Source organism: Electrophorus electricus, chromosome 24 (genome assembly GCF_013358815.1).
Source record: "Electrophorus electricus isolate fEleEle1 chromosome 24, fEleEle1.pri, whole genome shotgun sequence".
NCBI lineage: Eukaryota > Metazoa > Chordata > Actinopteri > Gymnotiformes > Gymnotidae > Electrophorus > Electrophorus electricus.
Genome location: NC_049558.1, coordinates 3,242,061 through 3,375,000, shown reverse-complemented (window position 1 = coordinate 3,375,000; position 132,940 = coordinate 3,242,061). Strand labels below are relative to the sequence as shown.

The window sequence follows — 132,940 nt, the reverse complement described above, 5'->3', positions numbered from 1 at the left end:
TGAAAACACTGGCTAAGAACAAAGCCCACTCTACCCATGTAAACCACGTAGCCATGTTAAACCAGCCGATTAGAGCTTTGGACCAGTGCAAGCATATGCTTGTTCAAAAGAGAAAAGCAAAGAGACAGCAGTCAATCCCTTTAATTCCTGGTCTGGGAGAGGCCATATATACATCAGATGTTCTTAGCTATATAACCTACTTTCTGTTGTCATAAGGAAAATCTTCTACTACTTTGTTGGCATCAGAACAAGATGTGTAGCAACACTATCAGAATTTCAGCTTCAAATGGAACATTGTGAGCTGCAGGGCCAGATGTGACTCAGATGTAAGAGCAAAACTTTCATCAAGATTTCAGTTTGAGGATGCAAAATAACACACAGAGCATCTTTAATGGGTGAACAAAGAAAGAGGCACAAACATACTAATGGATTTCTATATATTTTTGGAAAGCATTACTGCCACTGGACTATTTTAAGTGTCCTTTGAAAGATGAGATAATGGATCATAGCAAAGTGTCTCACCAGTGGTTCATGTCCCCGTGTGTTTTCACACTCCTCGTTCATGTTGTTTCTTCTTATTTTTGGTTTGTTTGTTCAGCAGGATGAATGCCTTTGGGTCAGCCAGAACCATCTGATGACATGGACAGCTCATGCTATCAGCGCTTGGCGCAGCCCGGGCTGGTATTTCAGGCCTGCAGTGCACAAACTTATCCAAGGCTCAACTAAGAGGAAATTGCATTAATCCAAAATTGGGTTGGAGCAATTTCCCTGGCCCTATCTTAAAACAGTACCAGAGATGGGACCACCTCAGCTGCAGCTCATGCATGGGATGAATACCAGACCTCGATAGCCTCTGGGGCACACAGACCCTTTTTCCATATGCTGCCTAATTGGTTTAATTACTGTAATTATCTGCTGGGGTTCACGTTGCAAAGGCAGGAACGATTAATGGCCCCAGGAACACATGTCGACAGCAGGAAAGGAGGGAGAAGGAGACTTCAGAACACTGTTAGAGAATTGATAAAAGTTGGAAAAGGCAGTCAGAGACTCTCAGGCACAAGAAAACCAAAAGCAGAGGGAAATGGGAAAAGAAAAAATACAGCAGAAAAAAAAAAAGTTATTTTTTTTATTGTTTTAAAAGTTATAGCTAAAAACTAAAAAAATAATAAAAATGGCTTGCAGGTCCCTCTGCCTTGGCGTAATAGTGTCATGGAGAAATATGAATGAACTCAAGCATATTTTCATTACATTGGAATCCAAGTTACAGTGCAGCATGTTAAGTTAATCAAACCCAGCCAACATACATTATGAAAAAACAAACAGATATGCCTTGCTAAGAGATCAACAGCAATTTCACAATGGGCCAATGGCAATATGGAAGTGTAATAACATTTCACAAGGTGTCTACAGAAACAGATCACTCAACAGTGACATACACTTATATTCTGCAATTGCCTGTTACATTAATGCCTGTTCTATTTTACTAAGCAGCCACATACATAAATATCATCATTCTTATCATTTAATTCACAATGATGATATTTTTAGATATATCACAAAAATAATACATCTATAATTACTATTGTTTGATTAATAAAGTTTAGTCAGTATCATTTTGTCTGAGAGGATTTTAGTTTTTTGCAAATTTTTTGCATTTTTAGTTTTTTTTTTACTTGCTCCTTTCAGTAATGCATCATTTTTCCTGGTTTTATGTTAAAATAATCAGAGGAAAATGAAAGTGTGTCTGTATCAATGAAACAAAGTCACTCATTAGATTTCTGCGATTCCATCCTATTACTAACTGTAGTACTAAAAGACTTCCAGATAGAGAAATTCATTAACTCAGAGAGAATGACTATGAACAGGAATGACTGAGGGAGCTACTATGGCAATGAGACCAAGGAACATAGGCTGGGAAAGAAAGAAATGTGAGAAGAGAGAGTGAGAAATGGAGAGAGAAAAGCTGAAGGAGGAAGACCAATATAGCCCCAAATTGGAGGATGTGTTTTTTGGTCAGAAACCCATTTCTAAAATTAGCCGGGATGTAAATTCCACAGTGCTTTTGGCTTTGAATGCATACACGATAAAGAGGACAGCATATAAACTACATACAAGGGCAAACTCAGGCATGGCCAAAAATCATACATGAACAGTAGCGTGTTCACTATTAAACATGTGGGGGTGGGGGTGAGAGGTTCTTTAAAGAGCAGGGCAATTATGGAAGCCACTAAAAAGAAAGAGGAAACCTGGAAAATGAGAGCCGCAGGCCCCACGCAGACCCGTTCTCAGCAAAAGCACAACCATGTGTACAGTGATCGGGGCACTCAAGCCAGGCCTTCAACAAAGTCCCCACACATGCTATTGTGGCTGGCAGTTTAAAACGGGGGAGTCACAGGGAGAAGTCCGCAGCACACAAGCCAGACATTAAAACTGCATGCAGACACATACAGTTCTGTTTACGTGTACTTACAAATGCATTGTGCAAAATGCCTTCCTCGGTTAATACACGAAAACGGGGCTTCTGGCTGCCTTTCGAACTATTTTTTTTACCCTGCTAACCGTAGGCAGAGTGAAACACACCTAACCACATGAGACACCCGGCACGGAAAAACAGATGACGGAAAATCTCGAGGCAAGCCTGGTTTCGGGTCTCACCCTAAGGCCCTGAGACAGGCAGGAGGAAAAGCCACCACAGGGCCACAGACAGACACGGATAGAATGGGCAGAGCAAGGACTGGCAGGCACATTGTTCCCGGCCTCTGCCTACCTGTTTGACTTTCTTCATGTTAGTCTTTTGTTTGCCAGCTTTCTCAGCCTGCCTATTCTTGTATCTAAATATTTACATTCCTTTTCTGACATTTCCATCTTATCTGAAGAACACATTAGTGACATTGTTACTTACATCATTCAGCGGCAGCTGATAAGTGCACTAGAGTGGGGGTCAGGCACGAGGTCCCCTCCAAGCTCAGGTGGAACGGGGTCAGGCAGAGGAGAGGTAACACGGAGGACATCTGAATCGCTCTAGAGGATCATATGCTGGACTATGAGATGGATGTCAATTGAGACGGAATTTAAGTAAGAGCTCAGATTAAATTTATGTACACAGCTTTTATATGCATTCTCAAGTACTTTATAAGAAATTATTTGCACAAATATGAGAATTTGGATTGTATTGGTTCCTTTGGGTTCCGTTCTTTATCATGCTACCAGGGAGGTTTCAGCATATGAAATCAGAATAAAACATTCAATTATGAAAGTTTATGAAGATTTTATTCAATAACACAAATCCCAGCTCAATATTTAACAAATAAATAAAACAAAAATAAATAAGACTGTTAAATAAGGTACAAAACCATTGGGAAAATCTAACTGAGAATCTAACAGAATATGTGGAATGCTAGTTTGTATTTAACTGCATATTGTTCTTTTTTCAAATCATATGGAAAAGAAATATCAAACATGGAGAATGAAAAAAGGATAAGGATATCAAAAACTGTGATCATTTCTTTTCTGTCAGGGTGGGTATCCCCCCACACCACAACCACGCATTAATATACTATTACCAATCTAGATACTGTGCTTCAGGTTCATACAGCTAGAACATTAGATCAGCTAAAACTAAATATTACCAGTCAGCCAAGTAGTTTGCATTCATCATCTTGAAATATTAAGAATTTAGAGAAATCCTTATGAAGGCACTGTAAGACCATATATTCTCTATTACAATCATGTGATTGAAAAGAGTAAAGCAGAAGTGGTATTTTCTTCAATTAGAAATTACTTTTTCAAAGTCTTTTGAGAATATGGAAGGAGAGGTCAATGCATAGTACAGCCTTTCATTCCATAACATCTTGCTTCGTGAAGCACAAATTTAAGCCTATTAAAGCAATCTAGAGAAATTCTACCATCATCATCATGCAAATAAACAGGAAAGTGATAGTATAAAATCAGTTATACGTGGTCTTTCATCTAGATATCTTGGCAAATACAACTGCTTGTAATTATACTTGTAGTAGTTTCCTATTGTTTATTAGGATTGTCATTTGGCCCACACATTATGATGTAATTTGTTGGCATTACACATGTTAGTCATATTTTTTTTTTTCATTTGATTCAACCTGACATGACACCAGTTATGCACATCAAATTATAACAAAGATTTTTGGTCCTTTACCAATTTTCATTTTGTCATTCTGGCAAGGAAGTGAACATCACATCACCATAATGCTCCATAATGACAAAGGACGAAACTTTGGATAGAGAAAGGCCCCGGCATTTAGCGCAAGTTGATTCAACCTCTGAGATTTCTTATTTAAGTGCTATTTTTGCTGTGGTGTCCCCGGTCCTCAATTTTGCTGTAAAAAAAATTTCAAGAGTGAGTTTCAAGTAAGCATAATGTCATCTTTTTCAGACTGAAGAAGTTTTTTTTTGTTGTTGTTTGTTTGTTTGTTTGTTTTTTTTAAAAAGGACTTCAAAGCTCGCAGCATTAAGAGCTTAAAGGTAATGTTAAGATTTGTTCATAACAGGCATAGGCTTGGCCACCCCAAGCCACCACAGGGCCCCAGGCCATTGCCACCTTTATGCCCTGTTGTTCAGGACACATTCATAGAGCCCGTGTACCACAGCCATCAAATCCACCCCCTGCCATGACTCCACACCCAGTAAGGATCAGATCAGTCAGCAGGTGAAGTGGTTTGTGCAGATGGGCCATGTGCTCTTTTCCCCAAAATGGAAAGCAAAGAAGTGGTGTCAAAGCACAAGACAAGTCAAAGGGAAAATCAGTCAAGTAAAGGGCCATTCAGACATGGCAATGCCGTATATCAGAGCAGAATCGCTGCTAATGAAGTTTGATAACTGTCTGGCCAAGAAGGCACGCGCATGAAACTAAGCAAACAAAAAAAACCCTAAGAAATGTAACTGTCCTTTTTTTCTAAAACAAATTATGTAAAAATATATTTCTAATATACAATATTTGGTACATCATTAGCATTTTGTTTAGGCTTTCCCTTTACTCATCTCTCCCTTCCATTTTTGATGTGTATATCAAATCTGCTACAAGTCTCACTTGTTGCGAGTGTCCATCTTGATCAGCCGGAGGGTGGCGCCCAGCACAAGGGCCGTCCCTGCGACCCAAGTGCAAGGCATCTTAGAGTCCTGTTGTTAGCAGCCAGAGAGAGTTTCTGGTCCCTTAGCGAGCTCCAGAGATTCTGGGAATGCTTCACACAGCAAATACGCTCAGAGTACTTGTCTGGTCCTTAAGTCCCAAGATGCTGTAGGCAATTCTCTTTAGGTGCCCTGGTAGGCGGACACCGATGTTACGGATATCCCTGTGAGAAAGGTAAAAGGAAGAGTCAGAGAAAAATGCTAAAAATGTGGCATCACATTTATACTATTTAAACTATGAAAAAGAGGCCCAGCACTCAAGTAACACTTGAAAAATGATGTGGCCAAGTGTCAGTGGCATTTTTAATAAACCGGCTTGATGCCTTTTAAAGACTTATGGCCCTTGCCCTGACTGAGGGCGGCTGGCAACCCCAGCCAGTGGAAGATTCGTAAATAGTTTCTGGCTTTTTAGGACTGCTACCAGATGACAACAGATGGAACACTCAACCATAAAATACAACAAAAACACAAAAAACCCTCACAAACACATGAAAGGCTCCGCACGAAGTTCATCCAGCTTCCAGGCTAAAAACATTCACGGGAACGGAGCATGTGGTGCCAAAACTCCTCACTGCGTCACTACAGTAGTCTCCTCCGCTCTCCATAAATGGCACTCCTCAGCAATTATCTGTGAGGTCTAACACATCTATATCTCTCCAGAAACACCTCCACACCTCCTAGCCATTTTCCTTCCTTAAACCCTTCCAACACACAAACCCACACACGCACACACCCCAAACCACACACCCACACACCTCGTTTGGAACCCACAACAGGGGAAAACCGAGGTTCCTGCCTACAGTATTCACTGACTGGTGCTGTGGGCAAAGAGTGGGATGATGGAGACATCAGGAGAGATGGAGAAAGAGTCGGATGGAATGGGGGGGGGGGGGGCATCAGCCCATAAACGACCACATCCAGGCCATAAAAAATAAAAATAAAAATAAAATAAGTTTAAAAAAAAAAAAAATTCCTCCCTTGCCACCGTCTTTTCCATTCAGCCCCTCCTTTCCATTCAGGCTTGTCCTTTCCAGACACACGGACTATTGTTACAGTCTAAATACACTCACATAAATGGTCTATCCTGAAGTGAATGCAAATGTCTTGAAAGGCTATCAAACAGTAATTACACAAGGTGGTTTCATGTTGGCCAAATACAGGAATGCATAAATGCTCTGTGGCTATGCAAGTTTAATGCTGTAACCAGTGTATACATTTGTGTTTATCTAAATCAGGGCTTGATCAGAACATGGATTTTTCAAATATGTGTTTTGTATAACAACGATTAGTATCAGGATATATTTTGAATACCACAATAATTCTGCTGCACCGAGTTACACTTTCCCCTCACACTTGTAGTTCATATGGCTGTAGCAGCTTCATTTGGAAACCTAAGGGTTAACAGATACCACGAGACTTAGGTGCGGTAATTTGGTCACATGCAGCTAAGGTGAAAACCGACAAGACGTCTGCACCGAAATGGACTTTGGCCCATTACTCATATCCACAAATGGTGTGCGATAAGTGCCTGGTCACTAAGGTTTGCCACATTCCCTGTGGGAGTATCCGGCGTTACTCACTCGCTCTTCATCTGTAGCACCTGCTCCATGCTGACGATTCCTGCCATGCTGAAGTTGTCGCTGTACTGACTCATTTTGATGGACTCCAGCCACTCGGTCACGGTCCTGAAGGGAGAGCCGTCCGAGCCACTGGTACTGGGGAGCCGGATGGAAACTCTGGGAGGGACATGACACAATGAAGTCAGCAGACCACACAGGGTTGGTACTTTGGGCTTGGTTCGTTTTTTTTACATCCTTTTGTTGCAATCACCGAGTGGGTGAGATGTATTCCAAAGCAGAAAACCTGTTGGTTTGGTCGTAAGATCTGATAAAGCATATGAACCCGCCACTTCTCGACTTCCTTGCACGAATATGCGCATGGCATGCAGCATGACAATCGCAAGCAACAATCTCTCAAAGCTGATGCATGCACATCTTACTTTCCCAAGGTTCAGTTTCATCTTGCTGTAAAGTTTGGCTCCCTATAAAACACTTGGTGCCGCCTTTGTAAGACAGCGTGCACGTCTCAACTCCCACCACATCCTTACTTGCCACGCAATGTCATGCGCTCTACTCTTCCCATGCTTCTAAAACCGTCACACATGTGGCAAACCCGTACCGAGGATCAAAGTCTGCAATGGTCTTGAGGGAGTCGGGACTTTTGAGGAGTTTGTCCAGCAGGCTGACAATGTCCTGGAAGCGGGGCCGTTTGGAACGGTCCTGCTGCCAGCACTGCAGCATGAGCTGGTAGACGGCAGACGGACAGTCCATGGGGGCAGGCAGCCGGAACGCTTCGTTGATGGCCTTCATTACCTGTGGGGGAGACACAAGGGGGACAATCAGATCGGAGGAGCTTTGCTCAAATGAAGACCATGTGCAGAAAATAGCACGGACACTGCGTTACTGTTCCGAGCTGGCCAGGCATGGCTCAGGGTATACCTCATGGTTGCTCATATCCCAGTAGGGCCTCTCTCCAAAGGCCATCACCTCCCACATGACTATACCAAAGCTCCACACGTCGCTGGCTGAGGTGAACTTCCGATACGCGATGGCTTCTGGAGCCGTCCAGCGGATGGGAATCTTGCCTCCCTGTGGGGAAATAAAACCCACAAAAACAAAGTGTCTGACCAATCGTTTCAGTTTGGAAAAAAACAGTCAAGAAATAATAATAATGTCTAGTTAATGTGAAAATAAAGACAGCTGGAGTTGAGAACGGCTTGTGCAAACATTCTACCAAAAATATTGCATCAAATTGCTAGGTGAACGTACACTAGTGGTGTAAGTGCCTTCAGGTTCATCCTCCAGAACTCGGGACAGGCCAAAGTCAGACACTTTGCACTCCAGATTGGAGTTGACCAGGATGTTGCGGGCAGCCAGGTCCCGGTGAACGTAGCTCATATCGGAGAGATACTTCATGCCAGCTGCAATGCCACGGAGCATGCCCACTAATTGGAATGAGGACATTTCCCCATCATGGTCCTAGTAGGGAAACAACGTAGAAACGTTTTACAAGGTAAAGAAAACTCATCCCATGTAATTTTTAAAAAAGTTTTTCTTATTATTTATTTTACTGTGAAGCAGACTTACTTTCAGATATCTGTCCAGTGCTCCATTCTCCATGTACTCAGTAATAATCATGGCATGCTTAACTAAACAAAACAAAAAACAAAACAAAACACAGACAAGTATTAATTTTTCTTAAAAGTTTAAAGTTACTAAACAGAACAGTAAAACAGTGGAAATGAATGGAAAGAAAATGACAACAAAATAAAAAGCTGATATGTACATTTGGTCACCACACCCTCCAAATGAATAATGTTAGGGTGGGAGAACTGGCCCATGATGCTGGCTTCACTGAGGAAGTCCTGCCTCTGCTTTTCCGTGTAGCCCGGTTTCAGCGTCTTAATAGCCACCGCTGCCTCCTTCCGGCCAGGGATCTTCAGAATGCCACGGAAAACCTCTCCAAACTCACCTACAGCGTGGAAACACGGCCGCCCCCATGTAAAGCAACATACGGGATAAAGTCAGATAAAAACCACAGCCAGCTACCCTGATCTCAGACCGTTTCATATAGGGGCTATTAAGTGACATTCGGTGGGGGATCTTTGAAACCTTCTCGGATAGCACAGAGAGGAAATGGTAAACAAGGCACGTGGGTGAGAGCACCTGGAGACGCGACCTACACTGAAACTCTAGAGCGGTCAGCGAGTGGTTGCGGGGGGAGGGGCGACTGTGTGGGATGTGGGGGCATGGGATTCAGCTGTCGCCCACAGAGGGAAACGTAAAAGAGGGCCGTGGGAAGGCCTGTGGGGGAGTTCATAGGGGAAAGGTGATCACACAACCCTAATCTTCTCATCTCAGGGTTAGAGAATGTTGCCCACTGAGGCTTATCCAACGCATTAACTGTTGTATTCATGAATTCTGTTACAAGAATTACTCAAATAGAGTGTATTCATTCTTCTTCTTCTTCTTCTTCTTCTTATTACCTCCTGATTTTTAAACATCCTTCAGTACAAAAATGGGATGAGGTAAAAAAACAATACTAATGTACTTGGATTGTCTTTAGTAAGCAATCAAATGCTCTCTAGTGAGATGAACGTGCCACTCTAAGAATATGTCCCAACATGCAGAGTGAGCATCAGATTCTGTTGCGAGCCTTGTTTCGACTGTCACTTCAGGCAGTGTGTGCTGCAGTTCTCACATATCTTCAAATAAATAATGATCGATGTGAACCGAGAGCGGCACCTTACATTTGTGACAATGCTGGGAATGTACTAATATGCTCCTATCACTTTCTGAGTGGTGATGTGACTCGGTATGTACCAACCTGCTCCCCTTACGCTATCAAATACTTTACCCTGTCTGTAAAGGGTATTTTGAACTCTAACTCTAAGAATACTTTTCTGATTAGACAACTAAAGCACTTTTGTAAGTTGCTCTGGATAAATGTAAATGTATATAGATGTAAACATTCTGCTTGGTAACGTGACTCAGAATACACCAACCTGCTCCTATCACTTTCTGCTTGGTGATGTGACTTGGATGGATTTCGCTAGCAAATTTGAGCACGGCCATGTTGGGGTCTTCGTATGTATGAGGATCAACATAAGTCTTCAGAGGCTTCAGTTGCTCTGGAGAGGATTTACCAAGATTAGTGAAAAGTGGCACAGAAAGAAAGAAAGAACGAGAGAGATGAATTAACAGAAAAAAAGGAAGCATGTCTCTTATAATTACCTGGGCTGGAGAAGTAGGCATCCTCTGGACCTTGCCGTGTGTGAGTGTTTCTTCTGCTGTAGAAGAAAAAAAATGCCTGAATGAGTGGTTTTTTTTTTTTTTTTTCTGTTGAGTTTTTTTTTTTAGCAAACCGAGACATTTCTTTTCAGACTTGGAGCTTAAAGAACGGTCAACGTCGGGACCAGCTCCGGCTCCATTCAGTCGAGGAGCACTTTGATAAAAAGCTGTCTGTGTTTGCCAAGTGCTGACAGGGGTCTGGGTTATCGCAGACAACGTACAAGGGCTTGGGTCACCTTCAGAGAGCCGCTACAGCCGCTACGTTGAAGACAACCAAGCACCACTTATCAGGCACAATGCACGGCCCCGATTCATTTAGTTTCAAACACGCCTCTCGTTAAAGCACACTTATTGAGCAGTGACAAGGTGTATTCAGCACCATCCCTCCCAGTAGATAAAGAGCGAGTGAGGGCTCTGAGAAAGAGGGATACTGAATGGGTTTGGACATTTTGGATCATTCACAAGGAAAATGAGAGGGAAGGGTTGGGAGCGAGGGCAAGGGGGGGGGGGGGGTTCCTAGAAGAGGCGAGTGAAAGAGACCCCCAAAGCGAGGGGAGTGAAGAGAGCGAGGGGAGTGAAGAGAGCGAGGGGAGTGAAGAGAGCGAGGGGAGCGGCCGTTTCTGACCGTTTGCGAAGGAGCAGGACCACCGCCACGATGAAGAGCATAGCAGCTCCTCCCAGAACAGCTCCGAGAATCACGGCCGTATTCCCTGGACTCGAAGGAACTGGATGGCGGGAGACACACAAACACGCACGCGGGCTCTGAATGAAACAGTCAACCTACAGCACAACCAAACAAGCAATGCATCATCTGAACACGCATGCACACAAAAAACAAACAAACAAACAAAAAAACCCAACATCCATCCCACATGACTTCAAGCAGCGTGAACAGTAAAAGGAAAAACATTAATATTCAGCTGCTTCAGGCTCGCCTTTACCTTCTGGTAGCGTTGAAAACTCCTGCTCCACACTGTGGCTGCCTGGGTGGCCTTCAGGCCCCAGAGCCTGGACTTTAAACAGATAAACCGTAGAGGGAGTCAGATCACTGATGTGCACAGAGTTCTTCTCCAGCACCAGCACGGTGTATGTGGTAACCTTCTCGCTGCGCCTCTCCTCATCTTTTTCCTGCAGAGACGGGAGAAAGCAATGTGACGCCCCGTTCCGGTGCTTTTCAGTCAGGCTCACTGTTGGTCGGCCTTAGTGCCTGAGAAAGTGGTGCTTCTGACCTTCTTGCGATACATGAGCTCATAGCGTGTGGCGATGGGCTTGGCGCGGCGTGACACAGACCAGGACAGCGACAGGCTCGTGGGGCTATTGTCCACCAGGTGCATTCCGGTCACCTTCGGAGGGTCTGGGATGGAAAGACAGAGGGGGGGTTGAAGCAGAATACAAAAGTAACCAAGACAACAAATCTCCACTCAGTGGAAAGAAGGGGATGCAAGCCAGAGACAAGACGGAAGGCGGGAGGCTTGCTTTGCTCACTGTGCTGCAGACCTGTGTAGTGCAAGGCTGTATTGATGGTACTGGTGGCTCTGTGGGAACTGAGGCAGGAAACACCGCTCCGGGCCTCCACGGTGAAGGTGTAGTTCAGATGCGGCTCCAGCTCACTGACGGCGACAGAGGCCCCCTTCAGGTCGGTGCTGCTGGGCTCGTAGCGCACCTTCTCCCCGCAGGGCTGACACGCGCTCCCATCGCAGCGCTCACACACCACGCTGTAAGTGATGTCCGTGCGGCCCCCCGTGTCTAACGGGGGGCTCCAGGACAGCTGCAGCTTGCCCACGGCGATCTGGGCTGTGGTTGCCATCAGGTTTCGTGGAGGTGAGGGCAAACCTGCATAGCACAGTCAGATGCACAATGACCATTAAGGGTCCGTGCAGAATGCTCATGAGATGTTTAAACCTGAAGTAACAAAGAAGTTAAAAGATGTGCAGAGGTTAAGAAAAAAACAGAACATCTCACAAATCATCTCTCATTATCAGCAAAGGTCAGGGATTTGGACAGTTACAAGGACACTAGGTCAGACTGCTGCAGTGTCTCACCAGAGCAGGCCGCTGTCAGTGGGTCCTCCAAGGCTCGGAAGAAGCCCTCTTGGCAAGGACAGCTCAGGGCACCAGGGCCAGAGGGTTGTGTATTCTTTGGGCATGGCTCACAGGCCTCACTGGACACAATGGCTTTGAAGAAGCCTGGCTTGCACTCTGTTAACAGACCAGCACATGCAACACTTGGATGAAGAACAGATGAAAGCTTCCAGTAATGATACTGCGTTGGGAGTGTCCGTTAAGAACTCAGTGACATACGACTTCACCAAGTCAGCCTCTTTTGAAGTGTGTCCTTCCCCCAACCCCCAGCAGGTGCTCCTCTCCCAGCAAAGACTTTCTTTTTGAAGGGGAGTGGAAGACCAAGTAAAGCACAATGCTGAACCTTCCCTCCTCTCCTCAACATACAGGACCAGTCACCCCACATTCCAGACTTTGTCATCAATGCTTCACAGGAAAGACAACAGAACAAACCAAATAAACCCAACGGACATGCTCAACACTACATCTGTCAGCAGTCAAAACAGGTGCGAGCAAAAAGCTTTTGAACCTTCCGCACGGATGTTCTAAAATTCATTTATTCATGCAGGAAGTGTATGGAGGTGGATCTTAAATGCCATTACAAATATAGTATGATGTGAATGACAGAAACAACAGAGGGTAGGGTTTGGAAACATGACTTTAGCCATACAGCTGAACAAAACTACAAACAGGAAGAGAAAGTTCACTTCTGAATCGATGAACGTTCCACTGCATGCAGCTTGTGTCTTTTCTCTGTCCAATGCCTCCCCACTGTTTCTCCCACTGTAGTGCCAAAGTACACTGACAGTTCTGACTCTCGCTTTCTTGGAAATGTGCGCTAACCAGAAGACAAGCTGGCAGACAGCACAGTAGATAGCAGCATCGTTGTCGCTGCGCAATAATGGGAATGCATGGTCAAATTCTGTGCGGGTTTGTGTGGGTGTGGGTGTGTCTGTGCGCGAGAGAGAGAGAGAGAGAGAGAGAGAGAGAGAGAGAGAGCGAGAGAGACAGAGAAAGATAGTAAGTGTGTGCGGTGTTAAAAGAAACCAGAGGTACAGTAGAAGTTAAGATCAAATATTTGCAGAGTTGGTGGTGGTTTTAATTTAAAGGCAATTTAAGGACACTTGCCAGAATGAAAAAGTTGCACCTTTTTGGTTTCATTTCATTTGGATCCATTCAAAATACATTTACTGTAACAAAAGAAGCCCACACCAAATCCACATTTCCATTTCCCAGTGGTTTTGTTTAAATAGCTATTTTGCCAACAATATTAATTACTAAGTACAGTTTCTCTTCATTCTTTAGTGCTTTGTATCAACTGAAACCAAGAAGTGGACTGGGCCACTTGCTCAAATAGGAGGGGTGTAGCAAAAGCATATATTACCTCAAATATATGAGGACACTCTCCAATTTCAAAAGAAAGCCCTCAGCATGAAAAGAATTCAGTGCGTCAACCAAAAAGCCAGCCAAGGCGTTTCTCACTCCTCCTTTCAAGTCAGTTCCCCATCTTGCTTCTGTGCCAGCTGTTTCTGAGACTTACTGCGACTCGTTAAGGTCGCCCCTGTGCTGAGGCGGGGGACAGAAGGGTAGGCAGAGGAGACGCATGAAGACAGAGAGAGGGATAACACCTCCTGCTGGGGTTGCAGAGAAAAGGGGAGGAGACGGGGAGGAGAAAGAACTGCCCTGTTCACCAATACGGGGGCCGAACAGCTGCTGCTGCGAGCCCTGAATCTCATGGCCTCTGACTGCACCACCCCCCCGCCAACGCCCCATAATCCCCCGAATTCCTAGGTCCCGTCACTCGTTCCCAGGCACATGCGAAGGTCCAGCGTGGGGATTCACGGGCCCTTTCAGCCCAGACAACAGGCACAGAGCACCGCTCCATTCAGCTGGAGGAAAAACACTTGTTGCGAATAGTGGAGATGCCACATGCCACATGAATGCACAGGCTGGCTTCTTAACGACATGGAACAAAGAACGGCCTGCATTTGTGTCAGTGCAGTGCATGAAGGCGATACAGTGGAGTCTATAAGCCTATTATCTAAAAATGCACTGGGGTGCACAAAGGGAAGAATTTTTTAGGTGTTCGCCCCAAAAGGAGCAGTCTCAGGAATGGTTCACGTTCAGTTCACGTCCAAAACCACAAATCAATGGCATCATTCAAGCTCCAACCCACAGCATGGCATTTTGTGTGAACTTTTTCACTTTCCAAAATCCAGGAGGAATGCGGCAGTGCGAGACGGGTTTTGTCTTTGTGCGCTGGACACAACAGGAAGCAGGAAGTGCAAGGCTGACGCTTTGCTTCCTTCCTACGGCAGCCAATCAAAGCATGTACTGGGGTGAGATGGAGAACGTTACCCTGATTCTGGGGAGAGGAAAAGAGAACTGGATATGTTAGCAAAAAAACAAACAAAAAAAAATGCAAGGAGAGGTCAGAGGAAAGTAAGGATGTATGACATTTGAGGAACGGTGATTACATTTGTGTAATGAAGGATTCCTGGTTGAAGGGTGATACGTTTCTGCCCTCTCACAGGGCCCCAATCTCCCTTGTTTGGCATCAGGGGATTAGGCTTTAAGAGGCTCTGAGTGACTGTTTGTTTATTGTGAGCGAAGCAGGATCTCTGGGCCCACTGGGGTCTGGGAGCCGCGTGGGCCGAGTGGAGCAGTCAGGCCGAAGATGGACGAGCGGGTGACGTTAATGGATGGATGCACGGATGGATGGATGGGCAGGACCGTTGAATGAATGAGTGTATACATGCTGGCTGGACAACAGGAATCCCTCCAGGACAGGAGTTACACGGGAGTGTTTCGCATAAGAAAAAGAATGGAAAACAAAAGCCCCAGTCACTTGGTCCTGGGCTCAGAAGGGCTTACATGTGGCCCCAGGCAGCGGCGAGTTAAAGTGTCCCGCTCCACTGGGAGCTGATGGCCAAGTAAAACAAACAGTACAGCAGAGGGAGTGAAGAGAGTGGCCAGAGGCTCGTATCATGTGGGGGGAGGAGGCGAAATTCTGTTTCATGGCCAGTGGAGAAAAAAAAAAAAAAGGAGTAGAAAAACAAGAAACAAAACACGCACGAGAGAGAAGGAAGAATGAAGATTCAGACAATCAGCAAAGATCATAATCACAAACCTTCAGCAGCCTTCCCTCGGTAAAACAAAGGGACCAAAAGTTAAGCAAAACGTCCAGATTTTGGTTCTTCGTGAGCTCTGCCTTTTTGTTCCCCTCCAGTTCTCAGATAGGATCGATTTTTGCTACATGGTCCGCATAGGAGTTGCTGTTGTTGAACAGATCTAAAATGATCTTGGAAGCTCACAATCATAATCCACATCAACTGACCCTGGTCAGCATGGGCTGTTGAAGCGGTTATGTGGTCAGCAAGGACAAAGCCAGACCTTTTGGGTAGGGGGTTGTAATATGAAGCTGAGGGGCACTCGGTATGGTGAGAGCATTAGTCCAAAGGATTATTAGCCCAATGGACCAGCTGTAAGGGAATTACATCTAAGCTTTACAATTCCTCTCAGCCTTTCATCTGGTCGTTAACAGACACAATAAATGCTCTAATTCCTTTCTTTTGGCAATTTTCACTCCTTCTCAAGGAGAGGACGGAAAGAGAGACAAGAGGCAGCGAACTCAGGAGAGAGCAAAAGGAGATCCAGAGGCACAGACAGTAAGAATGGAGGGTTTTCTAATTAAGAGAAGAGCTGCACACTAACTAGAGATGACAGATTCACAACTGAAGCCACAAGTGGTTTAGATGAGCCTGTCAGAGCTTCATTGGAAATAAAGCTTTACTGCAGCTTGGCTCATCAGAAAAGACATTTACACCAATTTGGCTCACGTCTTGATCTCCACTGATTCAAGTGGCAACTCAAAACGAAAAAGTGTGGTACCAGTTTAAAAAGGCCAGTCAAACCAATAAACAAAATTCCCTAATAGTTGGAAAATAAAAGGAGCGAATGAAGCAAGGGAGAGTTCAACAATAGAAATCCCTGAGCCGACGAGCTGGTGGGTCAGAGAGGATTAGCAGGCCTCCGGTTTCCGCTGTAGCTCGTCCTGTTGGGGGGGACCTAGTGCTGACGTGGGGGCAGGAAAGTGCTGACCTCACACCCCAACAGCACGATACACTCACCACACACGTACACACCCACAATCTCTCGCTTTATCCATATTCATAATGTACATGCAGAAAATATGATTCAAAAGGACAGACCTTGTAAAACATACTCTAAACTTCTTAGGATAGCACCAACTTAAATAATGCACACAAACGCGCACGTGCACACACACACACACACACACACACACACACACACACACACACACACACACACACACACACACACACACACGCAAAGTAGTGCTTTCATGTACACAAGTACGCAAAGACCTTTTGAAGAAAGCAAAAATTGCTGATGAGTCAACACTGCCAAATTTTATACAGTTATTCACCCCTTTGGTAGGCTGGGAAAATCCTGACACTTCCCTCCTTCTTGTGACTCATGTCATGATAGGGATGGTTTTTTTTCATTCATCCTGAATAACACAATGAGCTGATAGCCATCACTATAAAAAAAATTACCATTGCAATCTTTTCCATGTTGTTTAATATGAAAATGTGTCATCAAGTTGGCATGTGATTAAAGAACTCCTTTTAATAAAAGATCCCCTCATTATCTCTGCAATGAAAAAGTCAACATTGCCTCAAACTAAAGTGAAATCTATAAGTGGCAGCCGTTTCATAAGATCTTCAAAATACTGACATTAAAAACATAACTAAAATTTAATCAACAAATCTATTAACGTATTAACAAATTTTGGGCAGCTAAGAGGATGGAGTCACTCAAGCTGCTGCAGAGGAGCATTACCCTGAGGGGAAGGTGGGAGTAATTATAGGTGAACCAGGAAAACAAACCTGAAGAATTGCAGATCACCAACGAGCTCAACATATTTCCAAATCTCTTGCCAGCACACCATTTCCAAGCTTCTATTATTATACTGACGTGTTACACTGAGAACTTAAACTCAAACTCCTCAGATTTGAGAAGCCAACCATAAATCATCTCCCCGTTGTTCTTGCACTCCTCTCACCGCTCACCTCCGCCAACCTGCGAGATAGCGTGAACTCTGTGTAACAGCCCAGCATGTAGGCTGCAGTGAGACTCCTGTACAGTCACAGGTCCTGCACCACATGCCTTCAGGACAAGCAGACCGTGAAGATGTCAGGTGGCCAAGTCACCCCAGCCAGAGAATCCAGTCAGTTGCCTATGCACAAGCAACAAGTATTTAATATTCCTCAGGGGAGATTTTAAAGTAAAGTTTACGATCGCGGCCACACATCTTAAAATCCAAATGTACACTCCTGCTTCAATTTATGGAGTCGTATATTACAGGAATCTCATGTAAACTTGGTGTGCTCTTATAAGCATCTTATTTGTCCATGAGACACATATGGTGGATGAGGAAGGTTTTTTTTTTTTTTTTTAATTTATTAACAACACACTACTTGACATTTCTAGGGCAGGCCTAATTAGCATAAAAAGGTCCATGTGAAAGCACAACTCTTGATACATGTCATTTCCTTTACCCATACTCAGCCAATGAGAATCAGTGAACCCGCCAACAACAATAACAATGCATGATGTCTTACATCTTGCTAATTTTGGAAACTCTAGAGCTAAGAACTACAGAAAAAAAAAGAGCAGCGAAAGGCAGGCCAAGGCAGTTGCAGTACTCTAGACTTTCAGGTCATGCAAATTTTACAAACTATTAGCTCCTTGCACATATTCCCAAGAGGAACTGCTTACATCCTGTCATATAATTTTATTAGTCATTGCAAAACCATAGATAAAGCATTCCATCTCAGCATTCCCTGCATAATGCGTGGAGCTCAGAAATAATCAGGCAACATGTACAGGCCTATTTTCAAGCCATCTGAATGGAGTGCATGGATTTGAACTATTGGTACTTTGCCACTGTGTTACTGCTCTATATACTGGTATGCCATTTATTTTTAGCTAGCTCTCGGCTTCGCTCCATTTTAAGATGTTAAATATTGGCGAATGTTATGGTTAACAGCCCAGGAGATGTAATGATTTTGGAATAATGTGTCAAGCTCCAAAAAGTGGGACTGCACTGTTTGTTTCTTAAAAGCTAAATACGCACGGTTGTGTGTGAACACTTGTGTTTTCTTTGTCTCCTTTTAGTACTTATTTTCTGTTGCCATAAGATTTGTTAATTTCTCTCTTTTTTTTTAGTATGTAAAACACACCACTAGATAGGAGAAATATTCCAAGATAATAAAGTCATAAGCCAAAGACATGAGACAAGAGCATGGTTACAAAACCAGTACTTACTGCTCATATCCACACCCAAGGCAATTATATCCAATCCCTAACCAGGCAGCACAGCTTGAACTATGTCACCAACCAATTTAGCTTCAGTTAAAATCAAAGAAAAAAAAAATCTATTACAGTTAAAGACCTCCTTTAACTGGGAAAATAAATAACAGCCTATAGGATCCCAGACCAGTATGCCTTGCTGCACTACTTTTTCCTCCCTTGAACACCTACAATATGGCAGCCGACATCCTTTGGTGGCTTCCAAAAACTATAGTTATTTGTCCAACTCAGCATCAGAAGGCTTTCCGGCCTGCGACAGGGCGTAGGCAAATGTTCCTTGCACAATCTAAGCAGTGGGTCAGGCAGCAAGCCTTTGTGTGGTCAGCTTAGGTATGTGTGTTTTCTATGCCAGGGAAGAATATGAGTGTGCAAGGGTGTGTTTTATGGTGGAAAACTGTGTCAGTGTCAATAGTGAATCAACTTGAAGGGAGCGTGCGTTTGAGCTCACCGCTACTCTTTCCTAGTTCATCTGGCTGTCCTCCCTGACTGAAGGCCATTTCACGCGGCCCTTTATCCAGTCCTGCTTCTCTGTGCCCACCACCACTTGCGCTTAACTGACTGTATATCCATCATCGAGGTTCAGCTCTGGCCTGGAGCTCTAGGGAATTCCTCAGGGCTGCAGTAATCAGGGAGGTTCCCTGGTAAACTTAGGAGGAATGCACGAGAGAAGGTGGGGGTGTGCAGGACCAGTAGCTAGAGCGGAACACTATGATACATTGTTCTGTTACCTTAACATTCCTTTCTCCGACCTTTCCACCATCCCCTCCCTATCAGTTTGCCTCAACCTCCCTCTCGCTTTCTCTCTTTCCCTCTCACCTGTTCTCTTGCTTTTCAGTCTGTCTTAAATTGTCACAAACCAGTACTAACCAATCAATACAGAATAATAATAATTTTCAGTATCTACATTAATTCGGATTGTCTGAGGATTTTTTTTTTTTTTAGCCGACAGTTCACGCTCACCATAGAGCATTTGGCAGTGTACCTGTGTCTGCAGGACTCTGTGTTATAGTAGAGGCTTTGTTGAAGTGGCTGCGATTGAAGGCATTTGTAGTGGAATGATTCGGAACAGGCCCTGGCATGCTAAGACTCCCGAGCACATTTATTCAGTCACAGAACACCTGAACGTCAAATGGCAACATTCCCACTAGTGTCGCAAGATGAAGAACAGAGACCCAGGCAAAAAAGAAAATCCACAAGTCATGCACGTATAAATGGCTACAGGAGAGAGAGCCATGTACTCTGAAGCAAGTTTTAAGTACACCTTTTTTCTTCCGCAGTCAGTCTAAGAAAGAATGTTGGGAAGAATGAAATCAGATCTATGTGAAGAGGAAGCACGTTTCAGAATGCAGCATATACTTTTCTTTCAAGTAAAGCCACACTAGCTGAAAGGAGACTGAGGTATTGCTGAATACATAAAAGCATAAATGAGTAAGATGAAATTAAGACTCACCTGTTATTAGACAATAGCCATCCGGATCAAGTCTGAGAACAAAAGCCCTTAATTGTGCAAGAGCTAGAAAATCTTTTTTTTTTTTTTTTTGTTAATTTTTTTTAAAGTGTAGTTTTAGCTTAGTTTACCAGTGAGAAAAAAGTACTTTAAGATAAGAACTTCCGATGTGGTACTAGTTTATCCAAGTTTACCCAAGGGGATATTCCACTACACTGAAAGAAGCTCACGCCAGACAAAAACACACATAATATTGTAATTATAAATTGATATGCCAAAAAAAATGTATTGTATTCTTTTCAATATAAATCCTTAAACATAACCATTGCTTAGATGACAATCAGACTTCTCAGCTGGCACACGACGCAGAAAGGACCCATGTCTTACCTTGGCATGCACTGCCCACAGCCTCATATCCACGGCGGCACTGGCACTGACCCACTGGCACTACCCATTCTCCATCCATGGTGCAGTAAATACGTGGTTGCTCCTCACTCTCAGCGTTTTCCACACAGGCGCCAGCCACCTCCCGCAGGGCCTGGTTTTCCCCCCCAGCCACAGTCTCAGGGAACCCCGCCAAACTCTTCACCGTGGCCGGGCACATTTTGTAGTACACCTTGACCGAGTAGACAGCCACGCAGGCCCCAATGTCCTGGAAGGCAAGGTAGAAGCCCTTGCGGGCGAGATTCTCCACCACCCGGGTCTCCACGTTGATCCTCATGTCGCCAATGCTGGAGACCTCATCCGGCGCGATGGTGGCCACCTTACGGAACTGGCCTTTGCGGAAGCTGGTGCCGATGTCAGCATCCGCCTCCGAGGCGTGCAAGTTAAATGTCTCCTTACAGGTTAGCGAGTCCGCACCAAATGAGTTGCAGTCCCGCACGACAAAACGCATCTCCACAAAGACCCGCGTGGCGGTCGGTGGGCGCTGTATGAAGGTAGTGCGTAGCCAGTTGTCCTGCTCCCGTGCCTCCACGTTGCAGATGAAGTAGTTATAGAGCAAGGAGCCGTTCACAGCCTGCTGTCCTATCTCCCACTGCAGAAAAGAAGAAAAAAAAAAGAGAACACAAGGGAAGAAGAGTCAAAACCAAATTTGTGGAGAAGAAACTGCTGAGGGTAAAAATAACACTAAATGACACCAACATGGAATTTTAAGTACTACTGAGGATACTGGTTCATTAACCATCAACCCCTGGCACAGAACAGGACATCCATAATACCAACTACAGTAAATGGACTGATGTAACTTGATGTAATGCACATTTCTTTACAGAAGTAACGTTTGTGAGCTTTTCTTGTGCATGTTGCCACTGTGCTATTAATTATAGGAGAGGTGTGTCATTATCTCAGTGTGCAGCACAACTATAAAACTGTCTATACCACGCAACTGCAGAGCTAATGCTGCTTTAAATTACATCAGTTAACACATTTCATCATTTTAATGGTTCCTTATACGCTCCTAACCGAACAGCAGCCCATTAGGAGTGCAATTAACGTTCCTTAAGGTCCATATATGTTGACTGTTTGCCTTTTTCACTGTCAAAAAAGCTCCAAGATAGATTCTAGAAAGCATAACTTTCTGAATCAGTCAATGAATACATGACAAGGCATGCCCACACTCATTTTCAAGGTCAGACAGTGATCCGCATTAAGATTCAAATGTGACTTAAATCAAACGAGACACACGGGGCAATGGTTAAACTTAAAAGACCCATTTAAAGCGCATGTGTGCTCGTATATAGTCTCACACACAGACGAACACGCAGGTTTGGATGTTTACTCTGCAAAAGTTTCCACGCGCATCTAAAGCGTCAAAACTGCTCCGTTCACATGTTTAAAAAAGTGCCACATGCGCCTGACTTTAAATGTTAATTACACCCTCAGTTATACGATCCTGAAGATAGGGCTTTAAAACCGCACGACGCCACAAATATTCTACAGCAGCAACCTTCCTCCAGCGCTGCAGACTTTTCTAGGAGCAGCGCAGACATGTCGCAGAGCCAAGGGAGTCCGCACGGCGTTGCACCACGCTAATCCGGCTACTTTATCAGCGAAGTGCAACACTGGAGGAACTAATCAAAGCCTGAATGAGTCGGTAACTGTTCACTCGGTCGCAAAAACGATGCACGGCGTAGTGGTTGAAGAGTAGGCCATGTCCCACACACTCACCCCATCCTCGTCAGGCCATGTCAGCCAGCCTAACTCGCCTCCGGACTCCACCATGTCCAGCAGCACCTCTGTGTTAAACAACAGCAAAAAAAAACCGTCAGACAGGGCGACATCAGGTTCACGTTTCAGATTTTATCTAAGCACGAATCATTTTAAGCACTAGATAACGTGTGAATTATTTTAAAACAGTGAAACATACAATACTGTAATTTTTGAAAAGCACGTGTCCTGTGTTACACTATTTAAACCTCGGTTCTTTCTTAAAGTATGATGAATTACACATCGATATATATATATATATATATATATATATATATATATATATATATATATATATATATATATATATCCCCTGTAGTTGATTTTTTTATAGTGTCAATCATTTACAATCGAGTATAATTGACATTCAGGTTACTTGACTGGAATGTTGACCCTTAGAAAGCGAAGAGGAAGGGGTTTTTTGGGGGGGAATAACACGGTTGAAATATAGCAGGCAAAACTTCCCAGAACTGTATTTTGATCAGCGTACTTCGCGTGTCGCACTGAGCAGGGTCTCAGCCATGTGAAAAAAAAAAAGTTACTTCAGATGAACGCACTGTCAGAGTTCAGAAGATCATAAAATGCCACTTACCTTCTTTATTTTGAAGAGAAATAAATATACAATTTATAAATACATTGACAAATAAAATTCGCTTTATCCGACGATAATCCATTTTCCTTTAGCAGTTAGTAAAGCATTCAAAGTAACTCCGCACTGAGACCAGTTGCTATACCCGCTGCGCTCATTGAGAAACGCTCCGCGACACAAAGCCCGCCTACTGGAATGTGGTGAACGTCCGTATTGTACGGAGGCGTGGCCACAAGAACATGTTCCGCCTCTAACCTGTCAGTTATCATACCTGTACAGGTGGCTTGTAACCTAGTTCTAGCTGTCAAAATTGTGCAGTTGGTCAGAAGTTTTTAATATTGACGTCTATCTATCTTTGTCTGCTTAACCAAAATTTTGAATATCTATCTTGTCCCTCTCTCTGTACAAAACATTGAACTACAGTTCCTAGTTTTACCATGTAATTAATTAATTCATCCACTACTGTATGAAGGAGTCACAGGATTAAGAGGGTATACTGGAGGGAGCCTGAATACCACTAAAATCACAACAAAAGCATATACTAGCAACACAGAGGAATTTTGGAGTCATGCTCTCCATATTTTGAGACTTTTTTTTTTTGTTGCTTACACAAAAGCCTCATATACACTGAAAGGCATCTTCACAATCACCACGGTGACAGGACAGGCTCTTACAGCAGGTTTTGTTCAGTAGGTGTTTTTTTCTTTTCATTTGTTTTATATCTCACAGCTACTTTGCATATCTCTGCAAAAACAAATTCCCTAATCTATGTAAAATACTGAATACTTTGTAAATTGAATAGCAATTCCCAAGTAATATTGTAAATCACAGCTTAATTTTCACGAATCACCAAACTGTGAATGTTTTTTTATGCTTGCATCATAAATGGATTTTCACATATGAGCTTTAAAATGTAAAAACTACAGTCTCACACAAAACAGATCGTTTCAGGGCAACATTAATAGCTCGCCTTTTTCTTCTCCAGTCCCCTTTGTTGGACCACACCTGTGAGAAAAGCCAAAGCTCATTGCTTCTGTCACAGAAACACTGGTCTTGTCTAAATGCAGCCTCCAGGATTTAACCCCCTCACACTGTGCTCCTGATGTCTCAGAGCTCCATTCAGCCAACAATACCATCTTTTCCACCTCTCCACCCCACTCTTCTTACTTCACACATCCCTTTCACAAATGTGCATGAACACAGAGGGGGTGTGTGAGAGAGAGATACTTAGAATAAGTTAGTATAGTTTTTCTACACAATAAACATTCTTCTTTTTCTCTCCTACAGAGTATGAAGATTCCGGGGAGTTAATGCTATATACTGTAGTAAAAAAAAAAACTTGCATTGATGTATTCACAGGGTTTCTCGAGAACAGTTAAACAATTTATATATATATAAAGACGTGCTTCAATAAAGTGTTGGGAGTTAAGAATTGCAGTGAAATGAATAGGGCAAGCAGTAAGTGGCGCCTGCTGTGATTTGGTGGGAGAGCTGCCAGGCACAGGTGTGACTCAACTCTACAGCGGGACCTTTGTTAGCAGCCTATCAACACAGAGCAGCAAGTGGGGTGCACAGAGGCAAGTGTGAGCTAATGTATATCTCAGTGGATATTCTCTACGGAAATGGCAGGACTTCCTGCTCTAAGAGGAGGGCACGTCATCAGTGTGGAGGACAAGCAACATATGATACTGCCATTTGTTACCCTATTTAAATTAAATCTTAGACCATGTTGCAAACTTGGAATACAAATGAGATATGAATGGATAAACTGGGAAAGTTGAGATAGCGGTCTTTTCTGCATTTGACAGTAAAAAAAAGCATAAATGGATTATATTATTGAAGCAAATTGGCAGCAGTTTATGTTAAGACCGGTAGCCAAAGATATGCAGTTCAAGGACAGCATTTGCATAATTTAAAAAATCCACAGAAAAACAGGAGAACATCGATATTTAAAGCTATCAGAGCCAACTTCTCATATCATCATCATCTCTGCCGCCACATACTGGAGAGGCATTCACAGCAGAAGACCACATACAGTGAGGCTTGGCCACACAAGAACTCCCAGCAGAGGATGTACTGAGGAAGCACCACTGTTCCATAAGAAGCAAAGGCAGTGTCTGCATGGCAGGAGTAAGTGAGGCAGTTAAAGAAAACAGAACAACGTCAGTGGCCACCATTGCCTTAAGCAATCAGCACTCGGTTCCTCGGCCAGAAGCATTCATTGCTGGAGGTTGCTATTAATGTTTGTTTAGACTGTCAGTCTCACTGTGTGTATATTGATGATTCCTCATGAACTGAGGGAGTCGTCAGTCTTAGTAAAGCACTCACAAGGTCCTGATGTGGGGAGCAGTAGTTCCAGTGCCTGGGCTGAGACACAATACAAACTACAATGTGTGGTTGCAAGTGAATGTAGCCATGGGGTTGGGGGTGTTGCCACTGTGTCTTGTACCCAGAAATTACTGAGAGACCTTGTGGTGGACAGTAAGAGACAATTCTTCTGGCCTTTTGCATCCAACCACCATACTTCCATTCTTCTCAGCATTTGAAATAATGCAGTCCGTGTCCAACTTGTGTTTTGGTGAAGGAGACTGAAGGGGGACCTTCACAATGCTCATGCCTCTTTAGTTTGTTGCACAGGACTGCGAATACAATGCAGAGTCAGGTGTAGATGTGCAGTTTACAATTATATTCACATTCATTTACATGCATTCATGGACATAAGGAAGCATCTTCAACTACATGTTCGTTTAAAACAGATGTCTTCATATAAAGTTTAGATCTTCAGTTGTGACTACAGAAGTGGCCACAGCTATGCATCCAAGAGTAGAAATTAAATGTACATAAATCAAAAAAGGACAAACCAACATGTTTAAAAATCATTGACATAAGCGGATAAAACATTGTCTGCATAATAGTTTTTTTTTGTGTGTGTGTGTGTGTGTGTGTGTGTGTGTGTGTGTGTGTGAGAGAGTGAGAGAGAGAGAGAGAGAGAGAGAGAGAGAGAGAGAGAGAGAGAGAGAGAAAGAGAGAGAGAGAGAGAGAAAGGATGGAAAGTTGAATAGATTTCATTCCAAGTATGTTACAAGTCCTTTATGGGCTCACATTATACTTACATGAATGTAGACACACCTCATCATAAACAGGATGTACCGTCTGTTCAAGACAGACAACTTAATGAATAGCAGCTAACTAATAGCCAACAACTTACATGATCATACCGCAAGGAGCATAGTACATATTCACTTGGCTGAATAAGTGTTCTGCGTACGCTGAAAGCTTTTATGAAAACATTGCACGACCCTGTAATGGAAAGTACCAATATACCACTAGTTCAATTAGATGTGGTCAAGGCTCAGTTAACACAAGAGGGATGATCTAGCTGTCCACTGGAGGAGAATGAGCTCATCCTTGGGGTATTCTTCCAGAAACAGACTTTACGAACAAGTAGTTTGAACCACTTTTACATCCAAAATTCACAAAAACAAAATGTCTTTAGTCTGTACACTGGATTTGAGCAAACAGAATAACTCCCTATGTTTACTTGAGTGTTAAGATGGCATATATCACTGGTGGGATTCCGAGTGCTATAGTAATGAGAGACTTGAGGAATGGCTACCTGGACCACATAATGCACCCAGTACTGACTCTGTTAAGTTATGCACCATATCAGATGAGCCTGGCTGCAAGTGGAAGCGAAGGAAAGTAGACTGACTGACTGTTTGTCTGTCTGTCTGTCTATCTGTGTGTGTGTGTGTGTGTGTGTGTGTGTGTGTGTGTGTGTGTGTGTGTGTGTGTGTGTGTGTGTGTGTGTGCGCGGTGCATATTTGTGATTCTTTGCACACAAGGCTGTGGTCATTTTGACTCTTCAATGATTTCACTAGTTAGGCAGTCTTTGCCCTTTAGTAAGCAAACAGCTACGAAGCACCTGTCTGGCTAGACTGAGCTCCAGGAGCCCTGCTGTGGTAGCGCCAGGCACGTCACGCATGTCAGACCTTCTTTCCCAGCTGACTGGCCTTTCCTTCCTCCCTCTGCCTGCCAGGGAGGGGGCCAGTGCCCAGTGAAAGTGAAGGACAGCTGTGCAAAGAGCCGAAGGTCAGGGGAAGCACACAATCTACTCCTGCAACATAAGGTCAGGAGGAAAGGGAGAGGCAGATCAAAGCAGTGATTAGTTAAAAAGACCTAAAGAACAGGGAGGAGACGATAATGGTGGACGTAAATCTGTTATTCAAAAGATAAGAACAATTGGCCCCGGCCTTCAATAAAATGGTTTGCAGATATTGTATCGGTCAAGTAGGTCATGAAATCCCAAGTAAAAGTAAAGCGCAAGAACAGCAACAACAAAACCAGTAATTATTCCCAGTGTTTCAGAAAAAAAAAAAAAACTAGTTACAATAGGTACTACAAATTACCACTACTAATTGCATTTTTGTCTGAATACTTTAAAAAAACAAGTTAAAATGTATGTAACCAGTTTCACACAGTATGTTTAAGAGAAAAGGCTGGAAGGTTTAGTCACAAAACCTGCTTTATAATTTGACAGGTAAATTACGACTGGAAGTGGCTGTTGCAAATCATAGGTCCTCGTCTGCTGACAGATCCTTCATGTTACACAGAGTTGTGAATCTGTGGGCCATCATCATCATCTCATGGGGGGTGGGAGAAGTGCCAGAACAGCTCAGTTTCTCTAGTCATGGCCCAGCACATGAATGATTCACCAGGTGACAACAGCTTACTTCTTTTCAAATTTCAGGCCCAGTAGCAAGCGTGCGGTCAGTCACAGGGACTGAAGTCTGGGTACCTCCTCACAATACACACACTACAGGTTATACAGAAAATTACAACTAGTACATAATTTAGGCAAGAATATACTGAAAAAAAAATGAACGCACCGAACACTTTTAGTAAGTCCCTTGAAAAGGTAAATAAATGTGACTGTCGAGGATTGTTTAAAATGATGATGGAAACGTTCTGTGGTAAGAGAGACTGTGGGAGCAGGGGGGAACACCGAACAGGTGTCTCTTTCCTAAATGAGTGCTCCGGGTCAGACATGCGGTGATAGTGTAACGAAGCCTTGCATGTGGCAGCTGTGTCAGGAGGTTCCTTCAGTACATTGTGAAAGGCTCAGGATGCCTCTTGTTCTTTCTTGTCTGCTTGCCCAAACCTGCCTCATCACCAGCTCTACCTTAACCACAAATAAATCGGTTTTTTTTGTTGTTGTTTTTTTTTTTTTTAAGATGGGCGTGAGATGTTTCATACGGACTAGAATGACTTATGCAATAAAATATTTTCCTTTTGTTGTTCTGGATTTGTCATTCTTTCAAGACCACACATGCCCATGACAGTAGAATAGTGCTAGATTAGATGCCTAGATTCCCAGATTATCGGAGCAAGTTGCTTTCTTTCTTTGTGGTGACTGTTTGAAACGGAGAGTCATCAATAAATCCAGTATGACAATGACTGTGTGGTTTGTTCTCCAGACAGATTAATTTCTTATGAAATACAGTGCACCAAATATTTGCTGTTGAGACCTAAAGTTGCATTAGGCTACACGAGGCTGCATTTTATGTGAATTACATTTTCGAGCCTAAACATGCAAAAACTTATGAAGACTTAAATTACAATGTCACACCCAACCATTGACAGTCAAACTGCCTATAAACAAAATAATGTATAAGAATAAAGAAGGCACAGCATAATTATATCACTAGTGTAAATATTTTAAATTAGGTTGTGCTGAAAGTGTTTAAAATCAAATTCCTTTCAACACAAAATGAAGACCTATGAAGAAAGCTTTTTGATTGGTGAGGTTTTCTCTGACATTTAACTTAGCTCAGCTTTAAAGAATTCCTTCATGACCTCATTCAGCATGCAAAAACATAACTGGCTTGACCTGGTTTTACCATTCTTTGTTACCTGTAACATGCAAATATTTTAAAGTCTAATTTTCTCTTTAGTTTACGTTAATGTTAAATACTTACTACAATACAATAAGAAGTAGCCTTCTATATTTTCTACAGTAATGTTCCCAGAAAACAGCATTTACTGATACTACCGTAAGGGATTCATTCAAACTTCTGAGGTTTTGAAAGCATCCCTGAGCTGTTCCATTTTATGTTCATCAGTTTCTGAGGCATAGTGCAGTCTAACATCACATTATAACTTTGTCCGGCTCTTTCAGTACAGAATTATCACCAAACATGATTTTCTCATATGTTGCTCCACAGTTGGCCGCAGCTTATCTGGTAGTTAGTGAAGTGGTGAAGAATCTGTGGGCTGTTGTTGCAATTATCTTCTTTGTAGTGCACTTAAATTAAGGCTTTGATTTCAACACCAATCCCTACTTCCACTTACACACTGACACACACTCACAGATCACAGAGTGATTTGGTTTTAAAGCTGGAGCCTTCTTAACCAGGAACATAAGGAGCTGCTGTCTTCTTTCAAGGCCACAAACCCAATGGCCAAATGTCTTTTAATTGCTTTGGAATGTCAAGCAACCTCCAGACTGTGTTGAACTCCAAGGACTGAATCTTGCTCGGGCCTGTTCCACTCCAAACCAACCCCAGAGGAACATTTCTGTGGCGAGATATAACGCCACGTATAGCTCGTCTTCACGCTTGTTTGGGATCAAATTGCTGCCTAAGAGCCCAGGAGGCGATGTAAAGGGAAGATGACACGTGTGCGTGGTGTAAGTCGCCAGGTGAGACCTACTACAGCAGAGTTGTCTTTTTCTATCCTGTATCCTGTAACAGTAAGCCTGGGCCACCCAATCCATCACTGAGCTCATCCTGTGCATTATATCAAGATGCACAGCACAAAAACCTACAACACCATCAAATGTCCTGCTTTCACTGCAATATTTCTTTGTTGAACTTCATGAGTTTGCTTTATGAACCCAGGTATTCTTCTCAGCTGGGTGGAGTTAGGCATCACACCCTTATTATTTAATTACATCCTGTAACTATATGATTATAATGTATAAAAATAGAAATGAACCTATTGGCACATGTCAGTTTCAGTCTATGCTTATGTACAAGGTTGACAGTCATAAATATAACCCTCCTATTATATATGTAAAACCCTACATATTGTAATTGAATTTATCTACACTTTAATTTGCCGCATTCTTAACTACCATTCTGAACGACAGGGTCAAATTGACCATGAAAAAATAAATATAAATTGTAATATTATTTCAGTGATATGTAAAATAGTAACGGGTCAGTTTTGACCTGGAATATGATAGGAGGGTTAAAATCTTAATTCATCTAGAGCCTTGTTTTTGTTCACTCTTTGATACAATATAATATTTGTATCTAAGCATACCTTGTATGAGTTTAAAAAAAAGTTGAACAAACAGAAAACAAAGGGAAACAGGCTCTCCAAAGAATAATGCATTATTTCATATGAGGAAATGCATCAATTGACAACAACACATAATTATAGCATAAAGAATAAATTACCACTAGAACATTATCTTATACCACTGATTTTCTAAATAACAACACGAAAGAAGAGATTCTGTCACACACTGCAGTTTTGTTTAGTCATCATCATGGTCCTTTGCTCCAATTCTGAATATTTATCTATCCTGTGGAATGTGTAGGTTACGATACTGAAAGTACTGACATTCATTAGTGTGATTTAGAATCTGCAAGAAGCTTGTTGCATCAACCACACTCCCTCTCAAGGACAGTGGAGGGTTTCTCACCCACAGCCCCCTGCCCCCGTCTCTTGTTAATGAGCTTAACTGTGAGACTGGCCAGAAGCAGCCCACACCTCACTTTTATTTATCTCTTCCGTCGTCCAGGTTGCTGGGGAGGAAGCTCCCCTCTCACACTTGTTGGCATCCATACAGCAAGGCAAAAAGGTGAGCAGGAAGTGCTACAGCGCGGCACTGCATCTTCTCTCATTCGTCATCTGGGGTTAGGGAACCTGTCATTCTGCCCACGGTTATTTCGCCCGCTGTATCATTTTTCAGAATATTTCCATGTTTTTTAAACCAAAATAGTTTCTTGCGCTTAAAGGTTGTCAAGGAGAAAGAAAGTCCAGACTTAGCAGCCTGCTTGTGAGCATCTTCCCACTCGTCTCTTGTTTAACGGCTACACCCCACCACAGGAGATTTATCAACGCTCGTCATCTCTCTCTGCAGCAAAGGAGACAGATTCTTCCCATTCCAGGGTATGGAAACTCCAGAAGAAATGTGAACATTCCGAATACACCAGGTTATTTCTGATAAGGAATGTATCAGCTCAGCAGCTCGAGAAATAATTTGCATTGCTGGGGTGTTTAATGTGCCAAAATGAATGGTAGAGTGGACACTTATCAGAAAAAGAAATGCCAACCCCTATATTTTCAAAATTCTTTGCATTTTTCTTTTCTTTCTAATTTAGTCTCTTGGAACATAGGCAGTGTGGCTTATGCCCATACAATTATAGAGAACACGAAAGATGAAGGTCAGCACAAACTTAAGCTCGTGATGGAAGGGAAGATCCTGGTCCTTAGTACTTAACGTTACACTCTTGTAAATTTAAACACACACACACACACACACACACACACACACACATACACACACACACACACACACACACACACACACAAACACACAATCACACGACTCAACTTAAGATTCATCATTTAATGACAGTGTGACAATGTATCAACTGTCCACCTTTCCTGTAATAGTTTTGGACCTTTTTAAATTGTGAATCTTTATTTTTAGAGTTCCTTTGTCTAAAAGGACAAAGTTCCTAAAAGGACAAAGGAACTCCTTAGAGTTCCTTTGTCTAAAATTAATATTTAGTATCTTTCAGTAAAGGTTAATGTGCGCAAATGTATCATATTCACTAATGTCTTCTAGCCTTATGTGCTATTAATGAAACAAACTAACAAAAAACAAAACATACATTCACCAGTAATGGGTTGTTCAAGATTTAGTGCAACTCATACTGTTTTCTCATTATTAAACCAGCCCACAATGTTGTAGTTTGCCTCGAAAGTAATTTTATCCTAAATCTTTTCACCGACTTTTAGACTACATGTTACATTAACTTGCTTGAACGGCCATGCGTTTTGTTCCGAAACTGTTGTTAGTGCTATAAAACTAGTGATTAACATAGATGCTCTCAGTCTTCTTTCCCATGCACCAATTCATTTTTACTCTTTTGTGGTTTATAGTTTTTTTTTAATTTATTTATTATTTTTACATAGCATGGTTTGCAGAAATAAAGCAATATGGTTAACCTTACTTAAGTGTGGTTAGCTAGCAACTACCTAATTTTCAATAAGATACGACAAATAGATATTACTCAATTTTGAGTTCCACTCAAAGGAATTAGTACAACTCATTTGATTTACTTAAGTCTACGCAATAGAAACGTACAAACGGTGCCCTGGGAGCTACTGTGCTATAGTTACCTGTGCTATGGGCCTGCTGCAGTAATCCCAGAGAGCACATCATGTGGGCCTTTGGCTTCTGTTGCTTTTGCTCTCCAGGCCTTGCACACTCATGCATCCTGCCTTTCTGGGAGTGGATTGTCAATTAAAATTCCTGGTCTTGGTCTGTCATGGCATTGTAAATCTCGTGTGCTTCACCTCTGTTCTCCGTGAACACGCCCGCTTCCTGCTGTGATATAGAAATGACATGGGCAAACTGGTATGTTCTCAAGGGCTCCATGTTGACCTCTCTTGAACTCACCTTCAGTGAATGGCTCAGATTCAAGGCATATGCATCTTGGGGGAGGGGGGGGGGGGTTGTTGTTTGGTTTTTTTAACTAGCTTTGGTGTTCTCTTTTGTGTTTTGACTGCAAGGCAATTCTAAGACCAAAAAGAAAAGAATCCCTTTAAAACACAAAACGTCTGGAAAAAAAGTCATGAAGTAAGCTGAGGGGAAAGCCACAGTTCTGGAGAGAGATAGTGTTCCTGTCAGGCATCTACTGTGGTGAGATTTGGGATAAAAGGTGATGGTCATAAAAGATGGTCCTCTCTCTGGGATGTGTCTTTCCATGCACCACATGCACAAATCAACTGAACAAAAACTCAAGAATCATGCAGCCCTTACCACAAAACACTGCCCATGAGAATTCCAGGCATTCTCTGTGGACTATCTGTGGTAGCTAATGTATTTGGTTCGGGCTCCATCATGTCAGTCAAATCATGCACTGGTCTAAAAACCAGCAACTTCACATCTTCACATTTCAACGGTACACAGAAACACATGCTGCAGATAAACCAGCATTAGAAGGATTTTCAATTAATTCATTCATTTTTATTTTTTGGCCATGATTTGCAAACAAATGCACATGCTCTGTTTTCTGGGAGGAAAACAATTGGGAAAATATCGTTGTCTGCAAAAATCAATGTTCTTAAATTAATACTAAAGTACTAATTAACCTGCAAATAATAACAACTGTATTTTGTTCTGATTTCTAAATTTAAAGATCTCTTTATGTTTGATTGTATATTATTGATCTCCACTCTATTGCCCACACAAACCATTCTTACAATTTGAAATCATCTGGAGAATATTTTAGGTAAAAATATTACCAGACATATTTCCACATTTCAAACAAATGGCAAACAAAATAGCAGTGTGTCCCTCCCAACTGTGGAAGCAGCTGCTGGCAACACAGCTGGTCTATACCACACTCTTTTAGCAGCACGATAGCTCACACTGGTGTTCACAGCTGCATGCTGAATTCCTAACTATACCATTCCTCAGGAAATGTTATAAGCAAACAACAACTGCTACACACAAATAATGCTGGTGCTATAACAACATGATTTTGATAATTGTCCTGCATATATAAAGAAACTTTGGGACATATTTACTTATCTGAGGAAACATGAACTATATATTTATGCTTTAGACTACATTTCAAGAAAATGAAGTATGAATTTGATAAATATTAACATGACTATCACTATTACACAAAAATATTGCACTATTCCCCGCGCACATACAAGCTTTCCATAAAGTTTCATGTGTGTCAATGGCACAAATAGTGAATCTAAGATGAACTTGGATTAGTTCATAAATGAAGAAACGACATTAATACATCATTAATGTTCAAAAGATTAATTATTTTTTCGTTTTTCTGATTGTGTCTGCATAGTACTGCCATCATGTGGTGGTTGATAGAAGTACAATAAGAACTTTTAAACACATGTAGTGTCACTAGAAATATATGAATAGGGGAGCCAAGTCCCCCAGTAGAATTGAAAAAATGAAAACACCTGCCCTAAATGCTGCATTGTTTAATGCAAAAATCGTTTTAGTTTGCTTTTTGAGTAAAGTTACATTAGCATTTGTTCATCAGTCATCAGGGTTTCTCTGTCAATCTCATTTAGGTAATTTGTAATAGACATTCAGATTACATATTTTCTTTACTTTTATGTTGGATTTACACAGTCTTGATCATTCTCTGACACAGAGACACATTGTGCAACACAAACTCGTTGAGATTTTAGCAAAGCAGTGCAGAGCGATAGGCAACCGCATAGACGTCAACGTCAATGTATGAATGTGGTCTAAGCCCTCCAGCAGAATAGAAAAATACAAATTAATTAAAATAAATGTAAAATTAAAAACAAACAAACAGACAAAACACAAGCCATCCATTAACACCCTAAATGTTGAATTGCTTAATGCAGAATTTGTTTTTAGTTTGCTTTTTAAGTAATGTTACATTACAATTTGTTCATCAGTTATTAGGGTTCCTTATCAGTAACTTTACTACCATGTCAATGTGCTTTCATTTTGGAAAATTGTAACATACATCCAAAGTACATATTTCCTTTACTCTTATAGTGTTCAGCAACATTCTCTGACAGAGATGCTCTGTCTCACGCATAGTTAGGCTTTTAGCAAAAGATTGCCCAAACATCATCTTGTTTCTCTGTGTACTTCACTACCACTTTGAACAATGTTTTGCCAGAAAGTATTGAGTACTGGCATTCATATGAATGTTATTTTGACATGTACCACCAACCTAAACATTCTTCTAGACACAGCAAACCCCTTCATGGCAATAGTAGTGCACCAGATCTCAAACTGATCAAGAATCAATGGGATGTGCTGGAAAAGATGTCCAATTCATGGAGGCTCCACCTCATAACTTACAGGACTTCCTGTGCCAGATAACACAAAACACCTTCAGGTCTTGTAGATGGGTCAGGGCTGTTTCAGCAACACAAGGGGGCACTACAAAACATCAGCCAGGAGGTGAAAATGTTATGGCTGATATGTATGTATGTATATATAGATAGACAGATAGATAGATAGACAGATAGATAGATAGACAGATAGATAGATCTAACAGGGCATAACATTGCTTTCAAAATTTAATAAAAAGGCTTCAATTTACTGTGAATGAAGAATCTTATTCAAACACTCAAGTGTAGATAATGAGTGACCATTTAATGATCTTTAGAAGTGTTAGCCAACATTTTTCTTTTTTTTCTTTTTTTTTTACATTTTGAAATGTCCTCATAGAGGAACAGTGAAATACACTCAAAATGATGAAATAAAAAGAAAGAGACAAATTCTTATCTGTTTTGCATTTTGGTATTTGGATTTTAACTCGTTTATCAAAATTATAAGTGCCATCAACATACTCATGAGCAATCAATTTGCAGTCAATATAATGAAACTGCAACAGTGAGACACATGATTTAATTTCTGCATCACTTTTCTCTTGGTTCTGGTTCTTCAGACTGCTTTGTTTTGTTTTACAAAACAAAATAACAATCCTGAAAACAGAGAAAACATAGGACACACATGGAATAAATGAGTATTTACATCTTGGCTCAGAGAGACAGAGATAGTGAAAAAAAAGATTTGTACACATTTCTCTACAGATTTCTTTTTAACAAAACATTTTCAAAAAATTACATGGCACAACTCAACACTCGATAAAAGACCAAGGGCTGATACATAGAGGTGGAAAGAAAAAGTTAAAATGTTGAGAACACTTTTAGGAGTCTCTTAAGACAGAACCCCCCATTAGGACAATCCTCAAAGCACTTCATGTCTGACAACATAGAAACAGAGAAAGAGGTAGGAACCACAAATATATAAAACAAGGCAAAGTGAAAGCAGAGCTCTAAAAGATCCAGTGACGCATACAAAGTCAAGTATTAAAATAATATCTGATTGATCTGATTGTTTAATTTTTTATTAATTTTTTTTTTCCAAAAGATTTTGGCACTGAACTGATTCAGACGTCAATGCAATTCAGGTGACACTAATAAAAATTACATTTATGGTTGATGGCAATAAGTAATCCTGTTGTAACAGGAAATCCACAGGGTCTCCTGACTGGTTTGAAAGTATTCAAATATTTATAATATTTACATAGTTAAACTTCTCCCAAATCACCTCAAGTCTTAAACAGAAAGAAAAAACATTTACATACAATCACCTATTGAGGCATCAAGTGTAAACTCTATAACTCACAATAACTCCATTTAGTCAGTCCCTTTAGCAAAAAACAGTATACAATGAGTTGTTTCTAAAAATGACATGAAGTAAATAGCTGACTGGTGGACAGAACAGTGGATGTAGTATAAACAACTTATTTATCATACACCGTTTTCAAACAGTTCTCAAATAAATTTCACAAAATGTTTTCTCTCCAGCAATTTTTTCCACTTTAATCACACATGGCTGGTGGCAGAAGCATGTCAAAGTAATCTCCATCAAAATCTGTACAAAGTCCACGTTTAATTTCCTTTTTCTGATTTCCCTATTATAGTGCAATGACTGATCTGATACATCTTTTTTTAAAAAAATAAAAAATAAATCACAATTGTCATTTCAAAGAAATAAAAAAAACCTGTTTCTCAGTCCCATGCCTTTTTAACCATAAAAGATCTTATCTTTAATGTGTTAAAAAAAAAACAAAAAAAAAAACACAGATACAAACCTTCAAAACTTCAACAATGAAAACAGTAAAATGAATGATCAGAAAATTGATCATTGCCAATCCAGCTCCATTTACTACTGCACGCTCTCGACTGAGAGTTAAAAGGTTGAATGGAATCAACAAGCAGAGGATGTATTAAGGATCCGGTGAAAGAACGAAGGAGAATGAGTATGACCGAGGAGGACCAAGCCCTTCCAACACTGAGGAATTTTCCTGAATGTTGTCCAGCTGGTGGAATGATACTGCTTATTTGGGGGAAATGGGCTCCCCCTTTCAAGTCTTACACGGACGCAATAACAATCATCAGATGTGGGGAAATGCTGGAGATACTGTTGAGAAGGTCAGGAGCAAGGTGAGACAGGTGGCTCTCAGAAAACTCACAGGGAGGGAAAATCTGGACAACATAGGCAGGCTACAGTAAAAAAATAAAAATTATTATCAGTGACATTTCCCATCACAGTGTTCTCTGAAATAATTAGTGATGATTTTTTCCCGAAGTGATTTGAAACTGCAGATAGTCTGACTAACACAATATTGGTTCAATTCAAATTCCCAATTCTGTAAACTGTTATTCTATCAGTACAGTAAATGTTTATCTATTAGTAATGTATAACTGAGGAGTCAAAAACTCATAGTGTGTTTGATGTTATCATTGTCATCTACTCTGGAATCTTTCAGCATAGAAACAAATGAAGCTGCATGCTGCCAGCCCTGGTACACTCACCTGATTGGAGCCTGGGTTGGGAACATTGATAATCCCAGCAGCTTGTTTTGCTTGCAGGTACGTGATGAAGCCAGTTTTAAGGGCATGAGTCTGGTTAAGGACATCATCTTGGTCTAGTCCACAGGGTAATGCCAAGAGGAGGCAGTAATCACTCTCCACCTGAAAATGTAACCCAAAACATTTAATTGGTAAGAAATATATAGCTTTCTTCTGCTAAAACATTAATAGTATATTCCAAAAATAATAGTTTTAAAAGTTGGCAATAGAAGCAAAGCTACTTACAGTCATCCTCCTTGCAACTCCCTCAAGCTGAGAGGCCTCGAGACGCATTCTCTGTGCAATACGAAGAGGGGGACCTCCCTCTGGTGGTGGCAGTGAACGGTGAGCCAGGACATTATTACCAGACACAAAGTGTAACTGGACAGCTGCACTATCATTCTTAAGTGCCAAGTGGCCTTGCCATACAATAGGATATTTCTGTTCAAAGAGACAAAAAACAAAGAAAAACAGTTATAGACTAAATGGAAATATATCTGAATTTGGTCTAAAGAAGCAATAAACATTAAATTGTTTACTCCAACAATTTCAGCTAATATATACACATACATATTTTTAACCCACCTTCAACAGCTGCACCATGTCCACTGACGGGTGCCCAGTATGATCGAGTTTAATATCTGGTCGTATCTGGGATGACAGTGAGGAAGGTAATGAAAGTTGTCCTGGCACAAGGCTCTGAGGTCCCTTCTTCACTGAAGGAGATGCATCCGATTTGGTTGTAATGGCTGTTGGAGAGGTGTAAGAGGGAGACGCAATCTCACTCTGGATCCGGGATACACGAGACAAATCCATGTTGGCTGGATGCCTAACGTGCGAGATGTCGAGTTTTGGGTCACCAAGTGGCCCACCAGATGAGATATGGGCAACCTTGGGTCTGTTTTCACCCTCTTGAGAACCCTAATAAAGAGAAGGATACATCCATTCATTTTAAAATATGCTGAAATCTGCTTACTGAAATGTAAATGTATGTACATATGTAACACATTATCATTTCATACAACTATCACCATACTTTTTACAGAATATTTAATAAGGATCTCTCACCTGAGATGGAGTGATGCCACGATTAGCCATATTAATTCCAATTACTGAATGACTAGGTAATTGGGAATGAAAGCCACGAATTTCTCTATAATACTCAGGTATTGTGCCTGTATTGCCAGGATGCATCAGCTGTACTCCTTGAGGAGAGATCACAGAACCAGGAGAATGACTGATTATTCTACTCTCTGAATGAGGAGAGCATGGCATCTTCATCTCCAATGTTTTTGGTGCATCTCTCAAAGCCTGTGGAGGACTCTTTATAACCGGGGGAGTTTTGGAGGAAGAGGGCGAGATGTGCAAGGAAGATGACACTATAGGAGGTTCTGGTGTTTGTGCCTGATGGGCTTCAACAACTCCTGGGTGGTCTTTTAACTGCTGGTGCATAAGTATACGCACATCCCTGTTGTACTGATCTAGACGCAATCCACCATGATGCATTCCTTTGTATTCAGGCTGCACAACCATGACATCTGACTGTAACTGGGGAACAGGTGGCCTTCGAGCTCCCTGATGGAAGTGTCGAACATCATCATCATTTGCTCCACCCACCTGGCCTGCAGCAGGGGGACCTGTATGTGACTTAAGCAGCATATCTCTGATTACTGCAGACTGGGCTGCAGTGGAGCATTGTTGAGGACCAGATCGTGGGGAGGAGTCAGAATCTGTGCGTATTCCAAAGTTAATTCCAGACAGTGGTGGACTATTCATTCTGACACTTCCTTGTGATAAATGACCAACAGCAACAGACTGTGTGGCATTATGAGGAGGCATGATGACTGACTGCTCGGGGTGATGTACATTTGTCACATACTGAGGCATTTGTCCACTTGGGCCCAAGACTACTGAGGTACTAGGTGGACACACTTTAGAAAATGGTGAGGTTGCATTGCCTGATGCCCTTGGAGAGTGTGACTCTTGCTTTGGATGACAGACCAACCTATCATTGGGAGTAACAGCACATGAAATGTGACCACCTGCCAAAGAGGAGGGATGTGAACTTAGAACTGGGCTTTGATTGAAGGCCTGGGGTTGTTTAACATCAGCTTTCACTGAAACAGATTCAGTGACTGATGCTTTCTTGGTGTGTTGTTGCTGCAACATGGACTGATTATATCTCAGGATCTGAGGACTGGTGCTTGGCTGCTGGAATGTTTTCAGTGGGGCATTTGGGGGACTGGTGTGATAGGATGACTCAGATTTGTCATAACCGGGACCTTCCTGTTTTATGGAGGATATAACAGGCTGGGCATTGAAACTTTGACTGCTTATTATAGCACCTGCATGTCCTTGGCTTGTGGGAGTCTGGGATCCCTTAGGAGTAGAGGGCTGAGGTATAAGTGGCTCTTGCTTGATCTGAGATTTTGAAACAGACTGCTGAAATTCAATGTCAACTGCACTGGCCGGTGGGATCTGACTAATTTTGGCAACAATTCGCTGAGGTCCCTCTCTCTTTTGTCCTGAATAGCTCAGTACCATCACACCCTCTGATGTGTTTACCCTCAAACCGGGAGCTGAGCCCGCGTTACTGGATATGTTATCAGAAGGAGGTCGTCCTTCATCTGACACTGAGAGTCCATGGTACCTGCTATTCTCGTTCACACATAAACGATATTTCTGCTTGGGCTGAGAGAGTGCTGAGCTGCGGTTGCTCAAAGAGATACGAGGAGTGTCGTCAAAATCGAAAGGCAGTGGAATCCGACTTATGACTGATGTAGCAGTGGAAGAGATAACTGAATTTCCCATTTTCTCCTTGAATATATGCAGAGTATCAGTGGTTTGCGGAGGAGGTGGCTGAGGAGGTACCATCTGGGGAGTAACTGGGGTTATAGGGCTGGGTCTATCCTCAGTTAGTGAGGCCTTCACAACAGGTGAATGTTCATTCTGAGACATTCGAGGGTCTGCCAATGTGGTTGTGAGCAGTGTGCTTGGAACAGCATTGCTGTTTGAAGCAGATACATATTTTGGCTCCATTAGAATCTTTCGCAAGGTGCTAGAACTAGGATCAACATCAGAGGCTTTTGTATCTGGCGGAATTGGAGGATTTGCTGTCGGTCCCCCTACTGCTACAGCTGATACTGATGTAGCCACAGAAACTTGGGGGATATGAAGTACTCCTTTCTCCACTGTCCTGTTTCTCCAGTCTGGGGTTGTGAGAGGTACCTTTGCTGAACGAGCTGGCGTTGCACTAAGACGGGATAATGGTGGGGTAAGTGCCGGTGCTATTGGTTCTGAAGATGGTTCTGGTGACCTAACATACAAAGAACTATTACTTCCAGAATGAAAGGCAGATTCTTGAGGTTCAGGCTGGTCAATAGCAGGCTGTTCTGCTTCCTTCGGCGTGTCCAGAGTCACTGCTGATGCAACATCATGTTTACATGCAGCAGCAACAGTCACTACAGCAGCTGCTGCTGATGATGTAGCAGCTTTAGGGTTGGCAGTTTGAATGTCTTCAGGAATGGACTCTGGCAGTTTAACTGCAGCACATTCACTTTCAAACACTGTGTCTGCTGTCAAATCTGTTCTTTTGTTTACAAAAATCCTTCGACCTTTGGATTTCTTTGGTGTTTTAGGGCGTGCTCTTCCTCCCTTCTTAGGCATCCCTGAAGGTGGACATTCAATAACATTTGTTGGTTCAGAAGACTTTAAATCTGAAGTCAAAACACTACTTGGCTCAGAATCTATAATATTCTTTATTGCCAAGTCTGTCTCTGGTTCCAAAACCTCATTTGCTGCAGGCAAAACTAGTGAGTCTGATGTGGGAAGGAGTGTAGTGTACGTAGGAAGAGTCTGAAATCCATCTGCATCGGCAGAAATATCCTCTGCAGTAATTGAGTCAATTGCAGCAGCAAGCTCAGTTTCACTTGCAGGATTGGCAGGTTTTTCAACCTCAGTTTCATCTTCATGTTCTGCTGGAACAGGTTGTAATACAGCAGGAGGTTGAGGAGATGGTTCTTTGTAGGATGTCGGTGGTTGCTCAACTGCTAGTTTAGAAATATTTTCCACTGCCCTTTCAAGCTCCATCTGACGGGCAAACAAGTCAGCCTCTGACTCAGCAGGGGGCTCCACATCTGACAGAGCTTCTTCCCTCTCATCTGTACTAAGATCATCAACTTCTTTGAATTGGTTTGGAGTACTGGAATCTTCTTTACCAATGTTGGATACCTCTGCATCATTTTTTTATCACAGAATCTTGACAATGTGTGCTGTCTTCATCTCCAGAGTGTAGTCCATCTTTAACTGCATCCCCACTAAGATTAATGACAAGGTTTTTCAAACTGATCGAATTATCATTAGGAACTGTTTTGCTGTTGCGTGTCAATCTTGGCACCTTCCCTTTCATACATTTATCAGATGGCAGTGCTTTTTCTATGGAATCACTCTCTGACTTCTCATCTACTTGATCCACACTACATTTTCTCTCAGAATATTTAGGCTCTTTCTCTCTTTTAGAGCCAATTTGTGGTTTTGCACCAGGAACTATATTTGAAACTTGTGTGGGATTTTCATCTTTTGCTTTATCGTGAGACTCTAAAGTTTCAGAAACATCAGTATGACTGGACACTGTGCTGTCTGGCAGTTTCTCTGTTTTGGCTGATTTTCTGTTCTGCCCAGCTCTCACTACAGACTGTACCTTTTGAGAGCGAGGAGAGCGCCATCCCTCTGCAGCCTTCATAACTTCACCACTGCTTCCAGACTCTTTGCTATCAGTGTCTTCACCCTCAGAAATTTTGGTCTGCTCCCCCTTCATTGGAGACACATCATCCCCTCTTTTGCGAATTTTGGGTGGGCGACCTCTTCTTGTGTTAGTTGGTGTAGTCAATACATCCTGCTGGACAGATTCTTTATCCATAACACGCTTTCGCATGGAACGAGAGGATTCCGCTAATTCTTTGCCTGCCTGTTGAGGTGTCTCATCCTCGTGGGGTGTAGCATAAACAGAACGAACATTCCGGCGTTGTCGTGTTCTGCCATGGGGCAAGCTTATGTCAGTGGCCTGCTCAATATCTGTTGTATGAACAGGAGATTTGGACGTGTTTTTAGAGTCAGATAGGCCTTTTGTGGTCTCTCCTCTTGGTGATGAGGCTCGTTTCATCTTTTCTCTGTCAATGCGTTCACTCTTTCGGATAGCTGGTTTCTCAGTGCTAGCTAGTTGAGCTGGTAGTGTAGATATTACTGTTGTGGGGTTTGCTTTAGCTTTTTTATTTTTTGGTTGTTTCCGTGTTGGTTGTGACGGTTCGACCTCAGATTCACTGACTGCTAATTGGATCTTCAAAGATGACTCCAAATTTTGAAGAGGATTATGGTCAAGGTGCTCTGTTTTATTTTCTGGAAGTTCTATCTTATGAATTCCTCTAGTATCTTCAAGCTTAGGTGAAAGGGTGGAGGCGGACTCTGCAGGAACAGACTCCGGCTCCATGTGACTTAAGGAGGCACCAGGAGTAGGAGGTTTCACATCAAGATTCTGCTCTTCAGCTAATGTTTTTGCAGCTGTTTGTTTAGGTTCACAGACTTCTTTATTATGCGCTACTTCAGCGGTCTCTTTGTTTGTTATAGTTGGTGTGCTTAGTGTAACAGCTGTTACAGTGCTGTTAATTGGACTCGAAAGTTGAGTGGAGGCTGTTTGATAATCTTCTAAATGTTCATCTACTATTGGTAAAACAGATACTTCTGTTGATGTAGTAGGAGAAGTGGTCTTATCTTGTTGTATAATAGCATCTGTGGGGGTGTGGAAACAAAGAGATGCTGTTGTCGCAGGACTCCCCATTTTAAATGCATGCACATCATTAGGAGACTGGACTTCTTGATCTGGTACCATTTTTTTCTCAACTATTTCAGCCATACAGGTTTTGTCAGAAGTGTATGTATCTTGGTCTTTGTCTTTTTTCTGCTGTAACTCCAAAAAACGGTTACGGAAGAGCACTATAGGCTCTGGTGAAAGGTCTGTTCCCCCCACTCCAGTTTTTTCCACAGTGACAATAGTCCTACCATTATCTCTACCCATTGTAACCTCTGGATCAGTGTCTTTGCGTTCAAGATGTCGAAGACGTCTCGAGTCCTGCTCAAATATAGAGCTGTGAAGAAAACGAGAGGCAAACAGCTCCTGCCGTTCCTGTTCCTCTGGCTTGGAGTCTTTTTTGTCATCAAGCTTTCCTTCAGAATCTGACCTAATTTTCTTTTTCTTCATATACCAGGAAGGAATGGGCCTTGGTGTGGGTTCAATTTTCTCCTTGTCATTGCTATTCCGAAAACTTGGAAACCTTGACTCATAGCCAAGGAAAGACCAATTATCTTCTCTTGAAGAAGACAAAGACTTAGCACGCTCAAGCAAGGCTTTTGTGTCTGGTGTTATTGTTTTGTCCAGTGCAAATTCATAGAACTTGTTCTTTTCTAGGGAACCTGAGAGCCTTCTCTTCCGTTCTATTTTAAAAGCAGTGTCCAACTTTGGTGACAGATGTCTAATGTCACCATCATCATCAGAGTCTGATTGCACCTCTCCAGGCTCCAGTTCACGTACCAGGCGCTTTCTAATGCTCTCTCGGTTCACAATACTGCTAGGAAAGCTCATTTCGGCTTTTACTGTTTCCTGTCTTCTCTCCCTACACAAGACCTCCTCTCCTAGCAATGATGTCTTAGCCTTGAGTACTTCAGCATCTATTACAGGATTGGCAATATTGGATTTTATGTCATACAAAGGGGAACTCACTTTGTTTTCTGTTTTTGGTGAGTCTTTTGCCTCGTTATCAGCCACCAAATATAATGAGTCTGCAGGCATCTCCTTTTCAACCAATGCAGAGGTAAATCTTGTTTCAGACTCATCCATTAATTGCTTGGAACTTTGAAAACTGTTCTCTCCATTAGTGCTGAAATCATAATCAAATGCCTCAGAGTTCTTTCGCTTGAAGGGAGGTGAGTCTCCATTGACATCCTGGGGGGGTTTACCAACCTCGTGTACAAGACTGCGATGATCAAAGTCCTCCGCAACAGTGCTGGGTGTAGTTTCGGTTTTATCTGATTTGGTACACTCTTGCAGGTGCTGTTGGAGACGACGGTTTTGCTCCATTTGTTTTCTGCAGCTCTGTGAGTGATCAATGTCAAAGAGTAAGCCTTCTTCACTATCTACTGGCTCTTTATCATGCAGTGCAGAGTGTACTTCAAATTCAGTCGAGTGATGTTCTTTTGCGCATTCCATTTCTATGTTTCCATCATCAGACACTGGATCTGTTGCCTCCCCTGTTGGGTCACCAAGTTGAGATTGAATGTCTAGGCTGTGACCAAGATCACTGCTCATTTCAGAGTCTGGTCCTTCGCTTGTGGTACTCAAAATAACCAGTTTCTCTGGCTTAGCATTTTTGTTCTCTCGCTTAAGCATCTCCATTTGAGGCAATTTCCTGTCCTCCTCCAATGGCTTTTGAAAAATGACAATCACCTGTTTCTCTTCAATCCAAGTCTCCCTTCATCTTCCTCCCTGGGTTATTTTCTTCAGGTGATTACTTTTCCAGCGCCGTCCTCAAAACGCCTCTTTCGAGCAGCTAAGCGATCGGTGTCCACAGAGGAGCTGATAACATCAACCGCAGGATCAGCCTTAAGTATTTTCTGTCTTTGCTTTGCCTTCTTTGTCGATAAGCTCCACCTGACTAATCAAACATTTATCTTTGGGAACTTTTTCCATGTTTAAGGGCCTCTCCTATTCTGAGGTTCTATACGTAGGGACACATTCTTCTGGTCAGCTGAGGGAGGTGCAGGAGGAGACCTGACAGGATCAACAGCAGCCTTTCCTCTTTGTTTCTCAATGATTACATGTCCATCAACTTCCCTTCCTTTTCTTTGACTCGGGTTAGCTGGACAACGCAAGGTGGAAGATCTAGTCTTCCTTTCCCAGAATCTTTTTCTTTGATCAGTAACTTGCTTGAATTACGCTGAGCTGCATCAGGGCTTGCTTCCCTGTCAGGTTCGGGGTCTGTCTCAGACGATGGAATGCTAGAAGATGCCATTTTTAACTTCTTTAACTTTGCTTCTCAGTTCTGTCCTTCTCTCCTTTATCCTTGCGCCCAATACGTCTTTCTTTTTCCACTGCACTTCCACGCTCTGCTTCAAAGAGCAGTCTTTCTTTGTCAAGTTTGTCACTTTTATTGTACCGTTCCAAACGAATTCTGTCTGGCTTTTCAAAGCGTGGGGGTGAAATTGAGCTGCAGCTGCCACTTCGTTCAGAAGAGCGACTATAAACATGATGCTCAGAGTCACTAGGTAGACGTTCAGAGAGGGAGGGGGATGCAGCAGGACTAGCAGGCCGACGTTGATGAGATGGACTTTGGCTATGTTCAATTGTCCTACGTCCATGATCACGTTCTCGATCTGTTTCAAAGCGCTCTCTGTCCCGATCACGTTCTCGCTGCATGTAGCTATATTTACGAATGTCTTGCTCATAAGGATCTCTGTAGTCCCTGTATTCACGGGGCTCTTCATAATATCGTGGGTCATAGTAGTCTGTGACATAGGGATTCCCACTCTGTGTAAAACTCCCGACTTCTGGCAGGATACTTGCGACGTGGATCCTCTGTGTAGGTTCAGGAGTTTCGTACGTTTTCATAATATGCCCGCTCAGTGGAGAATTCATGATATGGTGGCCTGCGCTCATCTCTGTAAAAGGAGAAAAGAAAATGAAGTAAATATCAAGAAAGGTATAATTATTTTACAATGATTAATGCTAAAAAGCACAATATAACTAACCGACGTTCTGACAGAATATCATAAAAATCTCTGATGTCCTGTCCAGATGCCTGCATTGAACGATAGAAAGCCATCTGACTTTCATAGTTAGCAAAGTCAACCTGAAAAGTAATATTGAAAATTCTTGAAAACAATGAAAGAGCGCACAATGACAGTCTAACGATTCAGACGGGTACTTGTTTGTATACCTTAATTTTGTTTCCCCCAATCTTCCAACCCTTTGTTTCCCTTCACTGCTGCCTGTGCACACTCTATATTATTATACAGAACAAGGGCCATTCCCTTCAATCTGTCAAAAACAACCTAGTGAAGAGTGAAAACAATGATGAGAGTTATGCGACAAACACACAAGAAATCATCTAAAGTAGGATAAATACAAACCTTAACAACATGTCCATAGCGGCAAAAGTGCCGTGTGAGGTATTGTTCTGTAATGTTTGAAGCCAGGCCATCCAACCACACGCATGTGGTGGGCATACTTTTACCAAATCCCAACTGTAAAACATGCAAACAATTACAGTATGCAGTCGTTACAGTATACAGTTAAATTGTTATTTCAAGTTTATTTTAGAAACTCAGTAATATGGAACGCATATTTTTACCCTCACCTTTAACCTATTGTTGCCAAGGTATTCCCCATCCATTTTCTTTATTGCTTTGCAGACACTAGCAATGTCACAGTACTGCAGAAAGGGCATACTGCGGGGCACCGTTTACCTTCTTTATATCAATATCCTACAGAAGATTAGAAAAAACACAAAGCCAGTCAGGTGATCCACAGTGTTTAAGACTTTCAGACCTTAACATAGTGCTGAGCTCTTATGGCAAAAAGAAATCTTGATATCATCCTAACATAACTTACAACTATCTCCCCAAAGCGCTGAAAAATGTTAAGCAGGTCATGGTAGGTTGTGGTCTTCTCTAAATTTCCAATGAACAGCGTTCGGGTAGCTTTTGGGTGGAATTCATCATTCGTTCATCCAGTGGACGGAACTCATTCTCACTCTCCGTCTCTGCAAAGCAATACAACATTTGAGGAATGGGTAAGACTAGCAACAAAAGTACAATCTTCTGCCCTATATATCAAAAGCATGGGCATTCAATGCCAAAAATGTGATTTACTACATATACAGTACTTGATGAATTTCTGTTAAATAAGATTTTATGGTCAGACAGTATGTTGTAAAAACTTGTAAATACTTGTCATTTGGATGCATCCATGCGTTGCTAACACACACAGTCCAAAATTATGTACTAATAAAACCCCACCCTTGCCTGACATTAGAAACCTGCAAAAGCAGCAGTGATCTGGCCTATGCATCCTCACTAAGGACACTCACTCACTCCATCTTGAAAAGCCAGGTTTAGTTAAATACAACTAAAGATCTGTGTTTGACAGGTTTGCTTCACTCTAGCAGAACTATAAAGAAACAGATTGGCTTTACCAAGATGACTGAAATGCAACAAACTCACAACTACAGTCCTAATGATTTTTTAAAAAGAAAACCAAGTGAATTGGTTCCAAACTCTGCTTTAAATAAATTATATAGCACTGCAATGGCAATATTTTTAGGAGGCAGTTCAGACACTTTATATCAACAAACTTCATTTAGAGTGAATACAAATTCCTCATCCATGAATGTATATCGATAGAATATTGTGGACATCCTTTTTTCATAGTCAAATCCTAAAAGATTTTAACTAACCAGGGCCAGTCCAAGCAGTAACATCAATTTGCATCCCAAAAAAGAGCTTCCCCTTTGATGCACTAAGAGCTTTCTCCTGGTCCTCTTGCTGACGGAAGAAGACAAGACCATATCGTTCTTCAGAGGCACCATGAATCTGCACAGATGTCACTTTACCATGCTTCTTAAACTCATGGAATAGACCATCTTTCAGGCTTGTATCTGAAATTTAGCAGAAGACAAAATGTTTTGGGTTGGGATGTTATTCAGCTCAGAACACTTCTTGAAGATCATGCAAATGAGAACTTATGCCAACTAAGTCTTAGCTAAAACAATAAAAAATGTTTTTACACCAATTACAATTCTTCATATTGCTACAAAAAACACCTAAAACTATTAATCATAAAACAAATCTTACTGTAAGCAGAGCTTTACCTGTTGAACGGACAGGGAGGTTCTGCACCTTTATACCAAAGCTCTTACGAGGTTCATCTTTGTCCAGGGTGGGCAGGGGTTGAGAGGAAGGTGCTGGTACAGCAGCTGACTGAACAGATCGAGCTGGAGACTCGTCACTGGAGCTGCTACTGGAATCACTTGTGACAGGACAAAAACACAAATATTAAGTGTAAGGGTTTACTTTCAAGCTGCATTTTTCATATTCTTTGTAATCATCTTTTTATCTTTTTTTTTTTTGCTGCAACAGCAATTTGAAGGGACCCAGAGAGATACAATACACACACATCTCATGACAAAAGCAAATCCATTGCATCCTCATTAGACCAACTGCAATTTTAAAAGAGTCTCATTCAGAACATTTGAAGAACTGGTCAATTTTGAGCAGGGAGAACAAGAATCACTTGTAGATCAGGTAATAAAAATGCAGCTCATGCCATATGGAGTGTAATGCATTTTAAAACCTCTGTGTGGCACTATTTCTTAAAATACAAAAAAAAGCAGGAAAATTTTCTACAAAACAAAAAAATAGACAGAAAAAAATATGTTTGCATCTCTATATATTTCACATTTGTTGCTACAGTTCCTCAGTGAATTAACACAGAAAAGGCTGCTGATGAGCTATAGGAAGTAAATAAAATGATGGTGACAATGTGTGAAAGAAAACACATCATAAAGGCAATAACGTAATCCTTATTAATGGCAATGTTATTATAATCTTCGTAAGGATAATAACAGCAAACTGGTTTCAAATATTGAATTATATAAACAATGTTTTATTATTATTATTATTATTATTATTATTATTATTAATAATAATAATAAAATACATGAAAACAAAGTTCAGTATCTTGCTAATGCAAGTTTTCACATAATCTTGTTGTTTGTAATAAGGAGTGCACTAATTAAACACACTATGCCAATCTGATAAAAGCATCTGTAATAATGGGTTATAAAAAAAGCTAATGAAAAAAGAGAGCTAGCCATGGCAAGCAAGTCAGAAACCACTTAAGATACTTAATGAATTTCTCATGATATTGAAAGATGGGAAAGAGTTTTTGCAGATTAGCTGTAACTATACATCTAAAAGGTTGACACAACTATCTACACACTACATGAGGCAAATATCCAGATAACAGTTACTCAGGGCCCAAAAGGGGCAAACATATCTGTGGAAACGTATGTGTGTTCATCTTTTTTAAAGAATATAACTAAAATATATGTATCCAAATCAGCATAAAAGGAGTAGCATCACTACCCTGTGGAAGCACACCAGTTCCCATTTGTTTGAGTGGAGCAATTAAAACACTGACAATGTCAATGAGGAGCACAATGTCCATTGAGAACGAAGTTAAACATGTTGAGAATTGGTAAACAGCATGTTTTCAAATGCAAAGTACTGTACACTGGCAGAGGGTTGAATATTTACATTTACGGCATTTAGCTGACGCTTTTATCCAAAGTGACTTACAATTACGACTGAGTACAACGGGAGCAGTTGAGGGTTGAGGGCCTTGCTCAGGGGCCAACAGTGGCAACTTGGCAGTGGTGGGGCTTGAACCAGCAACCTTCTGATTACAAGTCAAGTACCTTAATCACTGAGACACCACTACCCACTATCCTGAATATCATTTTAGGCTTCTTCAACAGCAGTGCCATCCCATTACTTGAACAATCTTTATCTGCTACAATAATTTAATTTAACTTCACAGAGTAACTTCGCAGAGTAAATGGGGGGAAAAAATGAAAGGCACTGTTAAAGTAATTAGTTACTAGAGTAATTAGTTAATAAGTCCTGGTCCTTGCTGAAGTCTAAAATCCCAGCAATGACAAAATAAGACAACATAAGAAAAAATAAGATTTTAATATCCCAAAAGTAAGCCAATTTCACAGCTACTTCTAGTTACTTCCAGGGTGTAAAGCTGTAGTATGTTTTGTCTGGGATGGTAATGAGGCGAGGGCAGCAAAGAAGCGGCATTTCACTTGCACTCAAAATCTTTTTTTAAAGGAGATCAATGCAGTTACCATGTTTTAATAAGGCTGATGCATTGCCAGACCTTCCTCTTTAAGACCTCCTGCACAGTTACCATGTAGCTTTGAAATGTACAGTTAGGCTGTCACAGCTCTGACATGTTCGGATGATTCTCTGTCTTCTGCTGTGCATTTCCCAATGAACCAATCAGACACATTAAAATAAGATGTTTTGGGGAGTAAAATTTTATATTGGAGTCACAGATTTGTTGGGGTCCTTCTAAGTAGGCTTTATAACCAATTGTTGATTGCAATCACAAACATAATTTGTAATATATATCTTGGTCAAAGCACTAAATGTGTGAGAACATTCTTTTCACGGTTTGTTTTCAAAATATGAAATATGATTCCGTTTTATACATACATACCTACATACATACCTACACACACACACACACACACACACACACCACACACACACACACACACACACACACACACACACACACACACACACACACACACACATTTGTGCTTTAACGACCATGGCACCCCAGATATTTGCGAGGACTGACAAACTTGGTTAAAAATAGGGAAGCTTTGTTCCAAAACATAAACCCATTGTAGTTCAACTTCTCTGTCATCAATCGTCGCCTATGCTCAGTCATCCTTAAAGCAAGTTCAGTTTACCACATTATTAAGAGTAAAACCATATCTGGGCTGCTTGACTGCTAGGTTCATTCTTATTCACTTGTCAATTAAAACTAATTAAAGTCAAATTGAATTTTGTCTGGTCAGTGCTAAAAGAAAAAAAAAAATCATCAAAACCTGTTAAAAAAGAAATGTTTTTCATTAGGTGGTCAAATCAAATCTTTCTAGGAACCAGCCAAACAAATCCCTCATGATAAATTTGTGCTTAAGATATTCCTTAAGGTGGTCAGAGCTTGCTAATGCAGTTTTAGAAAAATCATTATGATTAAAATGTTTTCTGTTTATTGCTTCTAGTCTTTTTCCATAATTACTAAATTAAATGATTTACGTTAACATGTCCATTGTTCCAGTGAGTAGATTACTATTATTGTTTGTGTGAAATAGATGCATGTATACTCCTCTTCAAAGGCTAAAAACAGTCTTGCATCTCCAGGAAAAATATCAGCATGTGTTTCTATTGATTTTGTTGTCCTGTATGTGTGTAGTCTGAATAATGCATATAAAAATATGTAGAAGAAGCATGCAAAATAAGTATGTAATAAATGGTTTTTTAAAGTAAGTAAACAAACAAACAAACAAGAAGAAACCTTTGTTGTCTGGTACTTTTATAAAAAAGGTTTACACAATAACTCTGTTAATTATTTAGAAAATAACTGTGATGGCTTAATATGTTTAACATTTTTCTTTGGATTTTAGGAATCCATCATAAGCAAAGAAGAAAACAATAGCTTCTGTCCTCGAAGACATCGATGTTTCCCTAAAGATTCTATACCATGATACATTGTGCCTGAATTATTAACAGTGAACAGCCTTTCCTGTATTCAGTTATCCACTTGGCTTTCTTTTGTCACGTTACACGTCCACACGGCCCCTTTCCCTCACTCTCTCCCCCAGAAATGCTAGTGGCAGAGGCTGGGCTGTGGGAGTGGGCAGAGAGCCAGCAGTGGCTAGAAATTTCCAGTTCCAACTGGATCCCACGGGGGTGGGGGGGGACTTCACACCCACACTGCAGAAGTGGGCAGGAACAGAATAAAATACACTAGTCCATCATACCTCAGTTTCCTGAAACCTGAGAGCAATTTCTTAAGTAGCTACAGTGAGGTCCATATTTAACAAATTAACTTTGCCAAAGTATTTATCAATGTCCATGAATTCAATAGGTGGAAGTTAATGGAAAACGGGTTTTTTGGTGGGGTTATTTTGCATTTGCATTTTCGCATTTGCATTATATTCATGTTATCCACATTCTTATTGATTCACAAACATGATGCATCTGAAATGTGTAATTATAAAAAAATCTAGTAGATTGTTGTGAATCAATGCAACAAATTTAAATAACAATGTTGACAACAGCTTAGAGACCTCCACTGCAGTTTTGTTGCTTCACTGATTCTGTGTGCATAAGTGCACGCTGCTTCTTTTCCTTAAATATTTTTGGAAATAAATGGCTTTAAACACAAACAGGCACAATAACGCATTAAACAGGCTTATGAATTTGTGCTCTACAAGCATTTGGAGCAAGCACAATGTTCAAATGCTTAAATGTTCACTTAGTCATATAGTAATACTGAACAGCCACAGCCTTACAACATAATCATATACCAGTAAGGATGTTACCGCTACTTGAATTCCATTTATGTAATGGTTTCAGGAGAAATCATAAAACATGCATTAACTGTGTACAGTACATCAAAATCTAACCCAAGAAGCCGCTTTCTGTTGAACTTTGTTGTTCATGCATTTCAGAATACAGGATTCATAACATAATGAATATATTTAGGACTGCCTTGGAATCATAATCAGAGATGATCTGCCAGAGAACATCTTTTTATCTAAACAAGGAAACTTATAGTCTCACTGATGCAACGCACCATCTTTCAGTGCCAATAGTGGCTCCTTGTGGAGATTTTATTTTTACTCTAAACGGTAGTGAGTTACAAGCTAGGCCCATGATGTGCTTATACACTATAAACTAATGCAAGTCAGTTCAAGCTTCACTGGTGTACAGTAAAATGGTTAGAAAAAGTTCATGATCAGAGTCATGAAAAGTTTATATTTGTATTAATCCCTATAGTAGATAGCTGTCAAACCATATGGTTTGTCCTTTTAAAAGACATTTTATCCACCGTTTTGAAGGTATTCAACCATATTAAAATGAGATATGGGAAATCCAGCATAATATGGTTTTACTATATCATAAACAATGCTGTCACGCTCAGATCCTGCCCACCCGTTATGTATTATTGTACAAACTAAGTGATGTCCTCAAACTACAGGGCCTGAGTGTAGACATACTAATTCTGTCACTGCACACACTGTACACAGATGAAATTACTATAGCCACTCTTGGGAAACTAGCCTGTGAATAAGAGAGATGGTTAGTCAGTCTCTTATGTTCCTTTTTAGCACTAGAAAGGAAATCTTAATGCGTCCATTCAGAAATGCACGTAAAGGTGGAGCCTACAGTGCGAGAAGCAAAGCACTATGGTTGGATCATATGGGAAAACAGAACATTATATTTAAAGGGATTTTCTAATATATATTATTAGTACTGATAAGGTGCTTATTATTGGTAATTGCAGTGCTGCCCAAAGTTGGGGTTGCGGAGCTCTTATCTATAAAACGGGTGTACTAGAGAACAAAGGTTTGGGAACTACTACTGAGTTATCATATGGGCCCAAGAAATTCAAATAGGTGCAGCCACAGTTTAAGAACATTTACCAGAAAAGCAAATAACAAATAATATGATGTGTTAAAATATGTAATTTGTCCCTGTCAAATATTTTAAATCACAGGACAAAAGATTCAATAGTGATTATTACCAAAATGATCTCCAACTTTTTAAAAATCTTGTAAATTGAGCTAGGGTTAGAGAACAGTGTCTATGAGAGGGCACCTCTCAGGTCTTGCATCAAGAAAATGTTTTAAATTTCTCAAACCATCTTCATTAGGGATGACTGTACAGACTTTTAATGTCCATAGACTAAAGCATAGAGTTGGCAGGTAGTGTTTGTTTTTTCAGGTGTTCAAGGATTTGTAAAAAGTGTGAAGAATCGATAACATATGTAGGTAAGGACTGAACAATTGCTTGAGAAACTGGAATATTATTTCTGTTGGGCAAGAACAAGCAGATAAATAGGACATCCAGGATTATTTTCCTGATGCATTTTAGGAAGAAGACAGAAAAGGCAACAGCAAGGATTATCTACAATATGATTCTGTGCAGAATCAGAGAGGTGTCCTTCTGCAATAGTGTGACATAGCAAACTGAATGGAAAACTGTAACTGTGGTGTCAGAACAGAGGTCTGTAACTGTGGCGTGATAGTAGTTTTTATAGGCAGAACAGCTCTATCAGAAAGCTGCATGACTGCTTTCTTCTTGTAAAGGTCTTTACTCCAAACGACAACAGCTCCACCCTTATCAGATGGCTTAATAACAATGTCATTCCTTTTGCTTACATTTTTAAGTGCAGTGTATTCTTTCTTTGGTAGATAAGTGTTTTAATCAGGTTTGTTGTAATGTATGTTATTAATTTCTCTTTCACAGGTACTAATATAAAAATGTAGTGCTTCAAATTCACCTAGAGGAAGTCTTTGTTGAGTTATATTTATATAAGTGAAGATTTCTACTATCATCATGATGTGGTTAGAGTATCCTAGCCATTTTTTATTAAAATAACCATGTAATCTTAAATGCTGGAAAAAATCTTGTGTCAGTAATGGACTTAGTGGTACAAAATACTTTAAGACAATTCTTTAGACCTGCAGATCAATAGCCAGAGATGATATGGAAGACATCATTATGCATATGTTAAAGCTCTAAGGAGAATCTGAACATATGAATCCACAGCACTTGTAGAACAGTCTAGGTGTGGTCACTGTGGTTTATGTGTGTCTTGCTCAGGCCTCAAAATGTTGACACTGTCTAAATGCATGCCTAAGACATGCTTTTTTTTATTTTTGAACTTGTACATGAAAAGCAAAAAGGACATAGTTTCCTACCTTCAAGCTCCACAACACGGATACCAGTTGTAAACACAGTTATAAACATTTCCTGAAATCTTTCATAATTTATCACATATTATACCACAGGCATCTAGACACCACTGTACATTATCTGTTTGTTAATGCAGTTTTCATATGGGTCTTGTATTGACAAACTTTGGCAGCAATTTTGTACACATATCCTATTATTTAAGTTCAATGGCTAAAAAAATGACATATGCTATAGTCATATCCTATGAATATAAGAACGTGGCCAGGGTCTAAAGGTGAGGACCTGAGCAGGGGTAGAACAACCAGTTACAAGTAACCATAATGATTCATAAAGGTTATCTGAAGCCAAACAGCATGTAACAATTGATTTTATTTTGTTTTTGCCATTGCTATCTTAACGTGTTGATCAATCAGTTTCAAAATACCTTTAAAAAGAACTGATGTAAAACCAAACTCTAAAAAGTATTTTAAACTTCAGTTAACTTTCTCCAAGTGCACTTATGGGCATACTAATGCACATTCAGCCAAAGATCCTAGATAAAAATGCAATGAATATGCTATTCTGTTTTCTCACAACCAACATCCGTAAATACACTCATCTAGCAGGAAAGTCTTATCGTGAAGGTTCAAAGTTCAAGATGCTTGACTTAGTATTCTTAACTTAGACAGATGATGCAAATCCTGGAAAAATCCTAATTAATCTACCTTTGAGGGACATCATACACGAGGAGAAAGAAGAAAATTGTTAATCATTTAACTTGTATGCCGGAAACATGCATGGAAACACTAGACATAAAAAGAAACAAGACACAAGGCATATTCACCCATCAACAAGTAAATCAGCAGTTCAAACACTTGATTCAAGGCTACATCACTATTAAGAATGATAGCAAGACAAATATATTTATATATAAAATATGTCAATATATTTAGGAGCAAACTTTGTTAAAACATCACCTATAATGCATATCCACAAAAACATACATGAGAGTTAAATCAGATGCCATTATTATGCATTTCGAATGACCTGTCACTGACCTGCCGCTGCTGCTGCTAGTGCTGCTGCTCACTGAATCCGAGCTGGAGGAGCGGCTTCGGGAACCAGAGCCGCTCGGGGAATGTGTGGGCCCCGCTGCCTGGCCTGCCAGCCTCTGCGGGGAAACGGCGTGGGGCTGTGAAGTGTGCGGAGACCGGCTGCGGCTGTGACGGTAAGTCCTTTCTCCCCGTCGGCCTCTTTCATCCCGGTACAGATCCCGGTGCACCACACTTGCCAAACTGAAAGCATCACGTGCGCGGGCTTCATATCGAGTCTCTGTCGTATCAAAGCGACCAGGGCTCCGACTGCGGGATCCGTAAAAGCCAACTCCACCGGACACTGGGCCTCCGCTGCCTGCTCCGGTGGCTGCGCCCACACTTCCTCCAGCAGTGACACTGCTGCCGCCTGTCCCTCCGACCCCTCCAGGGACCCCTAAGGAGGCTCCCACAGCACTCGCACTGGAAGAGCCGGCGCTCACGACCCCAGCGCCGAGGGCTCGGTCGCGCAGGTCACGGTAATAGTCTGTTTCATAATGACGCTGCCGTTCAAAACTACTGCCGCTGCCACGGTCGTGGTGTCCATAGGCACTGTGATCGTAAGCACGCTCCCGGCTTTCTGAAGCCCTGGGGTACATGGAGAATGAAGGATGGTGGAAGGGGAAGATGGAGAGAATGAAAGGAGTGTTATTTTGCTAGGTGTGTCACTGATTTGTCTACGAATGTCATATGACATGCATGAATAAAACAAAAGGTAGGCTGCAAGTTGAAAAGCGCTCTTTACAGGAGCTATAATGCTGCGTGCTTGCAAAGATGTTTCCGCTGACTAAAAATTATCTGTGACATAACTTCAGATTTTTTACAGCCAAATTTCAGGGTCATGCATCCTATGGTGGATCACATTCCAAGTTACACCAAACTTTTTCACTGTAATATTTTATGATGTAATATTCCCTAATTTACTCTATACTGTATTGAAACCAAAACAATGTGCTTTCTCTATCTGTGAAAAGATAAAGTAATACTTTGTAATACTTTTGTGATCTGCTAAAAACATGAGGCTTTTCTAAAATATTTCTTAACAAGAAATTGGTACGAGATCAGTATAAAAATTGGATAGTTTGAAATAAGTAGTATATATTTCAGTGCTTTTCAAAACCTGTTAAAACTATTTTTGTTATCTTAGAACTATCATACTAGCTCACCTAGGCACTATATATAAGAAATGGGCAATTCTGGCCATGTGCCGTTCAGTCATAAAAGGTGTGGGGACAGTTTATACAAAAATAACTATTTAAAAAGCTTGTTATAAGTATTGATGTTTTGGAGGATTTGGGAATTGCAGAACAAAAGGAAAAGATAGAAAATGGTGGGGATACTTTTATTTAACACTTTCCTTTAAAGGAATACTTTCCTTTAAACAAGTGCTATCCTTGTTTTTAAAAAAAAGTACACAATGGTGTAACTTGCCTGGTTGAGAGATGTCTTAATCTTAACACTGTCTCGTAACAATGTTTTGGGATTAAACCAGTTAAGGTAAGGTTTAAAAGATCTGTATCACTAAAACTGTGTGTAAATATAGCTGTATTCGTTTAAATGTTACAGTCCACAACTGTAGCTATTGAGTTTGACAGTATTAAGTTAACTGAAGCTTTAGGATTATATATGACTCTTACATTTAACTTTTTTTGTACATTTGGAGATAATTAAGAGTGGCAAAAGTTTACAGAATTGCATATTTCTTATATGTAAGTGATAATGTTTAATATCACAACCATGCATATCTTTTTTTCCTCTAAAAATGTAATTATTGGCTATATTTCCAGATCTAATCCTATGCTGTACTAAATCAAATTAAGCCTTAAACTGTATTTACATTTTAAAATGTTTCCTTTTTGAGACATTAGTTTCTATAGATTCATTTGTCCTCTGTCCAGTCTCATGGCCCATTTTAACAATGAACTGAATTAAATTTTTTCAAACAGCCTCACAATCTCAAAGGAATTACCCTCTGTCATCTAGGTCTCTGGAAGAAGCAAGTCTCTGATAAAGAAGTGCCTTTCATTAAGTGTCTGCATGCAGTGCTAAGTAAAAAAAGCTTATGTTTGTAAATATTTAAAAGTTGACGGTTTGTATGATGAACAGCCTCAGGTTGTTGCTTTGAAGCTGAATTATTGCTCTGTTAAGAAGCTGAATTATAGAATGTGCTTTACTGTAAACTTAATGGGCTTTGTTTGAAAATACATGCAAACAGCATTTTTTCAACAAGGTTGCAATATGAAGACCAGGCCTCCTGTGTAGGTGAAGAGACACAATCCTAACCTACATCCTTCATATCGTTTCAGAACACATTTCTGTTCTGTTTTGTTTTTGCATTTGATTCAGTGAGAACTCGCTGTGTAACTTGACTGTGAGCAGCCTTGGAGCACAAAGTCCACTTCTGTAATTTATAAAAAAAAACAAAAAACAACAAAAAAAAAACAAAACACACAAACATAGGTGACACTTTGCACCCAACACTCCACAGCTCATTTGCCCTTTTCTCCATTCATATACACATACCTAATTCTTAAGAAACGTTTCTCAGGCTAACCATTTAACAGGTTTAGAATATTTTTTTAACTTCCTTTCCTAAGATTGCCTCAGTCTCAGGTTTTACAGAGGGGAGAGCAGAAAGGCAAAGAGCCAGGGAGTGTGAGAGGGAAGGAGACAGCAAAGTGAAATGCCAATAGCTATGAAAATTGCCTGTTTTAACAGCTACAGTAGTTAGTGGGAGATGGAAAAAAAGACAGGGATTCAAACTAGGGGTTAGAGAACAGCTAATGTGCACAGGGCAGAACATACCAACCTTTTCAGACAGCGGTAACCCGACCTACAATTCCAAATACAATTTTGGGAGACAGAACTTTGTGAGCAAAAAAAAAAAAAAAAGAAAAAAAAAAAAAAAGAAAAAGAAAAATGTAGAATGTTTTGTTTTTTTTGTTTTTTTTTTAAATGGTAGCAAAAAAACTGAAGTGGTAATCCTTATCTTGGGGCTGGCTTTACAGGTGGTCCAGAAATGCTCCAAGTCAGGAATAGGAAAAGTTTATGGAGGTAAAAAGTATGAGGTAGTTAATGTCCAAGTCCAGCAGAAGACCCAAAAAAATAATAAATCCACTGTGAGGTTCAGAAAAAGAACACCGATTAAAAAAAGAACAAAAACAATAATCATGTTGACTCTTCACCTTTTAAACTTTAAGTCTGTGTGTTCTTTTCACACTCCATAACAGCACCCCTTACATTTATTCTTCATATGCTCAAAGTCCAAAAAAAGTAAAAATGCAGACGTTATCTGATTCTTTGATTTTGACTCCAGTACTTACTTCCGAAATTTAGAAAACAACTGTCCACATTTTAGAAATCCTATGAGAGATGTTATACAAAAAGACCTAATCAATGTTACAAAAATTTTAATAATCCAAGTCAATTTCTCCAAAGATTATTTAAATTTACTAATCCCAAGGTAACATTTCCCACTATCTTGTAAATATATAACAATAATCCACTGCCAGAAGACCAGTCCTTTAATTGACACAGTAAAGCATCCTTTATGTTTTGCTTCTGCTCCCGTATTGTTGTATCCAGTCATTTGTAGCTCTAGATCCAGTGTGGGATTAGTAATCCAGAGGATGTTCACTATCCAAGGTCAAAACTGTTATCTTCAGCCCCAATGCAAAACCATACCTCCACCTCCAATTTGATTTGTTGATCCAAAAATATATTATTTTCCATCTTCTGCTCGTGATACCACACTCTCTTTTAAATCCAGTGGAGTTGTTCATTGTTTGGAGATCACCAGCAAAAATAACAAAGCAGAAATAAAATGAAAATGGTCTAAAAAGAAATAATGAATAAATAAAGAGGATTGCTCACTGTTTCTGTCAGTTTCTGCCATGGTGACCTATGGCAGAAGTCTCCCAAGTAATTAATGGCAGGGCCCTAATACCGAACATGATTCCAACGGGAAAAGACAAAAACAATACCTCTGTAGCGACAATTATCCTTGTGTTTGCCAGCATTAATCCAACGTGAATAACCATCCAGTGAATACCATCCATGGAGTCCAGAGAAAAAGAAACTCTTATGAACCACCCATTTTCTTTCTTTCTTTCTTTCTTTCTTTTTCTTTCTTTCATCCAATTACCAATAAATACGTCATAACTAAATACCACAATAATCTTGTTACGATAAAAGACAAAAATAATAAGACATTAATCCACAATGGGCAGTACTGTACTCCAGATCAGGACAATCCCAGGTAAGGGCAACAGGGTTGACTCTGCCCTCGCTTCCAGAAATCCCAGATATCCAAACCATGCCCTTGATTCTCTTCACTGTGATATCCAATTCAGACCCTTATGATTCAGAAAGAATCCTTTTTGAGAGGTACACTTAATGCTACCTACATACTTTATAATAAATTAGTTAGCATGTTTAACATGCTTACCTCTAAAAGCTGCCCACATGAACCTATGAGCAGTAGATGTCTATGTTCAGTAGAGATGCCAAAATATATTCTCTCCAGAATGTTAATTATATTTTCTGACCCTGCCCTCTAATTAATGAGAACAATGATTAGAAGGGAGAGATGAGTTACAAGAAACAAATAGTCCACCTAGCCTTCAGAGAAACTATGTCCACTTACCCGTCTAGTCTGCGTTCATAGCGTCCCTCTCTGCTGTGGAGTGATGCAGGAGGCCCATACACTGAGGCCCCTGCCCCCCTTGTGAACCCCGAAACATCCCGCCCACGAGTGGCTATGGACAGACTATCGTCCAGGCCTCGAGCAGCCGTTGGGATAGTCCCTGGCTCATTGTAATCGGTACGCAGGTCCCTGTCCCCCATCTTGTTGACTGAATTGTGAGCCTTCTGAGCACTCTTAATGTCCACAAAGTCCACAAAGGCTGCCACTCCGCCCTCCGATCCACGTTTTGGGAGGACCTTGACACTCTCCACACGTCCATATCTATTAAAGTAAACACAAAAAGACATCAGCCCATGCACAGGCTATATAATACATTAAACCTGCAGCATATTGCAGTTCTATTGCTGTTCTCCTGCACTATTCGGTAGTTTTACTGCAATCATACCTTTTAAAAAGCAAACAATATTTTTTAAATCAAAATTCACCATTTTCTCCATCAGTTCATCAAAGCAAAGTTTACAGCTGATTCCAGAAGGTTAAACAATGGTCAGTAAAGCAGGGCAAAATAAAGACTAAGGATGAAGAACACTGGTTAGGTGCTACATGTCAGTAACACTTCTCCAGATTTTATGGCTTTGATTACTTGAAGAAAATACATACAAATTATATTAAATATTAATGTCTGGTCAAAATACTAGCTATTTGTTTCTTTCATCATGACATGATGAAAAAAACATATTTTGAGATATTTACATAACAGATAAACATTAAACTGAATGTAACAAAACAATGAAAGCAACAAAGAAATAGTCCAATGAACAGATGTACCTAGGAGCATGTGGCATCATAAACAATTGGTAACACTTCATAAGAAGGGTGTCCATGTAAAACATTCACAACATGTTACATAAATACTTCATCATGTATTTATTAATGTTTAGATAAAAAGTAGTCATGAACTATTTCTGTTTCTCTTGTAAAATTTAAGAGATGCCGAGTGAATAAAACCAGTATGTAAATGTACTTATTACAAAACTACCACTGTTATCTTTAAAATATTGGGTTTTGGAATAAACCTAATGGACTAATGTCATTAACAGCCTGTCTCTGACATGCTAAATTTATATATGGTGGACTGATTAGAGACTGCAACTAAAATTAAAAACCTACAAATATATTTTGCATGACTTATTTTCAGATGATCTTTCTGGACTACCTCCAGTTTCACAGACGCATGTGAATCAACTGATATGGGCTACATGTAAAGATAAGCTCATGTAGGGATTTTACAGGCAGATCTGGCTACTTCACTGCCTGCTCACTAATTTTGCTGCACTTACACCACTCACATAAAAAAAAACACTCTCTCAAATGCCATGTGAACTAGCTGTAACATAAGGCATCGATTGTGTCTTTTGCAACTAAATTCACAAAAAGTGAACACGAGTCATCCAAAAAAAAAGAGAGAGAAAAACAAACCTAAAGCTTAAGCCACCCATGCTGCTTTTAACCAGCCTACATAGCAACACAACACTTCACAACACTTTGTACAGCCTATCCTTTGTTCACTGTTTTTGTAATGTTGGCCTCTAGATTGCTGACATCACAGAATAATGCAAAAGGCAAATGAATACTGATAAATCACACATACACACAAGCACACACAAAAATGTGATCTCACATAAGTGTGGTGTTATCTCATATTTCCAAAGAAGCATATAATGAGTGATTTGATGTATAATGTCAGCCCATCATTAACCATCTGATATGAAGGAATCAATGTAAAAATATAACACAAGTAAAAAATAATGACAATGCCACAGTGGAATTGTAATACTAAATTTTGAAAGCTCACATGGAACTCTTAACGAACCATCAAAAAAAAATCACCACACTTAACTACACACTTTGTATCACATCAGGTGAGTCATATTAAAGGTCTCATTAAAAAAACTAAGTGCATAAACATGAATTTTGCCCAAAAGTCAATATACATTGATGCTTGCTGTAGCAATCATGTGATTCACTTATATAGCCTTTTGTGCATTTAATATACAACAGGTGATGGTTATTCCCTTTAGCACTTTAAGACTCAGTGTTATGTTATCAAGCTAATTCATATTCATTCAATGTTGTGTTGTACGTGTTTTTCTCCTTGCATAATTCCACTTAGCTGTAGGATAGAGTTACCTGCAAACAGGCAAAATTAGTTGCAGCTAAAACACTGAAAAACTACCCAAGCAAGAAAGGACATTGCATGAATGTTGGAGCTAACTGAGAATGACATGCAGATACTTAAGATAGTCATTAAAGCATACAGAACAATTTAACCTCACTGACAAAAAAACTGTGATATGCAGCAAGCATACAGTGTAAGTATCTAACCTACTGTACCACAATACTTACTTATCATGATGCATGAAGTGATGAAAACAGTAAGCTCTTCCTTAGCCTTTCACCTAAGGTGTGTTGATGCATTGCAAATCTTTTAATTAAGCACCTTGCCATCACATCACTTTTGAAATATATGTGTAACTAGAACCTCAAAAATCAAAATGACACCTACTAACAGAACACACCCTACCCTGTAAGCCTTAAAACTATAAATGTTATTAGTAATTCTCTTATGACTGTACTGGAGCACAACTTGTACGTAAATTCAGGTGCTTACACTGGACTGTACCCACCTTCTATGGTAAGAGAATTTCCCTTTTCATTTTAAGGGAAGGTTTACACTAAAGCATGATGAAAAACTGTCCAATGCCCAAGCATGTTAAGTGCATGTCATATTCAATTTGTACAGCTGTCTGACTAAGCAAACACTGTGGACGAAAATGAACGCTTATGTTCATCTTACCTTCAAAGTTCCCACATCAACCTATATGAAAACTACTACTGATCCAAGTGTTTGCATGTTCGCAGTCTCCATACTTGGAGAGTATTAAACCCCGTCGGCCAATCTAAGCATACAACATTGGAAGGAATATGTCATACATTTCTGTGAATCCAACTACCTGTCAAGATATGGAACTTTGGCACTTAAACAGAAACCTGTTAAAGTCACATGTCTACGCTTGCTAAGACACAATCCATTTGGCTGAATCTTCGAGTGGTGTGTGCTTGACTGGACACTCTATTAAGTTTAGCGCATGATAAGTCCGAGTTGACATGTGAGGCAGGAAGCAAACGACCGACGTGAAAGCTAGCTTGGCTGCTAACGAGCAGTGCGTCCTTAACGAGCGGTAGCGTTACTGGTTTCTACACTAACTAGCTCGTCATTTAGACGTGGCCATTTGGTACTGCTGACATTTTTTGTGTTTGCTGGAAACGTGTTTGTTTCAGTCATGGACCAAACGTTGGATAGCCAGTTACTTAAAGACCGACCACCCAGCAAGAAGTTCATATTCTGAGCTTCCTAGCTGGCTAGCTTAGCTTGCTTAACGTAGCAGGTAGCTAACTAGCTTAGCTAGCTGGAGTTGCATAACAAATTTGAGCCATATAAGCATAAGCGAGTCTACGATTGTTTTTCCATTACCGCCCCACGTTTCGTTAAAACAGTACATGTTCTCAGACTTGTAGAAAAGCTTAACTCACCGTTTGAAGTGCTCGATGATTTTCTCCTCTCGTACATTTTCAGGTAAATTCCCCACCCATAAGTGTCTGGTTTCCCGGACCATACTGCGGGTTTGTGTCCCCCGATCATACAGATAATCTTATTAGGGTAAATCCGATCAGACAGTGGGTAAGGGTGGTTTAAAAAAAGATGTTCAGCGCCGACTACCAAACGTTGCTCTCCCTCGACGCCACTATTGGACCAGCTTGCTCTTGGAAACGGGGAGATCCTGTGCGCTGCTGTCGAGGAGCGCGGTCTGGTTTCTTGTACGAGGACGCGCACCGTTTGCAGCCACAGGAGAATTAGGTTGCAGGCGCTGTCCATGCAGCCTAATATTTTTTCTGATGTGTAGGCATGCATCCAAACCGAGGTATTTATGTTTATGACAGAGTCAAATCTTAACGCTATTATGTTTTCATTCTTAAAATTTCAAGCTATTACTGAGCCGACAGCTTATTTTCTAAATGATGGTAGAAACAAAGAGCTATTTGTTGCAACCTGTACTGCATCGGATATTTGCCTTTATAGCCTATTTACTGCGGTGTTTTAAAGGAAGTCTGTTCTGAAGAACAACAGAAAAATGTAAATGTAAATTAGCTAGCATTTGAATTATTTACTTCCGTTCGCCATAAATTTGTAGAGCCCTGGCATGAATTAGGCTAACAGAAGTGCCAAATAACTTATTTATATTGTCATTATAGGTTCTAATAAAACTCTACATAGGCTACTGGTGATGCAAGGTAGAGTTGCTCTGAGCTTGTGACACCTCAACGACATTGTCACAAATATGTAGGTCAGCTCGTGGAAAAAACGGCTTTTAAAACAGAGAATTGAACGTGAAATGTCAGCATATCTGTGTTTTCTTGTCCCAGTTTGGAGGATGGGTTTATATGGAAGCAGGCTTAATGCAAATTAAGCATTGGCCTTTGATTGATGGAAAGCTTGATGGGTAGTCGCTGACTCCCGGCTGACCTGTAGTATGTGGCTGAAGGCATTTATAAAGAACACAAATATTACAGATATAACGACTCAAAATGCAGTCACCCTGAATAAGCTACAAGTTAAGACTGCACAGGCTAAGTCACAAACACCGGACCAACAAACAGCATGTTACAGGCAGGGTTTTGTGCTAGTGCTCAAAATATTTATATAGGTTGCAGAAAAAAAAGTGCAATAGAAGTAAAGACTGAGCTAACAGTCGTGTATGAATTGTAAATGTATTTCTAAGGAAACGCAGCATCTGAGGAAACGAAACACTTCCCATTTCTTTGCTGTTCTTGTGTTGATGACAGCCTGTCACAAATTTAGAATTCTGAATACCTGACAATACGTAAGTGTTTAATGAAAAATAGGTAACGCTTATAGTAACCAAATAAAGTAAAAGCAGATATATTCAGTGGCTATAGCTTGTGGGACTGTTCTTGGGCTGTATACTTTCACCGACCAATGTTAGCCAACAAAACGCAGTGATCCGAATCACGCATGCGTCAAAATGCGGCAAACCCAGCGCCGCAGTGGATGTATTGCGCATGCACACATCACGCCCACCGTGGGACTTGACAAAGAGCAATTACCATTCTGCAGAGTAGCGGAAAATTCTGGAGAAAAAATGTTCTGGAAGTTCTGCATCTTTCATTAGATCAGGACTTAAACAAAAATATATAGCTGCTCAGTCTGCCAATAAAACTATTAGTGGACTATATTGGAAGATTATTTGGACCTACAAAAAGCTCTTGACGGAAGAGAACATATAAAGCGATTATTTCTTGAGCACAGTGCTTTCTGGGACTGGAAAACATCCATATCCTTTGTTCTCCCTTGGAAATACAAGCGTAGTGTACTGCCGTTTTAAAAAATGCTTTTTGGAAAGGTAGACGACAGTTAACAGTATAATTGTTTTGTTTTGTTTTTACCGGGACTGGAAAACATTGTTCTACCCCAAATGTATCAACAAACGGAACTACACGGATATGACTGAAAATATTGAAGATAATTTCTATCACATGGGTTATATTTAGGCTATGAAAGGCCGATTAGAAGACGTCGTAAAATTGACCGACATCAAGTGATAAAGAATAGCCTGCGTGAACTCTAAGCTATAATGTTATTATAACGTGGGCTTGTAACAATGCCATCTATTTCCACGAGTCACGGATTTTTCATTGGCAAAAAATCTTGATCAGTGCGTCGAGTAGCACAAAATTGCAGTTTGTTTCGGGTAGTAGGCCTACTGTTTAAAGCAACGTGGTGGCCCTTAATCTATTCAAATTAATTATTGTTCAATTTGAACAATACAGGCAAACCAGTTCTTTGAAATATGACGCCATTTTGAGCAAAGCCTCGTGTCTACTATGTCCGATAACAAAAATTGGATGCAAACAGCAGCGGCCATTTTGTTTACAATAAAAGATTACGTGTTCTGCTTCATGTGCTGAGTTTGCTGCATTAAAATGAGTTTGGAAATGAAAGGTTTTGCAGTACCCTCTTGTGAAAAGCCGTGTGCATTTGTTACGTGTTGATTAATAGCCTAGGCTATACATGACTGCCCCTTATGGGCTGACCACATAAGCAGTTCAAGTCGGATAAATACTTTGTTATGTTGAATGTATTGGTAACTACGTTTTTTACACAGTTCAGTGTTTTTTGCAAGATTTTCCAATTATGTAGTGCAAGGATCAGATTTCAGACCTTAAGTAATCATTTTATGTGACATGACTATAGATGTCCCAACTCACTGTTTCAAGTTCCTTAAAACTGCATTTAGAGTGAACGTCTTCAGAGGATTTTCAAGGAGTGGGATTAAAATATAAATACACTGAAAACAAATGTGTGGTTCCTAGAACAATTTTTGTTTTTTTGTTTTGTTTGGTTTTTTTATAAATCTCAATCTTACTTGGGTTAAGAAAGCAGCCCTACACACACATACATATAGTTTATACATAAAATAAAACCTAGTTAAGTACACAAGGTTTCCAGAGCAACAGGACCTTTCTGACAGAGGTCCTTCATCAGCTGTGCAAGCAAAGTGCTTCTGAATTAGTAGGAGGAGGAGCCAGTTTATATATGGAAAAGTAGATCTTTAAATCATAACATTAATTCCATGGCGTTCTAAAGTTCAGAGAGTGTAGGTCAGTTCTTTTTCTTTAAGGTTCCTAATTTCATTGCTGCCATTGGAACAACTAGCAATGCAATTGTTGATTAACAGTCATTAATGCGATCTCTGCATATATTCAATGACTCCGGGATTTCATTTCATTTCATTTCAGTCTTCTCTTGTCATTTTTGTGAACATCTGCAACACTCTGTAAGAATACATATATTTAGAAGCATGCACAAAATAGTTATTGTACTGTATATAAGAATGAAAAAAAGTATAATGAGAATGAGTAAAATTCTATTCACCTTAAATGTGCCATTCAATAGGTCTTGAGCTGGTAAAAGACACGCTGCCTCTCCGATGAAGCACACTAAAGTGTGGAGAACATCTACCCAGCTTCCCAACGTCAGCATTAAAACTAGTAGGCCACCCAGCCGCACCATCACTGTGTTGAATAAAGCCTGTCCACCAGACTGTTGATCCTGATCTTCTGAAATAAATTTGAAATTGTAGCTTTATTGAATGTTTCTGTTTCATATTCCTAGTTAGCCAAGAGATTTTTTTCTACCAATTGACATGGGAATTTGTAACACTTGTGTAATAAGACAGAAGCCCTAATCAAGCAAATATTGCTTTGTCTCACCATGCATATAGACAGTCAAAAGAGTGTAACAGATTGTAAGTGGTGTCCAGAATCGTAAGGCCTCAGCAGTTGACAGAAAATACTGGTTGATGCTTGATATGGCAGCAAAACCCGCAACACTAAAGGTTAAAATTAAGACACTGCAAACAAAAGGTAATATGGAGGATCCAGTAGTCAGGAGCCCAATACAGACACCACAGTAGCGTTGGGTGCTGTGTATTGGGTACATTGCCATTACATGGTGGCATAATTTGGAACACTGGCTAGCCAAAAACCAACTCAGTCCTGCAGCAATGAGGATGCTAAGCCAGCCATGTGGTGCCCCCTGATGGAGAAAATTAAGACTACAGTTGAATGCACAACCTAAGGAGAACTGGCACTGGACCAGCATCTGCAGTAAAGAATCACTCAGTGGGTCCTAAAAGAAACATAAAAAGAACAGTAAGGCACTGGCACTCATTTTCAGATGGTCAATAGATCATCAGTTTGTCAAATATTCATCTTACCGGTACAGCTGTGAGACGTGATGAGACCGCTCGAAGGGCAAATTCAAGAACTACTAGTGCTGCAACTCGAGAACCCACAAAGGCGAGAATCACGGTTAAGATCCAGAACTGGATTCTCCCCGTTAGACCACCATTAGGGCTACTCTTATCTTTAAAGGCATCTTTGCTGTCTGCAATACTTTGAATACAGGAGAAAGATAACGGAGAATTACAGAGGCAAAACGACATGTATAAAATCACAAATCACTTTATATATAATAAAAATCTTCAGACAATCAGAATTAAGGATTTATCATTTGCAATGGCAAAGCATTTCAATACTAATGGACACTGCATTAATGACAAATCTGTTTGCCCTGCCAGTTATTGCTATGGCAGCAATGAAATTAGGAAAAAAAAAGAAAAAAAAGAACTGATCTACACTTTCTGAACTTTAGGACCCCATGGAATTAAATTTTATTATTTAATGATCTACTTTTTCATATACAAACTGGCACCTCTTACTACTAATTCAGAAACACTTTGCTTGCACAGCTGATGAAGGGCCTTGGTCCAAACATTCTGTTTCTCTGGAATCTGTGTACATTACTGCAATTTTGAATCTCTCTCTCTTCATCAGCTGTGCAAGCAATGTGCTATTATATGAAATAGGTTTATATTCAAAGTAGAATATGTTTAAATCATTCAATCATAGGTTCTTCATCAGCTGTCTATGTCTGATTCTCTGGAAACCTTGTATATTTCATTGCAATTTTTACTACCTATTCATCTATTACAATACACTATTATATGAAGTGAAATTTTTTTTAGAGAGGTAAGAAATTTACTTAAAGATCAAAAATGAAATCTCATTTATGAACATATTCAGACTCTCTGCTGTGGTATTCTCGATTGTCAAGAGGTGCATCTTGTTTTCTTTAATTATCCATGGGATGTGTTGAGAATCTATTAAGTCCACTTGTTGAAATTTGAATTGACTGGACATAGTTTGGAAAAGCACACATCTTGGTCAGTAAGTGCCCACAATTTAGATTGCATTGTTAGTACAAAAACTAAGCCATGATGTCCAAGGAATTGGCTTTGCATCGCCATGATCAAATTGTGGCAAGGCATAGATCAGGGCAAGGATATAAAACAATATTTAAGGGTTTGTGTGTTCCCAGGACTGCATTGGTCTCAATCATTTTGAAATGGTAGATGCTTGGCACAACCTTGAATCTTCCTAGATTTAACCATGCAACCAAACTGCACTGAGGCAAGAAGGCCCTTGGTCGGGGAAGTAAGATAGAACTCAGTGGTCACTCTAAAAGAGCTCAGAATGTCCTGTGCATAGATGGGAGATCCTATTGGACAAACAGCTATCTCTTCAGCACGCCATGAATCAGGCCTACATGGTAGAGTGGCAAGACACTGTAGAGTAAAAAGCATATGAGACAGCCCACTTGGAGTTTGCTAAACCACATGTAAAAGACTTTGCAAAAGATTCTGTAGTCCAGTGAAACTCAAATTAAACACGTTGGGCAGAACAGCCAGCACTATGTCACCTGGCTAATATCATCCTATAGTGAACTATGGTAAGGGAAACATCAGCTTTGGGGGTGCTTTTCAGTGGCAGGAACAGGGAGACTGGTAACAATTGAAGAATGGATGAATGCAGCCAAATATAGGAAGAGCTTTGATAAAAACCTGCTCTAGAGCACTCACCAACACATCTTTGAAGACTGCACACCTTTGATCATGACAATGATGTGAAGCATACTGCCAAAACAGTGGAGAGGCTTCAGGGAAAGTCTCTGAATGTCTTTGAGTGGCATAGCCAAAGCCCAGACTTAAACACAATCAAACATCTGAAAATAACTTTCACCATGCAGTCTAATTGAGCTTGAGAGGATCTGCCATGAAGAATGGGATAAACTGCCCAAATCCAGGTTGAATACATTTTGTTTATGAGAGATTTCATTTTTTTTTCCTTTTTAAGTAACTTTTTGAAACTCTCTAAAAATGTTTTACTTTGTCATTATGGGTGATTAACTGTAGCTTGATGAATATGTTCTGTATTCATTGTGTGTGTGTAAGAGTATGTGTGAAGGACTTTCTTGCTGATGAAAGACCTCTTTCTGAAACATCCTGTTTTCTGGAAACCTTATTAACTACAGTGAATGTTTTACTACCTCTTTTATTGTCTCCACATCTTTCAAGTACACTGCATTACCCCAGAAATTTCTACACCTTAATTTTTGATAAGGGCAGTAAGTGCATTGATTTTAGAAGCTAAGATTCTTACCTCTGTGCTTCAATGATCAAGTGAACCCTTAAGAGATTGCAAAGAATTGAGATCCCACATGCACCTACAAGTCCTGTCATTAATCCCATCAAACATAAAGTCAGTATGTTTACTTAGGACTTCCAGATAGGTATTTTAAAGTGTTTCCTAAGAATGTTTGGGGGAAAAAAAAATAGCCTGATGTAATTTTATACTGTCATTCAGAATCATTGACATCCTAGGTAAAACTAAACCAAAAATTCTCTGAAAAAAAACTTGTTGATCTTGTTCATTGTAAACATGGGTGGAATGCAACGTTTCTCTTAAAGTTTAAGCAACCTCTTAATGGGTACCCCATTTTTACTGAGATATACACATATATCAGTCATTAAGATCTCCTCCGCTCATCTTTGATCGTGAGCAAGGTCAGGGAAAATGCAAATGAAAAAAAAATAAAGTGGTATTATGCAACAAAAATAAAGAAATGGTCACAACTGAAAATATCCATATTTAAATATTAAGACAAGTTAAAAAGTAAAAAAGACTGTTCAGCTAAAAATGCATTAGTCATGCAGAGAAGAACTCTATATTGTGATTGTTTGGGTGCGGAAAGATGATGGTGCCAGGATGTTTTCCTTCCAAAGAGCCTGAGAAGTTTACTAGGGCTCATGGCAAACCTACTGCAAATGTTTCAAAATTTTGAAAATCTTTTAAAATAGTCTTAGTAATGTGCATATCAAAATATGGTTTAAAGCATTAATGTAAATAAACTCACCGGTATATTCAAGCTACTAACCTTGCATGCAAGAAATAATAGGACTACATATATTAACATCTATTGAACAGATTAAACAGATATTTAATTCAAAACTCCTCACCTTGTAAAATACATTCCAGAAGATTTGTATCGGGTGTTAGCCAAGTAGGTAAACTTGGTACAAACCAGGAAATGAAGGACAACATCTCACTTGGACTGTACAAAAATTATTTTATGTGTATTAAACAAATATGCTTGTTTCAACAGAATTGTGTGTATTTCAAGTCCTGGTTTAAAAATAAAAATATCAAGGAAAATAAAAATAACGATGTTTTCACTGACCTTAGAATTTTTGCAGCGTAGTTAGTGAACTCCCGTTCATAACCATTATCAGTAGTTGGTATGCAAGTGAGAGGTTAGATCTCAAAGGTCGTTTGCAGTAGCTTACGAAATTGTCAAGCCTTTCAACTAAGATGTGTTTTAACAGGTTCAAGTAATTTATCTACCCTAGTAGTTAGTCAGTACTAATAGCAGTTCAATCACACAGCCTGATTTCTGAATATCTGTGAGTATTTGTGTGAAATAAAGTAAAACTATCCCTACTGATTTTCTCTGCATGTGTGGTAAGTGCAGTCTTGAATGTAAATAAGAGTGCGACAACTACAGTGGTCATTTCAACTTTCACAGCGGATTCCAAATAAATAAATAAATGAATAAACATAAATAAATGAATGAATGAATGAATGAATGAATTAATTAATGCTTTCACCTCAACCGAAGGAAAAACTGGCAAAGCTGTGCCGAAAGAGCCGCTGGAGAAACCATTTATTCCCAGTTACAATAAATTAACTCCGTAATATTTTTCGCCTAAACGTCATTTCTTAAACTGCGTGAAGAAGTCGCGCCTTTACGCAAACTTATAGCAGCGCTGTCTATTAATCCTTAAATAAAACACCCGCAATTCTAAGTGAAAGCTTACAAATATATGAATACGAAAGCCGGTCCATTTACTTGTTGTCGTGTTTTGAAAGCATTTACCAACTCCCATGAATTGCTGTAGCCGTAACAGAGCTTTGCAAATGTGAGCATCTTTGGCACCAGGACCCAACGCACGGCTTCGTGTCTCGCACTGTAAACCATTGCTGCAACCGTTTCGTGGGGTAAATAAGCACTGCGAGCAAACGACACCACTGCAAACTTGTCAGTATTGTCATAAACATTCTTATTTAATACCAGTATGACTTTACTGGAGTGATTGATTAGGTCTATTCAGGCGCTCCTGGACAGTAGGTGCCGATAATGTGCAAGATTTGTAATTACACATTGAGGCAGCTAGGACAGTCGAGTTTGTAGAGGAAGAAAATGTGCTTGTGCGTGTAGGGAGCACAGGGAACCCCCCCGCCCGGGCTGGTTGGCAAAGTGGGAGCATGGAAGATGAGGAGGTCGTTGAAAGCTGGGAAGAAGCCGCCGACAGTGGGGTAACTACTGGATAATCGTAGCCAGACCAGTTCGGTCCAAAACCATGTCACGGATGCGGGGGAATCGCTTGTGGGACGCACGGTGGTGATACACTGGCCCGGGCTAGCTGGCTAGTCAGTAGGGTCTGAGGTCGGAAGTAGGCCACGGTGGAAATGGATCCGAAAAGTAGTGCTGGTGAATATATAAGTGCTGTCTTAAAACCGGTAGGTGAGGGGGAGAGGTTGATAGTAACTATCTAGGTCAGCTAGCTGGAGAATAATAAAAACTAAGTTGTTTCCTTGTTGCATCAACGAGGCTACGTTAACTAGCTGGCTAACTTAGCTAGTGGCTATCTGTGTATATTTTTATTATTAGCAAGTACAACGTCTCTCTTTGGTAGGTAGCTGGCGTGAATTAAGTAATGACCAGGCGGGTCGTAAGCATTAAACTAGCTAGTCACTGTAACTTTACTGTAGTTCGTCATTTTGTTTCTTAATTTTACTTTCACTTGATTTAGCCAAACAAGCAGCTAGCGGAAACCCTCGATGGCAGTGTGCCGCTGTGGCCGTGACCGGCTATCTAGCTATAAATACAAACGTGTTGAACGCTCTGGATGGTAAACAGCGAATTGTTTTAGACTTTATCTGGATTTATGGATCAGTACTAGGGCAGTGTTATTAGGTTTAAGTTAATTCTTGTTTTGCAATGCCGGCAAGCTGACGTTAGTTTAGTGATTTGGCGTTAACAACGTTACTTGGTATTGGATATATTCTTGTACCTATCCATGCTCGATGTATAAGTTAATGTTCTCATAATTTTCCATTTCGCAAATACGTCCATTTACGTGTATAATAAATTAAGGTGATGCGTGGAGATTTAAAGAAAAAAAAAGTGGACGACCGGTGTGCTATGCTAATATTTTAGTTACTTTAGTATTCCCTTACTGATCTCCAGCGTGAGAGATATTTAGTAGAGTGATGCAGACGCGCATTACTGCACACTAGCTTCTGAGTTCGGGGGGTAATTAATCGTCAGTGGATTAATTTACTCTTGTCCTGATTTAACGACTAAAGAAACTGTACAAGTTCCACACACCTGGTATAATATATTGGTGTTTTTTTCTTCAGAATATTTTACCCATATTTTGCTCTCCACTCTTTATAGTCCTCTTGTTCAGCAACTGAACTTCAGCACTGTAATTCATCCCTGCTATGAATTTAGCTGCTGCGCTAAGGCTGTATAAATAACTCTCTGAAACTGAGACGCTTGGCAGTGGTGCATTGGGACTTCTTGTGCACACAAATGTTACTCTTAATGTTTTGAAAAATTATGCTGATGCATGTTTTTAGCAAAATTGTTCTTGCAACTTTTACATTCCTATTCCAGGAAATGGAGAGAGGATTAGAAGAAAAGCTACGGATTAGTCAGAAAGAGAGGTAGGTTGAACAAGAGCTTTTCCTCTTCACACTTGTTTGTTGTTTTTTTTTACCCTAAACAGTTTTATCCTTTTTCTTTCTAGGCTTTCAAGTGGAGGGTCAGGTCGTTCTCCAACAAAGGCAGCCATCGTGATCCAAGAGGACTCCCTTCCAGCTGCACCACCTCCACAGATACGCATTTTGAAACGACCCACCAGCAACGGATCCTTAGGATCTTCTGAAACACAGAACCGACCCTCTCCCCGAGTGAAGTCCTTAGCACAGAGGGAGGCGGAATACGCAGAAGCCAGGAGAAGGATCCTTGGCAGTGCTGATGACACACCCCAAGAGAGACCCAATTCAGACAGGTAAGTCAAATTCTATGCACTCTTCACCAGTCCTTACATGCTGTTCAGCCATGAAAGTCTAAGAGGACTCAATAATAGGATATGTGGGCTCGTCCTTGGAGGAGTTTGTGGGGCCTAAGGAGGAGACCTCTTGCTGTAGACCTGTTGTGGGTCTGCTGTCTTGTTTCTAACATTATTAAATACTCAGGATGTTGTTGAGCTGCAAGACACTGAACAAAATATCAATGTTTTTAACTTGGCCTAGGGATGCTGCAATAAACTGAAGGGCATTTAATAAGTTGATTTGTTTTCAAAATTGGTAGTTTGAGAATTACATGTTTAATCTTAAAATATATTTCTCCATATTTAGATCACTGCGTGTGAGCAGCCACACACCTTCAGAAGACACAAGATCAAACAACCATGTGGTTCGTCAGCCAGCAGGTCCAGATGGTACACAAGGCTTTCGCCAGCGCAGATGGGAATAAAGGTCTGGGTAGAGAGGAGAGCTAATGATCCATCTCCCAGCATAACGCTGCAGTTCTTATCACTTTTTAAACCAATATTTAGTATGTGGGATATTTAAGAAAGAAGAAAAAACCTCTTACCCATTTATGGCTCCTAGGCCAGTGTGGAATGTAAAAAGGGGAGGAAATAGAACACGGAAGAGCGAGTGGGGCAAAACCTTTTCTGCCCCCATTTTACACTGTGATGAGGACAACTTCTGGACACTGCTCACTGTGATACCAAATCACCCCCTGCCCCGAACCCCAACAAACTGCAAATCACCCCCACCCCCTCCTAATTTAACTGTGACTGGCGACCCGTCTACCAATGGAATGCATTGTATTTTAGGCTATTGTGTGATCTGGAGATCAGCCATGACCCTCTCTGAGAAAGACGGTTGCAGCATTATGTATTATGATGCAAGAGAGGCTATGATGTAAATGTATGAGGATGGCACAGGGCGTCAGCTCTCAGCAATAATGATATCTTGCTTTATAAATTTTTTCAATTTTTTCTTTCCATAATGTTCTTCCCATGCTTTTGTACTGGTCATATTGGTCTGTTTTAATTTTGGCTATGTATGGCATAGTCTGCTAAATGCCATACACTTTTAATTAGTAAGGGAATGGTGAAGGTTCTGTGGAAACAATTAGTTTAAGTTCTGTTGTTTTTGATTAGTCTCATTTTTAAATCCTGGGTCTTCCTCTGACTCCTAATTTTTATAAAAAGGGGGGAAAATAGGAATAAAATTAGAGAAAACAATTATCATATTAATGTTTTTCTGCCTTTTTATGAGATTCAAGAAAGCAGTTATCAAGCTCTCAGTAATGATCAATTATTATAAATAAAATGACCTGTAAATGTGCTGGAAATGATCACAGGAAGACATAAAAGGGAAAATGTTTTGCTGGCTCCTCATTTCCCTTTTTGAGATTTTACATCTGTTATTTTTACCATTTTCTTCACTGAAGTCAGAACTCAGGTCTTTGAGGAAACCGAGAGACTGAATAAACTATTATTGTTTTTAGTTTTTAATTTAGTGGTGGTACAATAGGGAGCTTTTCTTAAATGTAGCTTATGACCATCCACAAGAGCACCTCTAAACTGGAGTACTGGATAGCGTACAAGAGATTATTTAACTGTTTTTAAGAAAAACTAGACATTCTACAGCAGCAATGGTTCAATATGACTTCAACTGAAGTGTTAACTCCGTTGCTGGCTCTTGCAATATAGCATCCACAGAAGAGCCAAACTACTGTACATTAATCCCATTCCCTTTGCCAGATACTCATTATGCTGTTTTTCAAAGATGTCTGAAAATTCCCAGCAATGTATGGGAATATACCCTTTAATTTGTGCAGCTGTCTACATTATATTGCATCAAATCAACCAGAACACTGTCATGATCTGCAAATGAACATGGAAATCTGCCTGTAAATACTTTACAAAATACCCCTTTAATAAAGACTTTTTAAAATAATCATCTTGAATGCTTTAGTTTTGTAAATTTATAGAAATTAGATATTTGCATGTAATAGCAAATACTAGAAAGAACATTTTAAAACATTTTAAAATTTGATTTGATCACAACTTTAATCAAGTTAAATTTTAATAATGTGTATGCATACTGTTTTAGCATGATATAAAATACACTCTCTCTCTAACAGTCAATTTGATGTTTTTAGATCTAGTTCAGAGTCCTCCCATTAAACCTGTGGTTTCCACTCCTGTATTTTTATTTTCTCCATTTTAACACACAATTCAACTCATCAGCTATATAGAAAGCCACTGAAGAGACGGCTCAGGTGTGTAAGCAGAGAAAATAGAAATACACAGAGTAGGGGACTGCAAACCACTGCACAAGTGTTGGGAGGTAGTAACAAGACCAGTGGCACTCTTGGTTACTGAAAGTTGATGTGTGGAGATGAGGTTGTTGACAGCAACTGATACTAGCTAACACCAATGACAGAACACTGTGGTGGATATATCAACTGGTCTAAGGGAGGCCACGAAGGAGTTTCTGCCAGGAGGGCATCCAAGCGTTTGTATTGTTTTTTCGAGCTACGGTTCCCCCGAAGTATGCGCAGGCAATCCGGCGCACATTTGTCAATAAGAGCCTGTGAAACAAACGACACAGCTGAGCACAAAGCCAACCATCCAAATCACTCCCTCCAGTGACTCACAAAAGCAGCATATTTCTGGTGTTTGAATGAGAGAGGCTGGACAAAGCCTTTTTACCTCCAGCAGGCAGCATATGAAGAAGTTAAGAGCAGCAATGGCCACTAGCAGCAGCTTGTAACTCATGTCAGTGATTTCATACAGCTGCAGCATCTTATGCAGGAAGGTTTCAGGGAATAGCACCAGCCAGATCATAACCCCAAACTGGACCAGCAGCACAAGTACAAACACAACTGGGGGGAGTAATTAGAAAAGATAACAGTTTTTTTTTAAATTGGTTACCTAAAAATTAAAATGATATTTGAAAGTGTAGACTAATGCAGATTTCAAAGATGCAAGGGTTAGTGTAAAATATAGTTTGACAAGATGTTCCTTCACTAACTCACCATTGTGGAAAAGTGGTTTCTTGTAAGGGTATCCTTTTGTTACTACTATAGACATGATGATGTACTGTAACCCTGACACAGCAAACACGCTTGTGTCCTCCATATTTGGCAGATTGTGTGAGCCTGGCTCTGTGGAATTTAGAGGAATGTACCTGGAAAAGGTCAACAAAGAAGCAAAAATGAATCAGAACAAGAACCCCTGGGTCAGTGCTTAACAACTACAGGGCCTGAAACTCACCATTCCTGTGAGGTTGTGATAAGGAGAGCAGCCACCTGGCTGAGGATCAACAGAATGGTGTGTAGAACCAAAGAGGACAGAACAGGCAGAGCCAATAGGCTGGCAGGGGGGGCGCCGAGGGTGGAGCTCATCGCTGGGACCACCCCTCCCCATCACTATAGCCAGCACTGTTACCATGGCTAAGTCAAAGAAGAGGAACTGCAGGTCGCTCAAGTTTGTTTTCACCTAAGATGGAAGATAAAGCATCAAAAGGTAATTGAAAAAGAACTTACATTTTAAAAGATACTTCAATCATGTAGAAAGACTAATCAGTGACAGGGGCATTCAAATTTACTGCATACAAGGGAGATTGTTTCATGTTAGGTAATTAATACAGCTTGATACTGCTAAATGAGACTAGAAAACCACTCACAGTATAAAGGATGAGTACAGAAGCAAACTGGATCAAACTGTACAAAGCCATGTACTTGAAAAGGCTGAAAGATGTCACCAGTGAGCATCTCCCCTCCCTGATTGAACAAGGAATGGTCAGCCCAGTATTGACATACAAAGAGGACAGACTCCAAAGCTATTCAATGAAATGGCGTCTTTCAGATGCTTTACCTGATAAGCAAAGGCACACAGCTTATGTTGTCAGACTTGGAGGTGAAGGGAGAGGCCACAGAAGCCTCAGCCTCTGACAGAGAGACACCGACGTCTGCAGCCCGCAGTGCTCCACAGTCGTTGGCTCCATCACCGCACATGCCAACTCGGTAACTGCAGAGGAAAGGGGAGGAAACATTTTCACTGCCATCACCAAGGAGAACAAGTCCTTTGTTTTAGGGCACATAAGTTACACTTTCTGTTAAAACTAAAATATTGCTTTACATAATCAGATCAGCAAATGGGTAGTTTGTGTACTGTATGCATGATCTGCAGGATAACTGACTTTTCATGGCTAACTCCAACCCTGCCATAAACTGCTGTAAAATGCACATCTTGCTGCTTTTTGCGAGGCAAATGTAGTTCTATAGCTTACGTCTTCTGATATTCATGCAAAAATAATTATTAATAAATCATTATTCCTAACATTTAAACTTCTACACATTCATCGTTTGCAGTGGAAGGTTCACCCAATCTAAAGTTTAATAGATTGAAATGATTCTGCTGTGCATATTTGTCTTACTTTTTGTTTTTAACCCTGGACATGGAATACAGATGTATACCATAGAACTGCGATGTTAGAACAATTTAGAATCTGCTGAAAATGTTCTTTGCAATTAGTTTCTGTCTTTTCTTCATATTCACCTGTTGAGCAGTTGTCATGAAATAGCACTAAGAGGAATTACAAACATCTTGGTTGCAAACACAGAATGGCACTGGACAAGTGCTTCCTATTATGCATTTTTCAACATTAGTTATTAAAAGTTTTTTGTTTTTTTTTACTAAATTTGTCTTCACTATTCAGTCTGACCATGTGTTTTCATGAAATTCCATTTAAAATCACAAATGTATTAAAAAAAAAAAAACCAAAAAAACCCCAGCAACAATTTTGGCATTGGGGAGCCCAATGTCTCATGGATAGCAACAATGTTTAACATCATTGTTCCCACAATGATGTTACTTATGAGATTTCAACACTCATAATGGAAACAATTAAAACTAGTTTTCAGTGTACTTGTTTCTGTCTTGAATGCTCAATTTAACCACAATTTGGCAGTCAGACATTAGGTTTCCAGTATTCCTTGGCTGTCAAAAGAATGCATGCCAGCAAAACAACTAGCAACTTGCAAAAGTAACTGAAGAGATAAAGCATTATAACAACACATTTTGTTACTTCAGTGAACCCTGTTGAACTGAGGATTTGACTAGCAAGATTATTCACCAGACACTGAGCCATTTGGCTGAACATGAGGTGTGCAGGAGTGGAGCTGTGGTCATTTAGGAATGGGACGGGTAGATGCAGGAATTGTCCATCAGCATGCTACTTCACATGAAATAGATATACATTTCCAGTAAATTACTGGAGTTCTGTTTGTAATTCACATAATCCGAAGGTGCTGGAGATCTGCTGGGTTGTGCATCTTAATAACTGTTGGAGAAGGCTAAACATGGAACTTATGAAACCATGTGACCTTTAACGAGACTCTGTTTAAACATGTATCCTAGACTTACTTCAGTTTCTGAAGACCTCTGACCAGTTCAGTCTTTTGGTCTGGAGACATGCGTGCATATATTGTGCCTCTCATTAGAACCTGAAGCAGAGACATGCGTCTGAATCATTTTGGCAAATCATTCTGCACATCAAGGTATGTTCATTAAGAAACCAAGATGGAGAAGGAATCAATACATATTCACATATAATATTGTCATTCACCTTTGGTAGGTACTCAGGGAAATGATCGCACAGTGCTGCAAAAGACTTTCCATTTATAGCCAAATGATACTTAAGACTGTTCTGGTAAAGGCCCTGGGGAAGAGACAAAGCCTTCAGCATGCATGCTGCTTTTGTAAAACAAAAACCTTTGCAAACAAAGAAACAAATTTGCTTTGGGTCACTATAAGCACTACAGTCAATATAGTGTTAACAGCAATTATGGGCAGATATTGCTTTAAACAGTGAAAGTAAAGTAAGCCTGCATAAAAACCTGTTCCAGGATATCCATGGTCTCCTGTGTGTTGATGGTAGCATCCCTGCCATCCCTTTGCTGAAATTGTAAGGATGCCATGGAGTTGGCAGCAGGGGGCGATGCATGAACAAAAATAACTTGCTCATGTGGCAACAACATTCTGCAGGACTGTGCCACATTCAAGGCAGTGAGAATGTTATCACCTGACACAAAAGGAAGTGAAAGACAGTTAGCTCTGACAATGCTTCTGGCATGTGAAAAAAGCTTCCAGAATCTAGCTGTGCACAGAAACCTCGGACAAAACACACTAGTTTAAAAGAAAAAGAACACTAGCACAGAAAAAGAACCAATTACACAAGTAGAGATGAGCAAAGGCATCATAAGCCACAGATGCACATAAATCTGGAGTACAACAATGTAGTGCCAATGTTACCAGTAACCATGACGGGCCGGATCTGAGCTCGTCTCAGGTCACCAATTACTTCTGCACTTTCAGGCTTCACCTGGTTCTTCATCACCAACAGACCCAAAAACAACAGGTCTTTCTCCACCTCGGCCCTACCAATGAACATGTTTCACATCATCAGAAATCCAGAGGTTAAAATTTGGCCACAGTGCAGCAGGTTTTTGTGTTTTACTGGTGACTGGAGAAGATACAAAACTGACCTTGTAATACTCCTGAGATCAGTTTGTGCATCCATCTCCTTGTAGGCAAGTGCTAGGACCCTGAAGCCCTCACTCACAAATTCAATCAATGTGTTGGAAAACTGAGGAGGCACTGCCAGGCACAAAGAAAAGGGCACATAAACCTCTCATGTGAAAAAATGTACAACCCCTTCATTTAGCCTTTTACACCACAGTTAAAAAAAAGAAAATCATACATTCTCAAAGTATCTATTGGCCAAGAACATCAAACATTCTAGTCCTTACCACTTTCTTGCAGACAGTGGCTGGCCACCATCTCTGGTGCTCCCTTGAGGAAAATGTGAGGTGAGTCTCCACCAGGGCCCACGGTCACCACACTCATCCGCTGCAGTGTGGAGGAGAATGGGAAGCGGCGCACTATGGCCACAGGTTGGCTGATGAACTGGCAACAGAAAGAGAAGGTCAGGTACTCTCCCTAAGGAAAGGTCATTTTCATGGGAGCATTACAGTGTGCAGTACTCACTATGCCCGTAGGCTGGAACTCAGCAGCAGGTGGCCTCATCACCATCAGTATTCTATAGCTCCCAAACTCACTGATTACTCCTGTTTCATTAGTGAGCTCCTCCAGTTCCTACCATTCCCAAAGATCATACCATCATATATTCAAACGCAAGTACACATGTGTATGCTTTGCTTCCATTATGTTTTTGATCAATTATATCAAGATATTATACAATGATATAATTTCTCTTTTTCAGTGTAAGATTAGCTACAACACAGCCAAGACAATGCACATGTTTTAGAGTTCTGCCAGATCTCACTCTACTAGAATCAACTGGTAGCTAAACTGTAGTCCATCTGATTGGCACTTTGTGTATGTATTCTCCATCAGTGTCACAGTTTTCTGTATTATGGGTGGCAAACCACTCTCAGTCCAGCAGTGACACTGGCAGAAAAAACTCCAGCAACACGGCTTTGCCAAACACTCACACCTCTTTTGTGTCGCAAATAGTTTCCCTGAATATAGCCTAGTCAACAGCAAACATGTGATATAGACATGGTACAGCATGGCATGGCCAAATATGGTCTATACCATGTATAGTCTGTACATTTACATTGTGTGTGTGTGTGTGTGTGTGTGTGTGCATGACTAAGAAACAAGGGAGAAAATAGGTTATCAAAACATTCTCAATTAAATATTTCCTCAAGCAACAGACAAAGAAACCTGAGGTCAAACTGGAAAGAGCTCCTTACCCAGCCTGTGGACTCTATCATTTTGAGCTCCAAGGGGTCTCCAATGGCCTGATCACCTAGCAAGGCCACAGAGTGGCAGGAGGCCAAGGCCATCACCATGGGGCCAGGGGGCAGAAGACGGGGGTCTGGGATAAGCTCATCGAACCTTGTTCCACTCACACACTTCACGCCCCACACATCTAAACCCTCCTCGGTCAGAGTACCTGTCTGAATAAAGAAACGCAACATTACAACCTACACTAAAGAAACAGGGTGGGTTTCTTGTTTGTTTGCTCATACCGCATGACTTACCTTGTCTTGTCTTATGGATTACTGTAGAAGAATGTCAAACCTCAATAAAATATTTTCATCATTTTTCATTTCATTGATCTCTGTTGTTGGTTTTATAGGATGTACATTGAAGGGCCTAAATACAGGGCTCTCAAAACAACTTAGCATCACTTTGAGTAGATTGCTTGGAAACACTAAGCCATCATGCCAGACCAGAGGTAACTTTTTTACTCAAAAAACATGATCTTTGGCTATGAACCAACAACAAACAAGGGGTCTTTTTTACTTGGTCATCATTCTAAAAACCAGAATAGTGAGTAACTAACAATAAGGAAATGAAATAATGTCTTGTTCTGCACCCAAGAAGCTGTTCAACAAGTCTTTCAACAAAGGTTATACATTTGTCAAGCTGGAGTTTGGTTTGGGAAGAAAAATAAACAGGCAGGCTTTAAGCAGATATTTAAAAGGTATTAAAGATATTCATGCTAATTTGCCCATTTAAGCATTCAGGCTACTGTGTGTCCAGCTAACATGGCACTGACATTAGAGGGAAGTCCCCACCCCACTCAGCTGTTCACCTTGTCAAAACAGAACAGAGAGATTTTTCCGCAGACATTGATACGAGGGGGGCTTATGCAGAACACCCCTCTCTTCTTCAGGCGCCGCTGGGCATATAAAGTGCCTGTTGTTAGGGCGGCAGGGAGGGCAGGCGGCACCACGATGGTCACGATGTCCAGGGACCGGATCACAAGCTCTGGCCAAGTGGTCTGATAGCACAGAGACAGAGAAGATTTGATTATTGTCTACTATACTAGAAACATTTACAACATGCTTTACATCTTTTTACTTTAAAGATTTTTCTAATTAATAATAATTAATAAATGCATTACTTACGTTGCTCCTATAAAGCATTACTATGCTGTAAATTGTGCCCAAGGTTGCTGCAATAAAATAATATTCATTATATTAGTCACACGTTACCAAGCGGTAGTATTTCTGTAAATGTAAATATTTTTCATGTATATTTTTCATCTCAACTACAAAACAAACATAAAAGTAATTAGTGTTAAATAATATCAGTTTACCCATGCATCCTAAGAAAATTAGAAACTTCATGGCATCCTGATAGAAGCGGAAGTTAACTGGCTGAGGGTAGAGAATAGAACTGACAAGGTCACCTTTAGCTGTAAAGAAACCTGAAAAGCATAAATGCATTTATGTTAGGGAGTTGTAGATTAACGTGCTTTACTAAAAAAACCCTCAAACTTAGTTTCAGTCTGTGCATCATGTTTGCAGAATTGCAGTAATATATCAGTCTTTCCTTTTAGGGATACCTGTGCGTGTGACAACTACTACTGCTCCATTCCCACTGGAATGACCCCCTTTAGCCTGGATGACCTGTGTGCCACAGAACAGTGTGTGTCTGCGCTGAGCTTCAGGGCTGTACCTCTCCTTGTTATCAGGCAAGGGTGTTTTCATCACAGGAACACTCTCACCTGACATGTAGGGGGAAAGAGGACAGAGGTGTGGAAGAGACCGAGAGAAGGGCATTATACTGTGCTGCACTCCCAAAGGCTTCTCCAGTAAAGTGACCACACACTGAAAATATACAGTATACGAAAATATACATTTCTTATACGAAGAAAAACACACGACTATACATCCATATGCACACATAAATCGCCATTCGTTACAGAAACATGATAAAGAAATCTTAATTCATCCATTAGGAGACACGGTATTGAGATTAATATGTACCAAGCCTCCCTCTGTAAAAGTCATTTTTCGCGGCCTCCACCCCTTCAGGACTGTTTCCAACCCTAAAAAATGTAAAACATTAACTTCATGTCCTGCCACCGGAGACTTCTCATCCCTGTGTGAATTTTGTGTGTGCATATGGCTGTATAGTCATGTGTTTTTCTTCTTATATCCCTGTTTTTGTGTGTAAGAATACATTTACTGTATATTTGCAATATATCTTTTAATTGTTACTCATTTCTTGACTGCATTTTAGATACCAGCTTGTCATAAGTCTGTGACAGCACAGATCACATGACTTGCTGGTCATGTGGTCTAGGGAATTTCTCTCTTTTTTTCATAGTATACAAGTGGGCTGTTGTTTTGTATCCCACTAGCACTCTCATGAAGGCTTAAGGGCAGAAACCTTTGTGTTATGTATTAGAGTCTAATTATAGCTTGTGTATTATACGAGAGCTGTCCGTCCATTTTCACAGTGACCTATTAAAATCAGACATTGTGGTGTCTCACCTGTGAGCATGCTTTCATTGACCATGCACTCCCCAGCCAGCAGGGCAGCATCACACGGCATGAGCAATCCCTCAGATGGGACTATCACACAGTCTCCTGGAACCAACTCCACCGAACTTACAAGCTCTTCCTCTAGAAAGCGTTTAAAATGCGTACACACACACACACACACACACACACACACACACACACAGTGTCAAGCACTGATTTAAGACTTAAGTTACTTCAAAGCATAAGAAACCAAAAAAAAAAAAAAAAAAGTCTTTCCAGATCCTTAAATAAATGACACAAAATATGTCTTACTGTCTTATTTACAGTAAAGTTAAAAGGTGTTCTCTAAAAAGGCAGCTAGCCTTTAACTATTACTTCATATGACTGGCCACATCTTAGGCCTTACATAGCAGACATCACCTCCAGAGGCTCTGCGCACGGTGACATTCACCATCAGCTGGGCCATGCTGTGCAGTGTTGTGCTTTGCTGCAGATTCAAAACAACAACAAAAAAGGTATTGACAAGTGAACAGCAAACATGGAAAGATATCAATCCTACAAACATACTGTCACTAAACCTGTCCTGTGGGACATTAATGGTGCACATTATATGACAATATTCACTTGCCTTCCTGATCTCATACAGGGATACAGTGATGGATATGAAGGATATTATAAAGATGCAAACTGCATAGTAGTAGTATTTATCTGACATCCACAGGATGATGCTGAACACTTGAAACATGTAGAATGGGTTGAGGACCTGCATGAAGATGAAGAGGACACAATCACTATTGGGAAGAATTTATAAGAAAGGGTTAGAGCAAATGTCGTTAGATGAGCTAAATGTTTTCTTTCTGTAAGCTGAGCTATTAGAAAATGAAGAAAGCCTCATCCTAAAGTCCTGCACAAGATGGCTTCAACAAGAGATGTGAACCACTGTTTTTCAGTGTATGATGGCACCAAGACAAAAAATAAGATACCTCTTCAACCAGCAACCTCAGGCAGGATTTCACAGGCACATCAATGATATTATCTCCAAAGATCTGTCTCCTGTGGACAGAAATGACAGTAAGACTCAAACAGAAAGGAGATGTCTGTGTGTGACATGACTCACATGAGTGTCACATGTTCTGAGGTTAAACCTTGAGCTTTGGTCCAATCGAGTCAGTCCTCGCTGAAGGCAATGCAAGTCAGCACAGGTCCAGCCTTCATTAAGGATACTGGCATGACACAAAACTTCACATTAAATTTTAGTAGCGAAAATGACTACAAAGATGAAAACAGATTGTTCTGAGAGAATCTTGCTTGCTTTTGTTAAAGCACCTAACTTTGCAGAAAGCCCCTTTCCGGGGCATCCACACATATCGCATGCCCTCGAACACATAGTATCGCAGCAAGGTTTTCTAGGGCAAAGAAACAGTCAACAATTAACACACTTGGAAGCATAAAAATGGAAGATTGTTTTGATTTGTCCATACATTTTACCTGTTCTTCATGTAGATGAACATCGTCTCTCCACTCATCGTCTTCCAACTCACCCCTAGCATGGTCAATACTGCAGGAATTAACAACAGGCATTTTTCTATGCTCATATTCCTCATATCTATGCTTTGCTGCTTAAGTTTACACCATAACCAAACAACCATGGAAAGTGTGATTAGCAGTGGGAAGCTTTGGCCAAGCTACAACAGACAATGCATGTCACGGACACACTGATATTCAGAGAAGTATAGGTGGCAAAAACAATTTTCCTTTAAATACCACTATTTCTTTAAAACTCCGGGAAGCAGATCTAACTTCATTGACAGCAAACACATCTGATTAGTGCCTGTGTTCAGTTAAAACGCTGTTTATTTTCCTGTATTTGTACACATGGCTGCAAAACCGAACTGGCCTAAGGACTTATGGTCACTGCTTTTACAGTGTAAACTTATAGGGAGAGTCCAGGATGTTTGTTCAGCTCTTACAATGGAATACAGCATGAATTATGAAGTGGTGAAAGCAACCGTACTCTGGGCATAGTAGTACTTAAAAATAAAATTTTTGTGGCTTAGAAAAGCCTGCTAGCCAAACGTTTGTTGAATTCACTCAAGGGAAGACTTTACTTTTTGACAAATGGTGTGCTGCCAGCCATATTGCGAGTTGTGGGGAGCTTAAGTAGTTAATCCTCCTTGAGCAGTTTAAGTGTTGCCAACTAAACCAGCTAGTTTCATATATAAACAAACAAAGATTGTTTGGAACTTTATCCAATGCAGCTGTGTTAGCTGACAAGTGTGTGGACACAAAAAACCGTGTTTAGTACTTCGTTGCAACGTAGAGAACTATTTTTCTGAAAACCCAGGTAGCTCCTAGTCCTTCGAAATCCTCAGATGTACCAGAATCCTGAGAATGTTTCTAATGAACGTGGTCATTTGATTGCCGTCTACTGTTTGACAGGGTAAGGACACTAGCAAAGTTAGCGCTGTGGGGCCCGTGAACAATAATCACAATGGTCTTGGTGGTTTAGAACAGGCAAAAATTACACCTCTGTTCCATCCTTTTTATTTTCTGGATTTGTGTCACATGATGACATAGTTAAGATGACCATACAGATGCTCAGAGACAGTGGTGCTAAGCAGTCGCTCACACTAGATACTGTGTTGCTTTTCTCAGAAAAGAGCTACTGTAGCAGTGACATGTTAATTTAGGGAATACAATTGCTTGTGTGCCTTTGCACAATGTTGGAGACTTTTTACTTAAGGGGTGTCATTAAAGTCGCCGGTTGCTGGGGTTTCACTCATCCTCAGAAATGTCCTAGCTGAGGATAAGTTTTCACTCATCCCAAAGTAGTTTCTGAATCCATACCCACTACCGAGGATAGTGTTACCTCTAATTTCATTTACCCAGCCTGTGTTTTAATCCGAGCACAAACATTTCACGATGTGATAGAATTATCTTCTTCATTGCTAAATAAGGATGATCTGAGTTGTGATGACTGAGGGTATCAGAGATGACAAAAGCATGCAGTCCACTATAACAGACCTTTTTTATAGGCACCCTGATATACTGGCCGATCGATGACGCCTTTCTGCCGCCCAGAAATCAGACAGGGACTTTAGACCACTGTTTTGGTGTTGCCAGAAATTCTACTGATGATAATCATGGTATGCATTTTGTGGATAACAATGTGCTGATGAGGAAATGGTGTTCTCCCTCTTGACACACCTTATTCAGCATGATCCACTTCACAAATATAACAAATAGGCCATCTGAGCATATCATACAAGTGTGTGTTGACCTTTGCCAAAAACTTGTCCTGGATATGCTTATTTACTTATGCTAATGTATGGTACTACTATGTTTCCAGAGGCTATTCTGATTTAAAATGTACAATCTAAGGCTGTGATTAAGGTTCTCATTAAGTTTTGCTCAATATTTGGCTTGTCAAAACCTATTCAATCAGACCATGGTTCAAACGTCACCTCACATCTGTTTACGCACGTAACAGAAGAACTCAACAGTAGCCATCAAGTATCAACTGCCTACTACCTAGGGTCACAAGGTGAGCTTGAACAATTCCATCAAACATTTGAAGACTATGTAAAGAATTCACAATCTCTTAGATGGCAAAAAACTGGGATGACAGAGTGCCCCTCACTTTTACAAGACGTGATGCCCATTAAAGGCTCTTCAGAAGCAATGGCCGTCTCCATTTAGACCACCAAGTCTGTATTAGAGTATGTTTGTGCTCTCAGGGAGCGCATGTGTCTAGGCAACAAAGTGGAGTCCTCTAGACTAGAGGCTTCACAAGACAAAATGAAGAAATGTTACGTGTGGATGTGCATTCTTTCAGCATTGGTGATTGGGTCTTAGCTGTTACCCATATCAGGTTCCACCCTATACACCTGTTTTTCTGATCCACACAAAGAGAAAGTTTAATGACGGGCTCTTTTGCTTTGACCCATAGAGGACTGTGTTGACCATGTGGGACCTGATGCATTTGTCACTAAGCTCAACTTGCTAAAAGGGGATTGGCAAGTGCCACTTACCCCTTGAGCCTCCTCGTGTGATATCACCTCACCTGGACTATAAAACGGCCTACAGCTGTGTGGTTTACCCATCTTGTGTGCTCACTTGCCTTTTGTTTCTGTTTCATTGTGTTCACTATTAGTTGAGATATTCTGTGAGTCTACTTTGATTGTATAACTGGTTTCTAAGACTGGTTTGTCCCTTTTTTTCTGCTGTTTACACTGTGTATATAATGTGTATATAATGTGTATCTAACTTTGTAAATATTCCACCTTTATTTATGTTTGGTATGTTCTGTCGCACCAGGTTGGTTGCTGTTTGTTTCTCCAAGTGTACTATACGGACAATTTCAACCGGTTGCAAGAGTTCAGAAATATGTTTATGGGCTTCACCCAAACATCACATGTGCTCTCCAGTTCCTCTCTCCCACGCAAAGCTTTTATTAGCTTTGAAAAAGAACCAGCAAGTGAAATATAATGCAGAGCAACCAAGTGTTTAAATCAGCTGTACTGAATGTCTGGTTACTGATCAATGTTTAAATAATTCTGACTTTTTTTCAACAGAGACATGGCTTAACATAATGAGTTCTTATTTGCAATGAACACCCCTCCCTCTCTTAACTTTTTTTCTATTTTTTCAAAAATAAATTTAAAAAAGACTGCAGTGTCACCTTTATGTTTTTTTGCAATTTATGCTCCAAGCAAATTCTTCTTGGGAAATTTTTATCCTCATAAATAGCTGATCTGCATTATCTGCTATGTCATAGCTACTTTTATTTCTTCATATATTTAACATCCTGCCTCACATCTACAAACAATGTATTGTGCAAATACTCATAAATCATTCCAATAAGTATGTATGACTGATGTTAGCACTACCACATACTCTTGCATTTTATGTATGTTGTATAGTTTATATTGTTTGTCTTGTACAGTTTATATAGTGCATGTATAGTCTGTATAACGTCTGTTTTGTTTGAGAGTCAATAACAACCAGAACCAATTTCCTTCTGTGTTAGTATGCTTAGCCAATAAACCCAATTCTGATTCTGATCTGACCACTTGCATTTTCCTTCAAATGTCAAACTATATCTACACAAAAAGCAATAAAAGTGTTTCCCAAGTGTTCATACTGTTTATTCTGCTGTAACCTTCATGGACACAGTGGTATATTGTGGATTGTCTTACTAGAACCACATCAGATTGAATATACACTGTTGCCTCACTGAAAAACAAGACTCTCTCAGGCAAAGTCAAAGGCCTCTGGAAGAATACCAAAAAAGGATTAAAACCAGTGCAAATTTAGACTGTGGAAGATCAGAGGCGCAATCAGAGCAGACAAAGCTAACAGTTGTGTATACACTAAAGCTGAAACAATTATTCAATTTCATCAACAATGTCCACAATAAAATGTTGTTGAGAAATACTTCCTATATATGCTAACTTTACCCTTTCCAAAATACTGAAGCACTAATAATGCTAGTAATTAGAATATTCTAACCCAAATACAAATGTATATTTTAGTAGTCTGCTTCAAAAACCTATCGAACAAGTGGAGGTTTGTCAATTCCAATTGTTATTGAATTATTATTAATTGTTATTATATGTCTTACCAGAGGATTGTATTTTGTGTGTAAAGAGCACACAAGTCAAGAGATGCATACATTTGAAAAGAGGAAATGACTGTTAACACTATTGGGTGTATTTATGGTAACAAAATTATTTGTATGGGTTCTGTAAGTGAAGCAAATGAAAGAGAAGAAAAAAAGAAGAAGAAGGAGAGAGAGAATGATGAATGTAGAAGGAAAACTGACAAATACAGTAATATGAATATCAAACCTATGCATGCATATCAGCACATTGCAGGTTCTTACCTCCCTTGCTCAGTCTCTTCTGTTTGTACTTCTATAACAAACTGCTGTCCATGACTATCCTATAAAAATTGATCGAAATATGTTACAGGCCACAAAATGAAATTTTAGAGATACATTTCCAGAAACAACACATATTATTCTTAGTGACAGCAACTCACTATTATATCTGAGTGGCAATAATAATACTTACTCTTAATAGTAATGTATCTGCCATTGGAATGGGACAGGAGGTGCATTTCGCCAGAACACCTAGACGAGGCCGCCAGTTAAACAATACCAGCAGCAAACCGACAGAACAGACTGCTCCAAGGTGACAAAGCCACACCTTCCAGCGCACTGTTTTGTACCCCTGGACATCCTGGCACAGAAAACCATAAAGCAAGATATTATACCATGCACACTACTTTCTGCATCACTTTTATTCTACAGTGTTGGTATTCTACAGAGAGATTCTGCAACTAATAGAACTATTACACGTCAAAATTATTTGCAACAATGCAAAAAAAAAAGAAGTACTTTACGTCCCTAGAGAGTCCCATGTTAATCTTATATGTGAGTGATTCACAAAGAAACGTCTGGTGGGTAAATATTCCTATTTTCATTACCATGTGAGACACAGAGGGAGCGCCTGCTGGACCAGAGTTCAGTACAGTGGACCCAGGATCCTTGGGGCTCGGCCCACTCAGCCCCTGATGGCAGCTCCCTGTAGAACAGGAGCAAAATGTCAACTTTTAATCTGGTTTACTAAGAGTAGCGTAGAAAGAACAGTCTATCGCTGGAGAAAAAAAAATCATCCACACCCCTTCTGTAAATAAAAGGAGGAGGATCAGCAGCAAGGAGCAAGGACCATAGCAGGTAATTCATGAGACTAGTCATGTGACTTCCCATTATTACCAAAACATCCCTTTTAGATAAGAACCAGTGCAAAACTCAGGTATCAAAGGGCACTTTAAGTGGTATGGACGAACTGACCAGCACAAGTGTGATGGAGTGTACTGTGTACAGGGGTACTGTGTGATTTGTGACAAAACATAATATACAAATGAATCAAGATGGCTCAACTAAAACAAAAAGCTTGATTAAATCAAACAATGAATTAAACCACATATAGTACATAAAGACATTCATAAAAACATAAATCCATCACCAATGGAAGCAAGACACCCAACGAGTGTGCACTAGACAAAAGGATTTACTTTCGGCCAAGTCAGTTAGTTAAACAGGGGCGTGGTAACTGCTGGGTAAGGAGAGAGAGAGAGACTCAACCAGAGTGATCAGCAGTGATGCCAGTCTATCTGGCCTACTTTCCACAGCCACAAAAATAAAACAAATGAACTTGTCCATTGTTCTGAAGAAATAGCTAAGAAAACAGATGCTTTGGACACGTGAATAAGCAACAAACGCAACAATAAAAATGAAACCTTTTTGCGGGTTGGTGCTAGCACCAGTAGTGACATGGATTCGGTTCCCATGGAACACACATACTGTCAAACTAGCTAATTGGTTAAGCTGCATAAGCTAAACACTGCAAATGTAGGATGGTACACATGAAACAAGCCAGCGTTAACTGTGCCTAATTAGCTAGTTTTACTTCTGCACATCTCCTTTGCAGGGTTTCAAAAAAGGAAAGTGGAATTGATGCTGCATGCTTCTTTTTCCTCTTTTTAAGATCATGTGCTTATTTTGTGAATTTTACATGGAAACAGCTGGGTCTTTCAAGAAAAAAAAACAACACTGGATGGATCACAAGATCAAAATTAACAATTTAAACATCTGCTGAACAACAATAACATTTTCACTTCTCCAAAGTGCTAGGTAGCAAAATGATGATAAAATAAGATTTCATTCTCTTATGAAGCACTTAACCTAGATTCTAAAGAGGACACATTCTCATAAACAGCTGCCTACATTATGCTTTAGTGTCAGTGCTTGTGTGTAAGTGTCCTGTATTATCTGAACATCCATTTAATATATTTAATTTCTATCTTCAATTATGCTTACTTGTGATTCAATGACAAAAATAACAATTATGCTTATTTTGAGTGTTTGCAATAGCTAGTTAGTGCATTTATGCAAACACAAAGTACTCTGCAGTTTTTTTGCTTTCTGAAAAATACATGAGAGTTGTGATAATGACAAAATACAACAGCCTTCAATGCAATAAATTAGTTTTACAACTGGTCACATGCAGTACAGTGGCAGTATGACACTTAACCAAACTACACTGGTAGGAACTAATAATACAGCAGGCTCACCTCAGATGATTTTACTGAGCAGTCTGTAATTTGTTTTCGTCTGCTTGTCTTCAAAAGTTAAGCCTACAGTTTTAGGGGACAGAAATGTGTCTGTGGCAGTTGTCATGGCCTCTAGTGTAAATGCTACCACAGTGAATTGATCACTGTAAATGAAGGAATAACATTTGTGGGATTCTTTAGAATAATCTGATGATATTGCTACTTTGTAGATACTGTTTCCTAAGATGAGATATGATCTGGCAGTTCTGAATACTGGAGGTGTGTGTCAAATGTAGAGATGTAACCTTGGCAGACATCCCAATAATGAACAATTAGATCTCTTCAAGTACTTGCATTTCCAATTGGTTTGAAATATACATCCTCACTGTCTGCATTGTGTTAATGATTCTCACAGGCAACAGGTAAACTTCCCCAGTGGCTCAGTTAAAAGAACTGAGCCAGATGCCAACATTTCACTGATATAGAAGTATAGCAGGTGTCGGGCTCCCAGAGATCATGCTATTATACAGCATGTACGTACTCTGTTGAGAAAGGTGTCTTCTGTCTTCACAAATTGTTCTCTTTCTATATCAACTGCCCAATTTGGCCTGGGCAGAGCTGCAACTACAATCAATTATATATTTCACCACTGGAGAGACCAGCTTTCACATGGTTCTTGATTATCTGACAACACAGCTAACATGTGGGTGTTTTTTTTTCTCTGTCAATGTACTGGCTGCACCTCCTGAGGCAGTCTGGCTGGTCTGATCACATTCCTGTGACAAATGTAGGCTTTGTACACTTATACTTTTGTTTGCATTTTTCAAATACAGATGTAATTTTAATGCAAGATATATATGGAGCCAAAAAGCATCTTCCATTTATAGCTATTCCATTCAACATACTAGATATTATGGGCTTCAGTCCTTACTTCACAATTCCAACGTGGCACTAAAGTCACATAAAAATACCAAATATCAAATCAAATACCAAATTACTGACAAAGAAACCACCATTTTATTTTTTGAATGCCCACATGTGCTTGGCAAAGGCAGACTTCATGTGAAAGGTCTTATGGTTTAAACTTGTGTATTATGCCAGTCACCCTATCTTCGTACCACTGGTACTGAAACAACAGAAATGACTGATTCTAATACAAACATATATTTTAAATATGATCTAATAAAACCAGGGGGGCATGCTGCTGAATGCAGATATTATGTGAAACTCTTAACAACAACCCAACATGAATGTATAACAAAATTACTCTGGGATAGTATGCAAAGCTTGTATCAGAGTTATTATTTCCACGTGACTAATAACATCTGAAGCTTCGAACTGAAAGGGTGCAGGATTTGGCACTGTCCTATATTTCTTAAGCCAATAGTTCCTAAAAGGGTGTAAAATCCACAGATGTCTTTTTACCAGAACATTTACAGCACTTTAATGACTAAACACCATTAATGGTCAACATTATGTCTTTTGGAAGTATGAAATCAGTTTAGTATACATGTTGTAGTGCAGTTTTTAACCCATGGCTGCTATAATTTCTGCTCTGGTGTTGGCTTCCAACGCTTCGAGTCGTTTTTACACACACACACACACACACACACACACACACACACACACACACACACACACACGCGCGCGCGCGCGCACGCGCACGCTTCATTAGACTTCATCTGTCTATCATTACCCTAACACAATGATCCACGAAGTCGTCCTAGATAAAAGCATTAACTAACTACTCAAACAACTGCTACATGGGAAGTAGGCATACAAGCTGCAGTGAATATAAAAATATAAACTATTTGTTCTTACCCCGTGCTTTCTGTCGTTCTTTGGGACCGGTTTGGGTCAAAAATAGCTACTTTTAGCAAACTGATACAAGCTGTGCCATTATTTCCAGGCCAAGTTAGACGTGAAAGACAATCTCAGGTCGATGTACCTGGCTAGGTAGCTTCGTGGACAATGACACCACCAAACAACTCCGCCTGTTGTCTGCACTGACAGCCTTCAGGGCTAGTATCTGGGTGGGATATTTAGCTATGCCAGCTAACGTTAGCTTTGAAGACCTTCGCTGTGTTTGGAACCCAGTTTTTGTTAGGTTAGTTCTCCAAGTGCGGCACTACAGAGACAGGACAGCCATAGTAAAACTAAACCTCAGGGATGTAATCAACTAGAAGTTAAACATTTCTAGCTACTAACTTAATCAACGAATGCCGGCTAGTGCAGCACTCAAAGCTGCGTGTAACCTAGGTTAATTATCTAGGTTAGCTGGCTAATAGTGGTTTGAGTTTACAAATCATGTGTTGGATTTTTTTTATTTTAAATCAATGATGGTTAGCTAGCCAAGTACGACAACCCACAGAATACGGTGCACTCACCGAATGTATCCATTTCCTAACGTCAGCGATTAACCTAAGTCCATTTTGTTTACTTCGCGGCACACAAGCTCCCCGTCCCAGTACGGACGGCGCCGTGATTACCAGTTCACTGTGGTGGAAAAGAATAACGGCTACTGGGCGACGCGTGCGCGCGACGACCCCGCGAGCCTCCTTCCTCCACCGACTCCGGAGACGTGCTGGCGTGTGTGAATAGCGCCACCTCGTGGACATCACAAATATCGTGATTTCTTTTTTGTTTTGTTTACGTTTTAGGCCCCGATTCACCGAGGACCTGATTTGCTTAGATAGCGCTAATTTGGACAGTGCGAAACATTTCACGTGGAGCTTGTAGGCGCTTTGCAGGTGGTTTTACAAAGAAAAACTTGCTCGAGTAACATTATGTGCAAAGACAATATTTAAATAATGCCGAGCAATGCTGAGTTCGGATCTGAGATGTAGAGGAAACGAAAATGAAACTGGACTGAAATTTATAATGACAGAATGAGAGGCGTTGGTTGGACAGGCAAATTAGTGTAATTAAGAGGCGCATTTTTTAAAATAAATAAAAAGCCTAATGTCAGCTCTGTGGGTAAAAAAAGTAAAAAAGAAATACCAAGGACGTTTGGAGAAGAAGCCATGAGAAGAACAAAAGCAATCAACATATACCTAAGCCAAACGTAATTGCTTTGTGAGCCATATGTATGTTTAATATTTTGGCTCTTTTACACAGAATAATACGCCCTCGACGACTACCTTTTGGCCTTTGTACGTCTCCTCACAAGGACAGCAGCGAACCGCGCATAAGATTAGTTATGGCGGTACAGTCATATAAATTTAAACACGAAGTTTCCAGTCTCAGATATACCTTCGGCTTGATAAAAATATCTCGTCGAAGCTAAATTATCCTGTTTGCATTGACCCCGCCTAGTATATTGCACTCAGAGAAACGCTTTAAATTGCATATTCATTGAAACAAAGTGGCAAAATAGACAAAACGTGAAATTACAAAAATTATAGCAGGGGGTAGAGCTTTTTCTTAAGAAAAAATCTTCCTGTCAGTGTTCAGAACATTTTTTAAACCCTTCCACACTTCCCTTCCTTAAGCCGATTGCCCTAGGTAATTTTAGGCTTTAAATCCAGACAAAGAATTTGGCTAATCTCTTTTCTTCAGATATAAGATGCACATCCGATGGTTTATATGTTGTTATGAAGTTGCAGTGAGCTGAGATGTTGTTATTCTTACAAAGGTTTGTTGATGGCAGACTGTAAAGTGTGCTGATGTCTTATTGAGCTCTCATTCCTTTGCTCTCTTCTGGTTCTCTCCTGTAATTATGCTCTTACTGCCATGCTTCTCAGAATCTCTGTTTACGGTTTGATCATGATACACACCTTGTTTCAAATACTGCATGCCCCAAACATAACTAACAATCTGTTTCATCCCTTTGTCAAGCTGTGCTCACCTGCACCCCACAGCTGCAGTGCTGCCTGGTATCTTGCCATGGTATACATGCTGTGCTTCCTTCTGCTATTTGGACTTGCCTGACTGTTTCATAGTCATTTGAATCTGAATTTAACCCTCCTGTTGTAAAGGATAACTTTACTCCATAAATAATTCATAGTTCAAATTCACATCCTTGCCTCATCCTAGAACTCCTAGCTCCTGTGCTTTATAAATAAATTTGGTCCAAAATAGGATAGCAGTCAGAAAAGTGTAGAACCACTTGTCTCTGGGAATCACAAGGTCACTATTATAAGTAAACAAGATGTTTGGAAAACTTGTCTGGAAAAAGCCTGTCTTCTCATCATGACGTTTAGCCACTATGACATCAATGAGACTGTGGTCAGATTAGTCAAATTCATTTTTTGACCACAAACCTCACAGGTGAGTTTAGCATTAAAAAAGAGATGGCCATTACTAAAACAACCTTCCAGACAGTTCAGTATGTTGTTATAGCACTGTATAAAAATCTCACTTTAGAGTTATGATGGAAACGATATTGAGGTCTAATAAGGTTCTGAAAAGTTCGTGTGCACTGATAAATCTAAATATAATGATGTATGTCGACAGTGATGATTATTTTTGATGGTCATACTAAGTACAGTATAACAAAAATAAAGTGAAATAGGCTTTCCACAGCAAACTGCACTAACATCTTTAACAACTTACAGTTCTCTTTTTACTTCAAACACTGGATCACAGCACCTCCCAGAGTTTGCACATGCTCGCATGGAGCAGAGGTTCTCGATGCATGAACTGCTACAGTTATCAGGTGATGACCCCAAAATTAAGGAGGGGCAGAACATCCTGTTCACCTAAAGGAAAGAAATAAAGTGCCTGGGATACTGTCACCATAAAATGAAACACAGACTTCTGCTTTAACAGTATAACTGGACAAACAACAATAGAACTTGACAAATGACAGATGGAGTAAACGTTTATCATTTGTTATTTATCCTCGGTCAGTTAGCTATAGTATCTGGTGTGTTAGGTAATAGAGCTGAGAAGCAGTTTTAATGTGTAAAATTATGTGAATTATTTTGGGATTTTGCAGTTCCTAAGGATTACTGCATGTCTTGAAGATTATTTTGGATGAAGAGAGTGAAGACTGAATGAAGCAGGCATATCTGGGGCAAAATATTAACCACACAGATTATTCCTTACATCCGACACTTGCTTTGTTTGTTCAGAATGTCATTCTAATGTTTTTCTTCATAATGTGTGTATGCGGCAGAACCCACAACCTACAGACATATGCTGCTTAAAGCTTAGTCATTCAAATTTTAGTGTCTTAGATTGCAGTTCTTGTTAACTTCTGTCAAATTTAGCCATTGAAGGCCCCCCTTTTAATCCCTCTATCCAAACCTTTTTCCAAAGCCCCTGGCTCCAAAGATGTGCACACTTAACACTTAGCCTACCCTTCCATGCATGCATACCCAAAATAACTGACAGGTAAATAGGACTGCCACCTTGTAGGTAATATTCCTGATTGGTTAATACAGTCATACCATGTTGAAATTTTAAATGCTAATTACAGATGCTAGGACAGTCACACAGACTTTTTTTTTTTTTCTCAAATTACATTACTGATGAAAATCAGGCATAATCTGTAATATTAGTATCAGAAGATTAATACAGTTTGGCAGAAATTCTAGACAATGCGTCAGTTCAGTAAATGAATTATTGAAACATTATAATGCAATATATTTGTTTCCTACACCTCTGTATTTCAGACAAATGTAGGCTTTGCATAAGAGGTGTTGGAATTGCAAGATGCAAGAACAAACAGCATAGTTGGAAATCTAACCTTGCAGATTTCTCCTTTGTAACATACAAAGGATTCGGCCCTTTCTCTTGCAGGAAGCTGCCCAGGTGCTTGGGCAGTCTCTTGTGAAAAGCTAAATTACTGCAACTCACTACTTGCTGGTCTTCTTCTAAGAGCCATCAAACCTCTACAACTTGTCCAGAATGCAGCAGCATGATTGGTCTTCAATCTTCCGAAGTTCACACGTTACTCCACTGCTGCGCTCCCTTCACTGGCTTCCAGTAGCTGCACACATCAGATTTAAAACGTTGATGCTCGACTACAAAACCAAAAATGGATCAGCCCCTCCAATGGTCAAAGCCTCGAGTACTTTGAACCTCAAGTAAGGCTTGGCTTGAAATACCATGCTTCAGGTCTCATGGAAGACAAGTATCGAGACTATTTTCTGATCTGCTCCAAGATGGTGGAATGAACTCCCACTTGCTGTCCGGACACCAGAAACCCTCGCAGTCTTCAAACACAGACTGAAGACCTATCTATTCATGGAATATTTAAATGACAACTGAATCTGCTCCCATATTGTCTGACTAAATTAATACTTATTATAGGGTATTGTTTATTACACTGATGTTGTTTAACAAACTCCAGCACTTATATCTTATTACACGTATCATTGTTTAAGATAGACCTTATGTATTTTGTACATGTATTTTACAAAATGTATTTTGCATCAGCAGTGATTTCTACAGTATTCTAGTTCATTTGTATGTTGGACTCTAACCTATTGTCTAGGATGTATTCTATGAGTAAATGACAAAGCACTTTTTTAAGTCGCTCTGGATAAGAACATCTGCTAAATGCCATAAATGTAAATGTAAACATCAACCCAAAATGATCATTCTTCTCACAATTCATTGTGCAGCAACTCACTGTATTTAAACTCCTTTGCGATATCTTATCTTCTTCGTTTGATCATGAACTGGAGCAGTAGGATAAGTCCAGGAAGAAGAGTGGTGGGAAACGATGGCAGAGGAGACCCATCAGTGCTGGGAGAGAGGGAGATATCCAATGGCCTTGTGAGCTTTTCCTGGTTTCCTTTTTTCAGGTCTCAGATGACTTGCTAGACAGAGATATGACAAATCACAGCAAAAGGTGAGCTCTGTAACCATACATTTGTTTATTACCATGGCTTGTTATTGAACACACAGTGCACCAGTTTGTATCTCTCTATCATGTATAACTTTTATCAGGAGGCAATTTCTGAGATGCATTTTTTTTTTGTTGTTGTTCTTTTAGTTCACCTTCTACTTTGCAATTTCACAGCAGTTCCATAAACCTCCTTAAGTAGGAGGAATCTGTCCAGAAATGAAAGGCTTTGAGAATAGGTAGCAGCAGACCTCCCCCTCACAGTATTTGAGCATATGAGGCAGAAAGACTGTGCAGCTCGCGGTCTCTCATTCATCTGCATGAGGCGCTTCTGCCAGTGGCATGAGGTACAGCATGTGGAGGCGAGCTCTAAAAGCCAGGGCGGGCTTGACCAGGGAAAGTTCCCATCTCAGCCGGGAGCAGCAGATCCGCCTGAGAACCACTGAGCATATGCAGGCCAAAGGGATTTTCACTGTAACCTGTAATTGGTATAAAGCTCTCTTTGTACTCTGCGTGTGTGTGTGCGCATGTGTGTGTTTGTGTATGTGTATGTGTGTGTGTGTGCGCATGTGTGTGTTTGTGTATGTGTATGTGTGTGTGTGTGCGTGTGCTTGTGTGAAACTGTGAATTCTGTGTTTAAAGAAGAAGTTTGTATGAATTATGTATTTTCTTTTACCTTCTTTTATCACCATACCCAGAGCTAATGACTACTACTACTACTACTACTACTATGACTTATAATAATAATAATAATAATAATAATACCTTGTTATTCAGATTCTTGTTTATATTTCACAGTCAACATCCAGAAGCACTTTGACTGGACAGAACTGATTACATTTTTTAATTTGCTGTCCCTGGTCAGAGATAAACTAGCAAAAAACATTGGGATTGTTTCAAATTTTATGAGGTTCTCAGAATATTGTTTAGCTAGTAAAGCTGAAACTATAGTTTTGCTGTCTTGGGATTTTGTACTGTTCGCAAAAATACTTTAGAACAAAATACTTCAGAACTTGTACCTTCTAATGAATTTGCTGTGCAGATGCAAAGGACACTCAAATTTGTAGGCCTAACAGTATTTTCTCATTCTCCAGAATATTAAAACTTGGAATAGATGATATTTTGACAGAGCAGAAAAGAGTGGTTAGCAATGAAAACAGGTCAGATAATCTTGAGTGACAAACCTGACTCTGTGTCTTATAGTTTGGTCCCGCTAAAGTGTCTTATAGTTTGGTCCCGCTTCTTCCCACACTGGTCTGGTAGAGAGGCTGGATGTTTAACTGCACATGCAGAATTATCCCCAGCAACCCCTAGCACAGCCTAGAGCTTTCACCAGCTGACAAACAACAGGTGAGGAAACCATTGCATTCAAGCACTCCAATTCACGCAACTCATTTTGTGATAATTGATACTGAACTGCCACTCACTAATAATTCATTTAGTAATGGTTACGAGCACTTTCATATGACTCTCAAAAAACACTACACTCACACTCAAATGATATAAAAATGAAAATGATCACTCCCCTGATGCACAACAATGAGACCCCCCCTGTCAGGAGCAAAGGGCACACTAATCCATCTTTTGGTAGCAACTTCCCATTGCTTGCTGTGGAAGTCAAGGAAGTTTAGTCTCTCAGTCCAATATGTCCATTGGCACCTTGAAAGTACTGCCTATATGTTTATTAAAGCTTTACTGGAGGAACTCAGTCTTGAAAATATCCACTCACTGCACAGAGGCACAGTAGTTATATCACTTTGACCCCACAACCCTGAAAAAAGAGGTGGAAGCAGGCAAGAGATGTCCAAGCCAAACCAATCAGTTCATCACACATGGAAAAAGATTCCTGTTACTTAGCTAACAAATCCGTGGTAGTCATGGCTATTAGAATTGGAAATTGGAATTTTTGACATGGATATTACAATTGGATATTACAATTTTTAAAGCCGGTTAAAGAACATTGAGATCATCCTGCCGCCTAAATTCCCCCTCACCTCTGACGTTCAATCCCTGAGGTACTTCCTATCATGATGGTGGGAATCCAACTTAATAAAGTTCAGAGGCAGCCTCTAAGTGCCAAACAATTAGGATAAACAAAAAGTTAATGTTCTAGCTGTAGTCATAGCAATTACAACAAGGAAATGCCATTATATTCCTATACAAAAAATGTTCGCATTATTCAGTTATAATTATACACCGGTTAAGATGTGCCAAACCATTCGAATTTTACATTGGGCCCAGCTAACTCAAGTCATACTAGAAACCACATCACAAGCTCCTCACATGGGTCATCAGGTAGGGAACTTTTGTCAGTGTTTAGCTGATTTAAGCCCCCAGAAGACTGAGTAGTGAGTAGCTCAGTAGCTTTTAAACAAGCCATATGCACCTCTTTAGATGAAACCCCACACTAACCTCCCTGATAACTAAAGCCACACCTATCACCACTGACACCTTAATGTGTGCTTGGGGACACCAGTTCAAGATGGGCTTATTGCACAATACCCATGTCATACACAGCATTATTCTCCCTATATCTACCCAGTGCACTGCTCCTCCACATCCAATCAATTCCTAACCTGTAAAATCCACAGTGACTCCGCACTGTGACTAAGGCCATACCCAGACCCACTGGCACTGATAATGCATACTAAGTGCTGCCTATTCTGTATGGATTTTACAGACTACACAACCAAAAGATTTAGAGTTCCAATAATTCTTTATTTACACTATTTACTCTTTATTCATCATAGAAAACCCAGGAAATAACAGCTGCATGGTGACAATTGCTAAGTCTAAATCAGACCAATTAGTGCATTTTTGAAATACTGTTGGCCGTGTGTGTTTTTTTATAAAGAACTACAGAACAAATGTGTGACTTTAAAACCTGTCACGGTTGGTCCTTCCTATTGTCCATCTCTATGGTTTCTTTGTCACGTGTTCCAGTCCTTGCTTAGGCTCTTACTGTTCATGATTTGCACCTGTGCCTTGTTCATTAAGTTCATGTATTCATGGCTGTTCATTTTTTGGTTGTATGGTTGTCTGGATGAATGTTTTGATGGTTTTGCGAGCCCGTAAGTTTGTACTCAGTGCCTCCTAGTCTCTATGTTTATCGTGGACCTCCCGTTTCTTAGCCTCTTTTATAGCCTGCTTCCCCGTTTGCCTTCGTGTGTTTTTGGTTTGTCATGTATTCTCGGAATCTATGTGTTGGCCCTATGACCCTGGACTACCCTAACGACTCTGACTTTGGACTTGCCCCTAATTAATCTTGCTCTTCTCCACACTTGCGTCAACCTCCTTACTGCTCACCATTACAGAATGAACAGACAAGACACAGGCAACAAGACAGGGTTTAAATACATGAACTTAATTAACACTAAACAAGACACAGGTACAAATCATGAAGAGTGAAAACCAAAACAAGGACTGGAACGGGACTGGAAAAGTGAAACATGAGAAAAGGAAACCGTAGAGATGGATAATAGGAGCGACAAACTGTGACAAAACCTTTGTATGATTTGGTTAAGTGGGAATTCTTTTATTTAGAAAGTTATTTAGATTTTTTAAGGTGTATCTGATGTCTCTTGGCATATTTTTATGAAGTAGTTATACATGTTTACATAAGAAACATTTTTTGAGAATGAATAATATTAGCATGATGTAATACAAAATGGCTTTATAAAATCATAATTGTGGCTTGATTTTATTATATATTTTTATTCCACAAATTGGTGCAATAAAGTTAGATATAAATAGATATAAATATAAAGTATAAATGCTGACAACGTGGACAACATTGTTGACAAAATTGTTGATGACACTAGTCTTTGGAATTAGATTTAAGCCCCAGAATGTCAGTTCTTTTATTGATACATTAATGATAAATTTTGATCTTGATCTCTTTTTTACATTTTATTTTGGTCAGTGCTTGAGAAATGTATTTCATACATTTTTTTTTGGGGGGGGGGGGTCATTTTCTTTCCTATTAAAGGGAAAGCTTGCAGTGTTTGTAACTATGGTTTAGGATTACTTTTACCTAGTGGATATAAACAGACAAAAACACATTTCAGTTTCTGCAGAAGTATCAAAAATGTACAAGAGGAACTGAGATGAGACATTTTGTTGCCACAGCTGGGACCAACAGCTGGTGAGAAATAACGTGTCTCAACAATAGGGGTCACTGTTGTGCTTCAGTGGCACTTTTAATAAAACAGACATTTCATCTTCACAACAGCAATGTCTGGACATGGAGAGGAAGGGGAAGTGGGTCAGGGCTCTCTCTGCTGGCAAGCTGGCTGCTCTAGTTTCACTAAAGAGTCATTCAAAAGAAGAAGGGCTACTGACAGTGGAGGGAAGACAAACGAAGTTAAGACTCTTTCTCGGTTTAACAGGTAACACTCTGTAGAGCATGGAGAGCCCTTACCATTTATCTTGTTCCCCTCCCTCTCCCTTATTTACAGATAAAATTACATACATTCATTTATTTCACTAGGTAACAAAGCTGATCAATCATTATTTTACAGAGATCTATTTTTGTCATGTCAAACAATTACAGTGTCATTTCAGCTCTCAGACTTTGTATTCTTCACTTTCCTTTAGTCTACATTCCTGGCACAAAATTTATAACCCATTTCTAACATCCCCCTAACCCTGTGTGGACCTAAGTCCCATAAAACAATATGTATAAGTATTTACATGAATAATTAACTATGATGTCAAAATCCTGACATTACCACCACCCTTTTGCTCATCGGCCCCACCCAAATTGGTCCCGAAAATCCGTTCCAATTTAAAAGAACAAAAAAAAAAACAACAAAAAAAACAAAAAGCAGAAATGGAGTGACACCCCGGATCCATTGCCCTGTTTAAATGATTCTTGTACATGTCTCCTCCACCATTTTAAAAGTGCATGCTTAGATTTAACAATAAAAAATGAAAATGCCTGTACAGAAAAATAAATACTCCCAAAAATCTCACCTTCAACCCCATCTCCCCACAAACATGGTGCACTGAAAAAAACCCTTACAGTTTCTTTCCTCTCAAGTTCTAGTTTTTACTGCAAATACTGAATTGTGTTGAGTGGTTGTAGAAAGTCAAAAAGGTCATTTGACAGTAGTGGGAGTGTTGTAGTGGGTCTCTGAGGCAGCATTTGGTAATGGGGCAGTTGGGGGGGGGGGGTTGTTATTGAGAGTCAAAGATGACGGGGACTGGGGTGACCGTTATGATAGAGCTTCTGCTTAATGTGCACCATGTTCCCACTGGAGTCCTCCAGCTGCCGTAAGTGTGCACGTCGACGGAGATCTCGCAGGTTACAAAACTGGGGAAGCCAGGACCATGACGGCGTGTCTGCAAGTGGGAAGGAGCATAAGACATTTAACCAAAATTGTATTTTGCATTCACAGTCACTTTTACAAACCTGGCAAGCAAAGTGTTCTCCTACTGGTGTGCACTCACAGCCCTCTGGACCCCTATACGGATTCTTTATTGCATTTTTATTTTATTACATGTTTATTACATGTTTGTTCCAGGAGCTGATCTTAGAAAAAAAATATTTTAGATTGCCAATGACTGATTTGTGTGTTCTTTAGCTTACTTTATCTTAATATATTAAATATGCTGATTAGGGCTTTAAATATTGAGAAGATGTTTACATATGTGATCGCAGTAGTCTAGATCTAAATTACCACCATTGTAAAATCTAATATTTGCTTATTAAATGATTGCATAACATGGAAAATGTCCTATCTACTTTACTAAATCAGATACATGATAGCAATGTTTACATGAATTAATGAGAACAGTGCTTGAGATAGTGTTGGTGAATGTAGGGAATAGTGTTGGTGAATGTAGGGAATAGTGTTGGTGAATGTAGGGAATAGTGTTGGTGAATGTAGGGAATAGTGTTGGTGAATGTAGAGAATAGTGTTGGTGAATGTAGGGAATAGTGTTGGTGAATGTAGGGAATAGTGTTGGTGAATGTAGAGAACAGTGTTGGTGAATGTAGGGAACAATGTTGGTGAATGTAGGGAATAGTGTTGGTGAATGTAGGGAATAGTGTTGGTGAATGTAGAGAATAGTGTTGGTGAATGTAGGGAATAGTGTTGGTGAATGTAGAGAATAGTGTTGGTGAATGTAGGGAGCAGTGTTGGTGAATGTATGGAACAGTGTTGGTGAATGTAGGGAATAGTGTTGGTGAATGTAGGGAATAGTGTTGGTGAATGTAGGGAACAGTGTTGGTGAATGTAGGGAACAGTGTTGGTGAATGTAGGGAATAGTGTTGGTGAATGTAGGGAATAGTGTTGGTGAATGTAGGGAATAGTGTTGGTGAATGTAGAGAATAGTGTTGGTGAATGTAGGGAATAGTGTTGGTGAATGTAGGGAACAGTGTTGGTGAATGTAGGGAATAGTGTTGGTGAATGTAGGGAATAGTGTTGGTGAATGTAGAGAATAGTGTTGGGGAATGTAGGGAATAGTGTTGGTGAATGTAGGGAATAGTGTTGGTGAATGTAGAGAATAGTGTTGGTGAATGTAGGGAATAGTGTTGGTGAATGTAGGGAATAGTGTTGGTGAATGTAGGGAATAGTGTTGGTGAATGTAGAGAATAGTGTTGGTGAATGTAAGGAATAGTGTTGGTGAATGTAGGGAACAGTGTTGGTGAATGTAGGGAATAGTGTTGGTGAATGTCATGCTGGGCAGATATGGTGACAACAAGCCAAACTGAATGAAAGATAGATCCCTAGACAGCCCTGCCCCTCACCAATAGCCCTGCTGGAAAGGATAGAGAAAGTTATTTATAGATTTATGTGCCATCCACAAGGATCATTCTGAAGGATATCTAAAAGACAACAGTAAATAAGGGTAAATTTATTAATGTAAAGAAAACCAATGAGCCTCCGATGGCAGTGAATGCCTGCACAAATTTACTCATAATTAAATGCAAATAATGGTATGGCAGTAATTTAAGAGCTGTGTTCAGATTAGCATAGGGGACATCAGTGCAAAGTCATCACATTACATTGTCTTTTTTCATTATTAAAATGTCCACAAAATACATCCCCGTCACATAATATATTGAACTCAGTTTAAATAGGAAATAAAATCACAAAATGGAAAAATGATCAAGGTGAAAGGATGTGCACATGAAGACAGCACAATGATTTCTACTAGTAGACTCTGAAGGAATGACTGGGGGAGAGATGAAATTAAGAGAATGGGGAAAATGAGAGCTAAAAAAATCTCTGTGCTCTCCTGTGTGTGTGCGTGCGTGCGTCACTCACACATCTCCCCCTTCCTTGCCTTCTTTTTCCAGCTGCTCTCTTTCTATTTATAGCTCTCAGAAAGCAAGAGGGTGCAGGAGGAGAAAGTGTGTGTGTGTGTGTGTGTGCGTGTGTGTGTGTGTGTGCGTGTGTGTGTGTGTGCGTGTGCGTGCGTGCGTGTGTGCGTGCGTGTGTGTGCGTGCGTGTGTGTGCGCGTGTGTGTGTGTGTGCGTGCGTGTGTGTGTGGGGGTGGGGGGGTGGGGACATGACAGCGTCTACCCCATCCTCCTTCACTCTCTTGCCATCTCTCTGTCTCACCTTCACTCCCTATCTCAGACAGGCTAAATGAGGCTGACCCACCACCAGCGTCACACTTTCACAGCCATGGTGGGCTCCACGACAGGGGCTTCCCCACCATATTTCCTTAGGCTGGATTATTCAGGAGATCTATTTTCTCTTGTATGCAGACAGATATATTGTATTATTCATTGCTATGTCAATACACATCTGTACTAAATTTAAATAGACCCTTTCTGTGTGGGTTACATTCATGTTCAATGCATAAAAAGCAACACGCGTGGTTGCTTTACACAAAGACAGACTTAAATCACAATGGGATGCCGGGTGAGTTACATTATGCTACTGACTGCTTTCTTTATATGTGGCTGAAATATATGAAAAATATTTTTCTTTTCCTCCTTGTCCTGCTTTGATCTGGCTTGTCTTCTCAATTTTTAGTCCCACTCTGCTAATCTTTTTAATGTACAATTTTCTAAAAATCTCAGTTCCTGGAAATACTTTTTTAAAAAGAAAACAATTTCTTTTAAAAGCAGTACTAATTGTCCAGCCACAACAGATGTACTTCAGCAGACCTAGATGACTGTAACAAACCACTGCTGTACTGCCTGGTGGCTCAGTCACATCAACTCAAAGCATAACTTTCACCGCAACAGCCATGGGGAAAAATTTGTTTTCGTATTGTTGCAAAGGATTTGGCAATTAACATAAAATGAATGTAATAAGATTAATTAAACATAATTAACAAGACATGTCCAGGGGATGCTTTGGCCTGCTTCATCTTAAAAGTTCTGCATAGTTATTTCTGCATGTTCAATAGTTCATGCAAAACTAAAGTAATGAAATGTGTGTGTTTATGAGGAGCTGTTTAAGCCATTTCTCCCATCATTACAGAAGAAAACAATAGGACAATTGAATAAATAGCAAAAGCATAGCCACAAACTCAAATTACAGTCACGCTAGACCAACTTTAGTGGTCTAGACCAACATCTAGTGAAGAAATTATGATTGTTATCTGAACTTCAGAACAGAAGTCTTGGTTCCTGGTTAAATCTAACAGGAGTGGGTGCCCAGATATTTTGACCCATGTGTAATCCATGAGATGCCCCTAATGCACTGGCTGTGTGAAACAGCCTGAGTGTTTATCCCCGTTAGACATCACTAAGAAGCTTCTTGGCTTTTAGACATTAGAAGAATTTTCTTACTTTTTATTTTGGTTATCACATCCAGCAATACAGAAACTGTCTTAGTGTTTGAACATTTTTCTTTCTTGCTTTACTGACAAACCCAGTAGTAAGCTGACATATGATTTAAGTATTGCAAAACGGGAAGACAACATACATATTTGGGGCAAGTAAATATGGGAAGATATTTCAAACAAATATGAGTTTATTTATCTCTCAGATCCCAGTTATTAGATGCTCTGTCTTGCATATGAGGGAAATAAGATGCAAGTTATCCAGAACTGGGTACCTTTATTTATTAGGTGCACAGATCACTGTATGTAGGCTGAACAGATATCAGTTTGAACACACTCTTTGCAAATCTTCACAAGCAACGTTTAATGACCAACACTGCAGCCGATAAACTTCCGCGTAAAATAATTAAATGGTTAATGACATCATTAGCTTCTCTCATTTCCTGACACTGCAGCCAATACCTGTCATCTTATCATGTTACATGATTGATGGGCAAAAGAATAATATGTTGTATTCTCATGTTTTTAAGACATTTTTTCATTAATCATGACACTGGACATATGGAGTGTCAGTTCCAAGCCTCTAATTTATTCCCTAAACACACGAAGTGTTAAGAGTGAATCATTTCTCCCATACACAGTTACTGTATTCACACTCACACAGTGTGAGCACAAAAATATCATCATCTGCCACAGTGTGCATCATGTGGTGAGCCAGTCTCTAAGACACACTTCATACCAGTCCATGCACGCACCTCGCTAATCTCCCTGGCTGAAATGCTCCATCACACTCACCACAGTACCGGCTGGCCCTCCAAGCCCTCACAGCACAGTGTAACGCCCCGTCCAACCACAGCAAGAGCCAGCTAATGCAGAACCCCAGCAGAAGGCCCAGCATGAGGTCCATCTCCTGCTTCGTCACACTGTCGCTCACAAAGTAGTTCTCTGAAGAGTCCACCAATGAATGGTCGCCATCGTATGGGATTACATAATGGACATGGTGCCTGAGAAAGCAGAAATATTGGATATTGATATTTAGCCAAAGAAGAAGAAGAAGAAAAGAAAGAAATAGGCAAAAAAAATACTGCGATCAGTGCAGGTTTATTCAGAAAGCGCACAGAGGATTAACGCATTTAACCGAGCCATAACAATTACATCTACCTTGATGGAAAAGAAACAATCTAAGCAATTTTAACACTGTTATGATAATTCGCGCTGTAGTTGGAGATGGAAAATGTTCCTGTTAATAGACCCCTTTATATAAGTGAAAATGGTAGTACCTGAGATCTTTTATACATCTATAAGGACAATTTGGTATAAGGACTTGGTCATGGAGCATATGGTATTTAGTAATGCTCATGCAGATAGCCACAGAGGTTATTTGACATAAGCATTTATACATTTCTAGAGATGTTTTGTTTGTCACAGTTTTGTCTCTCAGATTTGTGTTTGTATGTCAGTGTTTTATAATAGTTCTTAAATATACACCCTTAAGACATAGAGTCGCTGTTTTTAGCTCAGACGTTACTAAAATTGCTGCATGCCATCATTTAATTGTGCATAGTGCATCCTAGCTTTAGCACTAAGAAGCCTACTATTACTAAGAAACTCTGCTTAATGGGGCGATCATTTAAACCCCGACAAATATTTGATAACCCCGACAAATATACATTTTGTTTTATTTACGTGTGTTTATATTCTATCAAAAAACATGCTTTCTACTAGTTTTTTAGGATATTTTACAATTCTTTCCTTGGCTGCTGCCAAGGCAGAATCCAGAAATATGTTTGAAACAGGTATAAAATGTATGAAGACACATGTGAATATAATGTTAGCTTCCTTATTTGACTGGAGCTTTTGAAGTCTTAAATGCCCAACAGAATTGTGTTTAAGCTACCGGGGATATAAGAACATTTACATTTACATTACATTTACGGCACTTAGCTGCCGCTTTTATCCAAAGCGACTTACAATTATAACTGAGTACAGCTTGAGCAATTGAGGGTTAAGGGCCTTGCTCCGGGGCCCAACAGTGGCAACTTGGCAGTGGTGGGGCTTGATACATACATATACATACATATATATATATATATATATATATATATATATATATATATATATATGTATGTGTGCGTGTGTGTGTGCGTGTGTATGTGTGTGTGTGTGTGTGTGTGTGTGTGTGTGTGTGTGTGTGTGTGTGTGTGTGTGTGTGTGTGTGTGTGAGTGAGAGTGAAAGTGGAGTTCAGGTGATTCATTCACCCTAACCCTAACCCTAACCCTAACCTTTAGTCATCTAATGTTATTAGTGCCAATACTCAGTATATGATTCCATATTAATACCATCCCTCATATAGAACACATAAGAAAGTTTCCTAGGTTCTAGAGAAAACTGCATCCCAGGGATATGCTATATGGACAGGTAACAGTCTGATGGTTAACTGATCCCAGGCTCTGCTGTATGAATATCTCTTGCATGATGCCTTGAAATTTACAGAAAGCTTTTCCTCAGGAATTACCACTGACAATCTGCCACGCGTTAGGCAATATCAATGTCATCTGTTCAGTCAACGATTTACGTGTGCTGTTATAATTTGTGCAGAAAGCATTATTAGCTGGGCAAAGTCAGACATAAATTTGGATTGACCTGAGTCAGTATCCTTGGTTTTAAAAAAAATGTGCTCGTAAGATTGAAATCAGCAGAGCAGAGCTGTGAGTCTTCCTATATAACATTAATGAGTAAATGGTGATATTAATAAGTACCATAAGCTCCCACGTAAAGAGTAACGATATTTCAAAAATAACACCCTACATATTAAATAGGCTGATGTATCAAAAAGTAGACACATAGCCTACATTTTAATACATCTCTGCTAAAATCAATGGCATATGATTTTACTTTTTGCCCCTTCTACACCGGATTGGTCTCTATGGAAATTAGTAATGTTTTTCATCCTACCAGGGGGTAGGTTGCACACATTACACCTATACTACGACACCCACGAATTTATACAGTAGGCTGATGAAGATAAAGGCTATACTTACCACTCTCAACACAACCTTTTTGTAATCAGTTGTATCAGAAATGATTAACCCTCACCGTTGCGTGTGGCGAACGCACCAGGCCATTAACTACATATATCTCTGGCTGTGCTTAGAGAAAAACACACCTTGATACGCAGAGAGACACCCAGAGAAATCCAGAATTCTTCACCGAAAACAGACACTAACCGTTAATAGCTCAGTCGTGTAAATTGTCTATCGAATCTCCATTAAACCATCGCATAATGAAATAAATGTTAAGGCCTATACAATCCACTGCTGCTCCTTGCATATATGTGTGAATATTCTTTCTAAGCTATGAAAATAATACAGCATAAGACATCCTCCAACAGGCCTTGAATCTGTTGGAATAAGCTACACGGGAACCTTTCAATGCATTTGTTGGCAACATTTTTTTTTTTTTTTGTAATAAAATGAATTATTAAGTAGTTTTTACCTTCCACAGTTGCAATGACAGACACGGTCCTCTCCTCGTAAATGCGGTAGAATGTAGTTGTGAAAGCGATCCAGTAGTGCGTTCATGTCCATTAAACACGCTATCGCCTGCAAAGAACCATTCGAGTCAACCGGGACATGACAAGCAGTATTCGAACATAGCAAGCGCTACATGACATGGTCTCAGGACTACTGCAGGGGAAATACAGTGAGATTTTTTTAGACCGAGTTGGCTATTGCATTGTTACTTAATATGGCTGTGCATTTATCATTGTTGTGGTTATTTGGTGAATGGACTTTCAGTTGTTTAAGCACTCCACTTCTGTCCTCTCTATGTTTTCTCTCTGTCTTCGGTTAACTTAAAAAAACTGCCAAATAGTATTTCATATCAAAATCGACGATGATGCATATCTTACCATTACAACAGAAGCACCAAGGATCATAAAAATCATGGTGGTTGTAATCATATGCATTAAAACCTCCGAACGCCGTTTTCTTTTCCCCTGGATAGTCTTTTCAACAGATCCGTTTAAGTTAAAACACTCTGTCCCGGGAGAAGACGCTCATGGATGCGTCTTTACTGCACCTGTCTCTCAGTCCTGGGCTCGCCAGATTGGAATATGTTCCTGCGGCGCATAAGGTTAGGGTGGCCCGGTCTCGCTGCCCCCTATATTACACACGATTTTATTGTTCTCTCCATGTAGTAATACATCCACTCGATTCTGCAAGCCAGGCTGTGGTCGGCGTAAGGTTCGGGACCGCTGGACCCGGGCACGTCGTGGGAGGGTGTTGAGGAAAGTGTCCTGCTCTGCTTATGGCGCTATGGTGCTTCACCACCGCGCTCCAGCACCATTGAAATTTTCAAGCGACGAAGACCAAGACCAGGCAGAGCTACTGTTTTACATCAGATTTTTTTTTCTTGGAGTGCCGATTAAGAAAGTACGTAGCTCTTATGCCGCTGGTGTGTCATTTAATAATCCATGTTCGCCTTTCCCTCCTTATCACGAGCCAAGTTGGTCAAGTTGTAGCGAGAAACGATTTCGATGCCCGTCTTTGCTCCGGTGATCCCAGCCCAGCATTTATCTTTTTTAGGTAGGCAGATCTAGGACAAAACTAGACAAGATTCTCCGTCCCTTAATTCCATTTGAGTTCGAGTAGCATTTTCATCAACACTCGAAGCGAGACACATGATTGTACCATCTTATTTCAGCCATCGTGGCCAGGATCATTTTACCAATCTTCTGACTGTGTGAGCGTGCCCGCGCGCGCCTATAAGAGAAAGCGTGCGTGTGTGTATGTGTGTGTGTGTGTGTGTGTGTGTGTGTGCGCGCGCGCGCGCGTCTGTGTGCGTGCGTGTGTGTAGGTGTGTACGTGAGGGGTATCGTACAGAAGGGAATGGGAGGTGGCAAATTTGCTTATTCACGTCTCTCATTCGAGATTATTTCAATTGCTGAAACGTCTTATACATTATATAATATATGCTATCCACAAGTAGCATATAGCTTTACCCCCACACCCCCCGTTCTGCAGTTCATGTTGCGCCATTTCACTTACCACGTAGTATAGCGTCTGTAGCATGGGCAATAGCCTCCTCTCCGTTACAGAGCATAGTTCATGTTACAGTGACTTTGTGTAATTTATGATAACCGAAGAAAATAACAGAGCTGTCAAAAATAGACTACTTGAACTATATTGATTTTTTTTTTAAATAGCACTGTCAGGTCCTCCAATAATAAACGGCACAATAAGCTGATACAGGCTGACCAACTTCAATGAACTTGAGTAAAATTGCATAATAAGTAGTTCTCAGCCTACTAAACTGAGAAATAAAACAAAATAAATGTGCTTCTTGAAAACAAAGTAATCTCTATCTCTTTCTAAATTAGTCTCTATCTTTATATATATATATATATATATATATATATATATATATATATATATATATATATATAGAGAGAGAGAGAGAGAGAGAGAGAGAGAGAGAGAGAGAGAGAGAGAGAGAGAGAAACTGGCTGTAATTAATTTAATTCTTACAGTTATTAATTACATGTATTAATCCAAACAGTGACGTTCTTCAATCCAAAAATAGGCTACAACCACACGACCGCACGGATTTCAGCACCGTGGAGAGCAGCCACAATAAAGATTTACTGCATGATGCGGTAACCATCAAATGGTCTCTCTCTCTCTCTCTCTCTCTCTCTCTCCCTCTCTCTCTCTCTCTCTCTCTCTCTCTCTCTCTCTCTCTCTCTCTCTCATACCATAGACGCGCTCACACACGCGAGCGCGCGCGCAGACAAAGATTAGTTTACACAAAAAAGACTAATTATTTCTTTCAATTAATCAATCAATCTTTTGGGGCCAACCCATGTACTATTCTTTACACCATGTCTCTACGCCAAGGACTGGATTCTGTCATTGTTCCATTCTCAACTCATAACTCCAACTTAAATCTGTTCACAAATGTTCAAGGACTATCAATGGAAAGAGTTTGCCAGACTAGAGGCACATAGAGAGGGACACACGGGATAAATCTTGGAGTAGTGGTATGCTGTTTTTCAACCCTAACAAGGCACGTCTCCTCCTGTAGATCTTTCTCAGCCTATGGAGAAACGCAGGCCGAACAAATCCTGTGTACCCTCTCACTGGTTTTAAACAATTTTATGAAGCAATCGTTTAATTGTTTAATTAGTTAATGTTAATTAGTTTAGTTAATGTTCCATCAATCAAATAAAAGCATAGAGGATCTCACAAACCACGCATTCTGTCAGGTTCTATTGGTTTTATCTGGGAGGAAATTTCCAAATTAACTCCAGTTTGTTCTTAGAAGGCTAAAAATAAAATATAGACAGACACGCATAACCCTACAGCGAGATTCTCATTTTGGAACATGTTCAAGTGTAAGAGGCTGGGGAGTGAAAGCTGCTCAATATCAAAGCTTAACAACAATTTTAATAAGGAATCAACAAAAATAGCGAATTTCACCATTAGTTTGGATAGTTACTCATTTATATGGGCAAGGTTCATTGCAAACATTTGAAATGACTCAAAGTCTGTCTGTCTGTCTATCTGTCTATCTGTCTATCAGTCTGTCTACTTTGCAGTGCTAGTATCCGATAAGCAAACTGCGTTTACGCCTGTGAAATGAGCTATTAAAGCCACCGTACCCTATCCAAAAGGATTTTCTGTACCGAAGTAAGCAAAGTAATCGCACGTCTTCTGTGTTTCAAAGTTTCGTTTGTAATATTACTTTTCAAAACCCGGACGCTGTAGTGAATGTGGTGGTATCTCCCCATCTTATCGATGATGTGAGTATGCTGTTTTGCATACTTTATGGACGCTGGACAACATAAGACTACATCTCAACCTTACATCTTGTTAGCTAAGCTAGCTACACAGTAGCACCTTTAGCACAGCTAGTCATAGAGTAGGACAAGCGGAGAACAGCGTCATCATCGGCTTGTTCATTATTATCGGCATAAACTGTCCGTCCCTTTTCCCGTTTGTATATTCGAGTAAACTTGCTGTCTGGGGTAACTAGCTGGTTTAGCTGGCTGACATTTCTGTTCCCGAAACTCAAGTTTATAGGTTTAGCTAGGTAACGCTATCTACCCCATTGGCGTTTGTTAGCTAAGCTGGAGGTCCAGCTGGTTAAGGTTAGCTGGCTGGCTGGCTGGCTAAACACCTGCGATTATATATGCTCATACCGTCGTTATAATTGTATTCAGCCGGATTCTATAGCTAACGAATAGTTAGTATCGTACTTCATATTTTTGACGAGGCATCGCTGAAGCTAGCTAATAGATAACTAGCTAACGTTAGCCTTCATCAGATTGTGTCCCCACCAGCCTGCCACTGTATTTGCTAGTTTGCATCCACAGTTATGTTTCCTCTCTGGCTTAATTATGTTTTCTGATCAGCTGCCTAACGATGTATTGTCTGTATACTTGGAAGTTGATGATGCTTATTAGAAGTGGTGATGATGTTTATATAAATATTTAAAAAATCATTTATACTTGCTATTTATATTTGCTGTGCTTATGTTTAATTATGTTTTGGTCTGACACAATCATTCATGCTCCAGGCTACGATTATACACGGCTGTCAGATAGATTTTATCAGCTGTCACACTCCATTGAAGTCAGGCTACACACAAAGCCTCAGCATGTCAAGGAAGCAATCAGGGAAACCTGGACGTGGGAATAAGAAATGTGATTTGGAAAGAAAGAGGGATGAGCGTGCTGCTCGCAGGGCTCTGGCCAAAGACCGTAAGAATCGACCTCCAGGAGAGGACGAAGGAGAGGAATTCGTCAGCTTCTCCAACCAACTGAAAGCTCTCTGTCTCAAACTCAGAGAGGTTCCTGGAGATGGGTATGTGAAGGATTGTCACATTCTGAAGGCAAGCATTTTTGATCATCAAAAAACAACAACCTGTGGTTTTCATCTTATGACTCTACCCTATAGAAACTGTTTGTTCCGAGCTCTTGCTGACCAGTTGGAGGGACACTCACGAGAACACTTGCGCCTGCGTCAGGAGACTGTGCAGTACATGATGACACATCGTCAGGACTTTGAACCTTTTGTTGAGGATGATGTACCATTCACTAAACACTGTGAGGAGGGGGCGGGGACATTCGGGGGTGAAGAATCATGTTAATGGAAAATAGAAAAAGAAAGCAAAGTCTAGTGACTTTGAACCATTCTTCACTCTTAGCTGTAAGACAGGGATTTAGGCTTTTTGTCCTTCCTCCTGTTAAACCATATTATGAAGATTATGACTTCATTGACATTAATTTGCATGACAACTTAAATTTTTAACCTACAGTAGCATCTCAATAGGTGTGTAGAACAAGATGAAACTTGAGTACTAGATGAATAATTGTCATTCTGTGGCATTCTGTAATGTTCATCATTAAGAAATTCCAAATTAAGGACACAACTTCCTCTGTGTACTTATCCACATTGCTTGACAAATATCTGCTGCAAAAGGAACAACTAAACATTACTATTTTTACAAACGAAAACTGGATTTTACCTTTTTACCAGCATTCATTTTGTTTTCACCATCCAGTGTCGAACCTCGCACAGCCAGGCACATTTGCTGGTAATGATGCAATAGTGGCCTTTGCTCGCAGCCAGCAAGTGAAAGTGGTGATCCATCAGTTGAATGCGCCATTGTGGGAGGTGAGCTGTAGCGGTCTGCTCTTCAGAATTCATATTATGAGTGTAATATTACATGATTTTGATAAGTGTAGGCTGTGAGTGATGCAATAAAGCTGATATCCCTCTTTGAATCTAGATAAATGGATCAGAGAAACCGTTATGTCGGGAGCTTCATATTGCATATCGTTACGGTGACCATTACGATAGTGTCCGGCATATTGCAGACAACTCGGAAAGTCCTGCTCATCTGCGCATAGAGGTTTGTCATTTATTTATTCCCAAAGTGTTATTTTATTAAAGAGATATTGTGGCTGGGTAAATGCACCAAATATGCATTAGCAATGCAGGAACCGCAAAACGGTTATGTTCTTTAATGCATAATATGTCAAGCAGTGGCTAGACATATAATACAGGCTATAGATTAAAGATTTTAGAGAAAATCATTTCTACTTACACTTTAGTTAAAAAAAATTCAACCTTGCAACTATTCTCACTGGCCTCTTTTATTAGATATACCTGTTTTATAGGTCAATTTTATAGGTGTGCAATTGTAGACTGTAACCTATTTATTGCCATGGCATACATTCAACATCCATTCCTGAGCACCGGGCCACTGCTAACTGGATATTAATTTGAGTTGCAAAATATTACCATAGCTGTATACATTGACATGGTCGTGGCATGGATGCAGGTGTTGTACTGGTTTGAGTGCATCAGTCATGGCAGTGCAGCTGGGTTTTTTTTTTTACACTTGTCAGTGTCACTGTTGGGTTGAGTGGTGTGCCCCCAAAAAAACATCCAGTCAGCAGGAATCCTATGGTCAGAAACTGACCACTGATGAAAAGATGGGGGTTAGCTAATAGAAATTGTACAAAGCAACATATAAGAGAAGTTTATCCCAAATACCTAGGTATTTCTACTAAATCAATGTTCTTAATAAAGTGGATGGTATTTTCTCCTTTCTCCATGTGACAGACTATGAATAATTCAAGACATTTTGATGATGGCCAAAAGGACCAGCAGAGCGCCCCTTCTCCCTGCTACCCTCTCTCTGAGCATGAAGAAGTGATCCTAAGTTCCCTGAAGACTAGCGGTTTTAGCAGTAAGTCAGTCTCACTCACTGACTCTTCCTGACTGTGTCTAAGCTCATTACTTTCCCCACACTGGTTTCTGTTGTCTTTCAGGTCATGAAGGGAATCTGTATCAATTAGGTGCCAACTCACAAAAGTGCCATGCAGAATGGATGGAGTCTGAGCTGAGTAACCAATCACACTGTGACACTGGAAAAGGGACCCGCCCTCAGTGTCCAAATATTCATGCAGAATGCAGTGACGGCATATCGCCACCAGAGAGCAGTACTTTACACAAGCCCAAGGTTATTGTAACTGTTTTCTACTGTTATAAACAATGTGAATATCTGTTGCTGACATGAAAAAGCACAAATAAGGACTTGTTTTGAGTGGCACTTCTTCTTTCCATTTTTAGCTGTCCAATAAACAAAGGAAAGAGCACCAGCGTCTGGAGAAGAAGAGGAGGCAGGAGGAGAGACACAGGCAGAAGATTCTTCAAGGCAAAGCATCACATGACCAGAATCAGAATCTGTCTGAACCGGTTACCCTTGTGCCTGCTCTCAACACCTTAAGCATCTAAACAATCATGGACAAAGATAAACTCCGAAGACACTCTTAAGATGACTCCTAGCTTCTTTCTATTCAGTTATCCAAGTACATTGAAGTAGCTGTTTTTATACCTGGAGAATATGCAGCAGAAAGAGGGCGTAGGATTTTCTGTGTAGGGTAAGGCTGTCTGGTTGCCTTAGATAAACAAGCATAGTCTGTTTTCAACCTTCAATGATTTCAGTTAATTATCTGATTTATAGCCAAAGAACAGTTGTAAAGAAAATCTAATAATATGGAGGACAGTGTGAATTTAAGGTTGATGTTTTCATGTGCACTTTTTCATTGATTTTATAAGGAATTCATTTCTTTAATTAAGTGCATGTTCCTAATGAATGCTACCATTCTCAGTTGAAATCAGTAGTGTTTGAGTTCATTTACCCTTTCCATCTCCTTATACAGATCTGTCATCTTTATATTTTGCAATGAAGTGCAAGCTAATAATAAACAAGATTAGTGAAAGACATGGTATGCTTTCAGAAATGCATAGACAAATGTTTATTTGTAAATACAAATTCAATTTTATACTGAAGTAGAAGTTTAAGATGCACGATTGGGGGCTTTAAATGTTTTGTAAGATAGAAGCTGTCTTACAAAACATTTAAAGCAAGCGATACAGTACATGTGAAGGGAGTAAAAAGCATGACCATGTAATCATCCTGAAATCATAGCATGCCAAGCGAGATTTACAAGGTGAACCCAGGTTCCACCAATAAGTAGATATAAGGAAGCAGTGGGCTGTGACTTCTGGAAACTTAGTTTGAGGTTGGGAAGTACCCTACTATCCGTCACATCCTCAGGCAAGGAACTGAGAACTTGAGATAATTATGGTAAGGTAACTGTGCTTAACTGTGCTTAACTGTGCACTCTAGCAACATACTGGGACATTCTTTTTACCCTTAAGCAGTGGTTAATGCATAAGACCTTCGCTAGGTTGAAATATTTAATTGTTCCCTTGTTAAACATAAAACGTGGGACAACAGTGCATCACCTTTCTCATCGCAGATTTCACTATTGAAATGATATTTACACAATAGTGCACTAACCTCTTTTGATCTCATTTCTCAACGTGTACTCAATTTTGAATAGTTTAAATCTCTTAAACAGATAAAGTCTCTAGATGGTTTTTCAGTCTGATTTGTGCCTGTTGTGTTTTACAAGTAGTTTGGGAGCGTGAGTAACTTATGTATTCAGTGCAGATTGTGTATTGCCATTGAGCACGTTCCAGCAGGCCTCTATTGCTCTTAGCAGTCTTTCTCTTCCCTTTTTCCATCTGTGGTAAGGTTTTCAGCTCCACATCTTTCTGGCAGAGCTACAACCTCTGGCTCCAGGGCACTGCGGCTGTGTAAGAAGAAGATTTGAAAACAGGATACTCCAGTAGCTAGTAGTAGTCCAAAAATCTGTGTGTGATTAAATTGGTGATACATTTTGATAAACTTCATAAAAAGACATTTTGGTTTGAAGTGAACTGCAAGCAGAAAGCAGACCACCCACCTGAGCTGAAGTGAGCAGTACAGCAAAGGCCTTCTCCCCGAGCTGACTTGTAAACGGGGGAGACACAGACCCGGGCGTTGGGGGGCACATTGGTGAGCGTTGTGGAGAGGAGGTGGGGTGGCAGATACAGGGTGGAACGCTGGGCAGCGGAGTGGACAAACTCATGCTCCCACGTAACCCAGTAACCACGCAGGCCATCAGCACTACCTCTCCACCTAAGCTGCACTGAGTCACTGCCCGTGGTAGTAAGCCTCAGATCTGCTAGAGCTGGAAATACTGAGTAGGATTGCAAAGAAAAACAATTTAACCTTACGTAGAATAAAAAAAGGGAAGAATAAAAGATTAATTTCATACCAGAGTTATTGAGTGTTTAGTAAGGTTTTTGAAATCAAAAAATACAAAACTTGCGTTGCTTACTTTCTTGAGTGCACACTTTGACAGACATTGCTTTCTCTTTGCCAGAGGAGTAGCGGGCGCTCACAGTAACCAGGTACTGTGTGTCGGGCAGCAGGTTGGCAAGCACCGTTGAATTCTGCCTGTTACTGACGGTGACCACATGGAGCTTCCCCGTAGGCAGTGCTGAATACTCCACCTGGTAGCTGTGTACTAAATCCGGCTGCAGGGGACCCCAGCTCACCCTCACGCTGTTCACTGTTGACTCCGACACCGTCACCTGTGCCGGGCTCTGCATAGCCTCTGATTCTGGTATGTTTGGGTGGAAGATGAAGAGGTAGAAAGAGAGGAGGTCCACGTGAGAGAGCAAACATGTTTACAGATAGACTGCGTAGAATGTAAACAGTGTGCTCTGACGCATTTCTCACTGGAAGATGTCTGGCAAAGCGTACACCATTTCAAATGACATTTGGAGCACCACACTCCACTTGCTGCCCTCACCTGCATGGGTGGTGAAGAGAGTGCTAAGCTTGTTATAGAACTCCAGGTTTGACACTGGAATCAAAGTGATGTTGTACGTGGTGTCTGGCCGCAGGTGAGTCAACTGGGCGGAGATGGAGAACGCAGGACGGGTGATTCGTTGATAGTGGCCAGGACCAGTGCCAGGCTTGGTGCCTGGGCCTCCCCCAGGCCCCGCTTGACTGGAGTAAATGGGCCCAAACCGGATGTCATAGTAGCCAGTGCCTGAAAGCACAGGCCTCCAGTGCAATACTGCGCTAGTAGAGGAGATATCTCTAACCTGCAGCCTCTCAGCAAGAATGATGCCTGGGTAAGGAAAGGGAAAAAAAGGAGAGAGGCAGATGAGCAAAACAGTAAAGATAGAAGGGAGATTATTGCACAGTGAGGCAGTCAGGGGGACTCCAGGACATTCAATTAATGTGCAGTAATGTTTCTCAAAATAGAAAACTTAGTCACACGATGCCGCTATGAAAAATAGCACCCTCATGAGAGTGCCCGGTATAGCTGAGTAAGTGTCTAAACCAGCATGCCAAAGGTTTGGCATGTCTGTCTCATACTGTAAACTGTGCATATGCGCTATGCATTTCTTAGTACATATAGCTTATGCGTGTGTATTTTTAGGTACATGCTTATGTGATACCCAATCAACAAGGAGAAAAGTTTTCTATAAATATCCATGTGTGGCGCTGGGGGGGGGGGTTCTACTGGGGAATGGAGAAGGCAAAATAATTATGTATTATGAGCCCCTGTCTCCCATTACAGTGTCTTTAATGCTGCCCCTATTTTCTCCTGTGCCTTCTAGACACCTAGTGCATTCGGTCTCATGCTATTTGTATCAGAGTACCCTGGCATGAAAGCCTAGATATCTGCAACCTTAGGCACTGAGGTTAATGCACACAAATGTCCACACCCAAACAGTCTCTCTGCTGTCTACTTATTCTCTTTTCAATACCTCTGATTTAAATAAGTTATTAAATAACTTATGGCACCTTTAAATGTTTTTATTTTTCTTTATCATCTAATTTTCTAAACCATAAAGTAAAATAAATAGTATTATATTATTATTAGTTTTACGATTAATTATGATCACATGACCTCAGTTCTACACTTGAGATTTTACCCCATATCATGTTCCTTTGTTAAAATGTTCTTACGAATGATGGCATTTCTTAGGTCCTCAGTGATGATGCTCATGTCTTCAATATCCACAAAGTAGAGGTGATCCTCAGCAGGTGGGCTCACTACATCGCTCAGCACCTGGTAGTTCCCCCGGCCAGTGGACACCACCAGCACCGCCACGCCCTTGTCTCGCAGTTCAGCCATTGGTCCCTGCACGTCACCCGGCTCCACCCCATCAGTAAGCCACACCAGCACTCTTGGTAGTCCTGGTCGGGCTCCCCCAGTCACACCTTGTTTTAACACCCATTCTTTGGCAAAGATCAGAGCAGCCTCTGTGTTGGTGTCTCCTCCAAGCTGCTTAGTCCTGCTCAGGGCCTCTTGTAGGCCCTGCTGGGTGCTGTAGGTCCCAAAGCCAAACTCCAGATGAGGCTCAGTCCCAACCTGCAGCAGGGATACCCCCACCTGTTCAGGACCCAGAGAGAAGGGCAGCACAAGCTCCGACAGGAAGCTCAGCATGTGGGAGAACTCGAACGACGACACACTGCCGGAGGAATCCAACAGGAACAAGATATCGCCCTCACAGCAGTTAAAAACTGTGGGTATAGAATGAAAACAATTCCACAGATTTGGTAAACAAGATGGTAATGTACTGCTGAGGAGTTGTGTTAAGAGAAATTAGTTCCACAATGTTAATAAAATACATAGCAGGGCTAACACAAATGAGGGACCTGGAGCCAGAATAACAGGCTCAGTGGGACCCAAGTTCCAAACAGCAGTACCAAACAAATATCTGAAAATGAAGAAAAATAAACATCCCACACTCTTTATTCTCACTGGGTTAGTCTCTCCCTTCCTCCGTATTTTCCAGGAATGTCGTCCCTGCTCCCACTCATGCTTGCATACATGTATGCACACACACACACACACACACATCCTAAACTCCCATGCACAGAATCTTTGTTCCAGCACTTTCCTTCTCTACCTCTCTGGAACAGCCCCGTCACACAGTCAGTAAACTGTCACAGCAAGTGCAGTAAAACCCAAAAGCTCAGAGAAAAGCTCAAGCAGAGACAATAGTGGAAATGAGAGAAATACGTCATCTGAGCTGGAACAGTAGAGGCCCTAAAAAGTAAATAGGATGTGAGATTTATAGACAAGTGGCAAAAGAAGGGGAGGATATTCTTTCAAGATACTTGGAGAGGGAGAGCAAAGGGATAATGATTTGCCAAAGTTATATATTATCTGGCAGAAATAAATCTCTAAATTGGAGTTAAATTGAAAGATAAACATAAACAGATGGTGTGAATGTGCAGCAGGACTACTGGATACCACAGGCGGAGGTCCAGAAGAGGGCAGCGACGGAGATGCACAAAGTGAAGGGGGGCTGGCAGCTTTATAAGAATGGAAGGAATGAATGCACAATCTATTCCCAAGTCCTGGCAAGAAATGAGTGAGTGTGTGTGTGTGTGTGTGTGCGCGTGTAGGAACAAGAGAAAGGGAGAGATTGTGAGAGATAGTAAGAGAAAGAGGAGGAGAGCGATAAAAGGGAAAAGCATGCTCACTGTTGCAATCCATTTCACCCACTAACACAATCCAGAAATGCCCACTCATGTGGTGCACTTAGCACATCTGTGGGTATTTGGAGCTGATTTGCACATGGCAAAATATAACGGCCTCATAGGCACCTTCTGATGCCCACATTTTGCCCTTTAAACAATGCACTATTTTTAAGTTAACAATATACTCCATCAATAGCTTGCTGAACCCTTGACTACATGTATCTACACAGTCAGCCAAACCAGCGACAATCTCAAGAAGAAACAGGGGGTGCAAAATTCACACACCCAGCCACACTGACCAAGTCTCCGTTTGACTGATGGTTGCTCCTGCTGATGCCTGGCCTCTCTAACCTTGAATTAGTATGTGATACTCATTGCACCAGATACGAAATATGTTGGCTTCTGTCTGGACTGTGGCTCAGGTGACATACCCCTGCAGGACATTTTGACAACGTGGAGCCTGAGTAGTGTACTGGTTTTCACAAAATTAAATCTCTTTGTAGGAATGGTGAGAGAAATGAAAAGTCGCATATGAACCTGTTGTAGGCAGATTTGTATTTTATGTTCGCACGCCCACTCACTCTCTCTGCCTGTTTGCTTATTTACACACTCGCTGTACATACGAATCAGTAAGGGCTTTTAATAACTTCTTCATTACATTAATTATTCACCAGCGCGTACCTATTGCTGTGCGTGTCTGTCACTATTGTACTCAAACCGCAGTCTGATTATTACGCCGTAAAGGTAAGCTGTGGCAAGCCCAGCCTAGTGGTGAAAACACTGTCATTTTAAAATCATTTATTATACAACGATTAATGATTCACCAGTAAATATTTCATAGCAAACTAACATTATGTTTAAAAGTATTCTTGAATTTGAAAAGAGATCGGAGGATGCTTGAGGGGTTGAAATGAAATCGATCATTTGACAGTAGGGTGAAGTTGACGCTTGCTTGGTTTTGGCGTTGTAAAATGATCGATGCAGCTCACCTGAATCCGTCCCCGGGCTTTGAGAACTTCCTGCCTGCAGGAAAAGACTGAACAGCACACACGCGAGCACTTTTCCCAAGTCCATTATAGACTCCGTGTGAGGTTTTAAAGCGTGAAAATATTAAAGCCAACTGAAGATAATCCAGATCTCCAAAACAGATGGTTCGTCTCAGCAAATAAATATTTTTCGCCCCATTTCGTCAACAATTTTTCCAGTGTTGAAAATGCTGACGATAGATGATCAGATGTACTATCTTTTCCACGTATTTTCTTTTAGTGAAAGAACGAAAATGTCCCCAGATTAATTCCAGCAGACACCTGTGTAAGTGTTTTTTGGTTATCCGTCGATCACCGGCAGTGCACCCTTCACGGCTGTTGGTTTGTTTCTCGTCTTGAGTAAAACGAAAACAGATTGAGAGCTCTGCTCAGCTACCGAATTCGCCCGGCACCCTCCCTCTTGCGCACTCCCTCCTTTTCTTCGTGTCTTAGTTTAGACGACTGACCAGCCTTCGCTACCTTGGCCCCGGTCCCAGTTTTTAGTCACAGCGGTCGGTCTTTCCTTGTGTGTGTAACTGCATAAAGCTTTCAGAAAACACTCACAGCTATCTTACTGATGAGTCACTATAACAGGCGATCTGGGTACAACTTCCAGGTAAGTTGTCCTGACATATTTCCTGACATTTTTGTCATGGTAGTCTGTTGGTTTCCTACAATGACAGGCAGTACTGAAATAAATCTTCTCAAAAGTAGTTGCAACTACCACTACTAGATGTGGACATATTTCCAGCTTATATGGACAGAGTGAACATTGCTAAACACAGACACTGTACCAGCATCTGTACCGATACCTGATTACCTACAATTTGTGTTGGTTGCATTGATTCCAAATAGTTAGTACGATGCCTGCAGATCTCTAAATGTGTCTTTACTTTTCTTGTGATTGTGTACGAAAATGAACAAATTGACCAAAGGAAACAGTGATCAGTAAGGCAGCGGATAAACTAAAAAGTGTTTTAAAGGTCTTGAACCAAAGCCCCCTTTGCATTACAAGGGAAGTTGTGCCAAAACACACCTAGTAAGTAAACACAGATGGTGTACTTGTGAAAGAGCAGTCTGGTGAGCATATATTGTACTCCATATCCAATTATACTGAGTATACAGAAATGTACAATATTCCTATCTGTTTTTTTTGTTGTTGTTGTTGTTTTGTTTTTGTTTTGTTTTTTTCCATATTTGGGACCAATCCATTGTATTGTCCAGCACAGGCATGCATTTCCCAGTGACTTACATCAGTATGTCCAGCACACTTATCCAGTAAGAAAGAAATCAAGTGGATCTTTGCATATGGTAAAGCTACACTGCGGTATGACTTTTATACCTGCACTCTTAGAAAATATTTCCTGAAAGGTACTGGGCCTCTGAATGCAACATGTAGGAAATGGTTCTTTATGGTTATTTACGATCTATAGAATTGTGCCGATAAGAGATGTCATTATTTATTTAATAATGAAATGGAAACTCTAGTACTAATTGTAAGGTATTGTTTATTGCACTGACGTTAACTGCTTATATGCTGACTAACTCTAGTACTTATTGTTTATTGCACTAATTGTTGTCTGTGAGAGAACTTATGTATTTTGAACTTCTAGGCATCAGTGCTTATCCCTGGATTTCAACAGTATTCTAGTTCAAAGGTATCTTGAACTCTAACCTACTGTACTAGCTAGGATATGTTCTATGAGTAAATGACAAAGCACTTTTGTAAGTCGCTCTGGAAAAGTGAGTGCCAAATGCTGTATATGTAAATTTATTTTTGAAACATGCTGGCAGAAGCTCTGTCAGTGGCAGTGTAAAATTTAGGATCAAAATTCCTACAATTCTGATCTGCAGGTTCTATCTACTTGTACCCTAGAGTCGAATGTGTCCAAAAAGTTGCTATTAAAGGGTTTAGTGAACCCTTTGGCACCAGGTATAACTCTGCTACAGAGATAACAAAAAGATCTTCCAGTATTCTTTTCATATTAAGTGTTCAGATTTTTTGATCTCTCTGAATAAAGTATGTTTGCAGGTTGTGATGAAAAGATCTCAAAACTCTTAAATGTGTGTTTAGAGTGTCAGCTGGAACCATGTATTGGTGTTTTTGTATTGAACAAATAAGCCATTTTATCTAATGTTACCTGTTGGGATCTAATTAATTCTACGTGAAGCTTATTGTTTCTTTGCTTCAGGCGTATTGCACATCCAGACCAGTATTATTCTTCATAGGGCTTCATTATGCTTCACACACTGAATTATGATTATGATGTAATCACATTCCGGAGTCTGCGCTGGATGGAAATGAAAATCTGCATTGTGCAAGAGGCCTTGTGTGAATAAGCAGTAACGACCTGCATATCAAGTGTCACTGTATGAATATTCACTCAACTAAGTACAATTCAAAGTCACAGTGTTAGTTAATAAAAGGTAGACAGACCTAATATGGACTAATATGTTTCTATTTCAAACTACAGAAACCATAAGAACCTATTTAGGAGGCATAAAAGCTTTTTATAAGTATTGATTGCAGAATTATACATCACTCAAATGGATCCCATTTTTAAGAGGTTATCCCATGTTATTTCTTAAAGCAATACAGAAAATTATGTTCTCCCATCTCGCCTCAGTAACAAGTACAGCCAGCAGAGGAGCCCCGTGACACACACGCAGACGCATAAGTGAAGATTTGGCAAACAGGACTTTGGTACATGGTAGCAGAAAGCAGCCTGTAGTGTAGTGGGTCTGGTTCCATGGAGACAAATACAGCCGAAGCCAGCTCGGTTTTTGTGGTGTGGGAGGATGGAAAAATGCTGTAAATGACAGAGTATGAATGTATGGATTAACATCAGCCATATTCAATAGCTCACAAAGTTTTGGAAAATACTGTGTTGCTGTGCCACAAAGTAGCTTTAATGCTATTTCTGCTAAGGAGTCATTTTAGAAAACACTTTACATAGAATTCCTTCTGTATTTTCCCCATTTCTTACCCTGTCTGGCAATAGGCATTTAAAACCTTTATTCTAGAAGGATGAGATTTGCATATTCAAAATTCAAAATCCATAACATTTTATCCTGAATTTTACAGATTTTGCAATTATATAAAATCAAAAATTTCTTTGGCACAGCAACATAAAATATCACATTACACACACACACACACACACACACACACACACACACACACACACACACACACACACACACACACACACACACACAAATATACAAACCTTTAATAAAGTACCTGTAACCAGATGCTCCATGTTATATCATGTTATGCATGTGCTCTCCCAAAAACTTTCATCGAAAACTGAATTTCTCTTGCCTTATTGAAATAAGACATTTTAAGTTATTTGTAAATATTGTTAAAGTTTCAAAACACATTGTTCACTCCAATCTATACAGTCCATATATGGAATCTAGACAGACTGTTTTGAAATCACTGTCCCTGATGTCATGAGCTGTCACAGACTCATTTATATATCTCCACCTATTCAGCCTACAGCAGTTTTAGCCCTGCTGATTTACACTGCAGTTGTCAGGGGTGCTTCAGCTCTGAGTCCTACATAAGACTAATAAAGGACCTCACTAGACTTATATCCGTCTTAAAGGTGCACTAACACAAACAGCCTGTTCAATTCTATGGAATAAAGAGAGGCTGGCAAATGGCTGTGTAAACTTAATTATGAAAATAATAAAATAGGATATGGGCCCATTCAAAATTTCCTGTTTACAGAAGCTAAAAGAAAAAGAAAGACAAAATGCTTGAAATGTGATACTAATATGAGCAGGTTTTGTAATCTTGAAATTCATGATAGCACATCAATCCTGTCAAACCTCTCACACCATCTAATAAATCCTTATTTATTTACATTATCTTTTGTTATTTTTTATGCTTCAGAATACCCAAATGAGCCTGTAATCTGCCCACAGGGAAGATAATCCATGGTACTCTGTAAAGTCTGTGAGAGCTCACCTGCTCTAATGATGGGATCGGAACATGTCGTTTTACAGAATGAACATCTTACCATGACCTCTGTGTTCATGAGCACCAGTAGAATTGTGCAAATCATGGCTAACCTCCTAATACCAAAAATACTTTGGGAGTTCAGTTCATGCATGTTTTCCATTCTTCCATCCTGTATTTGTTGTGAGGTTCCTGAATGCCTGTGCCTTTCCTGCCCATAAGTAAGCCTCTTCAATCCCTACATCAACAAAACCTCCCTCTAGGCAGTCTTTCCGTCAGCTCTGACTTCCACTTCTGTCTTCACTCAAGGTTTTTTATGAGTACTTTTTCAGCCTGGTATTTTTTATGGATTCCCATCTGTTCTCCATGTGTTGGTATGCAGGTTACATTATCTGCAGCCTTTTTATGGGTTTTGATTTATCATTTAACATAAATTTAGCATGGAGATTTTGCAACATCTGTGGGACACCACTGTCACACATTAGACAGTGGTGGCACAAGTTTTTCGTCAGTTCTGAAAATGTTAACAGTATATAAGCAGGATATCCTTGTACTTATAATTCAACAGGCAAGACAGCAAGGGCCATTAGGAAGCAATAGGTAATTTCCTGCACACTACTCTGGAACAGCTAGTCCTATTTTATTGTCTGTGCTTTAAGTTATTTTTTAAACGTATGAGTTAGTATACATTTATACATCCATCCCAGTGATTTTATGGGAGAACTAGCAAGTTTTTCTTAATAATTACTCTGACCTTGTGTCTCCTTGGTTACAGAATGAAACAGCTGGTGCATTATTTTATTGTTCATGGTTTTAGTGTTCCGTTTCACAGTTCTTAGGGACCAACACCCACTGTATAAATTTTCCACAGAGACATTCTGTCTCTGGCAACTGAAATGCAGCTCTGTGAAAGATTCACCAAGCTGTTGCCCTCAAAAGCCAACATGACAATGTCCTCCTTTGGAACAGAACTAGTATGAAGAATGAACCTATTCTTTGTGACATTCTGATTAACCTTCTGATGTTTTTATGCCAGGTTGAAAGTCATGTTTCAAAAGAAGTCCTAAAAGGTTTCACCTATGAAAAATCTGAAAAGTTTATTTTGGCCATACACAAGTACAGGTGTGTGGCTGCTTTATCAAAGACCTTTATTTCTCAAAATGGTCCTGATACTGTATGGAAATATTAAGCTGGGTCCATTTCTGTTTTACACTTATTACCGCTTTACACCGTCACGAGGGAGTATCTTGTTGAAGTAAAAAAAACTCTGTTTCGCTTGTGAGCAATATCTCTTAAAAGTCACTGAGTCGAATCACCATTGCTAGGGTGTAACAGGGTGTAACACTATGCCGAGGACCCAGCAAAATGCCCCTGTGCCCTATCAGTGCCAGCACAATGAGGCATTAAGCATAACCCTCTCTATGCTCTATGTCCTCAACGCACTGTGTTCACATCTACCTTACCTACGTTCCAACCCTCTCGGTGCTCCCTATTTATATCTACCTGCATCCTGCGAGGACTCGTCAAAGGCTTGTGAGCCTCCTGACCCTTGTTATTTCTCTTTTCTGCATCAGCCTTTTCCTGTTCCTTCTATATGCTTTCATTTATGATGTTCCCTCTTATGTTCTGTTTCTCATACTCTCGTAATCAGGGGCAGGGGTAGCTCAGTGGTTAAGGTACTTGACTGGCAGTGAGAAGGTTGCCAGTTCAAGTCCCAGCACAGCCAGGTTGCCACCGTCGGGTCCCTGAGCAAGGCCCTTAACCCTCAGGTGCTTGAGCTGTGTTTAGTTAGACTTGTAAGTTGCTTTGGTTAAAACCATCAGCAAAATGTAATTCTGACTTGGCTGGACCCAAATACAGCTGCACTCTCATGACCCATTTCCTGAGCCCGCCACCCCCACCATTCCCTCGACTTTGTAATGATTCCCATAGGAACAGGGGAGAGGCAGAATGCATCAGCAGGGGTTTATTAAATGAGGAAAAACACTGAGGGCAAGGGGAAGACACTGAGGTACTCAGGTGAACATAGGAACTAGGGGAACCAAAACACAGAAAAAACTAAACTAAGGAGCAGAACCAGGGAGTGCAGGAAAACAGACGACAGGGAAACCATGACAACAGGGATGCCAGGAGGGTGGCCATTCGTGACAGTCTTCAACCCCTGGTAACCCATTCAGACACATACTTTATATGTACACGCATATACTCCTTAAGGACCCAAAATATACACATGCAGGCATATAAAGTTTTACTGGTTAATCTAATGATTACTCTAATTAGTAAGAGTCCTATGTGTTTACTTTACATTTACATTTACGGCATTTAGCAGACGCTCTTATCCAGAACGACTTACAAAAGTGCTTTGTCATTTACTGATAGAATATATCCAAGTACAGTATAGTAGGTTAGACTTAAACATACCAATGAACTAGAATACTGTAGAATACAGGGTTGAATGCTGATACCTAGAATTGCAAAATACATAAGGTCTATCTTAAACAATGAGTACTAGAGTTTGAAAAAAACATAAACAGTGCCCTACAATAAGTATTAAATTAGTCAGTCAATAAGGGAGCAGTGTCAGTTGTCCTTTAAATATTCTGCAAATAGATGGGTCTTCAGTCTGCGTTTGGGACTCTGCTGTCCGGACAGCAAGCGAGAGTTCATTCCACCATCTTGGAGCCAGGACAGAAAATAGACTCGATGCTTGTCGTCCATGAGACCTGAAGCAAGGTATTTCATGCTGAGCCGTACTTGAAGTTCGAAGTACTTGAGGTATGAATCAGGCTTTGACCATTGACCTCATGTATGAAGGGGCTGGTCCATTTTTGGTTTTGTAGGCAAGCATCAAGGTTTTAAATCTGATGTGTGCAGCTACAGGGAGCCAATGAAGGGAGCGCAGCAGTGGAGTAACGTGTGAACTTCAGAAGATGCTGCTGCATTCTGGACAAGTTGTAGAGGTTTGATGGCTCATAGAGGAAGACCAGCAAGTAGTGAATTGCAGTAGTCTAGCTTTGAGATCACAAGAGACTGCACAAGCACCTGGGTAGCTTCCTGCGAAAGAAAGGGTTGAATCCTTTGTATGTTACAAAGGAGGACCAGGTTAGAATAGAAACATGAGCTGAGAACGACAACTGGTTGTCCAATGTTACGCCCAGGCTACAGGCAGCTTCGGATGGTGATACCTGGGAGTTCTCAAAAGAAACAGTGAGGTCATGGTAAGGGTTGGGAGTACCTGGGATGAACAGAAGCTCAGTTTTACTGGGGTTGAGCTTCAAGTGGTGGGCTGTCATCCATGACGCAATGTCAGTCAAGCATGCCGAGATACGTCTGGAAACCTGCGTGTCAGAGGATGGAAAAGAAAGAAATAATTGAGTGTCATCGGCATATCAGTGGTAGGAGAAACCATGAGAAGATATTACATCACCAAGAGAACGAGTATACAAAGAGAAGAGAAGGGGGCCCAATACCGAGCCTTGTGGAACACCAGTGGAGAGTCTACACGGTTTGGATGTGGATCCTCTCCCTCACCTGATAGGACCGTCCCTCCAGATAGGACTGAAACCATCTCCAAACAGAGCCAGTCACACCAATCCTGGAAAGAACAGAGAGAAGAATGTTGAGGTTCACTGTGTCAAAGGCTGCTGAAAGGTCTAGAAGAATCAAAACAGATGCCTGTTTGGCAGCTTTA

At 40.4% G+C, this 132,940-nt stretch overlaps 8 protein-coding genes across 15 annotated transcripts; 2 read left to right on the top strand and 6 right to left on the bottom strand.

Annotated features, from left to right (window-relative positions):
* Positions 1-3,293: 3,293 nt before the first annotated feature.
* Positions 3,294-22,857, bottom strand: epha2b (eph receptor A2 b). The gene is made up of 17 exons (XM_027014548.2): positions 22,720-22,857; positions 22,089-22,156; positions 20,307-20,955; positions 12,056-12,211; positions 11,511-11,846; positions 11,243-11,367; positions 10,955-11,141; positions 10,639-10,738; positions 9,957-10,012; positions 9,728-9,853; positions 8,509-8,694; positions 8,310-8,371; positions 7,992-8,201; positions 7,662-7,811; positions 7,342-7,535; positions 6,744-6,899; positions 3,294-5,327 (listed from the first exon to the last, which is right to left on the bottom strand). The coding sequence occupies exons 1-17, from the start codon at positions 22,799-22,801 to the stop codon at positions 5,219-5,221; spliced, it is 2,952 nt and encodes a 983-aa protein (XP_026870349.2). The 5' UTR covers positions 22,802-22,857; the 3' UTR covers positions 3,294-5,218.
* A 12,259-nt stretch (positions 22,858-35,116) lies between these two features.
* Positions 35,117-64,584, bottom strand: spen (spen family transcriptional repressor). The gene is given in 25 exon segments (XM_027014513.2): positions 35,117-37,056; positions 37,369-37,527; positions 37,651-37,845; positions 37,990-38,325; positions 38,473-41,646; positions 41,648-44,905; positions 44,908-45,070; positions 45,072-45,154; positions 45,157-45,275; positions 45,278-45,484; positions 45,487-45,970; positions 45,972-46,110; positions 46,201-46,301; positions 46,389-46,427; positions 46,429-46,503; positions 46,582-46,695; positions 46,809-46,892; positions 46,894-46,935; positions 47,063-47,172; positions 47,175-47,213; positions 47,907-48,107; positions 48,321-48,478; positions 56,055-56,675; positions 60,733-61,053; positions 64,327-64,584. Coding segments are annotated over 25 exon segments (10,437 nt in total). The 5' UTR covers positions 64,410-64,584; the 3' UTR covers positions 35,117-36,924.
* A 2,805-nt stretch (positions 64,585-67,389) lies between these two features.
* tmem82 (transmembrane protein 82) lies at positions 67,390-72,099 on the bottom strand. Of its 4 annotated transcripts, none has more exons than XM_027014514.2 (7): positions 71,954-72,099; positions 71,733-71,827; positions 70,876-70,948; positions 68,592-68,769; positions 68,086-68,503; positions 67,748-67,932; positions 67,390-67,647 (listed from the first exon to the last, which is right to left on the bottom strand). In XM_027014514.2, the coding sequence occupies exons 2-7, from the start codon at positions 71,815-71,817 to the stop codon at positions 67,603-67,605; spliced, it is 984 nt and encodes a 327-aa protein (XP_026870315.2). In that variant the 5' UTR covers positions 71,818-71,827; positions 71,954-72,099; the 3' UTR covers positions 67,390-67,602. The 4 variants fall into 4 exon arrangements, with proteins under 4 accessions (XP_026870315.2, XP_026870316.2, XP_026870320.1 ...); XM_027014515.2 differs by having other exon boundaries at positions 67,748-67,929; XM_027014519.2 differs by having other exon boundaries at positions 67,748-67,929; positions 68,449-68,503.
* Positions 72,100-72,965: 866 nt separating this feature from the next.
* Positions 72,966-76,818, top strand: szrd1 (SUZ RNA binding domain containing 1). 3 transcript variants are annotated; one of them, XM_027014510.2, is made up of 4 exons: positions 72,966-73,089; positions 74,456-74,505; positions 74,589-74,852; positions 75,202-76,818. In XM_027014510.2, exons 1-4 carry the CDS (start codon positions 73,039-73,041, stop codon positions 75,317-75,319), a joined length of 483 nt encoding a protein of 160 aa, XP_026870311.1. In that variant the 5' UTR covers positions 72,966-73,038; the 3' UTR covers positions 75,320-76,818. The 3 variants fall into 3 exon arrangements, with proteins under 3 accessions (XP_026870311.1, XP_026870313.1, XP_026870312.1); XM_027014512.2 differs by lacking the exon at positions 72,966-73,089 and adding an exon at positions 73,096-73,264; XM_027014511.2 differs by lacking the exon at positions 72,966-73,089 and adding an exon at positions 73,096-73,293.
* Positions 76,777-95,819, bottom strand: atp13a2 (ATPase cation transporting 13A2). The gene is given in 30 exon segments (XM_027014509.2): positions 76,777-77,455; positions 77,577-77,749; positions 77,903-78,054; positions 78,141-78,250; positions 78,252-78,365; positions 78,553-78,649; positions 78,744-78,896; positions 80,295-80,374; positions 80,497-80,589; positions 80,768-80,952; positions 81,183-81,307; positions 81,416-81,527; positions 81,680-81,836; positions 81,918-82,025; positions 82,649-82,855; positions 83,497-83,685; positions 83,813-83,859; positions 84,004-84,114; positions 84,253-84,414; positions 85,187-85,318; positions 85,598-85,664; positions 85,806-85,940; positions 86,161-86,230; positions 86,323-86,400; positions 86,504-86,583; positions 86,666-86,735; positions 91,062-91,120; positions 91,252-91,419; positions 91,667-91,764; positions 95,683-95,819. Coding segments are annotated over 30 exon segments (3,513 nt in total). The 5' UTR covers positions 95,696-95,819; the 3' UTR covers positions 76,777-77,287.
* An 8,446-nt stretch (positions 95,820-104,265) lies between these two features.
* tmem240a (transmembrane protein 240a) lies at positions 104,266-113,604 on the bottom strand. Of its 2 annotated transcripts, none has more exons than XM_027014537.2 (4): positions 112,751-113,604; positions 112,336-112,442; positions 109,635-109,843; positions 104,266-105,434 (listed from the first exon to the last, which is right to left on the bottom strand). In XM_027014537.2, the coding sequence occupies exons 1-4, from the start codon at positions 112,805-112,807 to the stop codon at positions 105,280-105,282; spliced, it is 528 nt and encodes a 175-aa protein (XP_026870338.1). In that variant the 5' UTR covers positions 112,808-113,604; the 3' UTR covers positions 104,266-105,279. The 2 variants fall into 2 exon arrangements, with proteins under 2 accessions (XP_026870338.1, XP_026870339.1); XM_027014538.2 differs by having other exon boundaries at positions 105,309-105,434; positions 109,595-109,843.
* Positions 113,605-115,507: 1,903 nt separating this feature from the next.
* Positions 115,508-119,637, top strand: otud3 (OTU deubiquitinase 3). The gene is made up of 8 exons (XM_027014522.2): positions 115,508-115,642; positions 116,419-116,705; positions 116,799-116,947; positions 117,406-117,518; positions 117,634-117,756; positions 118,473-118,599; positions 118,682-118,872; positions 118,983-119,637. The coding sequence occupies exons 2-8, from the start codon at positions 116,500-116,502 to the stop codon at positions 119,145-119,147; spliced, it is 1,074 nt and encodes a 357-aa protein (XP_026870323.1). The 5' UTR covers positions 115,508-115,642; positions 116,419-116,499; the 3' UTR covers positions 119,148-119,637.
* A 17-nt stretch (positions 119,638-119,654) lies between these two features.
* On the bottom strand, positions 119,655-125,726 carry vwa1 (von Willebrand factor A domain containing 1). 2 transcript variants are annotated; one of them, XM_027014520.2, is made up of 6 exons: positions 125,247-125,726; positions 122,734-123,291; positions 121,562-121,885; positions 121,085-121,369; positions 120,668-120,943; positions 119,655-120,573 (listed from the first exon to the last, which is right to left on the bottom strand). In XM_027014520.2, exons 1-6 carry the CDS (start codon positions 125,329-125,331, stop codon positions 120,461-120,463), a joined length of 1,641 nt encoding a protein of 546 aa, XP_026870321.1. In that variant the 5' UTR covers positions 125,332-125,726; the 3' UTR covers positions 119,655-120,460. The 2 variants fall into 2 exon arrangements, with proteins under 2 accessions (XP_026870321.1, XP_026870322.1); XM_027014521.2 differs by having other exon boundaries at positions 119,655-120,514; positions 125,247-125,723.
* Positions 125,727-132,940: the final 7,214 nt, after the last annotated feature.

What these genes read in the sequence shown, in the direction of transcription:
- tmem82 (XM_027014514.2), bottom strand. Translation starts at nt 71,817, where the DNA reads ATGTTGTCCTTCATTTCCTGGTTTGTACCAAGTTTACCTACTTGGCTA. An exon ending in TCTGGAATGTATTTTACAAG is followed by an intron (nt 70,949 to 71,732) that starts GTGAGGAGTTTT and finishes GATTAATGACAG; the next exon opens with GACTTGTAGGTGCATGTGGG. An exon ending in TATTGAATGGCACATTTAAG is followed by an intron (nt 67,648 to 67,747) that starts GTGAATAGAATT and finishes GTATTCTTACAG; the next exon opens with AGTGTTGCAGATGTTCACAA.
- otud3 (XM_027014522.2), top strand. Translation starts at nt 116,500, where the DNA reads ATGTCAAGGAAGCAATCAGGGAAACCTGGACGTGGGAATAAGAAATGT. An exon ending in GAAGACTAGCGGTTTTAGCA is followed by an intron (nt 118,600 to 118,681) that starts GTAAGTCAGTCT and finishes GTTGTCTTTCAG; the next exon opens with GTCATGAAGGGAATCTGTAT. An exon ending in GTACTTTACACAAGCCCAAG is followed by an intron (nt 118,873 to 118,982) that starts GTTATTGTAACT and finishes TTCCATTTTTAG; the next exon opens with CTGTCCAATAAACAAAGGAA.
- tmem240a (XM_027014537.2), bottom strand. Translation starts at nt 112,807, where the DNA reads ATGCATATGATTACAACCACCATGATTTTTATGATCCTTGGTGCTTCT. An exon ending in TGTCATTGCAACTGTGGAAG is followed by an intron (nt 109,844 to 112,335) that starts GTAAAAACTACT and finishes CTGCTTTCTCAG; the next exon opens with GCACCATGTCCATTATGTAA. An exon ending in GAGGGCCAGCCGGTACTGTG is followed by an intron (nt 105,435 to 109,634) that starts GTGAGTGTGATG and finishes TCCCACTTGCAG; the next exon opens with ACACGCCGTCATGGTCCTGG.
- epha2b (XM_027014548.2), bottom strand. Translation starts at nt 22,801, where the DNA reads ATGGATTATCGTCGGATAAAGCGAATTTTATTTGTCAATGTATTTATA. An exon ending in TGCCTACTTCTCCAGCCCAG is followed by an intron (nt 9,854 to 9,956) that starts GTAATTATAAGA and finishes AATCCTCTCCAG; the next exon opens with AGCAACTGAAGCCTCTGAAG. An exon ending in AAGGCACTTACACCACTAGT is followed by an intron (nt 7,812 to 7,991) that starts GTACGTTCACCT and finishes ATTTCCCCACAG; the next exon opens with GGAGGCAAGATTCCCATCCG.
- szrd1 (XM_027014510.2), top strand. Translation starts at nt 73,039, where the DNA reads ATGGAAGATGAGGAGGTCGTTGAAAGCTGGGAAGAAGCCGCCGACAGT. An exon ending in AAGAAGCCGCCGACAGTGGG is followed by an intron (nt 73,090 to 74,455) that starts GTAACTACTGGA and finishes TTCCTATTCCAG; the next exon opens with GAAATGGAGAGAGGATTAGA. An exon ending in GAGAGACCCAATTCAGACAG is followed by an intron (nt 74,853 to 75,201) that starts GTAAGTCAAATT and finishes CTCCATATTTAG; the next exon opens with ATCACTGCGTGTGAGCAGCC.
- vwa1 (XM_027014520.2), bottom strand. Translation starts at nt 125,331, where the DNA reads ATGGACTTGGGAAAAGTGCTCGCGTGTGTGCTGTTCAGTCTTTTCCTG. An exon ending in AAGCCCGGGGACGGATTCAG is followed by an intron (nt 123,292 to 125,246) that starts GTGAGCTGCATC and finishes CTATACCCACAG; the next exon opens with TTTTTAACTGCTGTGAGGGC. An exon ending in CAAAGTGTGCACTCAAGAAA is followed by an intron (nt 120,944 to 121,084) that starts GTAAGCAACGCA and finishes AATCCTACTCAG; the next exon opens with TATTTCCAGCTCTAGCAGAT.